Source organism: Vombatus ursinus, unplaced genomic scaffold (genome assembly GCF_900497805.2).
Source record: "Vombatus ursinus unplaced genomic scaffold, bare-nosed wombat genome assembly UNPS02010461.1, whole genome shotgun sequence".
Lineage (NCBI taxonomy): Eukaryota > Metazoa > Chordata > Mammalia > Diprotodontia > Vombatidae > Vombatus > Vombatus ursinus.
Genome location: NW_020950239.1, coordinates 9,650,340 through 9,794,518, shown reverse-complemented (window position 1 = coordinate 9,794,518; position 144,179 = coordinate 9,650,340). Strand labels below are relative to the sequence as shown.

At 40.4% G+C, this 144,179-nt stretch overlaps 2 protein-coding genes across 11 annotated transcripts in view; both read right to left on the bottom strand.

Annotated features, from left to right (window-relative positions):
• Nucleotides 1–30,168: 30,168 nt before the first annotated feature.
• Nucleotides 30,169–107,042, bottom strand: SCD5 (stearoyl-CoA desaturase 5). The gene is made up of 5 exons (XM_027854562.1): nucleotides 106,802–107,042; nucleotides 68,547–68,677; nucleotides 58,932–59,137; nucleotides 39,194–39,426; nucleotides 30,169–31,874 (listed from the first exon to the last, which is right to left on the bottom strand). Exons 1-5 carry the CDS (start codon nucleotides 107,040–107,042, stop codon nucleotides 31,684–31,686), a joined length of 1,002 nt encoding a protein of 333 aa, XP_027710363.1. The 3' UTR covers nucleotides 30,169–31,683.
• A 22,612-nt stretch (nucleotides 107,043–129,654) lies between these two features.
• The window catches only part of SEC31A (SEC31 homolog A, COPII coat complex component), a 72,855-nt gene continuing 58,330 nt past the window's right edge, over nucleotides 129,655–144,179 (bottom strand). For 3 of the 10 annotated variants that reach the window (XM_027854616.1, XM_027854622.1, XM_027854617.1), the window contains 7 exons: nucleotides 143,962–144,179; nucleotides 139,092–139,130; nucleotides 137,378–137,436; nucleotides 135,756–136,052; nucleotides 134,009–134,128; nucleotides 132,316–132,387; nucleotides 129,655–130,746 (listed from right to left, as the gene is read on the bottom strand). The exon at nucleotides 143,962–144,179 is cut by the window's right edge and continues 121 nt beyond it. In XM_027854616.1, the coding sequence (XP_027710417.1) occupies nucleotides 130,567–130,746; nucleotides 132,316–132,387; nucleotides 134,009–134,128; nucleotides 135,756–136,052; nucleotides 137,378–137,436; nucleotides 139,092–139,130; nucleotides 143,962–144,179 (985 nt within the window). In that variant the 3' untranslated portion in view covers nucleotides 129,655–130,566. The remainder of the gene's footprint in view (nucleotides 130,747–132,315; nucleotides 132,388–134,008; nucleotides 134,129–135,755; nucleotides 136,053–137,377; nucleotides 137,437–139,091; nucleotides 139,131–143,961) is intronic. The other 7 variants (XM_027854618.1, XM_027854623.1, XM_027854621.1 and 4 more) reach the window with 4 other exon arrangements.

The following is a 144,179-nucleotide window of genomic DNA, read 5'->3' as shown; positions in this document are numbered from 1 at the left end:
GTGCAAAATGGCTGGTGGTTTGAGCCTAGTTATTTAACTGATAGTACAGAGGGAGACAGAGAATATGAGTGGGGCCAGATTCCTCTTGAATACAGAAGTATGCTGGGCTGCAAAGGAGCAAAGAGGGTTTTTTCCCCTCCTTGGACTTCCACATTTTGTCTGGTGGGGATTAAAAGGAAAGGTACTTCCCTAAGGAAGGAAAGAGCTGAAAAATAAACAAACAAATAAAAAACCTAGGCATCCAAAAAGTTAGAAGGAAGTTCTACCCTCTCTTCATCTTAAGACATTGCCATTTCAGCCTGGCTGGCTTGATAGCACCTCACACATGGGAATTTGAGGGGAAGTCCATCTGGGTGAAGAGGTTCTGTCTTTGTCTCTCTCTTTTTCATCTCTCTATCTCTTTGTCTCTGTCTATCTCAGTCCAAGGTAACTCTCATCTCCAAGGTAACTGAAGCTGTACTCTCATTGAAGATACCCTTACTTTGTGACAACTTTTTTTTTTTTTGCTTTATAGTGAGACTTGCCCAGGGTCACACAGCTAGTAAGTGTTAAGTGTCTGAAGCTGGATTTGAACTCAGGTCCTCCTGACTCCAAGGCCAGAGCTGTATTCACTGTGCCACCTAGCTGCCCCGACAACTTTTTAAAATTTATTTTTCTTAGATATTTTTGAGTGCAGCTTTCCTTATCGGTTTTTTTTTTATTTTTGAATTTTAAAACTTTTGCACATAATTTGAAAACACTTGTTTCTTTTTTGCTAAAATTTTACATCCTACGCTTTAAAAATCCTGTTTCAGTATTTGCAATTTGCTTGCTCTTGGTTTGGGTTTGCATTTCTTCTAGGCTTCCATGAGTATTTCCCTCTATAACAATCAATCTGCTACATTCCTGTGACAAATGTAAATGCAGACTACCTATCTGAATTGCTGCTAAGTGATGCATTAAGTCTGTGTTTGTGGAGAGCTTATGAATGTGAAATCACTATTGACTAATTTGATGTTGCCTGGTCATTCACTATTTCCTGCTTTATGAATGAAGGTTCATAAGAAGCTATTGATGTCACAACTAGAAGCCTCCTATGTGAACAAGGCTGAGATAAGGTTCTTTTAAAAAGAAGAAAGAAAGAATCTTATCTGTGGGGAAGGCAGAGTCCAGGTTCTTTGTGACAGAAATAAAGGTCTTACCTGAGAAAGGTGAGGCCTTGACTCCCTTGAGTTGTAAAGAAAGCTTCACTTTTGAATGCAATGAGGACTCTATCCCCTGAGTGATACAAAGAACATTACATGTGGGGAAGGTGGGAGTCAAATCACTGGAGTCTTGCAGAGAAGCCTCACCTGTGGGCAGGACAGAGGAACCTCATTGCAGACATCACACTGACTGTCCTGAATCCGATCAGCCTGTACCTTCACCTCCTTGTGAGCATCATTGAAGGCATATCAAAGCTTCACTCCTTTAGAGACCACTGCAGAGGGACTGTCCACCTTCTACCACAGGAGCTGCATAGAACTCACTTTAAACTAAGTTTTACAGGAGGGGAAACTGAGTTTCTGAGAGAGATCAAGTGACCTGACCATGTTCATACAGCTAGTAAGGGTCAGAGGTGTCATTTAAATAGAGGTCTCCTATTTCTGGGCCCGGCTTTCCTTCTGCTTTACCAACTGGGTAGGGCTGGATATAGTGAAACAAATTAAGCAATACAGAAGAATGCATCTATAGATGTATAGTCACACCACCAACCATCCAGATAAGGGATGATGGATTCATGTCTTAATTATCCAAATATTGAGTGTTTGCACATCTTTATCCCAGTGTTGTTACTCTTTCAAGTCAACAAGATTTATTAAGTGCCTACTATGTGCCAGGAACTGTGCTAAGTGATGGACATACAAAAAAGTCAATGAACATTTGTTAAATGCCTACTATGTGCCAGGAACTGTGCTAAGTGATGGACATACAAAGAATTCAACAAACATTTATTAAATACCTGCTATATACTACACTGTACTAAATGCTGGGGGTATAAGGGAAGGCCAGAGACAGTCCCTCCCCTCAAGGAGTATACACCTATTGAGAATAAGTAGGAAGCCATTGACAAATAAAAGACAGTGCAGTAAGGGCTTGTTACTCATAAGCTAGAAAGGCAACATAGCATAATGAATAGGGAACAGACCCTAAAACCAAGAAGACCTGGGTGCAAATCCTACCTGGGGCATATACTGACTATGTGAGCCTGGGCACATGACTTCTCCTCTCAGTGCTCCAGGTAACTAAGTCTGTAAATTCCTAATAGTTGGCAATGTCTATGCTGGTAGAGGAGTATGGCATCACAAGTCCTAATCTTTCTTCCTTCTCCTTGAGAGCAGGGAATGGCTTTTGCTTTTCTTTGTATCTATAGATGGCACTGCACTGGATAAAGTGTTGGGCTTAGAGTCAGGAAGACTCATCTTTTTGAGTTCAAATCTAGCCTCAGGCACTTACTAGCTGTGTGACCCTGGGCAAGTCACTTAACCCTGTATGCCTCAGTTTCCTCATCTGCAAAATGAGCTGGAGAAGGAAATGGCAAACCATTCCTGTATCTTTGCAAGAAAACCCCAAATGGGGTCATGAAAAGTCCAACATGGCTGAACCACAACATAGGCAGAGCACCTCACACAGTGCCTGGCACATAGTCTGCATTTTGCTAAATGTTAATCAACTGACTGACTCCCTCTGTCCCGAACGAATTGCATTTGTCTTAAAACTCTACATAATATAATGCCATCATGCCTTTGGACTTAGAGATCTTCTGGTTCAGACTCTTTATTTTATGAGTGAGGAAATTAAATCCCAAGAAATAATATGATATGCCTAAGGTCAGGTGACATAAATGACAAAAGTGGGATTTAAGCCCAGATCTCTCGAGTCAAATCTAGCATTCTTTCCTCTGTACAAAATTGCTTCTTTCAAATGGAGTTTATAATAGCAAGTATACAGCAGCTATCCCAGAGGGTAGTTTCAGAAATCCATGAATTGACAGCCATAACATCTCAGGCTATTGGTTCTTTCCCCAAGAGCACTTCAATTACCCTAAGGCTTTAATGGGTACGGATTTTCCTAGTCTCATTGGGTCAACCCATGAAATTTATTAGCATTTCATTTTACTTTCCACATTTAAAGTTGTTTCTGGGTATTCATCCGTGTATATTAAACTATTCTCCTTTCCCCCCTTAATTTATTATTTATTTTTAGCATTAAAATTTTTTTTTACTTCCAAATTCTTTTCTTCCCTCCAGCCCCTCTCCCACCCATTGAAAAGGCAAACAATATGATACTCATGATACATGTGAAGTCATGCAAAACTTATTTCCACATTAGCCATGTTGGGGTAAAAAAGCAAGACAAATAAAGTTAAATATATGTATATATATATATATATATATACTTTGATATGCATTCAGAGTTCATCAGTTCTCTCTGGGGGTGGGTAGAATTTTTCATCATGAGTTCTTTAGAATTGTCTTGAATCACTGTATTGATCAGAGTAGCTAAGTCTTTCACAGTTGATCATCATTATAACATTGCTGTATACAATGTTCTCCTGGTTCTACTTTAAATATACACTCCTATGATGACTTTACCAGATGTAATTCCAGCAGAGTATGACTCCTTTGTTGCTGTTTTTTTTTATAGTGGGTCACTGCAAAGCTAACACCACCTCAGGAATTTTTTTTCACCTTAGATGACATAGCCAATTTCCTCTCCTGGTATTGAGATGAAAGGGTGAACCAAACATGTCTGTTTGAATCGGATCATTTGAGTGTGTATTTTATTTTCACTACTACTGGAATATGATGTTTTAAGATCCCACGTTGCTTTCTAGAAATGTACAGTAAACTGCAAAAACCCAACTGATAAGTGAATGCCATTTTTTTTTCACAATTGGAGGAAGCATGGTAGAATGGAAAGAGCACCCCAATCATGGGTGCCATTCCTGATTCTGTCCTTGGCTCTCTATTATTCTCTCTCTCCCCATCTCTTCCCCTCCTCCTCCTTTTATCTTTCTCTCTCCCTTCTCCTCTCCCCTTGTCTGTCTGTTTCTGTATCTTTGCTTCTCATCTCATCAACTCCCATGGGTTCAACCATCCCTTGGTATCTCTTTCCCCCATCCCTTCTCTGTCTCTGTCTTTGTATCTCTGGTTCTCATTTCATCTCATCAACTCCCATGGGTTCAATTATCCTTTGATAGAGCTGTGAATTGGTACAACCATTTCGGAAACAACTTAGAATTATTTGAATAAAGTGACCAAGCTATCCTTTGATCCAGAGATTCTACCACTAGGTTTATACCCCCAAGGACCAGAAATGCCAATTGATGCAAAAATTTGCTTGGTCCTTTGAGGTATTCTTTATGTGGATAACTCCTGAATCTATATATCTAGACCTAATGTCTCTCTTAAAATCCATTATTGCATTGCCAAATGCCTGCCAGACATTTCCACTTGGATGTCCCATGGACAATTCAAGCTTAATGTGTTCAAAATGGAACTCATTATTTTCTTTTCCACACTGCCCCATTTGAGATAATTTAAACACACATGTAGGATTACACATTTGGCAAAGAAAATTCATAGCTCTTGGTTGTAGGGGCTTGGAAGTCCTTTCTCTATTTAGTCCTCATGCAGCTCCCTTTGGGGGCAGCATCTCTGCTGAGTGGGTTGCTCATTTGGATTTCTGGAGTCTGCTCCTCTCCATTTTCTGACTCTCTTCTCTGCTGCCAGGACTCATATTCCTTGAAGCTGTTTCCTCTTTGGGAATGACTGTCTATGTGTGCCCATGTTTATCTGGAGTTTATGTCTTTGCTCCCTGATGGATGTAATCTCCTCTTCGTCCAGTAGCTGAGCTTCAAAGCTGCAGGCCAATGGTGAGGAAAGGAGAGAAATTTCCCTCTCTAGCCCTGTAGGGGTGGGGGTCTTCTGTACAGGAACCTCCCTAATTGAAATCCTCCCCACTATCTAATGGCTGGACAAGTTGTGGTATATGAATGTAATGGAATATTATTGTTTTATAAGAAATTATAAGGGGGCAGCTAGATGGTACAGTGGATAGAGAACTGGCCTTAGAGTCAGGAGGACCTGAGTTCAAATCAGACACATAACACTCACTAGCTGTGTGACTTTGGGCAAGTCACTTAACCCCAATTGCCTTACCAAAAAAAATTATGAGCAGGTGGATTTCAGAAAAAACCTGGAAAGACTTGCATGAACTGTTGCTGAGTAAAGGGAGAAAAACTAGAAGAACATTGTATGTAGTAACAGCAACACTATGTGATGACCAACTTTGATAGACTTAGCCCTTCTCAGCAATACAATGATCTAAGACAATTCCAAAAGACTCACGATGGAAAATGCTATCCATATCCAGAGAAAGAACTATGGAGTCTGAATGAAGATCGAAGCATACTATTTTCTCTTTTTTTTCTTCTTTTTCGTGGTTTTTCTCTTTAGTTCTGATTCTTCCTTCAAGACATGACTAATGTGGAAGTATGTCTAATAAGATTGTATATGTATAGCTTATATCAGATTGCATCCCATCTTGGAGAGGAGGGGAGGGAAGGTGAAAAAAAATTGGAACTCAAAATCTTATGAAAGTGAATGTTGAAAACTATCTTTACATGTCATTGGAAAAAATAAAACACTATTAAGTGGAGGGGGGGAAGAAATCTTTCCCACTACCAAACTGATGACATTTTCCCAGAGTACACTCTGGGAAATCCTCCAGAGAGCTGGCTAATTTGTTTCTTCAGTCAATGACATTTGCTATCTTAACTCAATCAGAGAGGTGTGTTCACTCCTTATAAAAGTATGGAGTTGGTTAGTTTTACACTGAATTAACATGTTATATTCTGAGCCTTCTGTGACTGTAACAACTGAGGTGGGAAGCTTTGGTTTCCTCACTTATAAAATGGAATTAATAACATTTGTAGTCATGCTATTATAAATTGTTATGAAAGGGTTGAGGTTATGAACTATTGAGTGCTAATTAATAGGAGTTACATTGGCTAAATAAGCTTAAAAATTGAAATTACAAGAAAAAACAAGCAAAAAGGGCAACTGACTTCTTACTCCCTGGTCCCTCTATTTGCCGCATTTACAGTGTGAAATATGTGACTATATAGTTGTCTTTTTTTTTTTTAACCTAAGATATGAATGATACAAAGATTCATATCAGCCAAAGGCCTATTTCATGAGACTATAGCAAGGATAAATTGCAATCCGTGCTATGGGACACATAGGACACTGAAAGAAGATTTCAAATTAAGAGCTGGAAGACCTCTCAGCAGTCACTAACAGCCTTATTTTACAGATGAGGAAATGGAGGCACAGAGAGGTTGTGATTTGCCCATGGTCACACTTGAAATAAATGGCAGTCAGGATTTGAACTCAAGTCCTCAGACTCCAAATTCAGCACTCTTTCTATGACACAGCACTGCATCTATACATTTTGTACTTTCATTTCCAAATGGATCCCTTCTCTCCTGCCGTACCCAAAGAGTCATCCCTTGTAACAAAAGGAGAACAACAAAAAAGGAATTCAGTAAAACTAAACTGTAACTCAATCTGACAGTATATGCAGTGTTCCACAGCCATAGTCCCCCACCTCTTCAAACAAAGGAAGGAGGTGCATTTTCTCATCTCTTCTTCAATCAAGTTTAGTCATTGTAACTATCCAGTGTTCAGTTTTTTGTTGCTGTTGCTTTTTTTCCCCATTTATATTATTGAAGTCATTATATATGAGAGGTATAGAATGCTAGCATTGGGATCAGACTTGAATTCAAATCTTGCTTCTGACATATACTGACTGTGTGACCCTTGGCCAAGGTGCCCAAAGCAACCTTCTAAGGCTATAAACTGTAAAGCAAAAAGGCAGAATTGCTTTGATAGTTGTTTGCTCATTGAGAATTTCCTGTGCCAATGAAATCAATTCAATAAATATTCATTAAATGCCTACTATGTGCCAAGCCCTGTGCTAAGCACTGGGTATACAAAAAGAGGCAAAAGATAGCCCTTACCCTCAAGGAGCTTACAATCTAATGGGGGAGACAACATGCAAACAAATATATACAAGGCAAGCTACAAATAGGATTAATGGGAAATAATTAACAGAGGGAAGGAACTGGAATTAAGAGGGATTGGGTACAGGTCCCTAGAAGTATCTCTGAAAACAGCTGCACAAAACCCCTGAAGCTTGGGACAGTACATTCTCCACACTGGAAACAGACTCCTACCTTAACAAAGAGTCTATAACTCAAGTAATTGGTTGAGATCATGAGCAAGCAGCGCAAAAAGAGTCAGACTATATTATCTTACTTTGATGACAAAGAAGATCAAAACATACAACCAGAAGAAGACAACAAAGCCAAAGCTCCTACATCCAAAGCCTCTAAGAAAAATATGAATTGGTTCCAAGCAATGGAAGAGCTCAAAAAGGATTTTGAGAAGCAAGTAAGAGAAGTAGAGGAAAAACTGAGAGTGATGCTAAAGGAGACCCAAAAAAATACTGAAGAAAATAACACCTTAAAAGATAGCCTAACCCAAATGGCAAAAGAGATCCAAAAAGCCAATGAGGAGAAGAATGCCCTAAAAAGCAAAATTGGCCAAATGGAAAAGGAAGTCCAAAAGATTACTGAAGAAAATACTTCCTTAAAAATTAGAATGGAGAAATTGGAAGCTAGTGACTTTATGAGAAATCAAGACACTGTAAAACAAATCCAAAAGAATGAAAAATTAGAAAACAATGTGAAATATCTCATTGGAAAAACAACTGACCTGGAAAATAGATCCAAGAGAGAGAACTTAAAATTATTGGACTATCTGAAAGCCATGATCAAAAAAAGAGCCTAGACATCATCTTTCAAGAAATTATCAAGGAAAACTGCCCTGATATTTTAGAACCAGAGGGTAAAATAGAAATTGAAAGAATCCACCGATCACCTCCTGAAAGAGATCCCCAAAGGAAAACTCCTAGGAATGTTGTAGCCAAATTCCAGAATTCCCAGGTCAAGGAGAAGATATTGCAAGCAGCCAGAAGGAAACAATTCAAGTATTGTGGAAACACAATCAGGATAACACAAGATTTAGCAGCTTCTACATTAAGGGTCCAGAGGGCATGGAGTATGATATTCTGGAGGGCAAAAAGGAGTTAGGACTACAACCTAGAATTACCTACCCAGCAATATTGAGTATAATCCTTCAGGGTGAAAAAATGATCATTCAATGAAATAGGGGACTTTCAAGCATTCCTGTGGAAAAGACCAGAGCTAAATATAAAATTTGACTTTCAAATGCAAGACTCAAGTGAAACATGGAAGAGGTAAACAGGAAAGAGAAATCATAAGAGATTTATTAAGGTTGAACTGTTTACATTCCTGCAAGGAAAGATGCTATTTGTAACTCATGAGTCCTTTGTCAGTATTAGGGTAGTGGGAAGGAAAAAATTATATGTACGTATAGATAGATACATAGAGGGCACAGGGTGAGTTGAAGATGAAGGGGTGATATCTGGAAAATAAAATTAAAGGGTGAGAGAGGATTATATAGGGAGAAGGAGAAAGGGAGAAGTAGAAAGGGGTAAAATATCTCACATGAAACAGACAAGAAAAGGCTTTTACAGTGGAGGGGAAACGGGGGAAGGTGAGAGGGAATGAGTGAATCTCATTCTCATAGGATTTGGCTTAAGGAGGGAATAACATACACAACGGGGTATGGAAATCTATCTTACCCTACAGGAAAATAAGTGGGGAAGGCAACAAGAGAGCAGGGGGTTGATAGAGGGGAGGGCAGATTGGGGGAGGGGATAATCAGAAGCAAACACTTCTGAGGAGGGACAGGGTCAAAAGAGAGAGTAGAATAAATGGGGGTAGGATAGGATAAAGGGAAATATACTTAGTTTTTCACAACAGCACTACTATGGAAGTATTTTGCCAGACTATACATCTATAACCTGTACCAAGATGCTTGCCTTTTCTTTTCTTTTTTTTTTTTAAGCAGTTGGGGTTAAGTGACTTGCCCAGGGTCACACAGCTAGTAAGTGTCAAGTGTTTGGTCTGAGGCCAGATTTGAACTCAGGTCCTCCTGACTTCAGGGCAGGTACTCTATCCACTGCACCACCTAGCTGCCCCTGATGCTTGCCTTTTCAATGAGAGTGGGTGGGGAGGGAGAAAGGGAGAAAATTTGTAACCCCAAGCTTTAAAAACACATGTTAAAGATAAAAAAATAAAAACTTTATTTAAAAAAAGAATAAACATAATCTCCTTAAAGATGTAAAAAAAAAAAAAAGAGGGATTGGGGAAGGCTTTCTATAGGAGATGGGATTTTAGTTGGGATTTAAAGGAAGCCAGGGAGGTCACAAGTCAGTTAATATTACATTACATTCACATATGAAATTTGTTTGGTCATTCTCCCAGGTGTGGGTGTCTACTTTTCCCCTGGTTCTTTGCAAAAAGTAGCAGTTCACTTCCAGTCTTCATTAGATTAAAGAAAATAATACTTGAAAAACACTTTGAAAACCTTAAGGCGCTACATAAATGCTGTTTGTTATTATTATTATTACTATTATTGATGTTTCAGTCTCAATTCACTTTAAGACATTTAGGGTACATTTCCATTGCTCACAGCATTCTTCTGAAAAAATTGTCACATTTGAGCTCCCAAGGAAAGCTACTCAAAAATATACAAATGGATGACCTCATCATTGAATTCCCTTCCATAACGCAGGTCACAAGCCATCCAGACCTCTGTGACTCTGGTCCATGTTCTCTCAAAGTTTACCACAGTGAGTCCACTCAATGTCATGGAAGCCTTCTTTGCCTCCTCCCCACATCTAGAGAAGAATCTGTCATCCCCTGCTCTCACCACTCGACCTTCTCTTTCTGTTGAACAAGTCTCAGAAAACATCCTTTACTCCTGTTCTTCAGAATCCTTCATTGGTTCCACCATGTGCTTTTTGCATTGCTCTGTATGTGATTCTCAGCTTTAACTCTTCAGAAGCAGTGGGGTTCCATGTTTTCCCCAAGGTGGGCAAAGAGTAAAAATGATGAACTCTGAAAAGTTCCTTTTTGTAAATTCAAATGTTGTTTTGGTCGCTTTGTTTCTTTATTTTTATCAGGGCTTGTGTATTTAGAGTGTGTGCATGTGTATGTACGTGTGTGTGTATGTGTGTGTGTGTGTGTGTGTGTGTATGTGTCCCATTACAGGGCCAGAGCTGGCTGATTAATAGTTAATGCCCTTAATAATAAATGAATAATTTGTTGATAATTTATTAACAATAGTAATTAATGCCCTTCTAAGTTTGCTTTCATTCATATTAGGCAACCTTGTTTATCTGTGTGATCAACAATTCTCCTTCTCTAAACTTTTTGGGGTTTGTACATTGTTTTTGGCCTATCTTGAATTTAGAGAGATGTCCAGCACTTAGCATAGTGCCTGGCACTTAATAAGGGTTAATTGAAGTCTGTATTCTGTAAATCAACAGGGGAGGAGAGCAGGAGAAATATCATTTCTCTTGCAACAGAATCAATTTGTATATCTACAACAAATTGGACTAGAAAATTAATTAATTTTCTGGTGTTTGTTAGTGGGTCAAGATTGTAGAATCATACATGGAAACAATATGTTTATGGAATTGTCAGAAAGGATGATATAGAATGTCAGTGGAGACTGTTCTATTTTCGTCTTCCTATCCCTGGTGACTAGGACAGTTGCCTGATAAGTATTAAATTGATGTGATGAATTGATTTATTCTGCAAGAACTATCTTTCATTGGAGATTCCAACTTTAGCTAGGTAGCACAGTAAATGGAATGCCAGACCTGAAGTCAGGAAGACACAAATTCAAATCTGCCTCTGATGCTTACCAGCTACGTGACTCTGGGCAAGTCACTTAATCGCTGTTTGCCTCAGTTTCCTCATCTGTACAATGGGATGATAAACGCACCTACCTCCCAGGGTTATTTTGAGAACCAAGTTAGCCATAAAGTGCTTTAGCACAGTGGTTGGCGCCTAGTAGGTGCTATATACATGTTAGTTATTATAAGAGCTAAAGCTGGAAGAAACCTCAGATCTGATCCATCTACCCCATTTTATAGATTTGGAAATTGAGGCCCAGAGAAGTTAAGCATCTTGCACAAGTCACATATGTGAGCAAGCCTCAGAGGCAGGATTTGAACCTAGGTTCTCTGGGAAAAGTGACTATACATTCCCTGGGACTACCTCTGGTGCAATGCAGGATTTTAAAGGAGAAGTGATTGTTTTGCTTAAGGCTTTCCACTAAGACTTTTGGGACATTCCGTATTATATTTTCCAAAGCAACAATTTCGATGTGATGGGTTTTTTTTATTAAAAAAAAAAGTATATTCTCTACTTTTTCTAGGCAAAGAAGAAGTGAAATCCCAGCAATGGTGGGAGGAAGCATGTAAAAGGGGAAAAAAGAAGCTAAAAAACTCTTAAATTTTCTACTTAAATAAAACACTCCTCATGTAATTCATTGAGCTTGATATAATTTTAGCTATCTGGAGCACCAATTGTCATTTAGGTCTTTGCAGCTTCTTTGTTTGATGCTATCTTTTTGCAGTCTGTTTCCAAGGGGACTGTTGTCAAGGAGACTGTCACATGACTTGTTACTCGTTCATTCTGTGAGTTACTGACTTAGGCAGCTTCAGTTTTTGCCCGCTTTATTTCTGAGGTTGATTGTAGCTCTGTCTTGACTTATGAATAAGCACTAGATGATTGGATGCCTTGGTGAGGATTTTTACATCCCTTGATGGAGCATTTAAAAAATAACTGCTACCTTTTAAATGTCACCTATTAGAATCTTTGACTAAAATATTTATAAACAATTTTCCTTTCTAAAAAATCTTCTAGGCTTGACAATTTCAAAAAGTTAATGCCAATAAAAGGTTGAGACACTAAAATGCCCTGAATCCCAATTCAGTGCAAATGAAAATATTATTTATTGTAGTTTCTATTTTCCAAACAGACATTAGCAATCATTGCATGGGAAGCCCCTCAGCCTATCAGCATGATTCATTAAATGATTATTCACATACAGGCTTCCAATTTTATCTTTGAACAAACTGTTGTCTGCCAATATTGAATCTTCCTGTTTTGAAATAGCTAGTTTCTCAGTGGTTATGTTTATGAGAATCTATAATCTACAAAATTTAACTATATTCTGTATTATTGTGCCCTCAAATCATACTTCAAATCACTTATGGAACTTAGAGAAGTAAATCTTTCTAGCTTTCCTCCCAACAGTGCTATGAGCTAAATAGCATATATTTTATTATATAAATTTATTCATTTATTTAAAATATATACATAGTATGTATTTTATTATATACACAGTATATATTTTATTATGTAGTATGATATTTTATTATATACATAGTATATATTTTGTTGTGCAGTGTGCTATTATATTTTATACATAGTATATATTTAATGGTATAATATGATATTTTATTATACGGTATATATTTTGTTATATAGTATATTTTATTACATATGTAGTATATTTTTTATTATATAGTATGATATTATATTATATACAAAGCATACTTTTATTATTATTTTATAAATGGGGGAACTGAAGCTTATACAGTTGTAGTGTCCAGGACAACCAAAAAACTACAATACTAAGCTTGGAATCCTAGAAAGCCAGATTTCCATGAAATCACGAAAAATCTAGTTGTAATAGCTATTCTATCCACCGTACCTGTAATTCTCCCTCCTTACCCTTCCTCCTTGCTTTATGGCTTCCTTCAAGTCCCAATTGCTGGGACTTTTCCCCTAGTCCTTCTTAATCTTCATACCTTCCCACTGAGATTACAATTTATCTCGTATTCAACTCATTTGTATGTTGTCTCCCCCATTAGACTGTGAGCTCTTTGAGGGCAGGGACTGGTTTTAGTTTTTGTTTGTTTGGTTGGTTTTTTGGGTTTTGGGTTGATTTTTTTTTTTGGTCTTTTTTTGTATCACCAGCCAGCACTAAGCACAATGACTGGCATACAGTTGGTGCTTAATAAATGCTTGTTGACTTGACTTCTCTGCTCCAGCCTCTATCTGTTACTAATACCCTGGTCTCCCAGTTCCACAACTTCTGCCTCCAGTCTGCTTCTTCCATCCAACAGAATAATTATGAGGTCCAAAGCTAGGAGGGATAGTTAGGATATTGGGTGATGAAGGCAGGATTCCAAAAGCTCTTGACAGGTTAAAACAATAGGCCAAATGTAATACCTAATCCAATCCAATAAGCATTTGTTATACAATTACTATATATGTAACGCACTGGGGTGGTTGTTGTTTGTCCTTCCTTCTTATTGGGGAATCAAAGGCTAAATGAAAAAAAAAAATCACTTTCCTCAAAGAGCTTACTAGGGAAATTCTATTAGGGGGATACAATATGTAAATAGAGAAGTTCCTGCTTAGTAACTTGAGGAGAGAAGCATTCTAGCAACTAGGGAATCAGAGAAGCTTCCTGTAAGAGGTGGCACATTTCACAGAAATGAATACAATATTCCTAACCTGGATCCGAAAAAATCAAATTCTCATGCACAAGACACAAAAGGCATGGCTAGGCAATAGTTCCTATGAATAGGGTCTGGGTACAGGCAAGGGGTAGGGGTGGGGACTGGATTTGTTAGGTTAATTCAACAGTATGGCAATGGTTTGGCAGCCAAAAAAGCTAATGTAATCTTGGGCTGCATTGAGAGAGCTAATAGTTGGAGGTGATAGTTCTAGTGTGCTTTCTAGTAAGACTATGCACTTTAATAAGATAGAGCATATCCAGAGGAGGGAAGCCAAAAAGATATGGCAAGTGGAGACCATTCCATATAGGGACTGGTTGAAGAAACTAAGGGTGTTTATTTCTAGTGAAGAGAAGATTTAAGGAGTAATGTTTGGAACAATATCTTAAGACCCTACTCATGCAGGTTAAGGTTGTTTTTACTTAAAACCCAAGGAACTGTCCTAGAAGTTTAATTTTCTCAGAGGACCAAGGCTCAGGCTGCTGATGTGGCTTCCTGGTTACTTAAGTACAAAAACCCATGAGGAACTCTAGCTGGGTCATAACGCTAAAGTAGCTTAATGTTGTTCAGTCGTTTTCAGTTGTGTTTGACCCTTTGTAACCCCATTTGGGGTTTTCTTGGCAAAGATACTGGAATGGTTTGTCATTTACTTCTCTAGCTCATTTTATGGATGAGGAGACTGAGGTGAACAGGGTTAAGTGACTTACCCAGAGTGATACATGTACGAAGTATCTGAAGCCAGATTTTTTTCTTTTTTTTTGTTTATTTATTTTTAGTTTTCAACATTTACTTTCACAAGATTTTGAGTTCCAAATTTTCACCCCATCTCACTCCTCCCCCCACCCCAAGATGGCATGCATTCTGAATACCCTTCCCCTAGTCTGCCTTCCGTTCTATCTCTCCCCCTCTTCTCTTATCGCCTTCCCCTTCTATTTTCCTGTATGGCAGGATAGATTTCTGTACCCCATTTCCTGTATTTCTTATTTCCCAGTTGCATGTGAAAACATCTTTTTTAAATATGTGTTTTTAAAACTTTGGGTTCCAAATTTTCTCCCTTCCTCGCTCCCCACCCACCCTCATTGAAAAGGCAAGCAATTTAATATAGGTTATACATGTGCAGTTATGTAAAACACTTCCATAGTAGATATGCTGTGAAAAACTAACTCTATTTCCCTTAATGCTATCCCACCCCCCCATTTATTTTATTCTTTCTTTTGACCCTGTCCCTCCTCAGAAGTATTTGCTTCTGGTTACCCCCTTTCCCAGTCTGCCCTCCTCTCTATCATCCCCCTACTCTCTTGTCCCCTTCCCCCGCCTATTTTCCTGTAGAGTAAGATAGATTTCCATACCCAATTGAGTGTGTATGTTATTCCCTCCTTAAGTCTAATCCTATGAGAATAAAATTCACTCATTCTCTCTCATCTTCTCCTGTTTTCCTTCCACTGTAAGAGCCTTTTCTTTTCTGTTTTTTTTTGTGAGATAATTTACCCCATTCTACCTCTCCCTTTGTCCTTCTCCTAGTACAATCCTCTCTCACCCCTTAATTTTATTCTCCAGATACAACCCCTTCATCTTCAACTCACCCTGTGCCCTCTATCTATCTATCTATCTATCTATCAATCTATCTATCTATCTATCTATCTATCTATCTATATGTACATACATATAATTCTTTCCCTCCAACTACCCTAATACTGACAAAGGTCTCATGAGTTACAAATATCATCTTTCCATGCAGGAATGTAAACAGTTCAACCTTAATAAGTCTCTTATGATTTCTCTTTCCTTTAGTTTACCTCTGCATGTTCCACTTGAGTCTTGTATTTGAAAGTCAAATTTTCTATTCAGCTCTGGTCTTCTCATCAAGAATGTTTGAAAGTTCTCTGTTTCACTGAATGACGATTTTTTCCCCTGAAGGATTATACTCAGTATTGCTGGGTAGGTGATTCTTGGTTGTAATCCTATGTCCTTTGCCCTCCAGAATATTATATTCCATGCCCTGCAGTCCCTTAATGTAGAAGCTGCTAAATCTTGTGTTATCCTGATTGTGTTTCCACAATATTTGAATTGTTTCTTTCTAGCTGCTTGCAATATCTTCTCCTTGACCTGGGAATTCTGGAATTTGGCTACAATATTCCTAGGAGTTTTCCTTTGGGGATCTCTTTCAGGAGGAGATCAGTGGATTCTTTCAATTTCTATTTTACCCTCTGGTTCTAAAATATCAGGGCAGTTTTCTTTGATAATTTCTTGAAAGATGATGTCTAGGCTCTTTTTTTTTAATCATGGCTTTCAGATAGTCCAATAATTTTTAAGTTCTCTTTCCTGGATCTATTTTCCAGGTCAGTTGTTTTTCCAATGAGATATTTCACATTGTTTTCTAATTTTTCATTCTTTTGAATTTGTTTTACAGTGTCTTGATTTCTCATAAAGTCACTAGCTTCCAATTGCTCTATTCTAATTTTTAAGGAAGTATTTTCTTCAGTAATCTTTTGGACTTCCTTTTCCATTTGGCCAATTTTACTTTTTAGGACATTCTTCTCCTCATTGGCTTTTTGGACCTCTTTTGCCATTTGGGTTAGGCTATTTTTTAAGGTGTTATTTTCTTAAGTATTTTTTTGGGTCTCCTTTAGCAAGCTGTTGACTTGTTTTTCATGATTTTCTTGCATCACTCTCATTTCTCTTCCCAGTTTTTCCTCTACTTCTCTTACTTGCTTCTCAAAATCCCTTTTGAACTCTTCCAAGGAGTGGGACTGATTCATATTTTTCTTAGAGGCTTTGGATGTAGGAGCTTTGACTTTGTTGTCTTCTTCTGGTTGTATGTTTTGATCTTCTTTGTCACCAAAGTAAGATAATATAGTCTGACTCTTTTTGCGAGGTTTGCTTATGATCCCAGCCAATTACTTGAGTTTTAAACTCTTCATTAAGGTAAGAGTCTGCTTCCCATGTGGAAAATGTACTGTCCCAAGCTTCAGGGGTTTGTACAGCTGTTTTCAGAGCTGCTTCTAGAGACCTGTAAATTTTCAGTTCTTCCAAGGTGGTATGATAAGGGGTGAGGTGTTTCCTCTCCACCACCACAACAAGCTCCACCATGCTAGCACTCCTCTTTGCCCCAGGACCATCCCTCAGAGCTGTGACCCAGATCTAACCATGGGCAAAGCAAGAGATTCCTGCCTCGGCACTGGCAAAGACATCCCTGCAATCCCCCTCTGATCAGCCACTTGATTCCCCCTCAGTCTGTGGGCTGGAAGCTCAGGAAAAAGCTGCAACCCAAGCTCAGGACTTGCAGCTGAAACTAGCTCCTTCTCTTACTGCAGTCACAGACTTTCCCCACTGACCTTCTAAGTTGTCTTTGGAGTTCATGGGTTGAGAAGTCTGAAAACCCACAACAGTTGCCCAAGATTCATTCTTCTGAGGCCTGCTCCAGGGTCTCTTTGGCCTGTGCGCCCACACCAAACTGTGCTCCTCTCCCTGCCCGGCAAAATATACCTTTCCGATCAACCATCCAGGCTGTCTTTGGTTGGAAATTTGTTTCACTCTGTCTTTTTGTGGGTTCTGCTGCTTTAGAATTTGTTTAGAGCCATTTTTATAGGTATTTGGAGGAGTTTGGGGGAGAGCTCAAGCAAGTCACTGCTTTCCCTCTGCCATCTTGGCTCTGCCCCCTAAAGCCAGATTTTTAATCAAGAAGATGAGTCTTTCTGACTCCAGGTATGGCACTCTATCCACTGTACCACCTAGCTGCCCAAACTGGCTTCATGCCATGTGCAATGTAGGAGCTGTACTCAGCTAAATCAACATGGTAAAGGTCATTGAATATCCTTTCCTTGCTATAACTAAGTAAATCTTTTTAAACTCACTGTTCTAAGAGGGTTTATTTTGTTGCCACATCAAACCTAAAGAAACCAGGGAATCAGCCTGGGTCTGTGCTAGGAGAAAATGATCAATCCATATGCATTTATTAAGAGCCTACTGTTTTCCAGGTAGTTTTCTAGTACTAGGAACTGGGGATACATATGCCAATAATGACCAGTTCTTACTTACAAAGATGATAGCTGGGGGGCTGTCATGTGGAAAAGTGATTAAAATTGTTCTGTTTGGCATCTGAAGGCAGAACTGGGAACAATTTCAGGAAATTACGGAGAGGAAGATTTGAATTTGATGAGGAAAAATTTTGTAATAATTAGAACTATCCCAAAGGGGAATAGACTGCTTCTGGAAGTAATGGGTTCCTTGTCACTAAAGGTCTGCATGACCTTTTGTTGAAGAAGGGATAGGAAAGATTCATGTACAGCTATGGATTAGATGATACAGCCTCAGGGATTCCTTCCAACTCTGAGATTCTATAACACTGTGATCTTGGCACCTCCAACTAGATGTTTTGCTAGCACCTTAAATTTAATACAGCCAAGATGAACCACAGCATCATTTCCCTCAAACCAGCTGCTTCTCCTTATTTCTTTGTGTCAAATGGCACCACCACTTTGCCAAGTCATCCAGATTTGAAATTTTGGTGTCTTTTTTGCCTCTTAGAATCACATACAAACTCACACCCAGAATTTGAGAGCTGGAAGGAAACTCAGAAATTGTCTAGTCCAACCCATACATAAAAGGAATTTCCTTTATAACATACCCAACAAGTACTTAAAGATCTCCAAGGAGAGGGAGCCTGCCACCTTCCAAAACAGCTCCTTATTCCACCTTTGGGAAGCTCTAATGGTTAGGAAGTTTTTCTTGGCTTCAAGCCTAAATTTGAATCTGCAATTTCCACCCATTGTTCTACCCTCTGGGGAAAAGACAAACCCTTCAAGTACTTGAAAATAGCTTTCATGACCCTCTCATGCCTTCTCCTCTCCCCATTCAGTCATCTATAGTGCCTTCAAGCAATCTTCATTTAACATGGAATTCCTGTAACAAGGCCTTTCATTGTCCTGGTTGCCCTCCTCTAGACATGTTCCATCTTATCAATGTCTGGCAAGGGTAGGGTATAGTGGGATTATCACCTCCTCATTCTGGAAAGCTATGTTCCTCCTAATGCAGCTCAAGATTGTATTCTTTTTGGGTCCCCACACCCCACTGCTGACTCATATAGAGCATGCAATCCACCAAAATTCCCAGATTTCAGACTAGCTATTGTCTAACCATGATTCCCCCATCTTATGCTTCTGAAGTTGATTTTCTTTTGGTATCCAAGTGCAAGACTGTTTACATTTATCTCTATTGAATTTCATTTTATTATATTCAGCCCAATGCTCCCAATGGTCAAGATTCTTTCAGATCCTTACCGTGTCATTTACTAGAGTAGTTATCCTTAATGGCTTGGTGCTATCTACAAATCTGATGAGCATCTATACCTTTTACCAAGTCATTGATAAAAATACACTGCACAGATCCCTGAGGCATTCCACTGGAGACTTCCTGCCATGATGACATTGAACTTTTAATGTTTCTGGATATCCAGTCACTTCTGAATCCATCTGACTATATTAGCATCTAATCCATCTCTCACCATCTTCTCCAAGAGAATACTGTTGCATATTTTATCAAAAGCTTTGCTGAAATCTAGGTAAACTACACATTCCTCTCACCTACTAGTTCAGTAATCCTGTTACGAAAGGAGATAAGGTTAGTCTGCTATAACCTGTGCTTGATGACACCAGCATGGCTCTTTGTAATCACTACTCCCCTATGTTCAGCAACCATTTCTTCAGTGATTTAATTTTTGAATTTTTCCATAAATTGAAGTCGAGCTCACTGGCCTATTGTCTACAGCTTCTGTTCACTTTCTTTTCTTTTCTTTTTTCTTTTTTTTTTGAAAATCAGGACATTTGGCCTCTCCAATCTTGTGATAACTCTTCTGTTTTCATTTATCTTCAAGATATCATTGACAGTGGCTCAACCGTCACACCTACTAGTTCACTTAGGACATGAGGATATAGTTCATCTAGGTGAGCTTGAATTCATCAGGCTAGAATTCATCTTCTTATTATTTGTCCTGGGTTTCAGCTTCCTGCTAGTCATTTTTGTGCTGTAGTGATTATTCTCTTTTTTTTCTTTATTCTGAACACACACACATACACACACACACGCCCAAGAAACTAAAACAAGTATTTCCACACAAATAGCAAAACACATATGGGGGCAGCTAGGTGTCGCAGTGGATAGAGTACTGGTACTGAAGTCAGGAGGACCTGAGTTCAAATCCAGCCTCAGACCAAACACTTGACACTTACTAACTGTGTGACCCTGGACAAGTCACTTAACCCCAATTGCCTAAAACACACACACACACACACACACACACACACACACACACACATATAAAAGATCATTATCCACAAATCTCCATTTCATACCACTTGCTTAAAAAAGTATTATACTAAATTTTATGTATTTCAAAACTGTCCTACTTGTCTGGTCTTCCTTCTAAACACTCTTCTCTGCCTTTAATAAATATTTCAATGCCCTCCTTCTTTTTTTGGGGGGGGGATTATTATTGCTAAACCATCCTGGCAAAAGAAAAGAAAAGCAAAACCTTACAACAAATAAGTATAGTCAAGCAAAATGAATCCATGGTAGGTTAGTCAATTACAATTTATTAAATACGTACTATGGGCTAAGTACTGACTATGTTAAATGCTGGGGATGTGAAAAGTGGCACAAAAAAACAACAACCCAGTCCCTGCTCTAAAAGAGCTCACAATATATTGAACCACATAGTAACCATGTCAAAAAATGTGTGTCTTTCTGCATCTTGTGTCCATCACCTCTTTGTCAGGACATGGGTAACATGCTTCATCCTAGGTCTTCTGTGGGGAAATGGTTGGTCACTGTATTGATCAGAATTATCAAGGCTTTCAAAGTTGTTTTTCTTTAGTATTGCATCCTTGTATAAACTTTTCTGCTGGATCTGCTCACTTTGTTCTTCCTCAGTTTCTATTCCCTAGGATTCTCTGAAATTATCTCTTTCATAATTTCTTACAACACAATAATATTCCATTATATTCATATACCACAATTTGTTCTGCCTTGATGGACTAAGAGGCAAATTTCATTTAAATTCTAGTTCTCTGCTTTTATTTCTCTATCCCTTTCAATCCCCACTTCAGGAACAGGAAGTTTATTTTGTTTGTGACTATTCCCTCTCTGATATTTTTCTCCCTTTTAACCTCCTTCCCTCCCACCCCTACTTGTTTTCTAGTTGAATTTGATGCACTTTTACACCACCCTGTGCACGTGCATACAACCTTCCTTTGTCCATTTCAGATAAAAATTGAGATTCATCTGATTTTCACTCCCCCACCCTCCTCTTCCATGTTTGTAGACTATTCTCATACATATCAATTATGATAAATAGTAAGTTCCACTCAATTCTTCCTCCTTTCTACACCACAGTACTCCTTCTACCTTCCCTTCTCTTCTCTTAAAACTCTCAGCATAGAACCAATCTATCCCGGACCTTTGTTTTGTCTTATTTAATTCCCTCAGTGACTTTTGAAGACCTTAAAGTTATAAAGGGATGCTTGTTTCCTCTTCCCCTAGTAGAATGCTAACATTACATCATCATGAAGTTTCTTCCAATTACTCAAACAAATTTAACTTGATAGGTTTCTATGCACTTGTGTTTATATTTTGAAGTTCCTAATTAGCTTTTGCTTATTTGTTAGAATGCTTGAAAGTCCTCTTTTCCATTAAAAGTCTCCCCCTATTGCAAAGAATTATACTTAGCTTTGCAGGGTAAATTATTCTTGCTTGTAAGCTTACATCTTTTGCCTTTTGGAATATTATATTCCAAGGTCTTTTCTTTTTTATAGTTGAAGCTGCCAGGTCTTGTGTGATCCTGACTATGGTTCCTTAGTACTTGAACTGTTTCTTTCCAGCTGTTTGTAGAATTTTTGTTTTTGGATGAGAACTCTTGATTTTGGCTATGGCATTCCTGGGATTTTTGTTTTGGAGTTCCTTTTTAGGATGTGATTTTTTTTTCTTTTTCTTTGACCTTTGGTTCTAGTAGATATAGGCAATTTTCATTTATGACTTCTTGAAATAGAGAGTCCAAACTTTTTTTAAAAATCTTGGTTTTCAGGGAGTACGGTGATACTTAAATTATTTCTCCTTGAGCTGTTTCCCAATTTAATTGTTTTAAATATCAAATGCCTTACATTTTCTTCTACTTTTTTTCAAGCTTTTTTGTTTTATTTGATATTTCATGCTGTCCCATGGAATTATAGATTTCTATTCTAGTCATCAGGGATTCCATTTCTTGAGTAAAGTATACCACCTTCTCTTCTAAGCTACTTATTCTCCTTCCAACTTTTTCCTCAAGCAATTTTATTTCCATTTTTTGTTGTTTTTTTTCTTTCATCTGTGGAAAATTATTATTTTTTCTCTTAAATCTCTACTTGCAGTTGTTATGGAATATAGGAGTATATGGAGTACAGGAGTTACATGTTCCTTCTTTTGAGGGCTGTTTTGATTTGTAATAATTTTTGATAATGGTTATTTTTTTTTATCTACTCATCTTGGCAGCTTTAGTGCTTGAATTTGGTCTGTACACCAGGGTCAACTCTACTCCCCCATTTCAGCATTTGAATGCGATGGTCAATCCTGTTTGGTCTCACCCTGGGTCCCTTGGATTCCTGTGTTGACCTCTATCTCTTAGAGTTAAATCTGCACTGAATTGTTGAAGTTCAGAGGGCTAGATGTTCAAGGCTCACTTTGGTGTCTCAGAACAGAATGTTAGGGACCTCTCAGAACAGAATGTTAGGGACCTTGGAGCCCCTAGGCTTAGAATATCTCAATCTGAGAGCTGTGGCACCACACTGGTTGCTGCCAGCTGCCACTCTGCAGGGCTTCCACGCATCCCTGGTGTTATCTTGTCATCCTTAGACTTTATGACCACCCTGGGGCTTCCTCAGGGCAAGCCTCCAGGCTTGCTGCCTCCGGACACAGAGCTCTGCAGGTTACAAATGTCTCTTCCTCATCTCTGGTCATGCTGAGACAGAGCTGGTAGCAAGTATTATTTTTTCCAACTCTATAAGATGATCTTTTGGAAGTTTGATTGAGTGGTATTAAGTAAATGAATTTAAATAGTATTGTCATTTTTCTTATTTTGGGTTGACTTACCCATGAGCAATTAGTATTTCTCTAATTGTTTAGATTTGACTTTTTGATTCCTGTAGAGTCTTTTAGGTTTGGATTTACATAGTGCCTGAGTATATCTTACAGATAATAGTCCCAAATATTTCATACCTTTTCTAGTTATTTTGAATAGAATTTCTCTTTCAGCTTCTCCTGATTTTTTTGGTAATATTCCAGAATATTGATGATTTATGTGGATTTATTTTGTATCCTACAATTTGTTAGTTGCTATTGACTCTTTAGAGTTTTTTAAGCAAATCATCATATCAGCTGCAAAAAGTAATAATTATGTTTCTTCTTTGCCTACGCTTATTTCCTAGAATTCTCTTTCTTGTTTTATTACTATAGATAGCAGTTCTAGGACTATGTTAAATAGTCGCAGTGATAACAGCTACCCTTGCTTTATCCTTGATCATATTGAAAAGTCTTCTCACTTTTGTCCATTACATATGTTTGCTCTTGGTTTTAGATAGATATTGTTTACTATATCGAGGAAAAGTCCAATACTCCTAATGAACACTAGTTCAAACATTTTAAATAAAATATTAGCAAATAGGTTACAATAGCATATTAGAAAGATTATACCCTATGACCAAGTTGGATTTATAACAAGAGTTCAGCGTTTGTCAACATAAGGATGACTATTAATAGAAATATCTATGTTACTAATAGAAATAATAAAAATCACATGATTATATCAATAGATGCTGGGGCTGTATCTCTTCCTGTCAGCCTCCCACTCTTATCTGTAGTCAGCTTCCCCTGGCCTGCACCATTAGGATCCGACTGTGCCTGATGCCACCTCCCAATCCCATGCCAACACTGCCAAAGCCCACATCTGGGCTTGCTGTCTACTCTGCCAGGATCAACTGCTACTCCTTGTGCCAGAGCAGAGTGTTACAATTTTGCTGCCAGTGTTGGGGCCTGATTGTCCCCTTCTGTGCCACACCTGCTTTCCCTTCCCCATGCAGAAGGTTACTGGGGACCTATGCTGATTGCCATCCTTTGTTCCTAGGATTTTAATAGAATATACTATTGCTAGAGCCAGAGACTCTGACTTTCTATGGTGGGAGAAAGACATAAAATATCACAAAAAGCAACAAATTCAGAGACTCTGATTGACTTGTTTGTGGGCTTTATTTCACATGGTAGCCATTTTTCTGGGGTTGTGGGGTTTCTGCTCCTAGGGGCTGAGTTTTTAATTCTTCAGGGGCCCCACAATAGAAGCGCTGCAGAGAGAGAATTACAATTCACAATTTGGGGATGAGTAGAAATATTTTTAACTGATGCAGCACTTTTGCCTGCTCTTGGTAAATTAGATGGAGGATACAATTTGCACCTCTGGACAACAGAGGTAACACCTGAATTACCTGGCCTTGCTTCTATCTTCTATATATTTCTTTATAGAATCTAAGTTGATTGGTGCATTCCCTGTGCAACCACATTGCTCTCTTCAGGGCCATTTTTCCTCTTCATACAGTGTAGAAGCTTGGGGTCTACACATATCTCCAGAATATCAATATCATGTACCTAGCTAGAATGATATAGATGGAATGACTTCATAGGGTCACAGAGAAAATGAAGAGAAGAGGCAGGAAGAGTCCAACAGAGAATGAGTAAAAGAGGTGATTAAAGCTAGTAGGTGATTATTACCTCCCTTCTTGGTTGCTACAGAGAAGAGCAGGAGGAGTTGAGTTTCCTTCATATGCTCTAACGAAATTTGACAAGGAGGGAGAAGTAAAGTTTCCCCCCCGCCAACCCCAGCCAGAAATAGGTATGGAGATGGCTTAAAAACCATTGGATAGGTTTGTACTTGGTGCAAAAAAGGCCAGTTATGCCTCTGATTATCCAAATTACAAAAACAAAGAGATTCAGTTGCTTCATTATGGGAAGAAGAGGACAGCCAGTCTATGGGAAGAGCCAAGATGGTAATGGAAGACTTGGGACCCTGCTACTGCATAAATTTGCATGTTTCTGGTCTGTGGTATTCTTCTTCTTTTTTTTAAAGGTCTATTGGTGTATTTTGTTTTTACATTTCCTAAATTTTCCCATGTATCTCTTCACCTCCCCACTCCTGGCAAACTATTCCATAGAACGAAGATTTTTTTAAAAGAAAAAGAGGAAAAAGAGGGAGGGAAACCACCAAAACCAATCAATACATCAAAAAAATTTGACAATATCTGAAATGTTCCTCACCCACAGGGTCGCCCCCCCCCCCATCTCTTTGATGGACTAGGAGGAGGCATCTTCTCTTATTTCTTCTTTGGAGTCATGCTTGATCTTTGTAATTCTGCAACATCCATTTCAACTGTTTTATGATTGTGTTCTTTCTTTTTTCTTTGTCATAGTCATTGTGTATCCCATTATCTTGGCTTTGCTTACCTCACTCTCTCTCAGTTTGTGCTGTGTTTCCATAGTTCTCTGTATTCAATATGTTTGTTGTTTCTTGGAGCACAGCAATATTCCTTCACATTCATGGACCACAGTTAGTTTAGCTGTACCCCAGTAAATGGACATCTACTTTGTTTCCAGTTCTTTGCCCCCACAAAAAGGGCTGCCATAAATGTTTGGGCGTATAAAGCTATACCTCTGCCTCTTGGTTTCTCTAGGTTTCTTCTAGGTTCAGCTCAGATTCTACCTTCTGTAGGAAGGATCTAGTGAGTCAATCAACTGACACTTGTTAAGCATCTACTAAATGTGCCAAGCACTCTGCTAGGCACCAGGAATACAAAAGAAAAAAAGGCAAAAGATAAGTCTCTGCCCTCAAGGAGCTCACAGTCTAATGGGAAGACAACGCTCAATCAACAATGTACAAATGATTTATATGGGAAAAGTTGGGGGTAGTAACAGTGGAAAGGCACTGAGATGGTGGGAATTCAGCTGGTAATTGAAGGAAGTTGGGGCGGGGTGATGAGTAGGGAAAGAATTCTAGGCATGGGGGACAGGCAGTGAAAATGATCAGAGTTGGGAGAGCAAACGTCTTGTAAGCAGGGAGGCCAGTGTCACTGGACCAAAAGTATGTGTCTGTCCCTCTAAGCTTACCCTCTAACTGCTTGGTATGTATTTTGTACGTGTGCTTTGTGTAAGGACAGATATCTCCCTGTTTAGAATGGAAGCTTCTCAGTCTTGGTACCCTACCCCCATGGCACAAAGAAGATGCTTCACATTGGAGCCAGAGATCTAGGGTTCAACTTTTATATCTCAAGTTTACTGCCTTGGTAAGACACGTAGCCTCCTTCTGAGTTTCCTCATCTAAAAAAATGATGGGGTGGTCCGTGGCTTTAGATCTGTGATCCTATGAAACCATCATACTTTAACTCCATTAATTCCTCCAATTCCAGTGAAACTACAAATGGCTTAGGAGTTGTTGTTGAGTCATTTTTCAGTTGTATCTGACTCTTCATGACCCCATTTGGGGTTTTCTTGGGAAAGATACTGGAGTGATTTGCCATTTCCTCTCCAACTCATTTTACTGATGAGGAAACTGAGGCAAACAGGGTTGAGTGACTTGCCCAGGGTCACACAGCGAGCAGGTTTCTGAGACTGAATTTGAACTCAGGAAGATGTGTCTTCCTGACTCCAGGCTGGGTGCTCTGTGCACTATGGTGCCATTTAGCAGCCCAAACTTAGGAGTTCAAGTGATGATAATTTACAGAATTTTGGAGTTGGAAGGGACCTCAAAGTCATCTAGCCCACCCAGTTTCATTAAATGAAAGGTGTTTATTCCAAGTTAAATTTTGGAAGGTCTATTCCACATCTCGATATTCCTCCCATGACTATTTATATTATTTCTTTAAGTCTTTTAGGTGAACGTTCTCAATCAGTTTTCATCTGATGGCAAAGGACTTTCAAACATAGGCTAAGTCAGAAGTCTATAAGGTAGTTTTGGAAGAATATAGATCATAGGATTTCAAAATATAAAGGAACTCAGAGGTCACCTGGAAACTGATTCGTGGAATTTTACATTTGGAAGGGACCTCAGTGACCCTTCGGTTTTATCTATTCCCACAAAGAATGTCCATTATCACTTCCCAGGCAAGTGGTCCAGTCTTTGCTTGAAACCCCCCCTCCAAGGATAAGGACCCCCTTGCCACCTCCTTAGACAGCCCATTCCTCTGCTGGACAACTGTGATTGTTAGAAAATTTTACTTGACCCCCAAGTATAAATTGACTTCTTTGCATCTTCTACCCATTGCGTTTTGATCCCAAACAGAACAAAATCTAATTCTCCACCCCCCACCCCTGCCCATGACAGCCCTTCAAATACTTTGAAATAGCTAACATGACCTCTCTGAGTCTTTTCTTCAGCAGGTGAGACATGCCCAGATTCTTTAACTGATTCTGTTACATCATGGCCTCATGGACTCAAGCCTTTGATCATTCTGGCTGCTCTCCTCTGGACATTTTCCATCTCATCAATGCCATTCAGAAACTGTTGTATCCAGAATTGAACACAGTACTCCAGATATAGTCAGATCAGGCTCTTATTCTGGAAGCTTCGGCCGCCCCATGCAGGCCAAGCTAATCTCTGTTTTTTGTTTTGTTTTGTTTTGTTTTTTGGCTGCCACATCATATTACTGATCCATGATGTTTCACCTAAAACGTCCAAATCTTGTTCAGATCAACTGCTGTCCCACTCGACTTCCAACATCTTGTACTTGACAAGCTGATTTTTGTGAATCCAAGTATGACTTTATATTTATCCCTATTGGGGTTCATCTTATTAGATTCAACCCAATGAATCAACTAGTCTGTCAAGATCTTTTTGTATCCTGACTCTGTCGGCCAGGGTGTTAGCGATTCCTCCAGCTTCATGTTATCTGCAAATGTGCTGAACATGCCGTCATCTATCCAGTCATCCGAGTCGTGGATAAAAACCTTCAGTATCACAGGATCAGGCACAGATCCTGTGGGTACACTAGTAGAGACCTCTAACCAAGGGGGCATTGAGCCACCAAAAATGACTCTTTGGGTCTAACCATTTAATCAGTTCTATACCCCCGTATTGTATCCCCCTATTGTCACCATTTATTTTGATTAATCTTCTTCTGACCCTGTCATGTCTTTTACACTCACATGACATAATCAAAGTTCATTAGAATAGAATAGGTCCTCATTGGAATATTCATTCTCTCTCATTACTGTTAACCAATCAGAGTTGATTGCCACCCTCAGGAACACCCACTCTTCCAAGGGCATATACACTGTGATCCTACCTCCATGAGGGGACTTTGGCATTCAAGAGTGCCACTGACCTCTTTTATTAATAAAATGCTACCATTATTAATAAAATGATTATGTCTCTTGAACTTTTTTCAACACCACAATACTCATGAGGTCCATTTTGTCTCCCTGTGTTGGATGTCTGCTTTCTCTTGCTGGTTGCCTAAACATTCAACATATGCATTTAGAAATATGAGACCACGAGTTTTATTTCTGGCTTTACTCTTAGATTTTGTTTAGTGTTAACTCCTGGGCATCTTGACTGAGATTCTTCCTCCTTCATTGTGGTCATTCTCTATGGTATCTAGCTTGCAGGGTATGCTTTAAGAAAGGATTGCTTTCAATTTTTGTGGGGGGCTGAAGATTCTTCACTCTCTGCTCTCCTTGGTATCTATAAAATATTAATGTGAAGTTATGTGAATAGCTTTGAGCTATTATAGCTTAAAATTATATTAAAGCTTTTGGGATGTGCTGTATTTGAGTGTAAAAGGGGACTGGCCAATGAGAGACCAGCCCTTTGTGATCACATGCAGCCTGCTTGGTTGATGAAATCTTCCATGTGGACTTCAAACTGTGGGCAGGTTTTTTATGACCATTTCCTATCTGCCTACCACATAGGCTGGTCTCTTAATTGGCTGTGGAGTTGGAACTAAGTGTGTAAACAAAAGACTCCCATGGGAGCACATTTTCCTTCTTGATGGTAAACAAGGGAGATAAGCTTCTGAGAGACCCTGAATGAAGAAGGAGCCTCAGGCCCTCTCCCTCCAAGAGCCACATAAAGCCTCCAGCTCATGGCCCTGTTCCTGGGGAGAGAGGACAGAGTCCTAGCATCACTGGTTTATTCTCCCTACCAGAGTAGATGTGGCACCATGAGCACTTCGCCCTGCTATTACTTCTGTCCAAGTTGTTTTTATTATTTCCTGACTTAAATGAAGAAATATTGGAGACAGAATGAACTAGGCTGGGACCTTGTGTGCTTTGAGAGGTCATAGAAACTAGCCACCCGAGCCCCAGTGACGGGAGTCCATGCCAGTTTGTGGTCAGATGAGTAGGGCGAAGAGTGAAGCCTGGAGCAATTTCGTAGTGGATGGAAACCAATCAGTAGAGAGGAGTTCGTCATCTTCATTCAGAAGGGAAGTGAATGTACTGTTGAAATTGCTTTAAGTTTGAGGCTACTCTACTCAGAGACCAAAGTAATAGAGGGGAGAGTGTGCTCCCAGGGGCGTAAAGGGGAAATGGTTATATTTCTATTTTTGTTATATCTTAGTAGATAACCTTTTGGAAAGACTAATTGATGTTAACTGGTTAAATGAGACAGGAGTGCTAATTATTGGGTCAATCGAAGATATAATGGAGATATTAAATGTAACTGTTGATTGATATGGTGAGAACACTCCAGAAGGGGTCTCAAGCCAATGGTATTAGAAATATGTTCCACTATGCCTTAGGGGTCTCCCTAGAACCCAGAGAAGTTTTATTCTTCATGTGGGTATTCAACTTCCCAGTGAGAGTGAGAATTGGGATAAGGACCCCCGGAGGATATAAGGGTTATATTACTATATGAAGGTTTTTGTTTTATTTTTTATATTTGTGTTGTCATTAAGTAATCTAGACCTAGAATTAAATGGTCCAGATCTGACATTTTCTTAGTACAGTTTTCCCTCTTGTCAATCTTTTCAGTCCAAAGACTGTTTGATTAGATTTGCAAGACTCCCAAAAAAGTATTCTTACCAACCTTTATTAGGGACACTCCATCCCTGGCCAGGAGGCTTGGCATCTCATTCTCAAACATCACTTTCTTAGCCAGCTATTTGCTTCCCAAATTAATTTTTCACTTTTGCATTCCTTGACTTCAGAAAGCAACAGTGAGGACATTACAGCTCATACATTCAATTTCTTGCCCAAGCCTTCATAATCATTGGCAATAATTTGAATCTAACCTGCTATTTTATGGATGAGAAACAGAGCCCTCCCTCAAAGGACGAGTGGCTAGCTCAAGATCACGCAGTTAGTGAGAGAGACATGGTTTGAATCTAAGTCCCTCTGTTATCCAGAATACGTCATCTTCCCATTGTTCTAAATTAAATATGAAGCCAGGATGTGCTGAATTATTTGTTCACTCCTTTAGGGTTCTCGAGATACCCAATCTTCACAAGAATTTTCAATATCTGGACAAATGCACAAGCTAATTCATAATCATTTATTGTAAATCACTCTGAAATGTACACACCTTTAATGGACAAATTAACACTGTTAAATACCCTCTGTATCAGGTACATTATGAGGACAATTTCATATTGGAATCATTTCTTTAAAAAATTTTCAATTTAAAATCCTACATCTTTCCTAAAATTAGTTGTCTTCAAAGTGCTCCAAATGCCAACAATGTAACGCTTTTCTCTTGTGCTGACTAACACGGAACGCCACGGGCACTATGCTCCATTAATTCAACATGCTCCCTACCAGGCAACTTGACACACATTAAAAAAAATTTAGAAGCTCATTGTGTAATCATCATTTTCTATTTTGATGCTAACTTAATGAATGCTGCATGCACTTAAATGTTAGTAGACACTGAATTCTAGATAAACGCCAGTTAATTATGATCTGACTGCCTGATGTGGAAAATTAATGGACTTATTTGAGAGAGTAGCTGAAATACCCATGCACCAGTGACAGTGATTGATGACACTAGAAACCAGCTCTGTCAACTTGTAAATGAGAGCTTTGTTTGGCACCAGGCATATTTGCACTAGACTCCTTTACAAATGACACTGGCTATGAAGATAGACAAAAGGCAGGCTGGAGTAGTGGAGAGAATGCTAGCCTCGAAGCTAGGAAGACCTGGGTTAAAGTCCTACCTTTGTCCCATCCTGGCTGCGTGACTCTGGGTGAGTCACTTATTCTCTGAGTGCTCTGGGTAACTCTCTAAGACTGCAAATTGCAGAGAAGGAGTCAAGCTACATCAGTAGAGGGAGTTTCCTCATCTGGGAAGTTCCCATACAAATAAAATCATAGGTCCAGACCATAACCCTACGAGGAGAGATGAATCACAGGTCCAGACCGTAACACTATGAGAAGAGATGAAGTATTTAAGCAAGCCACAATTTACAGGACCAGCTGGGTGTATAACTTTAAACACAAAGTTTGCAGAGCAGAAAACAAAATTAGCAAAAAAACTGAAGTATCAGTAAGCTTAGTAACAAGGTAAAAAATAAGAGAGGCATTTCCCTTTTTCTCTTCTATATTATTTTAAGTCAACTTTTCTCTTTCCTAGAAGAAAACAAAACAATCCCAGCCCTTGAATACACTTTCTTAAGAAGCATACTTAAATTTCCCTCTTTTGTTTGTTTTCTCACTCCGTCTACTGGATTCTTCATGTAGTATATCTCAAAAGCCATGTTTGATTAGTTACTAAAAAAAATTTCAAGCCATAACTTAGAAAGACTATTTAATTCCTTCATCCAGTCAGGGTCAAGACCACGTATAAGTTTGTGACTGTACATTTGACATGTAACTATAAAGACTATTCCATATCCTACATCTTGGAACACTAACATTAAATAACATCTATGCTGACTTTTCCTCTTACATTTCAATTAGGAGTTTGATTTGAGACATTAGACAAGCTGATTCTTAAAACAAATCACCCCAAAACAAAACCACAACAGATTCCCCCCACCCCCAACAAAATGAACATCAAGACTGCATTGCTCAAAGCAAAAAAACCAATAAGTAAACAGCATAAATTTTGGATAAAAGGTCAAATAGTCAAGCACTGCCATCCCCAGTCCTCTCTTTACGGGATTGGATCATCTGCTTGGGAACCCGTTTAAGATCAGTGGCCAGCCCTAACCAGGACATGAAGTCAATGAACCATGTGGTCGGGTTGAATTTTAAGCCAAATTCACTGGCAGAATAATCGAATGGGAAGGTGTGGTGGTAATTATGGAAGCCTTCACCTAGAAAACAAAGAAAACAGTTAAGAAAATCAGTCAGCTTCTTTCGAGGTAGAATGCTGATGCAAAATAATAATAGTAATTACAAAAGACATTTGGATACCACTTCAGTCTGCAAAGCCCTTTAACATTCATTTGAGCCTCACGAGAGGCTCTGAGGTAGGTGTCTTGGTTCAGGTCAATGATAACAGTGTCAGAGAGAAAAACAATTTTGAAAGACTTTTTAGAACTCTGATTAATGCAATGACAAGCCATGAGTCCAGAGGACTGAAGATGAATCTCACCACCCAACTCTCACCAGAAAAGTCAGGGACAGAGAATTCAAAATGGGACCTATATTTTTCGACATAGGCAAATAAAGGAATTTACTTTACTGAGCTATGCATACTTATTGTGAGGGTTTTGTTTTGTTTTATTGTTCAAATATGGGAAAGATGGGAGGAAGAGATAATAAATTAATGCTTATAAAATAAAATTTAAAATAAAGTTTTAAAACCATATTTAGTAAGGATGCAATAAAATTGTCCTCTATACTTAATTGGCACAGGAGACTTATGTTTGAACTGTTGACATAGCTTCCCAGTCAGGCATATAAGGTCAGGGCACCAGGAGTAGGAGGAGTTCCTTACATTTGATTTTCCTGTTGCTTTGAACATCAACACATTTAACTAGTGTCCATATGGAAAAGAGGGGAAGTACCTCCAATTGAGCCATTACTGTATCTTTGCTGGTTATCTTTACTATAATATTAAGTAAACTTTTTTTGTTAAAAGTTTTTTAAGTAGCAGTGAAGAATGGTGTAAGACTTAAATAATCATGAATGCATCTTTCACCAATTTTTAACTACATATAGAGGAACCATATACTCTTGTTAGAGATCCAGGAGGGTACTGGAGCAGCTCAAATAAGCTCTCAAGAGCCAGTTGTTAAATTTTTAATGTGAGCTTTGGCACCTTGGAACCCCTTGGAAATTGGCAAATGCTACAAATCTGAGCTTAATTTGTTGTTTTGTTGATTTCAGGAAACAATGGGAAAATGTTAATAACACAGATTAAATTTAAAAGTGTGTCTGGCAAACATTTCCCACCCACCCCCACTTCTTAACTCATTTTTCACCATTGCTGGCACATCCCTGTATAGATTCTATACCGCTTTTTGGATCCAGTAATTAGATCCATCTCCTACCTCGTTGCCAAGTTTTTCATCTCTCTACGCTACCTTAGGGCAGAAAGGGCTTCATTCTTTGTTTTTGTATCCCCATGCCTAGCACAGTGCCTGACACATAGTAGGTATTTAATCAATGTTGATTGATTATGAAGGGGATGGCTTCAGAGACGTGAGAAGAACCAGAAGAACTATTTGTACAATAACAACAATGTTGTCAAAACAATCAATTTTGCAAAGTCTTGGGAACACTGATCTACCCAACCAACTACAGTTACAGAGAACTCATGATAAGACAGGCTACTCATCTCCTGATAGAGATGTGATGCACTCAGAATACAGATGGCAACATATTTTTTTGACATGGCCAGTGTGGAAATTTGTTTTGTTTGACTTACATGTTTGTAAGAGAGGATTTTGTTTTTCTTGCTTTCTCAGTGAGAGGGAGAGGTGGGAGAAGGAGAGAAGGTAGATCTTCATTTGAAAAAAAATTAAAAATTTAATTAAAAAAAGAGGAAAACACAAGTGTCCATCTACTTGGAAAAATGCTGATTTATTGATTTCTATCAAGAGTCTCTGTCTGACTTAGGGGCAGATAGTCCATGTAACTCCCAGCTTGATTTCTGCATGTGAAACCTGTCACCTCTATTTAGACCAAGGCTACTCTTCCAGGAAACTGCCAAGGATTCTTGGGGCCCAGGATCCCCCAAGATCTCAACTCTAAAAGAGCTGCTCTCCTATTCAAATGGGTAGGAGTAGGAAAGACAGAAAAATAAAAGTAAGCCCAAAGAATAAGACCATTGTCCTTTCTTTGCTTTACCTCATTCCTGGATAAAAGAAATGTATGTATAAAGCAGAATAATCCTTTCCAGGCTTTGAACCTACTCAACACCTCCAATTAGAAGGTGATTTAAGCTGTTGTTCACTATATGTCACCAAATCGATAATAAGAAATAATAATAATAATAATTTTTCTTAATATAAGAAAAAAGCAGATCTATAAGATAAGTAGGGAACAAATACAAATATGGGAGACCAAGAGATAATTCCTCAAAGAAAAGTGATAAAAGCATATAAATAAACAGTTCTCAAAAGAATTGGACACCATTAACAGACATATACTAGATTGTTCTATATCCCCAATAATAAGAGAAACACAAATCAAAATAATTCTGAGGTTTCATCTCACACCAAGCAAACTGACAAAGGAGACAAAAGATGGAGGGAGTCAACGCTGGAGGGATTGTGGAAAGACAGGTAAATACATTGTTGATGGAGCTGTGAATTGGTCTGATCATTCTATTTTTTTTTTGGTTGGGCAATGGGGGTTAAGTGACTTGCCCAGGGTCACACAGCTAGTCTGATCATTCTAGAAAGCAATTGGAATTACGATAAGGTAACTACAATGTCCATACCTTTTCACTTAAAAAAGGTATGGTTTGCAAAGTTCGCTCTCTCTCTCTCTCTTTCTCTCTCTCTCTCTCTCTCTCTCTCTCTCTCTCTGTCCCTCCCCTCTGCCCCTCCTCCTCTCTCTCTCTTTCTCTCTCTCTCTCTTCATATAAATATATGTGTATGTATCCCCTCCTTTGCTCCTTTGATCCTCATAACAACCCAGTGAGATCGATGCTATCATCATCTCCAATAGATTAGAAAACTGAGGTGTAGAAAAGTTAAGTGACTTTCAGAGGTCTTCCTGACTCTAAGTCCAACACTGTATCCACCATGCCATACTGTCAAAAACAGAAGGAAAGGTCCCATATATTACAAAATATTTAGAGTAGTACTTTTTATCATAACAAAACACAGGAAGCAAAATAGATGCTCATTGATTAGGGAAAGGCTAAACTGGGGACACAGGAGTATATTGGAATATTACTGTGCCATTAGAAATGATGCATACGGAGAGTTCAGAGAAGTATGGGAAGACATATGAACTGATGAAAAGTGAAGTAACGAAAATAATATACCTAATGAGTACAACAATGTAAACAGAAAGAACCACAGAAAGTCTCAAAGTGTTATTCTATTTTCTTATTTTATATTTACTGTCTTATATTTTTCTTTTATATTTTTAATAAGAGATTTTATATTTATTTTTTAAAATTATCTTCTTATTTTTATCCTGAAGAAAATAAGAGAAAATGCAGCTCCCTCCCTCTTTAGGTGAACTAATACTCATTCACTGATTCAGACTCCCAGGTTGAATGAGTTAACTCCCCCTAGGTTAAATTGCCATGAGAAAACAATCTAATTATACCTTATTATTATTATTATTATTATTATTATTATTATTATTTTGTTGTTATTCCTCAAAGAAAAATCTTTTTCACTGAGTTATATTTACATCAAACACTCCACTTTTATAGAGAATCAACAGAAGAAATGTCCATTAAAATAAAATATCTTCACTGTCTGCTGAACAGTGGTTGAAGAGATGTCCACCTTACTCCCAACATCCCTCATCTAAGAATCCATTCAGGACTGAGGGTTGGTCGTAGGCAGAGGAGAAGATGGGTGGAGTAGAGGGAAGGAAAAAGACTTCATCTCCTGATGAATTTGCATACTTACTTTATTAAACAATGAGAACTACCTTCCTTCTTTGCCTTAGCTGCCTGGAAATGGAGCTAAATTTGAGACTTAATAGCAACATCTAATTCATTCCAGATGCCCAGTAAAGTTTGCTTTCTCTATCTCTGTCAACTGGATTTAGTCCCATTTTTATTTTTATTTTGAATTGTCTCACTTTGTGTTGTGTTTAATTTTGTAAGCTGCCTCTGATTCCTTTTGCAAACACTCATGGCACAAATCCTAAATAAGGATACTTTATATGCTAACAGCCCAGTGAATGAGACAGACAATCCACACTATAGATTTGGTTACCATATGTCCTGAATTCTGTTGGAAATAGCAATTTCAAGAAAGCAAAGTGTCCTTTAAGGATCTTTTGCCAAAGGAATATTATTTATTAGACTGTATGTCCCAGTTTGCCCAGAGGTAGCTGATGGCATGGTTGATAGAACTCTGGGCCTGGAGTCAGAAAGACCTGAGTTCAAATCTGGACTTACAGATACTTAGTAGCTGTCTGACCCTGGGCAAGTCACTTAATTTCTATCTGCCTCAGTTTCTTCAACTGTAAAATAGGGATAATAATAGTACCTACCTCCCAGAGTTGTGAGGAAGATCAAATGAGCTGAAATTTGTAAAGCACGTGGCATTAATGAATGCTTTTTTCCTTCCTTTCTTTTGAGTTGTGAAATGCCATTATAGTGATCAGAAGAGGCTACAGCGATCAGGAAAGACTTCCCCGAGGGAAACAGGACTTCAATGGAGCCTTGAGGCATACGCAGAATTCAGAAAAGGGGAGAGATTGTTCTAGGCTAAGGAATTGAGTTTCCAAATCTCCCACCTTGGTATACATGTGATGATAGTCTATACAGAGAAATGACATGTTTAGGGAGAGGCAGATGCAAGGCAGAAGGAAAGGCCCAGTGGTTTTTAAGGTTCTGCAGCAAGGCAGATGATAAGGTTCAGTTAGCAAGCAACCCAGATTGGCTGGAGCCTCAAGGGGATTTAAAGCTAGTGTACAAACACATCTTTTTCAATGTTGGGTTCAACTGGTAAAGTCTTATTTGGTTTTGATACTGAACCATTTGACAGTGTCAAGGACTCAATGACGAGAGTCCTCGGCTGCCTCCGCTGCTTTGGCTAGACTGGTTTGCCGACCCCATTGGCAGCAGTTGCTCAACAGCTGAGGTTGATGGTAAAGGTGATTGTGTGGCCACGTCTTCAGTGGGGTTGGTCTACCAAATGGTGACAGTGGACACTGGGATGGATGTAGAGCTGGTGGTATGGGGGATGGGATGCTGCTACTTATCTTGGGGATGTGTTTTTGGGTCACCTACACCTAGGGCTGAGGGGAGGTGGGGGTTATGGCAATGCTTTGCTCTGCTTTGCTTTGCTTTGACTTGCCTACTTGCTCGTGGTGGTTGGTGTTGATGACGGTGATAATGGTGGGGCTATATCTCTTCAGAAGCCAAGCGGAACAAATCTACACATCATAATCCTTCAAATAACTGAAAACAGCTCTCATATTTCCCATAAGTCTTCTGTTTTCAAAGCTGAAACATCTGCTGGGAACCTTTCCCTCCATTTCCCAATATGCCAGTTTATGAAATTATCAGATAAATGGCAGCAATTCTACCAAATTCTATCAAAAGCATATGGATTGACAGTGTTAGGATGAGTTTCAGTTAAAAAAAAAGATATAATAACAATAACAAAGAGGGTAAAACTGCACGGTGAGTAGCATTGGTTCTATATCATACCTATGTTCAATTCCACTATTACTGTAGGTGTTTGATCAAGGGAGGTTTCTCAGTCAAATTGATGAACTTACAAGAAGTGAAGCCTTTGTTTGATACTTCTGAAAGTATCTTTCTATGGAGGATGTGAACACACCCAAATGCATATCCCTCAAGGGACTTGGGATATCTCCCGATTAAGTCTTTGAGACTTGGGATGTCTCTGAAATGATATGGTTGGCTTATACTCCTATGGAATGGACATAGAAGGGGAATATTCCTCATGCCCTTGTTGTAGCCCTGGGAGGGCAACAGATTCATGAACAGACCTGGGTCCTTGCCTCCATAGGAGCCATTAACGGCTGCCTTGAAGGCATAAGAAACCTCAGAGCAGAGGTCTTGGCCTCAGCCTCGAAGCTGTGAAGAGGGAACCTCATTGTTCAAGTGGTGAAAGTTTTTGAATCCCAGCCTCTTGGATAGAGGAGGGTAGATTTTCTTCATAGCATGATCCCAGAATCCAGCCTTTGAAACAGAGCTGGGAGATTTCCAAGGCAGCACTGGCCTTGGGGGATGGCTTCTCAAGCCACTTCAGATCTTAAGTTCTATAGTCTAAGCTTCTGTTAGAGGAGGAGTCCCTGAGAGTCCCTGAGTGGTGCCAGCCTTTTGTAGGGAAGAGGGTTGAGCACCTGGCTCTTGTAGCTAGAAGAGTAGCAGTGGACCACAGGTCAGCCAGAGACCTGTAATTGCATTCCACTATTACCTTAAGTTGTTAACTGAGGGAAATCCCAGGGAATGGGAAGGCTGTTTCCCAATGGGAAAGCGGTTTCCATCTGGGGACAGTCTAAGCTCTGAGTAGCACCATTAGCCTAGATATCTATATTCACCTTTATGGGGTTAAAAGTGAGATCCAGGGGCAGCTAGGTGGCGCAGTGAATAGGGCACCGGTCCTGAAGTCAGGAGGACCTGAGTTCAAATCCAGTCTCAGACCAAACATTTGACACTTACTAGCTGTGTGACCCTGGGCAAGTCACTTAACCCCAATTGCCTTTAAAAAAAAAAAGCAAAAAAACAAAAAAAAGTGAGATCTATCAGAATGTTGGGGATTTCCTGTCAAGTTACTCCAAGCTTGTTTCTCCCAGAGGGGAGCCTATGAAAGGCAGAACTCACCAGAAACGAGGGAGAATTGCGGTTTTTTATTTATGGGTTATATGTCCTTTATGTGTTTCATGCATTATTTATAGGTTCCTATGAGTCCTTTTTATTTTCTCCATTTTCTATGGGGTGAAATATAGGCTGTCTTGTACCTGAAAGCTGTATTAGTACCTTAAATATTTGTGTGGAATCTGGGGGACCTATTTTACCCACATTTGTGGAGATACAAGCTCTATTCTGAGATTTTCCAAGAATGGAAGCTCTGGGTGGGGGCATAATGAGCCAAAGAGAGATTATGATTTTTGGGGGTAAGATTACACCTGGTGCATATGAGCCAAGAGTCTGTGGGACCTGGGCTGCAAGTTGCATTATGATCCCTAATCCTTTGGGGTGTTAATTTGTGTGCCTATGAGCTCATGGTTTTTATAAGAAAACTCTGCTGTACTGTTTCTATTTCTATAAAGCTTATGATCTCCTTTCTTCCTACCTTTCTCACTCAAAGATGTGGTCTTTGTTTTTATAGCTGTGGTTGCCGTGGCACTCTATAAAGCAATTAATTAAAGCCCACAATTAGCCAAAGCTGTTTGTGTGGAGAGGGTAACACCCACTTCTTCAGCCATTACTGATGGCTCTTCAGGATTCCCATATGACTCCCCACCACCCAATCCAAGTCAGAACTCCCTTGCTCTCATACTCCCCACTCACCAATTGCACCCAAAGTGACAAATGGGTTCTCCCGGGGGCTGATGTGCTTGTCATAGGGCCGGTTACCATACATATGGGCAGCACTGTTGACCAACCAGGTAACATTGAGGGAGATGGTGTAACGGAGGATGAAGGCCAGGAAATAGGAGTTCCATAGACTCTCTCCCCAGGCATACCAGGGCACCAATGTGGGTACAGCAAAGCACATGAGCAACACAGTGGTCTTATAGTACCTGAAAGACAAGATGGCAGAAAAGCTGTAAGCAGGACCTCACTGTCACTGGAAAAGAAGAGAAAGAGCTAATTACTGGAAGGGGCCATCCTTGTCCAAGAGACAGTCAACAGGCCAGCTCTTCCAACACGTCCTGTGGAGACAATAATCCATTGTGCCTCCATTCTCTAGACAACTTTCAAGAATCAGTTAATCAATATTTTTCCACCACTTCTTTGGAAAATGTAGTGTCAATATACATGTCATATATCACCATTAAAAAATTCATTCTAAAAAGGAATGTTCCCTGCCCTTAAATTGTTTACATATAAAACTAATCATTCAAACAGCTTACATAATAAATAACATTTGTACGAATATTTTACAAATGCTTTTACATCATCATTATCATCATAGCTAACATTTACATAGTGATTTAAGGTTTACAAAGCCCTTTGCATACACTATCTCATTTGATCTTCGCAATGAGATAGGTACTATTACTATCCTTGTTTTACAAGGAAGGAAACTGAGGCTTAGAGAGGCAAACAACTTGCCCAGGATCATATGGTTAGTAAATAGGAGCAGGATTCAAACTCAGGTCTTCCTGAATCTAATTTTATCTTCACAACAATTTTGGGAGGGGATGTAGGTTAATTAGGTTGAGTTAAGAGATTAAGCGACTTCTACAGAGGCACAGAACAGGATTCAAACCCAGGTCTTCTGTCCTCAAGTTCCATGCTCTTTTCACTGTACTGGACATCAACATGTGAAACCATCCAATATGTGTACTTTGATGGAAAGAACATTGAACTTGGAACTGAGTTTGAATACTGTGTGACCTTGGTTAAGTCATTTGCCTTGCTGAATCTCAGTTTCCTCATCTTTAGAATGAAGTGGTTGGTCTAGATGACCTCTATGTTCCTTCCAGCTCCAGATCTAATATCCAACGTGACAAAGCTTGGCCACACAAAACCAAGTTCATTTTTGAGACAAAAAGAAACCAAGAGAAGATAAAGAGGCAAAATCAGTTATCTCGATCTTATTAAATAATGAGTGGATTATTCATAGCTCCTCATTTTTCAGTCTCTCTCATGCCATACCAATGGATGCTCTTCTGAAGAAATTGGGTGAAAGAGAAGCAGGGAAAATGAAGAGGAGAGGGGGACAAAAAAAGAGAGAGACAGAGAGAGAGAAAGGGAAGGAGGGGGGAAAGAGAGATTAAGGCAGAGACAGAAACAGAGAATGAGAAACAGAGATAAAGAGGCAGAGGGATACAGAGAAAAGGGGGGGGAGGGAGAGAGGGAGATAGACATTAAGACACAGAGAAAGACACAGGGATAAAGAGACAGAGACAGGAGGGAAAGAGGAAGAGAGAGACAGAAAAGAGACACAGAGGTAGAGAGAAGGAGAGAGTGATGGAGATAGTAAGACAGAGGAAGAGACAAGGATAGACAGACAGGAGAGAGAGAGAGAGAGAGAGAGATTGTGACACATTCTGCCAGGGTCACAATCCTGAGGCTGTCCTTGAAAATCTTTCCCTGAGCTCCAGACATGCATCTATATGATCATCTTAGACCTTCTAAGCCTTCCCTTGTTTCTAGTATGAGTCCCTGCCAGTCCTTCCCCTGGGGTTGTGGGTTCTTTCCTTCCCATCCCCCACCCCCTTAAAAAAGACTCAAGCAGCTGGCTTCAGTTAATTACAATCTCAGGTTCTCATGGGTTATACCACTGCAATTCAGCTAAGCTAAAGTCACTTTAAAAAACCCCAATCATTTAGATCACCACTCATGGGGTTTCCTTGCTTAATAACATTCAGATCTAGAAAGTCCCAGCTAACAACGCTCAGAATAATTCCCCTCTGCCTTCCTCTCCCCCTGCTACTTCCCCAGCACTTGTCGGGTCTTTCCTCACTTAACGAGCTGCTTTTTTGGGGGAGTGGAAGAAAGGAAATGTTTCTGTCTTTAGACTTGAGTGCTTCCTTGAACTAGACACATTCACTTAGTTAGAACTGAGCTGGACATGAATTGATCAAACCTTTCCTCAGTGGTCCTGAAGCCAGCATGGAGGGAGACGCTGCAGCTTTGTATTGGCCAAAATAGAGGACCAAATGCAGAAGTTTTGCTGCTGACAGATAGACTTGATAAAAGTAGGAAAGGTGGAGAAAAACGACTTTGTCTATTTCATTTACCTTTTTGTTCTGGCCTAAATTCATATATACATATACATATATATACATATATATATATATACACACATGTACCAGTACGTGTGTGTATGTGTATGACAGAGAAACAGGGTGATAAAGAGAAAGAGACAGAAGGAAATAGAGAAAATAAAGAAATAGAGAGGTGGAGAAAGAGACAGAAACAGACAATAAGAAACAGAGACAGAGAAATAGAATGACAGAAACAAAGACAGAGAAATATAGACAGAGAGAGACTGAAAAAGAAGAAAGAGAGGGGGATGGGGAAGAGAGGAAGGGAGATAGGGAGAGACAGAGAAACAGAGAAAGAGACTACACACACAAATACATATATGTGTCATATATGTATGCGTAGATGTGCGTGTACGTATATACATACATACATACATACAGTCAGAGAAGTTATTTTTGCCCAAGATAAATGACTGTGATTTTCTTTAAAATAAAAATATTTAATCCTAGCCTAGAGAGTTCTAGGGCAGATAGCTGGCACAGTGGACAGAGCACCAGGCCTGGAGTACGGAAGATCTCGGTTCAAATCCAGCCTCAGGCACTTTCTAGCTGTGTGACCCTGGACAAGTCACTTCACCCTGTTTGCCTCAGTTTCCTCATCTGTAAAATGAGCTGGAGAAGGAAATGGCAAACCACTCCAGTATCTTTGCCACGACGACGCCAAATATGGCGACAAAGAGTCAGACATGACTGAAATGACTCAACAACAAACAGAGCTCTGCCTGGTTTTTGTTAGCTGGGTAGAGTGGCTCACAGCCTCTGGCCATCACTAAGGAGCTATATCATCAGGAAGAAGCTTTCTAGGCCTTTCACTCTATCAGAATGGAGCTGAGGTGCTCGGTAGGTAGTTCTGAAGAGATGAAGCTTAGAAGCTGATAGCATAGAGCCGCCAGAAAGACTCAGAGAGTGACATATTAACCCAAAGGGGAGGAAGGAAGGAAAGAAAGGGCAAAGGGGGCGGGGTGCAGCGTCCACCCCCTGTCCAGGGGCAGAAGAGCAGAAGTGCTCCATGATGTGATGCAACGCGATGCCCGGGTGTGGATCCAGCAGAGACCAGCGTGACGACATCACTAGAGGACATCAGTCTGTCTGTAGTGTCTCGACATGTGCCCAGGTCACACATGTTCCCTATAGGTGTGTCCCCATGCATTCTTCCTATGCCTGTCCACTCCTCCTCCTGATGGTGAATTAATTTATGGGAGACATGTTACTTTTATTACTGTTTCAGGAATGCATGTGATTTAAACTAATTGCACCTGGCTAACTCAGGGGTGGGGAACCTGCAGCCTCGAGGCCACACGTGGCCCTCTAGGTCCTCGGGTGAGGCCCTTTGACTGAATTCAAACTTCCCCTTAATAAAAGGATTTATTCTGTAAAACTGTAAAAAAAAAAAAAGACTTAATAAAAGGATTTGTTCTGCTAATTGGTTAAAGGGGGGGGGGGGTCATGAGCCATGATTCTGAGTAAATGTATACTCATAGAATACTTTGAACCTGTGATAAATTTTCTGGGTGTTCCCCAGAACACCTCAAGTCCAATATGCAGTTATTTTGCTTATTTCCTGGCTTTTTGTAAACTTGGCTTCAGACTAGAAAAAAAGTTACTCTGACCTTATCCCTTCTTCACTGATTAATCTGAGGTGGGACATAGGAGAGTGAGGCAAGAGATAGTGGTTTGGAGAACCCCTTTCTCCTATAGAGTAGGTTCTGGAAACTCCATTAACATATTAACCAAGACAACATTGTATACAATTGTATACAATATTGTTTTAAGAATGACTTTGGGGGCAGCTAGGTGGCACAGTAGATATAGCTCCAGCCTTGGAGTCAGGTGGACCTGAGTTCAAATTTGGTCTCAGACACTTGACCCTTACTAGCTGTGTGACCTTGGTCAAAGTCACTTAGCCCCATTGCCTAGCAAAAAACAAAAAGAATCAGTAAAACAAAAGTAAAAGAATGAAAAAATAGAAGAAAAAAGAATGATTTTGAGCAAATAATTTTAACTGTTATAAATACCCAAAATAACTATAAAGCATATATGAAGAAAGAAGCTATTTGTATCCAGAGAAAGAACTGATAAATAGAAGTATGTATAGAATAATTTTATATGCGTGTGTATATATATACACACATGCATACATATATACATACATATATACATGTGTGTATGTGTGTATACATTATATATTATATATATAAATACCTATTTGTATCTAATGGTAACTATCTCTAGGGTAGGCAGGGGGAAGGAGGAAAAATATTTACATGATAATTTTGTTGTATATTTGAAAGGAATATCAAGTTGTACATAGTAGATTTGCAGTTTCATGTGCAATCATATTTTTATTATGCTATGTCATGGAAATGCTTGTTTTATTCCATAAATTAAAAATAAAATAATTTTTAAAAGAATCAAAGCCTGGGTAGGTCTAAGAACATAGGGTTAGACAGATTCCTAACCAGGGTAAAATATTTTATGGAGCCATGGGAAGGGCTTTGAGTGACAGGTTAAAGAGTTTATATTTGATGTGGTAGGACATGGTCAGCTCCTGGAAGTTTTTGAGTAATGGAACAATATATCCAAACCCGTGCATTAGGAGCAAAGACAAAAAAAAAAAATTATAATCAGCCTAACAAGCTATAACCTTTGCCAAGAAATAGCTTTGAATTTTTCTCCCTGTCCAAGTTATTTACTTCAAAGACTAAATTTCCCTATGTAATAATAACAAGCCTGTCACATAGATAAAATGAGTCTTGATGGTGATATAATGTGATTTGTCAAAACATCCTCAGTGACTCAAGCAAAGCCCATTATCCTTACTGACATCTGTCTCTCTCATAAACCATCTCTTATTTGCCTTTCATTTGAAAGTGGAGAAAAACTATTACCCGGATGTCCTGAATAGTCTAGAGATTTAGTGAAAGACGCTGAGATTTTTCTTTTGTCAAGATAAACAGCAGATGACGGCTTTGTTTCAAATTCCATTCAAATTGGGATTTTGTAGCACTAAAAGACACATTTGGCTTACCAGCTAGTGAGCGAGCCAAGATTTGGGCAAATGGGCTGAGAAAAGCATGCCGTGTGTATGACTGTTGTAACCATCGGCTCAAAGAGAGTTCAATAGAAAGGATTTCAAAGCTCTTATTAAAACAGTAACCAATCGCATCTCTAAAACACTGATAATGAAGCATGCCTCTTGGCAGGAAGGTGATGGACTAGACATTTTCAGATGTGGCTAATGTGTCCATTTGTTTTGCTTGACTAAATGTATGTGTTACAATGGAGGGCTTCTATTTGGGGAGTGGGGTAAGTTAGTAAGAGAAGAATTTTAATAAGAAAAGAGAATCAATAAAACATTAAAAAACATGAAAATAAAACACAAAGAAATTTAGAGAGGGACATGGGGCAATTTTGTTGCTAGTTTTAAAATTCTTATATATACTTAAAAACTGTAATCAAAGTTCACCATTTTATTGATAATCCTCTTTTCTTCTTTGCATATGGAAGTATGTATGTATTGACAATGATTAAATTCATAAGAAAAAAACAAAAGAAAAAAAGACAAAACAAAATAAATAAATAAAATGTTAAAGAAGAAAGAATTTTCAAATTCTCTGTGATATTGAGAGGACTTGGTTCCTGAAGCTATCTTTCCAAAGACAAAGAGAAATTGAAATGGAAATAACATCATAATAATAGCTAATGTTTTCTATGTTCAACAACTCTGTGAGGAGCTCCAAACTCAGAGTTAGGAAGATCTGAGTTCAAATTTGACCTCAGACGCTTACTAGCTGTGTGACCCTGGGCAAGTCACCTAATCCCCGTTTGTCTTCGTTTTTTTTCATCTGTAAAATGGGAATAATAAAAGCACCTACCTCCCAGTGTTATTGTCATTATCAAGTGAGATAATATTTGTAAAGAACTTACCATGGTGCTATACAAATGTTAGCTATTAGTGTAAATATTATTGTCTCCATTTTACAGATGAGAAAACTGAGGCTCAAAGTACCTCAGGGTCATTCAACCAATAACTGCCTGAATCAAAACTCTAGCCTAGTTCTAACTCCAAAGCGCTTTCTCTATAACCTTGACTGTGGCTTAATCCTAACATTCTGCTTGGACCTCAGAGAAGCTAACATTTATATCATGCTCTTTGGGGTTGCCAGGGAGATACGGATGCAGGAGATTTATGCCTGCTGATCAGCATAGAAATACCCCAGCATTGCCCTCCTCATTCCTTTAGTTCTGTCCCCAGGCTGAGGGAAAGGAAGGGCAGAGGCTGCTGCCTGATCTATCTGCCCCTAAAAATATGGACCTGGGAACAAAAGCACCAGATGGGAGAAGCTGGTGTGGGACCCAGGGCAGGCAGGCAGTGTAGACTCACAAGTCCATTGAAGCCCTCACTGCTGTATAGGCAGTTGTACTGGGGGGATGGATAGGTGGCCAAGAGAGAAGGAGCAAAGCAGAGGTGTTCCCCAGGAAGCAAATTTGATAAGCAGTTGTCTGGGAGACCAGAGGAGTAGAAGGTTCCCCAAAGAAAGAAAAGCAAGGAAATCAACAGCTAGTGAGCTAGAGAGACAGAGTGGGAGCCCCGAGGACAGCAATTCCTCCTCTCTCTGCTTCTTCAATAAGGGAGAGGCGTGCTTGTGTCCCAATCTCTTTTTCTTAAGGATTTGTTTGTTTTCTCTTTAATTTTTGTTTGAAAGCCAGCTCTCTGGGATAGATATGGTTAATCATTGTGTTACCATGGTTTTGTATCTCCTTTTCTCATTGATTCTTTCCCAAGACCGGCTTGAAAGGAAAACCAAAACCAGAAATGAAGGAAGGAAGGAAGGAAGGAAGGAAGGAAGGAAGGAAGGAAGGAAGGAAGGAAGGAAGGATGGATGGAAGGAAGGAAGGAAGGAAGGAAGGAAGGATGGATGGAAGGAAGGAAGGAAGGAAGGGAAGGAAGAAGGAAAGGAGGAAGGAGGGAAGAAGGGAAATATGAAGGAAAGAAGAAGGGAAGTGAAGGAGGGAGGAAGAGGAAGGGGGAAGGAAGAAGAGAGGGAAGGATGCTGAGAAGGAAGTAAGGAAGGAGGAAATAAACATTTATATAGCACCTACACATTTGTTAAATGTCCAAGTTCGGAGAAGCCCAGGTCTCTCCTGAATCCAAGTACAACACATTTTCCATCACAGAGGTGGGGGGCAGGGTGCAGTTTGAGAAGGAGGGAGAGAGGTTATTGGTATAATTGAAACAATATATACAAAGATCCAGGTTTCTACGTATGCGTCTTTTGACTTGAAATCCAAATTTCTTCCCACTTCCCCATACTGACTCCGAGAGTTACAGATGTGCTTGGGCAGGGCAGAGATAAGACAGATAAAGCCTCAACTGGATAAATATCTGTCTGTTACTCAGCTGCAGAGCAAGCGTTCAGTCATTTGTCGGTCAGCCAACTCCCCCGTCTCCTCTGGTCTTTCTCTCGGTATTTCTTTTCTAATTAGAACCTTTGGTTGCTAGCGGACAAAGAAAGGAATAACAGCCAAAACTCAAATCCCTCCAAATTTCTGTATGATGCGAGATTTTATTAATTTTTCAACGTCTGAAACTTTGAAGTCTGTGGATTCTGAATTTGTGAACTCCAATTTTGTCTTAATATTCCTTCTCATCTTTCCTCACCATTATCACTGATAATTATGGATCAATTATGCGTTATTGGTGTACATAACACAGTAGATATAAGATGAGACAAATCTCCATTCTCCAGGTAGAGAGATACAGGACAAAAGTGGGGGGGAAGGCATCTGTTGGAAATATACAATAAAGTGGGGCACTCCCTCAACTTGCATGTGAGTCACCCAGATAAGGCTAATCCATGTTCAGTATACTCAGTGGGTCCAAATCCACTCAAAACCATAACTCATAAGCCCCTACCTATGTATTTACCTATATTAATCAGTTAGAGGACACAATTTACTCAAAGCAAAGGCATTTAATAAAATAGTGTAGTAAGCAGCAAGAAAATATTTCCTATCTCCACTTCCCCCAAAACCTGAGGCATATTTTCCTATAAATACATACACCATCAAGGGGAAGAGTAAACATGAGTAGAGAGCCACGGTGGAGGGGAGTATGTGTGACTAAGGCACAGCTGTAACAGAATACCCAACTAAGAAATACATGTGACCATGTAGGTCATACCATGTAAGGGTAACTCACTCCTTCAGGGCTCCAGTGCCACTGATATCTTCTGGAAACGTTATTTCACTGCTCCTGACAGGGCTGCTGCCTGTAGGATTTGGATCTTCTGCAGGGCAGGCAGCTTCTGCTGAGTGTGTAGACACTGCTGGGTAGACACTGCATTACTCCAGGCTGGGCATGTGTGTCTGCTGCTTGACAGCACTCCGCTGGTCCCACGATCACTGGTCAGACACAGCTCCATTTAGGCGTAAGATTGTGGAACTCTGGTCTGCTTCCAGATTCCGGCTTCAGCTGGGCCTTAGATTTGGGAACCACCTCTTCCTCACAGGACAAAAAACAGGACCTCCCATTGTTTTGTAAGCTTAAAGCCCAGAGGCTTGGTTTTTTGGGGGGTTTTTTTGGGGGGGAGGTGTTTTTGCTAGACCTTGGGGGGAGGGGAGGGAAGGAGAAAAGCAAAAATCTTAAAACATTCAATCTTCAGACTAAGATTTTTCCTAGTGGTTTTTCTCCATTAAAGTGGGGTTATATCAGTCCATTTCTCCTAGTCTTTACAGGGATGGGCGCTTCCTTTCCAAAAGGAGATTCCTTCCCCCAAGCCTCAAAGTACTTTGGAACACAGAGCAGCTAAATTTGTGTTTTCTGTTTCCTAAAGCACATCTCTATTAGAGACTTAGAGTTAAAAATTTTTGTGCCTCCCTGCATAATTTCTGATTGCTAAATTTCTCTCAATCTAGATTTTTTTCTTTTTTCTTTGTTTTTTGGTGGGGAGGCAATTGGGATTAAGTGACTTGCTCAAGGTCACACAGCTAGTCAGTATCTGAGGCTGGATTTGAACCTAGGTCCTCCTGACTCCAGGGCTGGTGCTCTATCCACTGCATCACCTAGCTGCCCCTAGATTTTTTTTTTTCAAAAGGGAGAAAATTTCAAGTAAACTGCCAAAGGTTCTCTGGGTTCAAATCCAGAACTTTGGTCTCCCATGGAGATGAATGGGAAGATAAAAAAATATATACAGGAGTAAAAGCAAAGACCGGGGGGCAAGGTCATTGTTGCTTTCCTGCCTGGTGGCATTCTTGACTTTTTGTGGATATATATATATATCCAGCAAAACTTTTCCAGACTTCGAGCTCACCTACAAGGTGAATTCTGGGCAGTGGTTGGACCCAAAAGGTAGTCATTCATTGCTTCATGTCCATTTGGAAGATCTCCAGAGTAATGTCTGTATTTGGCTCTTTGCCATTTGACATCTTTATCAATGACCTGGAAAAAGGCAGACATAGCATACCTACCCAATTGTTAGATGATGTAAAACTGAGAGGGAGACTAAAATACTGGATTCCAAAAGATCTACACAAGAAGAATAATGGATTGAATCAATAAGTTTTTTTTTTTTTGATGGGGTAAATGTAAGAAGGTTTGCATAGGGATTTAATAAATAAACTTTATAAGTAAAAACTGGGAGAGATGTGACTGGCAAAGATACAACTTAGGAGTCTTAATGGATTGTGAGCTCAGTAGCAGCCAGTGATGTGATATGGAAGCCAAGAAAGTTTATGCAGTCTTAGGCAGAATTAAGAAATGAAGCATAGGAGGCAGCTAGGTGGCGCTGCAGTGGATGGAGCACGTGCCCTGGAGTCAGGAGTACCTGAGTTCAAATGTGACCTCAGATACTTACTAGCTGTATAAGCCTGGACAAGTCACTTGACCCAAATTACCTCCAAAAGGGGGGGAAAAATGAAAGGAAGCACATACAAGAAAAGGATGTCGATAATCCTACTGTCCTCTACCTTAGTCAGAGCATATATGGAGTATTATCCTCAATTCTGGATGTCATGTGGAAGAGAAACGTTGATAATTTTTCTTGGCCGTAGAAGGCAAAGCTCTCAGTGGGAGGAAGCTACAAAGAGGCAAATTCCGATTTGTTTCAAGGAGAAACTTCCTGACATTGAAGTTATCCAAAAGCAGAATGAGTTGCTTCAGGAGGTAATGAGTTCCCTCTTACTTGAGAGCTCCAAGCAGAGACAGGAAGATTCCTCATCAGCATTCTTGTTTTCAGGTATGGGTCAAACTAGTTAGCCTCCAAAGTCCTTGCTGTCTCAAGATTCCGAGATACAGAATGTTAAAAGAAGCCACAAAAATATTCATTGACAGAATGAATCACTTTGGTAAATTATCAGGATAAAAAATAAACCTATAAAAATTACCAGCTTCTCAATGGATGGTAGGGAAGAGGGAGGGAGAGAATTTTGAACTGAAAATAAAAAAGTTTTAAAAGGATAAAAAATTACCAGAATTCCTGTACATTACTAACAAAGAGAGAGTTAAGAAGAATCACAGAATTTAAGAGTTGGAAGAGACACGATAGGAACCCCCCACTATAATATACTTGACAAGTGATTGTCTCAGTGTGCGTTTAAAGACCCCCAAGGAGTGGGAGCCTACCACCTCCTTAGGCAGTCTGTTCCATTTTTAGATAGCTCTAATTGTTAGGGAGTTTTTCCTGATATCAAGATTAAATTGGTTCCTTTGAAACTTCTATGAATTGCTTCTGATTCTCATGAAGAGTTGGGCACGACTGAAATGACTCAACAACAATTGCCTACTTTAGCCAAACAGAACTAGTCTAATCTGGAGACAGTGACAGCCCTTTCAATATGTGAAGACAGCTAACATGTCTCCCCCCAATCTTCTCCAGGTTAAACATGCCCAGTTCCTTCAATCCATCCTAAGGTGTTACAAATTCAAGGACCTTTACCATCTGGGTTACCCTCTTCTGGATGAAAATTCCAAAAAGAGAAATTTCATTTAAGATAACAACAAAATGCATTATAAATCTGGAAACAAACTTACCAAAATATAGAGGGTTTATATAAACATAACTACAAAGCAATTTCAGGAAAAAAGAGCACCTAAATAATTAGACAGATTTTCAATAAGTCATGCCTAATAAAGTAATAACACTCAAATTATTCTACAGATTTAATTATATACCAATTAAATTAATAAAGGAATACTTTATAGAATCAGGCAAAACATTTAAAAATTCACTTGGACAATAAAAAGTCAAAAGTTTCAGAGGAAAAAAAGGAGTTTTATACTACCAGCTTGCAAATTATATTACAAAGCAGAAAATACCAAAATTCTCTGGTACTAGATAGAAAATAGAAAAGTAGATCAGTGAAATAGGCAGATCTAGAAGAGCTAAGATCTAGACCCCAAAGTACACGACAATTTAATATTGGATAAGCTCATATACACAAACTACTGGGAGAGAGATGTTTTTGTTGTTCAGCCTGCTCTGTTGGGAAAACTGGTGGGAAAAAAAGGGTTAGATCAACACACACAACAATAAATTCCAAATAAATCTGTAATATAGATACCAAAAGGTATACTACTAAAAAAATTAGAGAAGAATGGAAGATTATATCTTTCACAGGTATAGATGGGGAGAAATTTTGTAAGCAGACACTAGTTAGAAGATACTACAAATAAGATAAATTACATCAATTACAAAATATTTATAGCTTTTGCACAAATAAAATCATTTCAGTTAGAATCAAAATAAAAGATATGGACTAGAGAAAGTCTTTGTATTAGATAGCTCTAATTAAAGTCTGACATCCAAAATCTACGGGGAATTGACACAAGTCTATAAAATTAAGAGTCATTCCCTGATAGAAGTGGTTAAAATGCAGTTGTCAAAAGAAGTAAAAAACGAAATATATCGTTACCACCTAAATATGTACAAAATCACTAATACTGTAAGAAATACAAATTAAACAATTCTGAGGTCCTCATATACATCAAGCTAACAGAGACAGTAAAAAATGGAAAAGCCTGATTTTGAGGTACTGTTGGAAGACAGACCTGTTAATTCAGTGCTGGTAGAGATAAGAATTGGTTCAACTCTTCTGGAATATATTTGGAATTACTCAAGAAAAAACTGCTAAATCATTCTTAACCTTTGACCAAGAGATTCTACTTTTGGGACTATCTCCTAAAGAGACTGAAAGAAAGTACTCAGGTGTAGAAAAAACTTCATAGCAGCATAATTTGGGGTAGTAAAAAGTTAAAAACAAAATACATGCCCCCAATTTGAGGACTGGCTGATTAAATTCTGGTGTATGAATGTAATGCAATGCTATTGCACAGTAAATACTGACAAATATGAAGACTTCAGAGAAACATAGGAAGACGTATATGAAGTGACGCAAAGCAAAGAAAGGCCCAAGAGAACTCTATATACAATCACCACAATGCGAGCAAAGGCAATACTTGGAGCCAATAAAGCCTGGCTTAAATACAGGGATCTATTTCTATTAACAAGTAATAAAATCAGTTCAGAAAATGAAATTTGTAAAGGGCTCTGTGGAGAAGCATCTCCCACATCAAAATAAAATGTTTAATTTTTTTAAAGCAACTGCAAATGATTTTATCATGGAAAGAGATAAGAAATGAAGCTCAGACACTTCCTACTCTCTTTGCAAAGGTGAGTAACTATGGGTATGAAATATTTCATATACAGTGCCATCAGGCAGAGTACAGTTGCACAGGTCTGACCATGTCTGTTTACTCAGCAAACTAGTGATTCCCTATCACCTCCAGGATCAAATACAAAATCCTCTGTTGGTGTTCAAAGTCGTTTATAACTAACCCCACACCTGTGCCACCCCACCCCACCCTACAGTCTTCTTACATGGACTCTTCCATCCAGTGACACTGGCCTCCTGGCTGTTCCACGAACAAGAGCTTCCATCTCAGTTTTGGACATTTCTGGCTGTCCCCCATGCCAGGAACACTCTCCCTCCTCATCTCCACCTCCCAGCTTCCTTGGCTTCCATCAGCTTAAATCCCACCTACTACAGGAAGCCTTTTCCAGTGTCTTTCAATTCTAGTGCCTTCCTTCTGTTCATTATTTCCTATTTATCTTACATATAGTTTGTGTGTACATATTTGTTTGCTTCTTGTCTTTCCCACTAGATTGTAAGCTCCTTGAGGGCAAAGATTGTCTTTTGCTTTTCTTGGTATCCCAAGCACAGTGCCTAGCACATAATAGGTGCTTAATAAATGTTTAATGACTAACTTTTGCTAAATTGTTTTTTTTTTTCTCTTTCCTTCTAAATCTTTGTTATAAGGAATGGTCGTAAGGAGGTGTGATAGGAGCAATATCCCAAGGTTCACCTCCTTCAGACTAAACTAATTTTTCCTTAAAGATACTGAAATCATCCTCAAGATTTAATTGGTTTGGGGTCTAAAGGCATGTACCACTGATGAACCTTCCTGGTTGTTTCTGTACCAAAAAGTCAGGATGTGAAGAGTTAACAGAGGCGCTCTCAAGCTTCGGATGGATTTATTATCATGGTCAACACACAGAATTGGGAAAGATGTTCAATACAAAAATGAGACAATGTTGTATCTCTGCTGAATATCCTTTCCCTGCTATGCTACATAAACCTCTTTTTGTCAGCTATTGCATGTCTTACGAGTGTCTTGCTTCGTTCCGGTCTTGAACTTGAACCACCAATCCAGCCTAAGTCAGGTCTGGGCTACTACATGTGTGGCATAGTAGTGGCCATAGTGAAATAAAGGAAGCAGAATGCAGTAGAAGGTGAGTCCTACGTATTATTCCATGTGTCCTGTAATCCTTGTGTTGGCCACTCACTAGGATGCTCCTGTCATTGTCCCAGGAGCATTAGAGAATCAATTATCTGTAGACATGCAGCAACCAGAGACAGATGTGTCTTTTAAAAAAAATTTGCCCTGAAGATATTAAATGCTATAAACTCACTAGCTGAATTTGTATAATTTTTGTATTGGGAATGATATTGATCTCCAGGCCACTAGCTGTGGTAGGCCTATTTGGGCCTTACCTAAAGGTTGGGATTTAGGGACTGTCTAAACACTAAGCTGAAGGAACTCTCTGGAATTTTTTTTTATGGTGTGTGGGTAGCTGACGGAAACTGTGCCATATGGACTTTGTTGTGACTGGTGCCTAGCACTAGGGGAACCACTTGAAAGAGTAATTCTTGAACCTTCCCTAGAAGCCCAGAGACCTACATGGAACTGAGAATATGGACAAATGTGACAAACAGCAGGAAGGTTGCATTGGTTTCTCAAATTAAGAAGCAGAATAGACAATAACTCTCTCTCTCTCTCTCTCTCTCTCTCTCTCTCTCTGTCTCTGTCTCTCTCTCTCTCTCTCTCTGACTTTCCATGAGGGATGAATGAGAGTCCATGCGGAATGGAACTCAGTAAGGTCTCAGAGCCCTCTTCCACTCTGAAAAAAAATGGCCACTGCTTGAATTATGCAGCTAGAACACTTAGACCAGGCTAGAGCCATGTCTGGATGCCTCTGCTGTTCTGATGGGAGATTGGCCACTTGGAGGGCCCTGAGGCATGGATGCACTGGTCACCTCAACTCACTGTAGGGACCTGTTGGTTCTGATCCCTATTAGTGTTCCAACAGGGCAGCGCAAGCTTTGGCTGCCTTCAGGCCCCATGACAGAATATTGGGCTGTCCCTAAGCCCAATAAGTGCACTCTTGCTCACGAGGCCTGCAGTTTTCTGATTGCCACCTTGGAAAGTACTGGACCAGATAGATGAGTTTACTATAGTTCCTTATTGGTTTTTACTGGTCATTGTTTCATTTAGGAGCTTTTAAAATCTTTGCTCTGGTGTTTGTCAAAGGGTATTGGATTTGATTAGGACTCTTCATGTCACCATCTTAACCAGAAGTTTTCTGACTACTTTCTCTACGGTGACAATGAAATAGATATCACGATCTTATATTGAGACTCAAGAAATAATAATAATAATAATGACAGCTAATAGTTATATAGTACTCTAAGGCCTGCAAAGTGTTTATCTCAATTTATCTTCACAACAATCATGGGAAGTGATATTATTTTAGACTGAAAGATGACTGAAAAGTTGCCTGGGTACATAGTAGGTACTTAATAAATGCTTGTTGACTGACTGAGGATGGGAAGGTGATTTCATGTCAGTCCTCACAACCAAACAAGTCTAACCAAGATACTGGTGACAGACCCTCCCTCATCATTAGCTGACTTGTGATTTATTGTTCAGCCTTTGTGGTGTGTATTTCTCTTTAGAGCGCCAATCTGCTAGACCTCTCAAAGATGGAAATTAATTTTCCCTTCCCTTCATGCTCTAACAGGCTTTGCTCTCCGGATCTCAATCACCATTAGCTCTATCCCTCCGGACATGATTTAACAATGCCGTTGGACAATGTTTACAATGAAAGAACACTAACATCTTCTCCATTTAAAAAGAAAATAAAGCTAGAAAATACTTAGTTTTTATTTCACAACAAAGGCCCCTGATTTTTTTTCTTTAAGAAAACAAACAATTCATTTTAACTCTACATTAAATGTTTATTTAATCTTTAAGAGAACATAATGCTATAGGAGGAGTCTTCTTGGAAATAGCAGTTGAAGGAAAAGCTTAGTGCTTCGACCGCCATGTTTTCCTTGCTCCTGAGGTTAGGGTGATGGGAAAAAGTTCAAATACCACCTGTCTGAGCTGTGGACATGTCCCCAGATGACTAACAACACCTTGCAAAGAACAGTGTGACTTGGCAGCTAAAACACAAAAGAGAATTGAGGTCTTTGGCTACATCTTCCTACTCAATCCACTCCAGTGAGTCCCCATTACTTCCCGGATTAAAATATAAAATACTGTTTGTCTTTTATAAGCTTGTCTTTATAACTTTTCTAGCCCTTCAGAAAATGGTCCCTTTGTTTCCGGTCTTCTTACACCTTCCTCATCTCCAACTGCTTGTCCATCCAGTGACACAAGACCCTCCATCTCCAGACTCCATACGTTTCCATGGGCTGACTCCCCATCGTGCCTGGAACTCTCTTCCTCCTCATCTGTGTCTCCAGGCTTCCTTGCCTTCCTTCACTCTCAGCTAGTCAGCAGACAAGCACTTATTAAGTCCCTAGTATATGCCAGGCACTCTGCTAGGGCTGAGGATACAAAGAAAGGCAAAAGACAATCTCTGCACTCAAGGAGCTTACAATCAACCCCTTTACAGAAAGTTTGGCTTAATGAAAAGAGTACTTGCCTCAGGTATGGGACCCCGGGGTTCTAGTCCTGGCTGTTTACTTAATTAGGAGAACAACCAAAAGAGTGCTGACTCTGGAGTCCAAGAACCTGGGTTCAAATCCTGCCTTTTTGGCTTACTATCTGTGTGCCTCTGTGCAATGTCACCTCCCTGAGCCTCAGTTTCTCCATCTAAAATGAGTGGTTTGGACAAAATGGCCCCAGCTCCTTTTCATCTCAAGTCCTATGATCCTTTATAGTCACTCCTCTGGGCATCAGTTTCCTCAGCAGTAAAATGAGATAATTGGATGATCTCTGGAATCCTTTCCAGTTCTAAAATCTGTACCCATGAAGACAACTATTGGATGATCCTTAGACACCTCAGCCACCTTGGCTCTCGGGGAGTTAGTGAAAAAAAATTCCCTGAGCTCTATTTATTTATTTATTTTTTGCTTTATGGTGAGGCCATGGGGGTTAAGTGACTTGCCCAGGGTCATACAGCTAATAAGTGTTAAGTGTCTGAGGCTGGATTGAACTCAGGTCCTCCTGGCTCCAAGACCAGAGCTCTATAAACTGCGCCTCCTAGCTGCCCCCCTGAGCTCTATTTACAGGAGTCTCTGAAGTAGCCTCCGTGAACCGTTAGCTACACTTAGACATAACCTCTGGATATGTGGGTCTTCAGCATACACATATTAAATCAGACTACCATATTTCCTGGAGAGAAAGTATATTTAAAATAAGCCTTCTTTTTTTATACTCAAATAAGCCCAAAGGATGATGCTACCTGGCTCAATTCATATGACTGAAATGGAAGGAGCTTCGAAATCAGCATGATCTGAAAAGCCACAATTAATCTAGAGTCCGACTGTCCAAAAGCCTCGCTGACTATAAAAATAATGTTTGTTCAGCGCTGTTCCTTCACCTTGGGGTTATGTAACTATTACTCGTTGCATGCTGATTGCATTTCAACAAACATTAAACTAGGGCTTCTCTGTGCAAGGCACTATGCTATGTGTGAGGAACAAAAAGAAATGAAAAAACGACAATATTGAACTTAAAGAATGGGGGGAGAGCTGAGCTGAACTGCACACAAATCACTTCGACGCAAAGGAGACCCAGGGCAAAAGGAGAAGAAGCAGGTCCTGAAGAGAGAGAAAGATGGTTATGGGAGGAGAATGGATGCTAATGGGAAACAACTGAGGTTGGTGGTCCCTTCCCTCACATTGCCCCCAGCTCCACAGGCAACCATGTGACTCATATATTCGATGACCCAAGGCCCTCAAGCCACTCAGGACTCAAAATTCTAAAGAATCTGAGACAAAGAGCAGATGAGCTCTAACAGGAGACTGTCCCATGGGGTGAGGCAAGGCAGTGGGGTAGTCTGGACCTTGGAAATCAGGGTGTTTTCTGAGATAACTAATCTGGAATGACGAACAGAGACTCAGTAAACTTAACTACGAGCCACAATAAGTTGAGCACCTGGGGAAGGGAGCAGGTCTCAGGGGAGTTAAGCCTCAGTATACAAACATCTTGGAAACTGGGGCATTACTAGTGAAACTGGTTTTCATTGACTTGAAGCAGAGATACTGGCAAAATTCTCTAATAAAATTTGAGGGAAGACCAAATAAAGGAAGGGATATTTTGTATGGCTAAGGAGTATCAGGGAAGGTATCATGAAAGAGGTGGCCTCTGAGCTGGACCTTGAAAGAAGAAAAGACTTATAACGCAGAGATGAGGAAGGAGTCCATCACCCTTGTCAGCCCCCAAGCATGGCGGCTGATTCGTTCAAATATTCAGATTCAGAAGAGTAGCAGGCAAGACTGGAGAAGTTAGTGGCTCATTTTGATTGGAACAGCATTTGTGAATGTAAGTCGCATAAAATAAGACTGGAAATGTGGGTTAGGGACAGATTGTGGAGAACCAGGCTAGGAAACATTGCGTTTATCTTATTGGGCAATAGGGAACCAATGACATTTTCTGAATAGAAGCATACTACATTGGGACAGACACATTTTCTATAAAGGTTGGAACACAGACAGAGGAGACATTGGAGGCAGGGAGACCAGCAAAAAGGCTTTTACAATAATTTGGGGTGAGAAGTGACAAGAACATGAATGTGGGTGATAGCAGCCTGAGTGAGAAGGAGAGAAAGGAAATAGTATCAAGAGGAATTGGCTGAAATAAGGGAATTTGCTTTGCTTGAATTGCTTTCTCAACAGAGGAAGGGGAGAGGGAAAGGATGTTCACTTGAAAATAAAATAAAATTGAATTAAAAATAAAACAATCAGAAAAAGAATCAATGGCACTTAATAACCTATTATATGGAGGGGAGGGGGAAGGGAGAACGAAAGAGTCAAAGGTGACCAAAGGTGTGCTGGTAAATGCTTAACAACCAGTTCTTTGAAAACCAATACCCATTTTTAAGATTAATCTGAACCATTAACATTTTTTCCATCACTTTCTCAAATGTAAACCAGAGGAATCCACTTTATTTACAAACGATTCTTAGCTCCTCCGTGAGTACAAAAACCAGGGGCTGCAGGATTTGGCCACAGGGCCGTAGTTTGACCCTTGATCTGGCAAATCAACAAAACAATAAATTAAGCCTTCATGTGTATCTTTGACCTTTTCCGAAGTATTACTGTTGACACTGAAAATGTAATACTCTGTTCTAGTTGGTCCCAGCCAACCTTGGCTCAGGTAACCCCAAATGGACTGGAAGGATGGAGAGAGATAAAGAGATGAGTCATGATGAGGATGGCAAGCAGGTTCTGGGGGAATGAGACAAATGGGTAGCAGATGGAAGGAGAGAAGAATGTAAATTCTACCTAGCACAAATGAGTTGTGCAAATTCAACTGGGGGAAAACGAGATTAATCCTAAAGGAAATTAATTATAATTTAAAATAGAAACAGCAAATTTTCTAATTGGAAGAAATTTCTTAATGTGAAATAAAAAATTACACAGAATTTTAAAATGCGCTTTATTTTGCAAAAAGGGACTCCTCCAGGTAGTTACTGCCCAGGGCTCTGCTGTCTTAGCCATCAAGACATCAGTTCACTTACTTTCTTTGAAGTCGGACAACTGGGTCAGCCAGGAGGTCGGTGAGATCTAGCTTCCTCCCTTTCTCGATGACATCTCGGTGTTTCCGAACAAATAACCATCCAATATGGGAAAAGAAAAAGCCCCGCTGTGCATTGTGGGGGTCAGCATCCGTTTCTGAGTATTTGTGATGCACTCGATGGTCCCGCGACCACTCAAAGATGTCATTCTGCAAAGAGAGAAAGGGCACATTGAGGAAAGAGAAAGAATCCCCAGGTCTCCTTCTCCCACGTTCTTTGCTTCATCCCCTATCTCATTCTCCTTATTTCCTCTCATTCCCTACCACACACCCCAGCCTTAGCGTATTTTTGTGGGTGTTCATGGAAACCCAGAGCCACAACTAGCACTCTTTCCACCTGAGGCAAGGGCCAGGGACATACTCACCGGAGGGAGGGGCAGGGTGTGTGACAGGAGCCAGCTCTAAGCAGCTGGAAAGAGTCAAATGTTACATTTTCAATGTGAGTATTCACATCTCGAAAATCAGCAAACATAAATCAAGAAGTTGTTGGTTTTCTAGACTTGAGAAAATGTTGATAGTGTAGATTAAATTTGAAAGCGTGTTGTGCGAACTGTTTTTGTTTTGTTTTGTTTCTAAGAGAAGATTGTTAAACATTTACCAGCATACCTTTAGGTGCAGGTGAGGGGCAACATGCAGAAAGCCTAGGAAACCCTGGGGTTTCTGCCCTTCTGAAAATGTGTGTCCTAATGGGAAGGGTGGTGTCCCTTGCAAGGGGGTAGAGAAAGAAGACAGCCACGCTGTCATGGGCAGGTTCAGCAAGGAAGAAAGCCCTTCTTCCTCTGAGAGAAGCTGCTGTCTGTGCCTTCTACGTGGTCCACCCTGGTATAAAGCCAGTTGCTTCAACTTAGTTCCACCTAGAACTTTTAGGAAAGGTAAGTTGGGTTAAGAACCAGTGGATTTTATAAAAGAATAATGTAGACATAATTAACAAGGAAAATAATAATAGCAATAATCTCTTACATCATAATTAATACCTAGTATTCTTTTTAGCTGGGAGCTGCCTGTCTTGCCCAGGCTAGAAGCAGGACAGCGGCTCAGGGGCCCTATCCCAATGGCTTTAACCTGCTCCATTTTTGTGCCGTGGGCTCGTTCACACCTCTGCTCCTGAGAGCTCACCAAACTCGCTCCGACTAAACAAACAGCTTTCACTGCAGCTCAGAACTCCCAAACTCAAGGCATCCACCTCCCCAGCAGTGGTGAATGAAGGCATGAGCCACCACACCTTGGCTAGAACTTTCTCGGTAATTTTCTCATAGAAACTTGTCATTATCCAATATCTATTGGTTTGATTCTACTATTGCAAAAGAAGTAAACTGCTCATTTACAAGGCATCTTTCATACCTCTGATCAAAATTGATCGATAAACATTTACTAAACACCTACTGTATTCCAGGCACTATACTTGGGGCTAAAGATACCCCAAAAAGGGGAGGGGGATCTTGGATTCTAAATGGATAAACAGCATGCATATGTAAACTATGTACAAAGGAAATATATTAATGCAAGTTTGGTTCGTTGTTCTTTGTACTCGAAAAGGACCAAAATGACATCACTATGTTGGAATCAACGCACAGTGTGTCCAGCTGTGGCTGATCAGACCAATATAATCTCAGAATGCTCTACCACAGGTTGGGCATAAATAGTCCATATAAATCTTTGGAGTGGAGATGGCTTAAATTTGCACATCTCACATTTCTTTTGAGCTACTGAAATTCTGCTTCGCTCATAGAGCACAGAACCTTCTTTAAGGCGGGCACTCTATGCTGAGTGGTCTTTTGCCAGTGTCTTCCATATCTCACAGTTGATAAAAAAGTTCTTCAGAAAGACCTTGAGTGTCCTTATATTGCTTCTTCTGACCTCTGTGTGAGCACTTGCCTTGTGTGAGTTCTCCATAAAATAGTCTTTTAGGCAAACATACTTTTGGCATTTGAACAACATGGCCAGCCCATTGGAGGTGCGCTCTCTGCAGTAGAATTTGAATGCTTGCCAGTTCAGCTCCAGAAAGGACTTCAGTGTCTGGTACCTTATCTTGCCAGGTGATCTTCAGAATCTTCCTAAGACAATTCAAATGGAATCAATTCAGTTTCCTGTCACGGCACTGGTAGACCGTCCAAGTTTCATAGGCATACAACAATGAGGTCAGTAGAACGGCTCTATAGACCTTCAGTTTGGTAGAAAGCTTAAAACCTCTTTTCTCCCACACTTTCTTTTGGCCAAACACTGAGCTAGTTCTGGCAATGCATGAGTCAATCTTGTCATACATCCCTGGAAAGTATACTTCCAACATAAGTAAACTTATTCACAGCATTCAAGATTTCTCCATTGGCTGTAACCTGTTTCAACATATGGATGGTGAGGTGCTAGCTGATGGAGAATCTCTATTTTCTTGGTGTTAATCATCAGGCCAAAATTAGCACAAGTGGCAAAGAATCAATCCAAATTCTGTTGCATTTCAGCCTCAAGGGCTGCACTGAGTGCACAATCAGCTGCAAACAAAAAGTTGTGCACCAACTATCCTCCCACTTTACTCTTGGCTTGTAGCCTTTTCAAGTTAAATAATTTACCATTAATCTGGTAGCTGACCTTGATGCTGTCTTCCTTGTTGAAGGCATCTAACAACATCTCTGAAAACATCATGTTAAAAAGTATGAGATCAAGCACACAGCCCTGCTTTATTTCATTGTTGACTGGGAAAGTTCAAGAGCATCGTCCATTATCCAGAACCCGTGCAAACATGCTGTCATAGATGTTGGTTATTCTTTTCAGTTGTGTCTGACTCTACATGACTCCATTTGGGGTTTTCCTGGCAAAGGTATTGGAGTGGCTTGCCATTTCCTTCTCCAGTTCATTTTACAGATGAAGAAACTGAGGCAAACAGGGTTAAGTGACTTGTCCAAGGTCACACAGCTAGAAAGTGTCTGAGGCCAGATTTGAACTCGTGAAGATGAGTCTTCCTGATTCTAGGTCCAGGTCCTCTGTCCACTGTGCCACCTAGCTGCCCATGCCATCATGGAACTGCTATACAATACTGATGAACTTCTCTGGGCAACCAAATTTTGCTATAATCTTCCAGAAAGCCTCATGACTGACCTTGGTCAGGTCAATGAAAATTGTATACAGACTTCTGTTCTGCTTCTAGCATTTCTCCTGGAGTTGTCAGGCAGCAAACACCATATTGACCATTCCCCAGCCCTTTCTGAAGCTACACTGGCTCTCAGGTAGATGACCATCTTCCAAGTGAAAGATCAGCCAGTTAAGGAGGACACTGGCAAGAATCTTGCCAGCAATGACTAAGACAAAGACCCCTCAGTGATTGTTACAGGACAGCCTACTTTGGCAGAGGTAGCATTAGCAGCTAGAGTGAGGGAGACCTTGGACTTCTAATAAAGAAGAACTGAGCTTTAAAGGAAATTAGGAATTCTAAGAAGTAGAAATGAGGAGGGAATATGTTCCAGACGTGGAATGGAGGGAGAACGTTCCTTTGCCTGTCAAAGGCAGGGAGATGAAGTGTGTCATGTGAGGAACAAGAAGGTTGGCATTGCCAGATCATTTGTAGAGTGCATGAAGGGGGTAAAGTATAAAAGGTAGAAAGGGGCAAGGTTGGTAAGACAAGCTTCTTTTCCACCTTTGTACATTTTGCTGTTTGTACTTCAATTAGGAAAAGAGGGATGAAAATGTTTCTGGTCCTCTGAGGTGCTCCATGTAGAAGGTCTATAGAAGGGCAGCTGAGATGGTACAAGGCTCATCATTTAACAGACAGGGAAACTGAGACTGAGAAAGATTAAGTGATTCGCCTGGGGTCATAAATGTCTAAGGTCAGATTTGCACTTGAGTCTTTCTGACTGCAAGCTATCTAGAAAAAAAGCAACAGAAAATAGAAATGATCTTCCAATAAGCTACAGAAGTCTGTGATGAGTTTCACAGCCAGGATTACGTCTTTCTCTCATCCTCCATCCACTTGCTTCCCATTCAGTCTGAAGTGACTTGCCAAAGAAACATGTTAGGTTCCTGGGTCCCCCATCTTGTTAGCTGTCCTCTTGAAAATCAGTGGAGAAGGAGCTTCTGACTGTCATTCTCTTAAAAACTGCCACAGCCATGGTTTCTAGTCCATTCCTGCCACACATTGTTTTTTCTCCTCTTGCTTTCCTATCCTCCCACTAATCTATTCATGTGTCAGTGGTACCTGCCTCACTGTATCCCTTCGGGTGGCGTCCAAATCTTGGATGAAAATCTCCCTCAGACCATGACTATCTTTTGCCTCTTTTTGTATCCCCAGTGCTTAGTAGAGTGCCTGGCACATAGTGGGCACTTAATAAAGGCTTATGGATTCTCAGAACACTTCCAAACAGTCTAGTCCCAGGATTTCCTATTATCTTTGGAAGGTAAGTCTAGCTAGCCCAAGACCTCTTTGATCCTCAGCAAAGTCTCTCAGTTTCTGTGGGAGTTTTGATAAGGTAGAATTTCAAGAGTACAAACTATCATACTTAGTATAATAGTATGGTACAAATAGTATGAACATTGTACTATAATAGGAATATATCATTAATATAACAAGATGAATGTTATACACAGAATATGAATATAATACTATTCATTAAAATATGACTAAATAGTATGAGCATTATACATATAATAGGAATATTATATTATTCATTATAGTATGAATAAAAAGTATAAATATAATATATGCCATTTATAAATGGTAAGGTAGGAGAGGTAGAATCTTAAATATTAGCCAGAAAAAAATTAGTAGTCCCAAAGCCTAAAAGAAACCAGGGAATTTAGGGCAGAGCAAATTTTTTCATTAAAATGGAAAATATGGCTCATAACCTGGGGAATGTCTTTCTGGCTCTGACTGGTAATTATCACACCAATATTGTGTCCAGAGGCTAAGAAAGAGCTGGGGACAAGGTTGCAGGCTTATTACATTAAAAAAAAAAACTATCTATAAAGCTGGTTTATGGTCACCACAAAGGCATATTCAGTTTTACTTGAGGGTCAGGGCTCAGTCTGCAGTCAATTTAGGAGGTTCCTTTTCTGTTTTATCATAGACAGAGCTAGGATGGGGTGAACAGGGCTTTGCCTCAAGTCATAGACATGGAAAGAGCCACCTGTCCATTGCTATATGTCAAAATTCCATTCAATTGACCAGGCTCAGGATGTGACCTCCAGATGTTGTCACACTGGCATTCTCTAAGGACCTATCTCCTCACTCTAGTGCACCCCTTGAGGGATGGAGCCTAAACTCACTGAGGGATAATTCTCCCCCTCCATTCATGGTACAAACGTACTGATGGTCAAATTATTCTTTTCTCTAGTACCACCAGAGCCAACTTTAACTCACTCACAAATGTTTTTGCTAAGGATGAAAGAATTCCTGGTTTTGACCTTGATCAGGAAGGTCTAGTGGGGTAATAATACTATTTTACCTCTGGATCTAAGATATTGGGGCAGTTTTCCTCTATAATTTCTTGAAATATGATGCTTAGGCTCTTTTTTTGATCATGGCTTTCAAGTAATCCAATAAATCTTAAATTATCTCTCCACCTGTTTTCCAGTTGTTTTTCCAATGAGATATTTCACATTTTCTTCTATTTTCATTCTTTTGACTTTTTATTGTTTATTGAAGTCTCATGGAGTCATTAAACTTTCACTTGCCTAATTCCAATTTTTAAGGAATTATTTTTTTTCCATGAGCTCTTTACCTCTTTTTCAATTTGGCCAATTCTGTTTTTTAAGTTATTATTTTCTTCAGTATTTTTTTGTTCTTCTTTTACCAAGCTGTGAATTCTCTTTTCATAATTTTCTTACATCACTATCATTTCTTTTCCCAGTTTTTCCTCTATCACTCTTTCTTAAACTCTTCCAGGAATTCTTGTTAGGTTTTGGTCCTAAAAATCAGCATTTTTCTTTGAGGTTTTTGTGGTACCTCTTTTCATGTTGTTGTCTTCGTCTAAGTTTATGTCTTGGTTTTCCTTGCCACAGTAGTAGTTTTTTGTAGTCAGGTTCTTTTTTTTTTATTGTTGTTTGCTCATTTTTCCAGCCTGTTCCTTGACTTTTAACTTTATATTAAAGTTGGTCTCTGCTTACCTTGAGGCACTGTGCCAAGCTTCAGCCTTTTTCATTCTGCTGTTCTCACAGCTAGTTCTGGGTGTCTGCAAGTTTGTTGAGAGAGTTCAGCTGGATCCCCACTTATACTTTGCCATCTTGTCTTTACCTTTCAACATGTGGCTTTATCCTTCCTTATTGGTTTTCCAATAACTTGCTCGGGAATGGATGACTGCCTCAGAAAAGACATGGCAGTGTCCAGAAATTTTTCTGTCCCTTAAATTGTCCTTTAAGGGCACCGGAATTTCCAAAAGGAAAAGCCTGCCACATGGCCTTGGGACAAAGCTGTTGAGAATCTTCTTTGTACTCTTGATACCTTTCTTTCTAGCCAATGGAATGACAGAAACTTGCCCCAGCATGTCATCTTGAAGGCACAGGTTTTAATGATAAGGTTTCACATATAAATCTTATGAGTCAATGGTATCCTGTCTAGGAAAGGAGCTTCTACCTAATAGCTCACAAAGGAGACCACGTTGCAGGCTCAATTTATTTCTAACTGCCTGCTTCACTTGGAACATGTTTTATTTTGGTCCCAGAGGCCTGTTCTAATCTACTCCAGTTCAGACACCAATATTTTACCATTCACAAGAACATTCTGTGCTTTATTCAATTGTTTATTTTGGTTCAGCCCTGATTTCCCTCCAGATAACACCTGGCACTGACAATCTGTAAGAATGGCCCAGAAAGTCCCCAAACAAGAGCCTGGCAGCATTTTAAGCCTTTTGGAAAACTCTACCCTCAAGAGAACATAATGCCTTGTTGCCTAATATCAGTAAAGCGTGTTGATGATACGGTTTATGTGGTTTGTGGTTACCATGAGGGCATATTCAGTTCTATTTGAGATCTTCTAGTCATCTTTTAATGGAAGATCATCAAGCACAAGTGTTTTGGGAAGTATTGGTTAAGAAAATTTAAGATGCCCAAGTCGGAGATTTTTCATTGGTAGGCAAGTCAATATTCTGAAAATGTCCTGGTTCTGACAAGGGTCAGATTGACAAAATATCAGATTCTCAGGCTATTAGGACAGTGGACAGAATTTCTAAGTATGTTCTAATGGCGCCCTCCTCAACTAGGGAAATATCAATTAAAGTCCAGGTCATTACACAAACAAATAGAAAATTGCTGGATTGCTCTCCGGGGTAGCTCAAGTCTGATATTGATATTATATATTACAGTATAAGCCCTGATCAACTAGTGCCCCCACTGAAGTATATGTTTGAAGAAGCTATCTGATCTTGGTGTTGGAATTGGAGTCAGGAAAACCTGAATTCAAATCCTGCTTTAACCACTCATTTTGTGATCCTGGGCAAGTCAATTAACCTCTTTCGGTCTCAGTTTCTTTATCTGTAAAATGGGGATAATAAAAGCACAATCTCATCAGGTTATTATGAGGATTCAATGAGATAATTTATATAAGATGCTTTGCAAATCTTAAATTATATAAATAATATGTAGATATATTAATGTTGTTAATTATTAATTAAAACAATTAACATAATATAATAATAATTGTATGTTATAAAGTTAACATAGAAATATTACATGAATATCAAAGTATAATAATGTAAATATTATCATGCTATATTGATGATGATGATGCATTTATCAGGAAACTTATTGTAATAGAGTTTCTTTGAGCTTACCTTTAAAATCATAAAAGATAAGGCAATGATAAAAAGAAAAAGTTCCAGAATGGATAAGTGCCAGACTTTTCTAAGGAATGAGGAGAGATTAGATGGAGGAAGAAACTTTTAAGATGATTATTCACATAAAATTGGAGAGGGATTTCAGAAATTTTCAGCAGAACAAAACTGGTCAGCAACCCTCTGCTGCCCCCACTTTCCCTATTCCATTGCCTTTCCCAATCCCCTTAGTATTAGTAATTCCCTCTATTGGTTATTCCTAATTTATCCCATCTATAGCTTGTTTGTATAGTTTGGTTGCACATTGTCTCCTCCATTAGACTATAAGCTCCTTGAGGACAGGGACCTTTGCCTTTCTTTGTGTCCTGGCACTTAGCACAGTGCCTGGCACATAGTAGTTGCTTAATAAATGTTTATTGACTGACTCACTAGCTACTTGGACTGGAAGCTTTGGAATGATTTTTTTTTCCTTTTCCCTCTCCTCCATCCCCTTACATGCAATAAGCCATCAAGTCCTAGAGATTTTTCCTTCAAAATCTTTTTCAGATTTGCTTCTTCCCCTATGTTCTTGTTGTGTGACAGGTGCTAGAGACACATAGACAAAAGCAAAATAATTCCTACCCTCAGGTAACTTAAACTCTACTAGGCATACGACATATGCACAAATAAGTATAGTAGGAAGAAAACTGAAACACTGACAACTGGAGAACGCTTCATGAAAATAATAATAATAACAACAGCTAACATTTATATATCACCTACTACGTGCTAGGAACTGTGCTAAGAACTTTACACATATCATCTCATTTGATTTTCACAACAACCCTTGGAAGTAAGTGCTGTTAGTATCCCCATTTTACATATGGGGAAACTGAGGTAGACAGAGACAGAGACTGTGTGAGGCAGTCACACAGCTAGTAAATGTCTGAGGCCAAATTTGAACTCAGGTCTTCTCCTGACTACAGACCTCTGTGCCACCCAGCTGCCTTTGGATAGCCTGAAAGAAAATAAAAGATTGTGGATAGAGCGCCTAAGTTCATATCTGGCCTCAGACCAAACACTTGACACTTACTAGCTGTGTGACCCTGGGCAAGTCACTTAACCCTAACTGCCTAAAAATTTTTTTAAAAAGTAAAAAATAAAAGATTCTGAGAGATGGAGTGTATTCCAGCTATAGGGAAGGGCTTTGATCAATACACAGAGGCAAGAGATGGAGTATTGAGGGCAAGGAATAGCTAGTCTGGAATACGGTGTCTCTGGAGGGAATAAGGCTAGAAAGGTAAGTGGGAGTCAAATTGTGGAGGACCTTAAATGTCAGGCTAAAGATTATTTTTGTCCTGCAGGCAATTGGGAGCCATTGAAGGTGCCTTGGGAAGTTTATTTTATCAACTGAGGCAAGAATGACTTGGAGAAGGGTGATACTGGAAGCAAAGAGACAAGTTAGATACGATGGTAGAGTGGTTGTATGAGGTAAAGCAGATGTCTAGGACATAGTGGCTTATCATATATAAAGGAATGGAGGTAAGGGAGAAGTTGGAGCAACTAGTCAGTCAATAAACATTTATTAAGCACCTACTATGAGCCAGGCACTATGCTAAGCACTGGAGATACAAAAAAAGACAGAAGACAATCAGTCCTTGCCTTTAAGGAACTCACAGTCTAATGGGAGAGACAACATGCAAGCAATTATGCATGTACAAATAAGTCCCGGTAAGGCTATGTTGTGAAGGCAGAATCCACAAAACTTGGCAACTCATTGTATGGGAGTGGGGGGGAGGGGGCAGGGAGTGCAACAGTTCAACCCCCACCTGGAAAGCCATGGAGTTGGCGGCAGCCAAGAAAATCCTTAAAGGCAGCTTGGCTTTGTAGGATCTGTGGCTCCACAAACGATGCGCACCGGCCGTCACCCCCAGAGCTGTCAGGAGGAAACAGAGGTATGCTGCAAAACACAACAAAGAGGAAATACTTGTAAATCATGAAGAATTTCTAAAAATTTCCTTTTTCCAACTCCACTGAGAAAAGATTCATGAAACTGTCCAGGAGAAAAGAGGTGACTCTCTTTTGATGAAGGGTCAATAACTGGAGAAACTGTAGCCTTCTGTTGATTTGTGGCTCTCTAAAACCTGCACTGGGGGGACAGAAAGAACTTTCCATGGGAAACTCTGACCTTCATACTCCAAACATTTTCTCATGCTTTTCTTTCTCCCCAGTTGAGGCCGTAACAGTCATGTTCAACTTAGCATGAGTTGAAGACTTAGTCATAAAAATCAATTCCTTTTGAGTCCTCTCCTGCCCTTTAACACTCATAAATATGTGTTTTACAGACAGCATAGGTCAGAGTAGCAAAGCAAATAAGGTTGCTTAGCTTGCAAAAAAAAATAAAATTGGCTTTAAATAGTCAGGCTCTATCTATTAGAAAATCAGAACAGCAATAGAAACGACAACAGTCCTGATATTCACAGTTTATAGATGCTCCGTGTTTTGACCCACATTATCACTGAGTATTTTAAAGCAAGGATAAGTGAGACCTTGACTGGGCAAGACAAAGGTTTGGCCTGTCTTTGTTAGAGAAAAGTAGAGTAGGGATTCCTCCGGGTTGGGGATGGGAATGGAGACCATAGGTGCAAAATGATTACTCCTGTAACATGAACAGGGATTATCTGACCTGTAATCAAGCACCTTCACAGGTGCTTGTAATGGTGAACCGACTTTTCAACAATTGACTCAAATCCCTGAATCCAGCCACAAGTTTCTCTGATGGGTGGTTTTCATTTTTGCTTTGTCTATGAGGCGATAGAGAAGAGCCTGGGCATAAAACTTCATTGTGACCAGAGGACTAGCTGGTGGATCCAGTCAACACAAGAAGATCAATCTTTATGCCCTTTCCTCCCACCCTCCACAATACCATTTTGGGTATTTTAAGTTATCTTCATCTCCATGTTTCTCATTTCTGAAAGCTTCCAACATTCTATCCACAAAACACATTTTTGGGGGTTGGGGATAGAAAATGAGCATGGAATTAGGTAGTCTTTCTTTCTGGCCCCCACCCTCATATGATCAGCTCCACTATTTCCCAGCTCTTCCTTCTTGCCTCTCTTTGAGTATGATCTTTTCTCTTTGGCTTCACTCACTGGGGGAAGGTTTTTCCTTTCAAACTTGACTTTGAAGAACACTGGAAAAAGGAGGTACCTGAGGCAGATGCTTCAGATAGGCTAAACCAACTTACAAACTTCATAAAGTGCTGATTCATATCATATCTAAGATACTCCAGATCTGCTTTTGGGAACTATTATGAATCAATAATTTTCTCTCTTTTTTTTTAAGCTAGGAAGGTACCAGCAATTAGAATAAGAATCTTCTCTCTCTCTCTTTTTCTCTCTCTCCCTTTCTCGCTCCTACACCCAGCATTTGAATTATGAAATATATACATCAAAAATGCAACGAGATCTGCAAACATCCGGAATGTCATTTATCCCAGAATACCTTCGCTATATGCCACGGTAGGATCCTTATTTTGTTGAATTCCAAATATTGCAGAGTCTACTTGGGTCTACGCTTACTGGCCTAACTCCTTCTATTTCTGCTTCATCCTTGAGTTCATCTAATGTTGTAGCAACAGACCAGGGTACCCCAGAGGGAGTCCAATGGTGTTGTAATGACCTGGATTGTGGGAAGCTCCAAACTCTTGAGAGACGCCTGAACCTGATGTGAGGCTCTACTATTTTTCCAGCACATTTATAGACTTCAATTTTCCCATCTGTAATGTAATACAGATCACAGCATTTGTCCTTATTATCTTATTGTATTGGAGATCAAAAATGAAACAAGTAATTTGAATGAAATTGTAGTGAAAATGAAGAGTACCAGAGCCTGGGTTTATGATTTCCTTGAGGTAGTATGCAGAGTGTTGGAGTACTCATCTGTCAGTACCTTCCCACAGACAGTTGTGATCATTGATTCCAACAACAGCCGCAACAACCAGGCACAACTACAGGGACATTTGTACTAACACTAGTGTGGCTTAGAGGGGTTGCTCAGGCTGTCTACACAAGCTACAAGGTGAGATCATAGCCCAGAAGCAATATGTTCTCAGCTTCCAAGTCATCCAATGACACTTTAAATTTGTTGGCAATGATTCTCATGGGATCTGTGCCAGTGTCCAAACTCAGCAGTTTTCCCATTATGATCACAATTTTACAAGTCTCCTGTTCAAATTGCTGGTCAATGATGGTGAACAATGAATCTAGGAATGGACACAATGAAGTCATTTTCTCCTGCTTCTATTTTATATCAAAGTAATTCTGAGACTCATGCATCATCAATATGAATGAGTTTTCCCCTCAGAACTTGGGGCAAGGAATATATTGATAAGGAATGATAATTCCTTACAAATACATTCATACTGCCATTGAAAATACATTGAGGCATCTTCTGATTAAGATGGTAAGATGAAAGATCATAGAGGAGCCCAATTCTCCCACATATACTTCAGCAATGATCTAAAAAGAGCACTGGATTGAATAATTATTTAGGCATCTGCAAATTCTACCATCAAGCCCAGTACTACGCAAGAAGACAGCTGGAAACCAAGGACTAAGAGAGGTGCCTTTAGGGAAGTCTGCACAAGAACAGAAAAACAAGCCAGGAGTCCATAGTAGCTCTCTGACTAGGGATAGCTGGGGGGAAGGGTGGAAGATCACAGCAACATCCTGCAATTTCCCTAAGAGACCAAGTGACCCCAGCACTCTAAATGGGCATGCTGAAGCTTTCCCATGCTCTGAGGAGACGCATGGGGTCAAGAATCCAGGAAATTGAGATCAACACCAAATAGGACCTGATCAACCTATTCAAGAGTACAGAGCCTGGGCTTGCCAAAAAGTGCCAAATTAGCTGAGGCCAGATATGACAAGAGAAGGCAGTGATCACTATAAAGAAATACGAAGGGCCAATTTGTTGCCACCACAAGAAAAACTGCTATAAATATTTTTATATATATATATATCCTTTTCCTTTGATCTCTTTGAGATGCAAATCTAGTAGTGGTATTGCTGGGGTAAAAGGGTATGCAAAGTTCTGTAGCCTTTTGGGCATAGTTTCAAATTGTTCTCAAGAACGATTGAACCAGTTCACTACTCCACCAGCAGTTCATTAGTCCTTTTTCTCCTCCAGCATTTGTCATTTTTGATAAGTGTGAGGTGGTACCTCATTGTTTTAATTTGCCTTTCTCTAAGCAATAGTGATTTAGAGCATTTCTTCATATGACTATAGATCACCTTGATTTCTTCTTCTGAAAACTGCTTGTTTATAACCATTGATACATTCTAGTCCCTCTCTTTGTCTTATTTAATTCCCTCTGTGATCCCTGAAGACTATTATTCTTGAGGATCATATCTCTACTTATAATATAATTATAATATATAAATACATAATATATAATGTATTATAATACATAATAATTATAATATAAACATTTCATCATCACTTATTCCCTTTCAATGCTCAAATGTATTTGCACTTTTAGGTTTCACTAGACTTCTGTTTTTACACTTTAGCATTTCTATTCAGCTCTGATCTTTTCATTAGAAATACTTAAAAATCCTCTATTCCATCAGAGATCTACTTTTTTCCCTGGAGGAGGAGAGTCAATATTGTAGGATTTGTTATTATTGGTTGTAAGCATTTATCTTTTGCCTTTTGGAATCGCCATGATTTTCTCTCTTTCGTAGTAGTTGCTCTCACGTATTGTATAATCCAAATACTTCCTTGGTACTCTTTTTCTCTGACTGTTGGTAATATTTTTTTCTTTGACCTGGAAGCTCTTGATTTTGGCCACAACATTGATGGGAATTTGTATTTTGGGGTTTCTTCATAGATTATATTTTTGTTTAGCCCTCTGGTTCTAATAACTATGGGAACTTTTCTTCATGATTTTTTGAAATATGATACGCATCACTTTTTTGGTCATGGTTTTCAGAGAGTCCAGTGATTCTTAAATTATTTCTTCTTGACTTGTTTTCCAGGTCAGTAATTTTTGTTGATAGATATCTTACATTTTCTCCTATTTTTTTCAATCTTTTGATTTTGTTTTTAATATTTCTCATTAACTCATGAAGTCATTGATTTCTGTTTGGCCTTTTTTAATTTTTAGGGAGTCTACCACTTGGATAAGATTAGAAGATGGTTAGAATCTTTTATTCTAAGCTATTTATTCTCTTCCAATTCCAGAGTTCTTATTTTAATTATAATTTATTTTTAATCTCGTGCTCCATTTCTTCCAGGTACTCTTGTAGTGTTTGTGGCCAACCCATTTTTTTTTTCTCTGAGGCTTTGTTTAATTTTTTTTTTTGCAAAGTTACTCTGTTCTTCTGGGATGATTTATGGGGCATCTCTTGGCCCTAAGAATTTCTTTATAGTGATTACTGCCTTCTATTGTCATATCTGGCCTCAGCTCCTAATTTGGTACCTTTTAGCTCTACACTCTTGAATGAGTTGGTCAGGTCCTATTTGATCTTGATCTCAATTTCCAGAACTCTTGATGTCTACTCAGAGCATGGGAAGGCTTCATCAGGCTCAGTTAGAGTGCTGGGGTCACTTGGTGTCTTAGGGACATTCCAAGTCAGGACATTGCTGTGATCTTCCACCCTTCCCCCCAGCTATCCCTAGTCAGAGAGCTTCTATGGACTCCTGGCTTGTTTTTCTGTTCTTGTGCAGACTTCCCTAAAGGCACCTCTCTTAGTCCTTGGTTTCCAGCTGTCTTCTTGTGTAGTACTGGGCTTGATGGCAGAATTTGCTGATGTTTCTTAATAAATATTCAATCCAGTGCTCTTTTTAGATCATTGCTGGAGTAAGTGTGGGAGAATTGGGCTCCTCTATGATCTTTCATCCTACGATCTTAACCAGAAGTTGCCTTAATGTATTTTCAATGGCAGTATGAATATGCTTGTAAGGAATTATCATTCCTTATCAATATATTCCTTGCCCCAAGTTCTGAGGGGAAAACGCGTTCATATTGATGATGCATGAGTCCCAGAATTACTTTGATATAAAATAGAAGCAGGAGAAAATGACTTCATTGTGTCCATTCCTAGATTCATTGCTCATCATCATTGACCAGCAATTTGAACAGGAGACTTGTAAAATTGTGATCATAATGGGAAAACTGCTGAGTTTGGACACTGGCACAGATCCTTTAAGAATCATTGCCAACAAAATTAAAGTGTCCTTGAATGACTTGGAAGCTAAGAACGTATAGCTTCTGGACCATGATGGGTCTGTTCCTAAAAGCTGCACTACTAACCCGAGTAGAGCAGCTAAAGGAACTGACTGGGTCTTCCATTTTTCCAGGCCTCTTTAATGCTTATCTGTTACAGACTGTTCATGTGAAACAGCCTCTTCTTACATGTAGAAAAAAAAGGTCTAAGTTGAATAATATCCCAACGTAACCTCAACTCACTTTTAATTTTATATATTGAATAAGAATTAGCTTCATCAGTTAATTATAATGGCATAAGAAATTTAAGTTTATGGCAACATGGTATTATTTAGTATAACAAGACAAGGAAACCTCAATATCTTTCTTTACTTGGCTCATTATCTGGTTTAATTAACAATAACTAATCTAGCATTTATATAGTGCATACTATTTGCCAGGCATTATGCTAAGCACCTTACAATGATTAGCTCATTTGATCCTCACAACAACCTTGGATGCTTTTATTATACATATTTTACAAAGGAGGCAACTAAGGCAGACAGAAGTTAGGTGACTTGGCCAGGGTCACATGGCTAGTAAGTGTCTGTGTACAGATTTGAACTCAGGTCTTCCTGACTCCAGGTCCAATTCTCTAACCACTGTGTCTAGTTTAAGACAAAGATCGGAAAATGGACTCTTTGTATATATTAGTGCCATAAGAATTTGTCATTTTTAAAGTTTGTATTTTAAAGTAAAATTTAATTGTTAATTTTTTAATAAAAATGTTTTAGTTTCCTAAGTTTGTTTAGCGAAAATAATGTTTTTATCATTAAATATTCAGTAAATGTTTATCTTTTAAAAAAAATAAAAAATAAGATTCCCTTATATATAAATTCCCTTATATAAATAAGCACACCCTGATAAATTCCATTCTATAAATAAGCACACCATGGTGAAATGTGCTATGCAAGCCTTGAAGTGGGCATTTCTCTCCCATCTCTCCCTGACTGAAAACGTTTACCCATACTTATGTGTGAACGTTCGTGTAGATCCCACTGTATGTCATTACACAGAATCATGAAGGTAACTTGTACTGGTCTCATATTTCAGGCTCATTTCTCCAAACAGAACCAAGATTGAGGTACCCCTACTCTCATAAATGTTAGAGGTGCCAGAGACAAGGGGAGGAGCCGTATTTTGTGCAACCACACTGAAAATCACTAGGAAAATAAAAAGTAAACCTTTTCAATACTTGAAGATAACTAATTGGTTTAGTCCAACACTTTCTTCTTGAATTCAAGGGAAAAAAGGCATCAGAGAAGGTAAGTGATTTGCCTAAAGTCACAGAGAGAGTTGATAAAAGCTGGGATTCAAAACCAGGTCCTTTGCCTTTCAAACCAGTTCTCATTCCCCTGGGCTAGATGCCTAGCCTGTCCTACCCTCCTAATGTAAGCACTGCCTATTTCAGTCCCCAGAAGGGACAAACACAACTATACTGCCAGATTTACCTTTTGTTTTCCTGGTGGTTTTCAATGTGACCACACAAAATATGGCTCCTCCCCACATCTTTGGCAACCTAATAGTTAGAAAAGTAGAAGTATCTCGTTCCTGATTCTGTTTGGAGAAATATGCCTGAAATATAACACTGGTACAAAAAGACCAGCTCAAAGACTCAGAGGGAGCTTTGCTGACTAGCCAAATACTGATCCAGGGCATGCCGCAGTGGAATCAAGGACAGGAAGGAAGGGCATTCTCTTCCACTTTTTAAGTCCCCTCCTAAGTCTGATGGAGCGTTAGTGAAAGGTTTGTTAAGCAGAGTGTTCAGGTAAAATGCTCCATCTCCCAACTTTGGACATTGTCATTGGCTGCCCTCCATGCCTGGATCTCTGTCCCTCCTCATCTGTGTGTCTTGGCTTTTCTGGCTTCCTTCAAGTCTCAGCTAAAGTCCGTCCTCCTGCAAAAAGCCTTTCCTAGTCCTCCATAATCTTAATGCCTTCTCCCTGAGCTTGTCCCCAGTTTATTTTGTATGTTTCTTGTGTGTACATCTTCTCTCCCCCATTAGACTGTAAGTTCCTTAAGGGCAGAGACTGTCTTTTGCCTTTCTGTGTATCCCCAGTGTTCAACACAGTGTCTGACACATAGTAGGTGCTTGATAAATGCATGTTAACTTGCCTGGGTGTCTATGTCATGGTCCTCCCTTTATAAAGCAGAGTACACTTGGCTAAAACTTTTGGAGGTTGTTTCTGTGTAGTCTTGGGCTGACAATTCACTTAGATCCTCTACCTCGTTATGATTTTCCTGGAAAGAAAAGACCAGAATAGCAAATATTCCACCTCATCTCTCTCTTTTTTTTTTTTTTTTTTTTTGGTTAAATGACTTGCCCAGGCTCCCAGACCAGGACATCTTCATTTCCCACCTGCTGCACACTTTGGAGTAGACTTCACCTTCCCCCTACACAAGGGACCTTCTTCCCCAGCCTTCCTCCGTCAGCTTCCTTCTGTGTGTTATATTCATTCGTTAGATTGCCTTTTTTTTTATTTATGTCTCCGGTGCTTTGAACAGTGCCTGGCATATATTAGGTACTTAATAAATGGTCGTTAACTTGACTCCTACGTGCAGCTAGGTGACACTGTGGATAAAATGCCAGGAAAAACAGTCAGGAAGACTCAAATTTAGCCTCAGATAATTACTAGCTATATGATGCTGGGCAAGTCACTTAACCCTGTTTGCTTCAGTTTCCTCACCTATAAAATGATTTAGAGAAGGAAATGGCAAACCACTCCAGTATCTTTGCCAAGAAAACCTCAAATGGGGTCAGAAAGAGTTGGATATGACTAAAATCACTCAACAAATGTTTACTGATTAACTGGAAGGAGACTAAAGTTCCACCTTCCCACACATACTTTAAAAATAAAAAGAAAGCATTTTTAAATTACCTAAATCTGATGCCTTTGGACTAATCTGAAAGAGAAACCTTATCAGTCTCTCTTTAACTTTCAACATCAAAACAATGCTCTCCTTCTTCCTCTCCAGACTAGCCCAGGAAAGACTCCTCCCTGAAACGGAGTGGTCATGAGCAAGGGCCAGATGCCCTTGGTTGATCTACCTTAACTGAATTAGGATAATTATCAGACGAAGAGAGGGAAGAAGTCCCTTTGATTACTTCAGGCAAACGGAGGTATCTCTTAAATTCACCTTCAATCAAGTGGAAAGGACAATCCTAAATGGGAGGGGCCAAAGAAGGACTGCATGGTCCTAGGAAAATGATTCTCCAAGAGATTATTGAAGTTAAGTGACTCTGTTCTCTTTGATGAAAAAAAAATTAACTTTTTCTTTATCTTGTGGAATTTTGTCTATTGTCTGGGAAAACTATAACTGTAACTTCAAAATGGCTTGGGTTAGGGTACAGATTTTCAGAATTGTGGGGTGGCTCAATCCAGCCTTTCCCTCTCCCTCTCCCTCTCCCTCTCTCTCTCTCTCTCTCTCTCTCTCTCTCCTCTCTCTCTCTCCTTGTCTTCGTCTTGTTCGGTCTCTCATACAGCATAAACGCTATCAGAATAATCAAAATTAATAAAAAATTGTTTCTGGAAGTCTTATCCCTAAAATTCAGAGTGTAGCGTTTTCTCCCTTTCCATTAAACCCTCAAGATTTCTATTAGCTTCTCCGACATTTGCCAGCGATGTCTCTTCCCTCTTTGTCATCCCCTTACCTCCAACCTCCTTGCTTTGCCATAGGTTTGTGTTGGTTTTTAACTTGCTGACACACTATCTTTTTTTTGACATTCCTGGCAACTCCAATGACTCCCCAACCTTCTCCCTCTCAGGGAGTAAGCACAGAGGAGCAGAACAAATTGATACGAAGACCATGTCTGAAAACACAAGTCTCATTCCACACATTTCTGTATCAAAACAGAGATCTCTTTTTGCTGTCAGTTTACTTTTGGCTTAGATCATGGGAAGAGAGCTGGAAGGGATCCTGGAGGCCATCTCATATAACCCCCTCATTTTACAGAAGAGGAAACTGAGGCTCATAGAGGTTATATAAGAACTAAGCAGCAAAGCTAGGCATCAAACCCAAGTCTGTCAACTTTCCCCTTGACCAAGATCAGTTGACCTAAATACGATAGTTTCTAATTAAGCATAATTATTGATAAGAAAGAATCCGTCTAAGAAAAAATGACCACCAGGATTATTTTGCTGATTCAATATGTACTCTCTTATAAGAGTATTTGGGCAGCTAGGTGGTGAAGTGGTTAGAGTCCCTGGTCTGGAGTCAGGAAGACTCATCTTCCTGAGTTCAATTCCAGCCTCAGGCACTTACTAGCTGTGTGACCCTGGGAAAGTCACTTAACCCTGTTTGCCTCAATTTCCTTACCTGTAAAATGAGCTGGAGAAGAAAATGGCAGACCGCTCCAGTATCTTGGCCAAGAAAACCCTAAATGGGGTCATGAAGAGTGGGACACAACTGAAATGACTTAGGGGTCCTTCTTCTACAGGTCCATTCCTTTAGATTCAGGGAGTTGATTCTGGTGTCTTAGAGTCTGACAGTGCAGGTCCTCGCAGGCTGGAAAGGTTTCTAGTGCAAATTTGGCAATAGTTGTGTGCCTGCTACCCGGATCTGGCTAAGGTCAGCAAGACACCTCACCAGAAGGCAGATAAACGATCATCCCACCAAAGCTCTAGAAAGCATCTGCTAAGCTATAGGAGAAGCGTTTTGATCTGCATGGGAACATCTTTGTGGAACTCTGAGAGTAGGCACACAGCACACCCATCCCATTAGGACGTGAGCCTCTTGATGACGGGCCGTGTGGTTTTGTCTTTCCCTGTATCCCAGCACTTAGCACAGTGCCTGGCACTGATAAGCACATAATAATCAATACGCACTTATTAAGCACCTACTGTTTGCCAGGTGCTGCACTAAACACTGGGGAAACAATTATGAAATAAGAAAGACAGTATCTGCCTTCGAGGAACTTACAATCCACACAAAAGGAAGCTAAAAAGTGGGGATGGAGAGGTGCCTGATGTGGGGACATGGTGGAGAAGTCAAAGAAGAGGAGGTGAGTGTTGACTGACCAAATGACAACCCTCCGCTCCTGATTTTTGGACACAGATTATATGGGGATTTATCTTGCTTGGGAACATATATTTGTCACAAGGCTTTAGTCTTTTTTATTTTTCAATGGCAGATGAAGGGAGATAGGGATAGAATAGGAAAAAAAGAATAGAAATAGATTTAAAAATGAATGTTAGAAATTGTTTTTAACATGTAACTAGGGGAAAATAAAATGATAAATAATTTTTAAAAAGAATAGAAATAGAGATAAAAGAAGGCCATTGAGGCATTTTTTTTTCAAAAATGCAGAGAAAAGAGCAGAAGGAAGGCCTGAAAGAAGCATAGACAAGATGGGTAACTATGAAAGCTTCAGGTTGAATATATATGTATATATGTGTACGCATATACACACACATACATATATAGACACATATACATAAACAAAATATATATATATACATACACACATATTTTCTATATTATACATACACACATATTTAGAGCAAGCTTTATATAATTAAGACCTGCAGCTTCATGTACAATTGTCTTTTTCTTTTCTATCAGGTATATGGAAATGCCTATTTTTTTTGGTGTTTGTTAAATTCAGAATAACAATAATTTATGTTTTTAAAACTGCAACGTATGAAAGGAAATATAGCCTCAATGGTTTAGCTAGAAAGTCACTGGTAAAATTAACTTTTCCCCTATAACTCTTCAGGAAATAAAGTTTGTGAGAAAAAAAAAAGCATACCTGCCAAATGAGGCTAGTGTTCATTTATTTAATGAGAGAGAATGTTGGTCTCGAAATCAAAAGATCTAGGAGGTAGAAAAGAGATCTAGTTCAGCCTTGTCACTCCAAATAAGGAAACGGAGGCATAGAAATGATGGAATCCTAATAAAGCTGCCGCCACACTCAATACAGCCACTGCCCCTAGCTAGCCACTGCCCCCAGATTCAATTCACATATTTGAACAGGTGTGTTCTTGTACTCAACCACAATCACACCATCCATTTAGCCCAAGAGAAGGCCACAATACCTAACTATCCATCTTGACCAGACAGGATGACAGTAACTGGCCAATCAAAAAGCAGCACAACCAGGATATTTGACCACCAAACCATAGAAGAGACCCCTCCCCTATTACTTAATTCCTTAACAAACCCCTCCTGCCTTTTTAATGTTACTCATATTCCTATAATCCATGTAAATTTTGTTGTGTAGTCAGCATCATATACTCCATAAAACTGTCTCTCTTGCCTAACTGAAACTGCTGTCTAAGGAACTTAGCCACTCATCAGAGCCTGAAACCTCAAAACCACAACAAATCTCTTTAACTGGATTGGAGTTGGCCTGAGTCTTTGAAATTCTTTGAGACATTCCACTGCATCACAACCTGACCTCATCAGAAGCAACTGGGTCTGGAATCAGGAACATCTGAGTTCAATTCCAGTCTCAAACACTTACTAGCTCTGTGATTCTGGGCAAGCCACTTAACCTGGTTCCGCTTCAGTTTCCTCATCTGTAAAATGGAGATAATAATAACATCTAGCTCCCAGGATTGTTGTGAGAATCAAATGAGATAATATTTGTAAAGTGCACAGTACATGGCACATAGTAAGTGTCTAATAAATGTTTACTTCCTTCCCCCGTTTTATTTGCCCGAGATCACACAATTAGTTCATGACAAAGCCTAGACCAGAACCCTGATGCTCTGTCATCACATCATGATAGTATAGAGGAGACCTTATAAGCCATCTGGAGCATTCCCCTCATTTTCAAGATGAGGAGCTTGAAGCCCATGGAATTTAAGTGCCTCATCCAATGTGGCAGCCTAGACTTGGATTTAGGTCTAGTGATTCAGAGCTCAGTGGTCTTTCCGCTGACACATAATTTAGTCTCCATTTTATTATTGTCTTTGTTGTCTCCTCAGAGACTCTAACTTCCCTTTCCCTCCCTTAGAAATGGGGAAGCACAGGCTTAGTAGTCAGTCTGGTTACATCAGTAGATCATTCTAGGGCAGGGCTGACTCCTTAACAGCTGAGAAGAACAATGCGGGGGATTTCCGTCCTGACCAACAGCAACCCATCTCTAGCATCTATATCTCTTCGGCAACACCAAAGGGTACTACATTAGTAAAATTGTGTCAAAGATAACCAGTATGAGAAAATTATTCATTTCTTCAAAATAATTCTAAGCTCTCGCCGATAGCCACACAATCTCATGACAACAAAAAAAAAAGTCACTTAGGGATCCACTTCAATATAATGGGAGCTACTCTGGAATTGTGTTAGAGTCCCATTTTCTGTATCTAAAAATTTAATTTCATGAAACATTTTCTGTCTTAGCTCAGCCCAGCAAAGAATTGGGTCATAAACTACTTGTAGACAAGGAAAGCCCCTCAAATACCATTAGTCCTTCAGTAAGGTATGTCAACTGAGAAGGGAAGGATGAAAGATCACTTCAAAATACTAGACAGAAAATTAATTTTACAGAAGAAACCATCCATCAGAGTGATTTAGGACACTTGGAGGAATTGGGCTAATTTAATCAAGGCCAGAAGGAAAGGGGTTAACTCAAGTATTGAGGTCATTTACCTTTAACCCAGGGATTCTAAATCTTTTTTTTAATTAAACTTCATTTTATTTTCATGAAATATTGCCTTTTCTCTCTCCGACTGAGAAAGCAAGAAAAACAAAATTGCTGTTTTTGTAAATTTTGCATAATTTTGTACAATCAAGCGAAACAAATGTCTGTACTTGTCATTTTTGTTTTGTGCTATGGACCTCTTTGTCAGTCTAATGAAGTCATTATTTTTTTTTCCTTAATAGTATTTTTTTCAATTACATGTAAAGATAGTTTTCAACATTCATTTTTGTAAAAATTTAAATTCTGGATTTTTCTTCCTCCCTCCTTCCCCTCCCCCTCTCTAAGACAGCAAGCAATCTGATACATATTATACATGTACAATCATGTTAAACAAATTTCTACATTAGTCATGTTGTGATAGAACAATCAGAAGAAAAAGGAGAAAATTATTCATAATTGAAGGAAATAATACATTTCAGTTAGAGGCTAGTGAAAATAAAAATTTCATTATTTTCCCATTTAAATTCACTTAAACCCCTGAAATCTATCTGTAGTCCCCAGGTTAAAAACTCCTGCTCTAACTTGAAAAGGGAAGGAAAGGGAGAGAAAGGAAACAAGCATTTATCAAGTGTCTTCTATGTAACAGGCACTGTGCTAAATGCTTTACAAATATCATCTTGTTTGAACCTCACAACAGACCTGTGAGGTGGGTGCTATTAATATTCCGTATTTTGCAGTTAAGGAAAATGGGCAGGCAGAGTTATGAAAGGGGGTATGAAGACCAATGACACCCAGAGTCTCTACGACTTCCCCATCACCATTCCCCATTACCCTTTCGATCCAACAAATCTCCACTTAGAGATTTACATAATAGTTATCATATGTCACTCTCTCATATATTTTTAAATCCCTTTTTCTCAAGTCCCATTCACCAAGCCACTGAACTACAGCTAGATCCCATTCATTCATTTTTAATCAATAAACACTGATTAGATCTAAATAGCTGGCAGTCTAAGTCCAGCCAGGCTGTATAAGATGTAGACTATTCAAGAGGAACCAAGTGGTTCCCATTGTTCTGGAATTGGAGTACAATGACTGCAATCCTAGTTTGGAGGTTGATGAAAGGTGCTTTTATATTGAGATGAAAGGCTGTAAGAGCCTCTTTCCTAGAGAAAGGCCATACACTGTCATGTCCACTTTATTCTTTTGTCTTTCATCAGACTCTCATCAGAGAATCTAAGACAAATGTATCTTAATCCACTAAGACTATAATTTAAACCTGAATTTGTGTTCTTTGGATCCATGAAAACTAAGTTCCCATTATGATTTTATTTCTTCCCCAAAATTCCTCTGTTTTCTTTTAATTTTTCTAAGTTAGTCTTCAGTTAATTTTAATCCTTTTTTCAATGGTCCTTGATTTAACATTATTTTTATTGTATTGTGGTCAGTAAAAGATGTGTCTAACATACTGTTTTTCTGCATTTGTTTGTGAGGGTTTTATGCCTTAATACAAGGTCATTTTTTTGTAAAAGCATCATGCACAGCTGAGAAAAATACATACTCCTTTCTATTCCCATTCAGAAATCACCAGTGAACTGTCATATCTAGCTTTCTAAAATCTTGTTCAGGTCCTTAACATCTTTCCTGCTTAATTTTTGGTTAGATTTGTCTAACTCTGAAAGGTCACACTGAGGTACCTACAATTGTGGTTTTACTCTCTGTTTCTTGCTATAACTTTTTTAGTTCTTCCTTTAAACATTTATATGCTATCTCATCTGGTGTGTATGTATGGATGGATGGATGGATGGATGGATGGGTGGATGGATGTGTGTGTGTGTGTATGTATGTGTGTATGTATTAAAATCAATTCATTGTCTGTGGTACCTTTCAGCAAAATGTACTTTCCCTGTTCATTTCTTTTTATTAAATATATTTGCTGTTGCCCTGTCTGGGATCATGATTCCTACTCCCTGCTTTATTGAGTTCAGCTGAAGCGTGATAAATTTTACTCTCACCCCTTATTTTAGCTCTGTATTAATCTTGATGTTTTAATATGTTCTTTGTAAACAGTATATTGATGGGTTCTTCTTTCTAGTCAATTCTGCTATTCTCTTCTGTTTCATGGGTGAGTCCATCTCGTTCACATTTATACTTATGATTGCTAATTGTGTACCGTGTCTATTTCTCCCTCTCTTTACTCTCTGCCCTCTCAATCTTTCCTTTTAAACCCTCTTCATGATGCTTCCTCTGAGTTTACATTCTGTTTGGATTACGACTAATCTGAATCTATCATCCATCTTAATCCCCTCCTTTCCCCTCTCCTTGTGTGCTCCTGTTTCCCTATTGTATTGAATATATTTCTACGCCACAGCTCTGACCTACATTTCTTCTTATGCTGATAGAAATGAGAAGCCTCAGAGGGCAGGTTCTAGAATTCAGCAGAACAGTTGTGAGTATTTCACAAAGCAGAGCTAATACATGCATACCCTACCCTACCTATGGCATCACTGAGGAAGTGCCCAACCCAGGCCATTTGTATTGATACATTTCCTGATTTACTCCTTCTCACGAAGGCAGTATGATACAGTGGGATGGGCTCTATGTTTAGTTTTCAATCCCTAGATTGCTAACTGTGTAATCTGGAAGCAAGTCACTTAATCTCTGTTTTCTCAAAATTGATCAATCAATCAATCAATAAACATTTATTAAGCCCCTACAATGTGCCAGGCATTGTGCTAAACATCTGAGGTTTCTTCAGGCTCTAAATCTATGGTGCCATGACAGAAAACTTAGTAAGAGCTTACTAAAATGCTTTTTTCATTCATTCATTCATTCATTCATTCATTCATTCATTCATTTATTCATCTAGAGAAAGTAAAATCTGAAGGAGCTACAGAGGAAGAGCAATCACCATCACATTGTATCCCCCTCTCACCCTGCCCCAACCCACTAATTGCTGCGGTGCCTTTGTGAGGCCTCTTTTATTGTAAAGCAGTGTAGCATAAATCAGTTCACTCATTATAGATTGGATGGTTCTTCCAGTGACCACTTTTAGAGACTGTTTACACCTTAAAGTAGTAGTTTCAAAGGAAACAGAGAACTTTGGGTTTAAACCTTTGGGAAAGGGACAGAGGGAAAGCATTCATAAAGCACCTACTATGTGCCAGGTGTTATGCTGAGCCCCTTTTACAAATATTATTTGACAGGGAAAGGAGAGGAGAAGAAAAAGTGGAGAGAAAAAATAAGTGCTCCTCTAATTGCCTGAACTCTTGGCTAGAGAAGTCTCTCCCCTTGGCCACTGCTATCCCATCTGCATCCATTGGACGAAGATGCTGGCCTCGATGGTGGAACAAGCGTGATTGACACCACTCTACAATTCTGCCATCTACTCTTCTGTGTGCCCCTCCTGACTTACTTCACAGACCTGTTCTAACACCTCCCATGATCAGCATACCCTCACTGTGCTATTCTAGTTACATAATCCTGTCTCTCCCCTCTAGCTAGGAAGTCTCTTTGAGACCCTAGACGGCATCTCCCAGGATGCTTAGCTAGCCCCCAGATCCCATCCCCCCCAGAGCCAGCAACTGGACTGGTTTTTTTTCAAAGGCACACTACACCAGCAAAGAATTACATTATAGAATTAGACAAAATAACAGAATTCATCTGGAGGTCGAGAATCTCAGGGAAGTCATGAAAAAAGTCACCAAGGAAAGGGACCCAGTAGTATCACATCACAAATTACACTACAAAGCAATCATAATAAAAAAAAAATTTGGAGCCATGAAGGACTGGGGAAAAAGTAAGGGGAAAAAAGAACAAAGTAAAAAGTACATAGCAGAGAACAAAAAAAAAAACTTACAAGAAGCAAAGAAAAGATGGACAGCTCTCAACATAATGTGTAGTACAGGCTTTCTTGATAGGGAAATTTATTGCTACATATTTTGAACACTTATCTTCTGCTGTACACATGGCATGCTTTTTTCCTTTTCTTACTTTGAATTTGTTTCAATATTTAAGTTTATGATGTTTCTTTTTCTTTTCTCTATTGTGTATTGAGTTTTGGTGTTTGAGTCCAAAATTTAAAAAAATTTAAAAAAAAATCACAAGTTGGACATAAATCCCTAGAAGAAATAAAGCAAGAGTTTAAAAAAAAAATTTTTTTGGTACTGGTTGAAAACTAGAAAAGGCAATCCATGAAACTATATACACAAGACCCAGAAGCAAACGAACAGCATCAGAGAGTTCACTATGTCCAAGGATACCAACTATTGAGATAAGGACTCACTAGTCAACAAAAATTGCTGGGAAAACTGGCAAGTTGTTCATCACAAATTATATTTATACCAATATCTCACACTACAATGTTAGGTTTAGACCAGTATCTCATACCACAATAAGATCCAAATGGATTCATGACCTAAAAGGTCACATCACAAACAAATTAGAAGAGAATAGAAAGACATACTATTCACAACCAAGAATAGGAGAAGAGCTCATGACCAAAGCATAGAGGAGGTCAGGGAATATTGAAATGGACAACATTGATTAAATACAATTGAAGATGTTTTGTTTGAAGAAAATCAATGTGTTTGAAATTAGATCACTGTTGTTCAGTTGTGTCTGACTCTTCATGACCCCATGTAGGGTTTTCTTGATAAAGATACTAGAGTGGTTTGCTATTTCCTTCTCCAGCTTATTTTACAGATGAGGAAACTGAGACAAAAAGAGTTAAGTGACTTGCCCAGGGTCACACAACTAATAAGTGTTTGAGGCTTGATTTGAACTCAGGTCTTCCTGACTCCAGACCCAAGACTCTATGCTCTACCTAGCTGCCCTTTGAAATTAGAAGGTAAACTATTAACTGAGGGAAAAAAATCTTTGCAGAAAATTTCTCTGACAAAACTCTGATATCCAAGACATACAGGGAAATAATACAAAGAGATAAGAGCAAGAGCCATTATCCGATAGATAAACTGTCAAAAGATATGAGTTGGTATTCTCAAAGGAAGAGTTTTAACTTGAGGTAGGAGAGAGCTATTGACCAGATTTGGGGGTGTGATAGGCAGCAGTAGGGATAGTGATGCAAAAATAAAAAAAGCAAATTAAAAGAACAATATCAGTGAAAATTATAAAAGCAGGGCAATCTGGTACTACTATTTAAATATATTTTGTTATATATGTATATATTTATGTATATTATATATGTATGTATAGGTGTTTATATGTATACACATATATACTAATATAATATATTATATATACGCAGATATAGGTATGTGTAATATCTACATATATTTAGTGTGTATGCATATATAAACATATGTACCAATATTACATATAATATATATGTATATTTGGTATGTGTATGTATGTATATACCAACATCTTCATATTTATGTGAATTAGATAGTGTAAATAGTTGTCATATGTTGTTTTTTATCCTTCATTTTCAACAAGGACCAATGACATCATGAATGATATCTTAACTTGCACATGAATTGGATTTAGGTAGACAGAGTTGCCCAGTGATTTCATTGGCCTCTCTCTTCCAGAACCATTGAAGTCCACTGGCAAGACAAAAGTCAAGTGTACTGGCAATAGTTTGGGACAAAGTAAACGAGCTTGAGATGCAGTGGATGACCTTGGTGTCTTCCATGTCTGACCAAGCTCTGAGCACTCCACAGAACCTTCTTCAGTAGCCTTCATGGCCACTGGAACAAATTGTTCTCATCCGACCATTCTGCTTCGGGAAGTTTCACATGTTTGGGGTAGACATTTCCCTAACTCACTCATGGGTAACGTTCAGTTACACTCAGCTTGGTTTAACCCTGGGGTGTGTCCACTGTGCATGCTACAGCTTCTTGGAGCCACAGGTGATAGTCGGGTGGTAGGTGAACACCGAAGGTGGATGAACAGCCCTGAATAGAGCTCCGCAAGCCTTCACACCAGAGGTGCTAGTCTTCCTGAATGCCCCAAACGCCCCAATTGTTATACAATGATATTACATATTATCGTGTTATATTTTATATATAAATATACCAAATACATGTTTAGTACATTCCCCAAGTAATCAACTCCTAGTGCTTACCTTGGGGAGCTCCATCCATCCTCAAGGCTGTGTTTGATTCTTTTTTTAAGTTAACCTGCCACTATAAATTATGTGTATTTTTAATACAGCATTATAGATTCACAGTCTCATTTAAAAACTTTTCTGGCTTTCTTTATATATGAAAATGTTCACATTTAGTGATGGTTTCCTAGTTCATAATTCTAAAAATCATTAAAACAATAAGAGAAGAGTTAGTCTCAGTAGCCTGGGAGGTATTTTGTAGAGATTTTCCTAAGTTTCCTGAGAGAAGGGTGGCAGTTAAGAGGGGAAGTCAGCAGAATAATCATACTCTTTAGAAGATAAGGGAGTCTGTGCCCAAACCAGAAGGGGAAACCACATCAGGGAATAGGCTAGTATTCAGCTAACAAGAAAAGCTGTATGAAAAGGGTGAACAGAGAAGACCAAATATTAGCTTTCGTCCTCAAAGAAAAAAGAATTGTGTATGCTTGTGTTTGTGTATGAATGTTAACATACATACAAGCAACTCTATTCTGTGTCTCACAGAGAACAAAGTTTGGTCAAAGGGTGAATGAAAGGACTTGAAATCAGACCAGAGAGGAAGGAGGCTGACTCTGAAGGTTACTAGTTGTATGACCCTGAGCAAGTCACTTTTTAAGGTTCAGTTTCATCTGTGAAATAAATGAATGAGTAAAAAAGCATTGATTAACCACTTACAATCTGCCAAGCATTAGGGATACAAATAGTTTTTAAAAAGCAAGACAGTCCTTGCCCCCTATGGAGCTCACATTCTAAATGGGAGAGACAACATATAAAAGAAGGTTCAGCTCTAGGATAGGAAGTCCCAAGTGTCAGCTAAGAGGTTGATGGCAATCCCAGGGGTCTGTAAGTCGGGTCAGCAGGTTAGAAGGCAGTACCAGGGTTCTGGGGGTATAGACGCAGGGTAGATGGTAAGGTCCGAAGGACCTTAGGATGCAGTGGCAGGGCATATGGTAAGATTCTCCAGCTCACTGGAAAAATTAGCTAGAGGGAAGGAAAGGAAAGGGTGGGGGGAAGCAGACTTTCCTTTCACCTGGCCAATGTGGGACCTATAGCTAAAAGGGACACCCTCATTTTACAAATAAGGAAACTGAGGCACAAGGAGGTTAAGAGGCTTGCCTAAGATCATAGAGCTAGAAGAGACCTCAGAAGTCATCTCCTCCATTTTGTAGAAAAGGGCCCAGACCCAAGCAAATGAAGTAATTTGCCAAAGATAATGAAATCACAGGATTTTCTTAGTCTCACATGTTCATATGATCTAAGACATGACTAATTAAAAAAGAGGAGAACCAGGCTAGTGCCTGAAACCCACAGAATGTTAAAAGACCTCTCTGTTAAAGGACAGCCTCCAGCCCATTGAGTTTGATCCTCTTTGGAGGATTTATGGGAGCACACAAGCAAAAACACACAGGGTGGGTTTCTATCTGCACCAGTGAACATTCTATCCACACTGATGATACCTTGGATTCTCTGAAGTTTTGCAGTATACTTTTCTATTCAAGTTTTGCAGTTGTAACAACAACCTAAATTTATGGGAGCCTCCATTAGGTTCATTCCAAGCCAAAGGTTTTCAATATTTCTCCTTCTATCATTCACCCATAGAAGGATCCCACAATTCCACATGCTGTTCAGACAAAGATTCATGGAGCTCCCCAAAATTAAGCACTTAGAGTTGGTTGCCTGGGGTTTCTGGCTATATATACCAAACATGTATTTGGTATATTTATACATGAAATATGACAGAATAATACGTAACATTATTATAAAAGTGTTGCTCTTCAGACAGCGGACATTCAGTAAAAAAAAAGTTTGTTGCATTGGATTGTACTGTATGGTTTTGTGTTGTGTCCCATATCACCCCTAAAAAGTACGTCTTTGAGAATATGCACCTACTCAGAGCTCTGTAATGCCAACATCTTTCAATGCAACATAATAAATAGTAAGAATAGGGAGGACTAGAAGTTCCTGGGAGGTGAAGGAGGCCAACTTAACGCTACTAACATAGCCCAAAAACTCCCTCCTCAGCTTTTGTCATCAAGACAGCTATCCATAAAACTCCCTAGTTTAAGAAACACGTTTAGGCTAAGGTTTGCTTCTTTGCAGAGGTGGGATTCTATGGGTGTGGTACATTGAATACACTAGTAAACTTGGTTGGTGTGATAGGACCACTGTTTCCCTTAATGGTCCTCAAGACCTGATTGGCCCCTGCTTCACTGTGCAGCTTCCTAGTCCTTTAAGGGCACAATAAGTCCCAGTCATGTGGACTTTAGGCCCCTTGGAATTGGTGGATTGCTGACACCCACCAAAGTCACCTTAGCTTGCCCTGCTGACTACATATATGGAGAACAGTGGAGCTGCATCTAGAGAAGCTAATTACCACTATATCCTTGTTACATATCCCTGCTGTGTTAGAGCAAAATAGACCTTTGGTTAAATGTTCAAATGACTTTTGAGTAACTCTATCATACCTGAACCAAGAGAGTGCTGGCATGTTGGTTAATTTTGCTAAAATACTATTTTGGGCTCAGATTCTTAAAATCTGCCCTATTTGTATTGACCTCACAAATAGTGCAGACTCACTAGGAATCTCGCCCACCCCAACCAGTGTTTTAATAAACTCACTACTTGGACTGAAAGAAGGCTTGAGTGGTTGAATTCTTTCTAGGCAGACCCGCGCCTTTTACCCTTGCATTTCAGGGTTCCCAAGACCCCTAGACCACAATAGTTCTTTCAACTAATTCTCTTATGGCATGGAATCAAAGCCCTTCACCTGTCTTCTGGGCTGTGTCTTCTTCTGGACACTTACACTTCTTATTGATCTTAATCCACAGTGCTCAGAACTGAACCCTGTATCACAGTTGAGATCTGATAAGAGCAGACTACGGTGGTTCTGTCATCAATTTCTCATTCGTTGAAGCTATATCTCTCATAAATGCAGCCCAGGAACATGTGTTTTGTCTTCCACATCACACTGCTGACTCATTGAGCTTGCAATCCACAGGTATTTTTCAGAACAATGACATGTGCCTCTTGACTTTTTATAAGTAAGTGGAAGACTTTACATTTATCCTTACTGAACTGCTGAATTTCATTTTACTAGATTCAGCCTAATGCTGTATTGCCTATAGAGATCCTTTTGGCTCCTGTCATGCACTGTTAGTTATCCTTCTAAGCTTTGTATCATCTGCACATTGGATGAACGTACCATCTCCCTTTAGTCCTATTATCACTTGAAGGAATTTAATTAGTTACTGGTAAGTCATCTCAACATATATTGGTCTGGGAATGGCTAAAGTTTGGTGGAATATGAACATAATGGAATGTTAACAGTGCTCTAAGTAATGAATGATAAATACAGAAAAACATGGAAAAGCTTACACTATGATGGACAGTGAAGTAAACACAGACAAGAAAACAATACACACAAAAGACTACAAAAATGTAAATGGAATGAACTATGAAAAAATTGATGACCATTGAAGAATTACAAAGAAAGATGGCCCCAAAGAAGAGACATAAGGAAATATCCTGTTGGGAGAATTTTCCCATGGGAGTTCAGGCTTCTCTTGGCAGAAGCTGAGGGTCACAACCTGTTGCGTGGCAAAAACAAGGAAGTCTCACAAGACCTCTCCTTTGCTGACACGCAGCTCCCAGGGTTGGCTCTGCTCTCCTCTCATTGGGAGAAAAATCCTACTCATACCCCTGACACGAGGGCTGCAGGTGTCCGGCAGACTTGGTGATTGGCTATCACGTGGAGATCATACGTTGATCAGGTGTTACTAGGATATAAAAGAAAGCTACTACCACTTGATAAACAGAGCTTCTGCCCTCTTGCTGTCTCCCGCCTCATCAATGCGCCTCCGGGTTAAGAGTATTGAGCTGGTCTCGTGCTCACCACTGCAGCGGCATCAATATCCCACCCCCCAACCACTCATTTGCAAAGGTGGGAGGTCCATGAAAGGCTTTTTAAATGTATTTGTTGCTGTTTGCTAAATTTTTTTGTCCTTCCTCCTAAAAATATTCTTTCTTCTATGGGATGGCTCTCTGGGAGGAGTGAGGAGAGAAATACTGCGAAGAATTTAAGAGATATAAAAACCAAAGACACTAATATATTGTATTTTTTTAGAAGTAATGTATTATATTATATACTGGTATTAAAAGGGCAATTTTAGGTAATAGAGAAAAATAAAATACTATTTTTTCTCTTTCTTTTTTTGCTTTTTGCTTCAAGGGATGGTGAGTTGGTTAGGGAAATGGTAAGGACATTCAGAAATGAAGGTAGTATAAAAACAAAAAAGTCAAATAAAAAAATCAAAACTTAGGTTTGATGGTAATTGATTTTCACAACAAGACCAAACCATTTTTGGCTTTTCAAAATCACCTGAGTCATGAGCATTTCAGGGTAGAGTGTCAAGGCTATCTGGTATAGCATTGGAAACAGAGTCAAAAGACTCAGGTTTGAATTCTATGTCCTACACACTTACTAGGTAATTTGATCATCAGGACCTTATCTTAGGTCTCAGAGCCTTAGTTTCCTCATCTGTAAACGATACTTGTCCTCCCTGCCTGTTGTAAGGAAAGAGTTTGCAAATGTGAGCTGTGACTCCTCTTGGCTTACGGAGATCTTAGGGGTGCTGGGAAGAGCTCCGGGATTGAGTCCTGGTTCAGCCACCTCCTCTTAGATTATAGGCAAATCACTAGCCAGTCAGAGCCTCAGCTCCTCCACCTATGAAATAGAAGCATTGTTATTTGTCCTATGCATTTCTTAAGACTGTCAGAAAAGAGTTAAAACACAAAATGAGTGAAATATTATTAAGATCCCCTGCTAGCTAACCCCCTAAGCCTCACAAAAAATATAAATTCAACTCTTTGCTAAATGCCTGAGATTCTAATAACAAGATGTAGTGCCCACTGTGGGCTAATTCTGCTAACTCACACCTGAAAGTTGGGTCCCCTAGATTCAAGGTACTCTACAGGTGTGAACTTTAAAAAAAAATGACAGCTCATGAGCCCTGACTGCTCACCTTTAATAAGCAGCCCATTGACACTGTTAGCTTAAAGCAAAAGCATTAATTAAAATGGTGTAGCATGAGCAGCAATAACAAAACGCTTCCCCATAAACCCAGGGTGTATTCTCCCACAAATACACATAGGAAAAGTAAGCACACACATGGAGGCCACAGGTAGAACACACAAGCAGATCTATACTTAGGGAACCAATGTGGCTCGGGCAGTTCACACCTTCAGTCCAACCAAGGTTTTTCTCTTAGAGTGACCTCACATTGCTCTCTCTGGATGAGCCATCTCTGCTAGGCAGGTCAACTGGCTTGGCCCGTCGAGTCGGCTCCTCACCTCCTACACTGCTCTGTGCTGGAGCTGCTGTCTCCGTGGGCTATGTGCTGAAACCTTCTCCTTCCTTCTTGCTGCACTCTCCAAGAAATGCAGGGCAAAGATGAACAACAATTCCTCAACAGCAAAATCCTTTCCTTGGTGCTTTCTCTTTTCAAGACATCTTTTCCCCTAAACTTCTTCCAAACTTCAAAGATTCCATCATTCTTCTAGTGCCCCAGGTTCTTAATCATCATTACCCAGGACCCCATCACTCTCCTTCACCCCATACATCCAATCAGTTGCCAAATCTTGCCATTTCTACCTTTATAACATTTTCCCCATAAACTTCTTCTTTCCCTTCATGCAGCTATTGCCCAAGTCTGAGACCTCAGCATCTCTTCCCTAGATTATGGCAACAGCCTCCTAATTGATCTCCTTGCTTCAGATCTCTTCCCAGCTTCAATTCACCTTTTATATTGCTGTTCAAGTGCAGATCTGACTATGTGACTTCCCTATTCAACTACTCCAGGGCTTCCCATTCCTCCAGAATAAAATAAAAACCAAACTGGCCTTCTCTCTGTCCCTCATCCCTCGAATGCTAGTGCCCTCCCTCCCAAACTAGCTTATTTTTAACTGTTTTATGTAGGTGCATATATCTACTTATCTGTTTATCTATCTACCTATTTATTTGTTTAATCTACCTATCTATTTATCTATGTATGTTCCTATCTCCATATCTACCATATCTATCTATCTATCTGTTCATCTATCTATCATCTATCTACCCGCCTATCTACCTACCTACCTATCGATCTACTTACCTATCTATGTGTTTATATTAACTTTATATTTTTGCTGTATATATCTATGTAATTACTGTCTCTTCCATCAGAATGCAAACTCCTTGTGAGAAGGGATTGTTCCATTCTTTGTACTGGTATTTCCAGAACCTAGCACCTGGCACCCAGTTAGTTGTTTAATAGATCCTGGATTGATTGATTGACTGATTGATTGATTGATTGACAGACCTCCTCTCTCAACTGAGTAGAGGAAGACGTGGCTGATCCTTTCAGGAGCCAGATGTTTCCAGTGTGGTGGTAATTATCTTCATCCAGTGGCCAAGGTCGTATAATTAAGGAATTCCTTCATGCCTTCTAAAGGAGTAAAGAAGCGTCCACTGGCCTGTCAAAGTCTGAAAGGGGCACACCCATCGTGTCTCAAACTGTCAAGGTTTCATGCTCTTTATGAGCCACTTGAATGAGATATTCCAAGTGGTACACTTTTATAATCTGTGAATAGACCACTCAAGGTGGCTGTTTGAGGTCTGAAAAAGGCTGTCTAAAACAGGCTTTGCCCCATATCCTACATAGAAAACAAAGACCTTCTTCCTTAATTATGCAGATATTATACAGACAACCTTAAAAAACAGATATTCCAGAGAGGCCTCTGGACTACCACCACACCAAAAGGACCAATTACTAAGGTTTTTTTCCTGGCCACTGCTTTGGAGGGGAGAAGCAGCGGAAGTAGAAAGATCCTGGTCCTAAAAGAAGTGGGGACGGGGAGTATATGCCAGAGGAGAGTGGTGGGAGACCTGGAAGGGAGAACAAAAGCACAGAAAGGAAAAACTGCAGGAGCTGGAATCTTACTTCCCAATGATTCATCGGGTGGGCCCTGTTCCCTCCTCAGTCAGCATCAGCTTAACCAGACAAGCTGAGGCTCCGAGGAATCCTTGCCGTTACATCAAGTCACCTGCTTATTTCCCCAAGGTCTATTCATGAAAATAAAATTAATTTTTCTAGCCTATGAATTAAACATTAGTGCTTCCTGCAGAGAATTTTTAGTTCTGTAGAAATATCCCTTTGATGGCAAAAGAAAAAAGACCCTGGCATGTTCTAAAATAAGCTTCCACAGCTAGAAGGGTTATGGAGGAAGCAAAATCTGTGATTTTTTTTTTAAAGGAAAGGAGGGAGAGAAGAGTTAAGGAAGGAAGGAAGGGAGGAAGGAAAGAAGGAGAGAAAGAAGGAAGGAAAGAAAGGAGGGAGGGAGGAAGGATAAAAAGAAGGAAGGCAGGCAGGAAGGAAGGAAGGAAAGAAAGAAGGAAAGAAGAAAGGAAGGAAGGGAGGGAGGAAAGCAGGGAGGGAGGGAGAATGGAAAGAGAGAAGGAAAAAGGAGGGAGGGAGGGAGGATGGAAAGAAGGAAGGGAGGGAGGGAGGGAAGGAGGAACAAAGGAGAGAAAGAAAGAAGGAAAGAAAGGAGAGGGGGAAGGCGGGAGGGACATAAGATGGCTGCTGCTGATTTTCTTGTGCTCTGAAAGATGCTGGGGATTCTACAAAGCAGAAATAAAAAAGGAGAACATTCTAGGCATAAGGGACAAAGGTATAGAGGCTGAAGATTGAATGCTGCATGCAGACAACAGCAAATAATACTCCTGTCTGGAGTGTAGGGGCTATGAGAGAGATTAATGTGTCTTGGAAAGATAGGTTAGAGCCGGTCTGTGAAGGGCTTTAAACGACAGATGGAGGGATTTGTATTTTATCCTAGAGGCAACAGAAAGGCACTGAAACGTCTTAAGTGAGGGAGTCGCGTAGTCAGATCTGCACTTCAGGGATATCCATTGGCAGTTGTGTGGAGGATGGATTGGAGAAGTCTAGCATGAGCCATATCCCATGATTCCCTCTCCCCCATGCAAGTTTAGATAGCTCTTCCTCAAAAGGTATTGAAATTGTTCCCTCAGGAGACTAGGGCTCAAGCCACTGGCATAACTTCCTAGTCACCTGGGTACAAAACATCCAGGAAAGGAGGGCTGGAGCTCCCCTCTTGCTTGTGGACAAGTGGGAAGGATGGGCTCAACTGAATCCTGAAGAGTTTAGTATGGAACCTTGATTGAAATCCTGAGAGACTGAGAAGATAGTGGTAACCTCAATAGAAATATATTTTGGGTATATTGAGTTTGAGATATCCACAGGACAACCAGGTAAAAATGTATAGCAGGAGTTTGGTGATACAGTTATGGAGCTCAAGAGAGAGGTAAGGGCTGGATATATAGATATGAGAGTCATCTACATAGGGATGATAATTGGACCCATGAGAACTGACGAGACCACTGAGAGAAAGTATAGAATGGATGGATGGATGGATGGATAAATTAACTAATGGAAAAATCATTTATTTAGTACTTACTATATACTGTACTAAGCGCTGGTGTTACAAACAAAAGCCAACAAGATAGCCACTACCCTCTATTATTCCTATTCTTCTATTAGAATGGAAACTTTCTTATATTACCCCTGCCCCTTAACACTAGTTCTGTGAACAGTAATCAAACCATCACTACCATTATCGGTAAATAAATTCACTCTGACTTTGATGTCCAAAACATTCCTCCTTGGCCACCAGTCCCCTATTTGTGCTGTTTTCCTCTATTAGGATGTAAGCTTTCTTCCATGTAAGCTTTGATGACATCACCAAATAACATTATTACATATGAAGCAAAAGTTGCCCTTCTATGCATGTGCCCTGGTGACATGTGCTCACCAGATGTTACATATTTGTGTTCAGTCTTTTCACTGATGGTGTGCACATTTTGGGGTGATTGTGCCACAGGTTTGTGGGGGGAAATATACAAGTGCTATTTTTCTTACTATGCTATGTCATCAAATGTCTTTGCATTATGTGCTCTGGCTGACTAGTACAAGTAAACACTTTGGTGGGGGCTTATGAGTTATGAGTGGAAGGAGACCCACAGCATACATAGCACCTGGGATAGCTTGTCTGAGGGGGTCCATGTACAAGTGGAATGAAATACTCTGATACACCAGAATGGGAAAAAAAAAGGGAAGAGGGATAGGAAAAGTGACCAGCCATCTTTGAAATGAAAGACAGCATGGACTTCGACCAATCGCATTTTTATCTGCTTTGCTCAATGAGAAAACCAAGAAGATAATTGTTTCTACTATGCAATTGGATGTATAGAAGATGAAAGGGGAAGGAAGGCAAAGGGAAAATGGAGGCAAGATTCTATTTTGTAGAGGCATATATACCTTATATAATACTCTATAAAGGTCTTTCAAATATATTACCTCATTTGATCTTCCTGTGAAGTAGGCAGGACAGGTGATAACATCCTCATTTTCTAGATGAGGAAACTGAGGCTTAGAGAAGAGATTCCTTGACTTCATTTTTCCCTCTAACATTCTAAGATTATGATGTGTCCAAGATCACATAGCTAGCACACGTTAGGACTAGAACCCAGGTCTCCTGTCTCTTGGGCTAGTCCTCTTTTCATTTATACCTCACTGCCTCCTGATTTAGCACTGTCTGATTTTCAATGGCATCATTAAGCATTTGGTGCTTTCAGCAACCAATCTTAAACTAGATGGCTGACTACGTTCTGTGAAATCCAAGTCTGGGTCCTCATCTTCAGCTCTGAGAAATCTCAAAGTGGAGAATAGAGACTACTTCTAGCTGAGAAGATGTCCCTCTGAGAGAAGAGGGACCTCACAATAGTAAGGACTCACAGGGCTTTCCCTGAGGGGAACGTGACATGCACACCTGAAATTCTGGATCAAACCACCGAGCACTGGTTGTCTGTAATGTATGGCCTGATAAGTGATCTCACAGGCCTCATATCCGCACATAACATACAAATAAAGACTGCTAGAGTAGAATGACAGGCAAGGCTTATTTTTCCTACATATCCATCTGTCCAACAGATTGCAAGTTTCTCGAGGGCAAGACCTGAATTTTTTGTCACCTTTGACTCCCCAGTACCAAGTACAGTACTTTGCACATGTGTTTTTCAGACTGGATTTGTAATTTTATAGGTGTAGGAATCTCCCTGGAAGGAAAATCTACTAATGGCAGCTAGGTGGAAAATGGATAGTGTGCCTGGCCCGGAGCCAGGAAGACCTGAATTCAAATCCAACCTCAGTCACCAAATAGAATTGTGACCCTGTACAAGTCACTTAATCTCTGTTTGCCTCAGTTTATTCATCTGTAAAATAGGAATAACCACATATAGTTGTTGGAAGGATCAAATGAGATATATTTGTAAAGCACGTAGTAGATGCTTAATAAATGCTTGTTTCCTTCCTTCCTTCCTTCTTTTCTTTGTAGTTCAGCAAAACTGGTGTCCAATTTATGGTCTTAGAGAGTTTCCTGGAGCACTGAGGAGTTAAGTGACTTGTCCAGGATCACATAGCTATGGTGTCAGTCGTGGGATTTGAACCCAGCTCTTCTTCACTCTAGGGCTAACTCTCTATTCACAATATCATGCTGCCTCTCACCTTGTATACAATAGGTTTTTACTAAGAGCTTGTTGAATTAAATTGAGTGCACAAAAAGGAAGCAATACCTTCCTCCACAGCAGCCCTCATCCAGCATGGACTGAAAGCCCTTCACCATCTTGGTTTCCTTCATCTAGATGCTCTCCAGCTTATTTACCAAAGTCCTTTCTAAAATGGGGTGCCTAGAATTCACCATGGTGCTCCAGGTATGAAACAGACTGCATCAGAAGCCCCCCTTCCCCTACTCTCACCTCAATCAAGCATCTAATGGAAATTTGAGAGAAAGTGAAAAAGAGTTGGGAAAGCATTGGAATGAATCAAAGTTATGAAACTAACTTCAATTCCCACCTATTGTATTTACTGTGGGACTTTGTGCAAGCCATTTCACTTATATGTCTGTGCCTCAGTTTCTTCAACTGTAAATTGAGGAAGTTGATCATATCTAAGGGTCCTTTCTAGCTCCAAGTTTATGATCTATGAAGTTTGCCATGGACGTTCTTTGCTGATGACCAATGCTTCCTATATATCTTGGAAACTTTCTTATTAATTAAAGAGAACTCCCTAGAAGTGAAGAGATAAGAAGCAAAGCAAAATGTCAGAAGCTAGAAGAGGTTTAGGTGGGGAGAGAATACAAAGAGAAAATTAGAAGAAGATTAATTAAATGCAGATGCCAAATGTCAAAACCAATGGTTCACCCAGCCTGTGACATATCTTTGCCCGACCTAAATGGCATGTACCTTTTATTTAAACGAGTCTTAAAGGAACTATAAAAACCAACATACTTTCCATCACTCTACCTGCAGTTTTCCCAAACAAAACCAATATTTCTCATAATCTATGTGATTTTTTAGTCCTATCAAGGGTTTGTGGTTTCACACAATCAGAGAGTATCTTATCACAGACCGGAGGCAATGTTTAGATTGCTTTTAAATGTGCCTTTTCAATGGTCAAGAAAGGCTTTCAAGAGCTTCAGCATAAAAAGAAGACAGTCACCCACAGTGCTCCACTATAGAGGGTGAGGTTACCAGGCCAGATTACTCAGTGAAAAAGGCTAGAAGAATCTGCCTTACAAATTGGAACGTCAGCCTACACTTGATACAGTCTTAGTGTATCAAGCACCATCTGATGTATGTGGCTTTTGCAGCAGCTCTGGGCACAGAACGGGAAGATTTGAAGAGGACAGATCATTTCAGTCTTAAAGTGCCTCATCTTGTGGGGGGAGGGACTGAAATTGAGAATGGATGAAGGGAAGAGAATGTGGCTCTCCAGATTTTGATGATGCTCAAAAAGTGCTCAGGATCAATTGAGTCTTTAAAGAGGAACAAGAGGAAAGCAGTGGATAAGAATTTTGAATCCTGGCTCTCATACCCATTAGCTACGCCACCATGGCTTCTTTAAACCTCAGTTTCCTTATCTGTAAAATAGAAAAAAGAAATTTTGCGCTACTTGCCTCATGGGTTGCAATGAAGAAAATAACTTTGTAAAAAGTTCTATGTTGTTAAGTTGTTTCAGTCATGGCCAACTCTTCATGACTCCATTTGGGGTTTTCTTGGTAAAGATACTGGAGTGGTTTGCAGTTTCCTTCTCCAGCTCATTTGACAGATGAGGAAACCGAAGAAAACAGAGTTAAGTGACTTGTCCAGGGTCACATAGCTAGTAAGTGTCTGAGGCCAAATTTGAACTCAAGAACATCAGGAAGATGAGTTCTAAGGTTGATTTTGATTCTTGCCAGAAGGAGATCATTGGGTGAGAGGCTGGCTCCACTGCTTTCTCAGAGAAAGGGTACTAGACTAGTGCCAAGCCTAGTGCTCTATCCACTGCAGCACCACATAGCTGCCCCCCCCAAAAAAGTTCCATAGGACTTAAGAGTTGCTGGTATTACCACTTCCTTCCAAAGAAGCTCTAGTGAGGACCATTGCCAAAGGCTTGTGTCCCTCATGCCTTCTGACCTCCATGTCTTGGATTCTCTCAAGCACTACCTTCTACATAATGCCTTTCCTGGTCCCATCTCTCCCAGCTCTTGGTGCCTTTCCCCTTTCAGATTATTCTGTATCATTTATTTTGTGTATATGGATTCATCTGTATACTTATTGTTTCCCCTGAGAAAATGTAAACTCCTTATTTCCTTTTTGTCTATGTCCCCCAGTTCCAAGCACAGTACTGCCACGTAATAGGCACTTGTCAAATGATTGTTTGAGCCTTTCTGAGACTCAGGTGAAAACCTTCAATTACCCAAAGCAGTCATCGTCAAGTAAGAAGAGCAATGAAACCACATTTTTTTCAATCAATATCCATTATTAAGTATACTGTGTGAAATGCACCGTGACGAGGAATGTACAAAAATAATTAAGTCAGGCACTTGTCTTCCATTAAAGGAGGTGACCTGTACAAAGATAATGATAACTAACAGTGTGCTGATAAATATTTAACAGCTGACCCTATGGGGGGAAATACACACACTACACATTTTAAAGTTTAATCTAAATTATTAACATTTTCTCCATCATTTTCTTAAGTCTAGACAATCAACAAAACATCAAGCCCAGATTTGTAACATTTGCTGATTTCTGGGGTGTAAATGTTCATTCATCCTGAAAATTTAGTAATTGGCTCCTGTGAGTTTATTTGAGCTGCCTTTAACATATCCCTGAATAACTCAAAACAAGGTAAGTGTATGAGAGGTACAAGCAAAGGGCTATGAAGCTTCTAAGGAAGAAGATGGTGATATTTGAACTAAGCCATGAATGATGTAAAACCTCAAAGCCTATTTGTATGGGACTTTCCTCATTGATAGAGATTGATTATTCAACACTACACAGTGGCATAAAGGATGGAGCTGGTGAGAACCTAGGAGTCCTCTGGCTTCCAATTTCAATAAAGAAGACAGGTGGTTTTAGACTCTTCAAGTTTCTGAAGGGAGAGAAAGATTCTGGAAAGAAGCCAACAAGTAAAGGAGCTGGTACCTCCATGATGTCCCTATCCCTGATTTGCTACACTGGAGACTTCAGGGAATTTCTGTTTGAGTGAGATCTTCCTTGAGTCTTTCTTGGTTCAGCTGAGATACCTGGTTCCCAATGGGAGAGTTCATTTACTCTGCCTTGTATGCTATATATTTTCATCTGCACACCTTCTCTGATTTCTGTTTTGTTATCAGCTTGGATAGATGGTTTTATTTGCTGTTTCCTAATGTAGAACTGGCATTTGGTGGGAAAGTAGTCAAACCTTGGATATACAGCTTCTTGAGGCACTCCTTCATTAAGGGATAGTAATCAAGTGCCCAGCTTGAACCTAAAAGTTATTTCCCTTTGACTATAAATATTTAAGGGGAAAGAGTGACATAGTTCTAGTCTAGTACCCTTTCTCTGAGAATAGCAGTGTGGCCAGCCTCTGGCCCAATGATCTCCTCCTGGCAAGAATCAAAGTCAGTCTTAGAGATGAATGGATGGAGAAGCCACATCTAGACAGACTCATGTGAATACACATAACCTACCTGGGAAAAACATACCATACCCCATTACAAATGGCTAGGATTTCAACAGATATACATACTGGGTCATAGGGGTTGGAGGTAAGAGCTTTCAGACATGTGGAATGGGGCAAAAGCAGAAAAACAGGAAATCATGGAAGATGTTCATGGAATAGTAAGTGATCTAGTTTGCTCTCTTGACAGAGGATAATGAAAGACAACTTTATAGAGTTAGGTGGAAAACAGAATTTGAAGAGTCTTAAAATGGCAGGCATACACTTTGAATTTTAGTCACTAGGCAGTGGAAAGCCATTAATGGACTTTGAACATTACCAGATCCATCAGATTAATCTGGAAGGATGGACCTCGCCTAGAGGCAAAAGAATCAACTGTCCTATGGACATGTCTAATGGATTTCCCCTAAAGAAAGATCTAGAATGAGGAATAGTCACTAGGTGTTTGACATAGAAATAGTTTCATTTTGCTAGGTTCCCAGGAAAAGAAATTATGGAGCCAGCATCAGGGGTTGGGGAAGTGGAGAAAAAGAAGAGAGAAAAGGTTTCATGAAGCCATTACATTCTTGGAGACATCCCTTACTGTGTCTAGTAGCTTGATTTTTTTTTAAGGAAGAAGGAAAGGAAAGGGAAAGGAAAGGAAGGGAAAGGAAAGTATAGTGTGATGTGCACGCTTTGTTTGTATCCCCTGTGCCCAGGAATAGAGTGTTCTATTTACACAAAAATAGCTACTCACACTAATGATACTTCTCAATCTTAAAAATAACTACTTAACAGCAAAGCAAAAGAAATAATCATTTCACGAGGTACTCACACATCAAAGTGAATGTATCAATAATAAAGGGTCAGAATTCATTCATAAACCTGGATCACGCTCTTCCACCAATATCTGGGAAGAGAATGAGCGTGCACTTCCAGGGACTTGGTACTGAAGCACGTGAGGGCTCAGAAGAACTCCCAGCTCTGGACCACATCTGCACTACGCACAAGCACTTGTCTGCTAACTGCTTGTCTGGAGTGGATTGCTGCTCTGCAGCTGCCCAGATCTCTCCTACATTCCAGAAGAGTATTTAGAAGCTCCATCAACTTACAATTATCCTAAAACGATATTTAGAAAGTGGTACCACTTAATTTGAATAGCATTTCCCTTTAAACCAGAGAATAGGAAGGAGGGGGAGGGAAGAGGAGGGGAGGGGAGGGAACGGGAGGGAAGAGAGAGGAGGGGGAAGGAGAAGGGAGGAGGGCAGAGTGGAGGGGAGGGGAGGGAGAGAGGAGGAGGACGGACTGAAGAAGGCCACAATCAGCTTACCCATTATGAGAAGCAGGTTAGACAGAGTAACAAAGAAACTCAGATGATCCTTTAAGGATGGAATTTCTCTGACATTCTTCCTACCTTTCCCCCAACGGAGGTGATGCTTCTCCTGAGAGCATCTGAACTGATGCTTCAGCAGTAACCTAGGTAGTGTTGGTAGTAAGGAAATATTGTTGGATTTGGAGTCAGTGCACTTGGATTCGAATCCTAGCTCTCCTATTCGCTACTTGTGTGATCTCAGTATTCCCATCTGTAAAATGGAAAGGATTAGACCTCTACTAAGGTCCATTCCAGCTACAAATCTATGATCTTGTGTTCCCATGACCTCCTAAGCCGGTCTATTCCATGCCTGGTTTGCGGTTTTTAATTCTAGGTGCCATTTTAGTAAGGACATTGATAAGAAGAAGAGTGTCCAGAGGAGGGTAACATGATAGTGGAGGGCCTCTAGTTCATGCCATTCAAGGCCTATTTGAAGGAACTGAGGATGTCTAACCTAGAGAAGAAAAGGTGCGGAAGAGATGTGTTCCAGTACTTGAAAGGCTGTCTTTTGGAAGAAGGATCAGGCTTGGTGAGTTTGGCCTCAGAGAGCAGAGCTAGGAGAAATGAGTGGAGAGCCCAAAGAGACAGCTCTAGGCTTAGTGAAAAGAAAAGGCTTCCTAACAATTAAAGCTATGCAAAAAAAAAAAAAGTAGAAAAGGCTGCCTTGAGCTGGTAGTGCTTTCCCGGGTCTCTGGAAGACTTCAAGCCAAAACTGGAAGACCACTTGTAAGGTGCATGGTGGCTGGACTTCATTCGTGGACGTGGTTAGATTGGATGTCTTCAGAGTCTTTCCAATTTTGAAATTCTAAGATTTGGTGATTCTGCAAGTATGGAGGACCTAGCCTCAGCAAACTTTCTGGACAGCTCGATCCAGGAAATGATGGCCCACACAGGGCACCCTTTGACCCACATGCCATCCAATTGCCACACCCCATGTGCCACTCAGGAGTTCTGTGAAGCAATGTGGAACCAGGCCAATCAAACCTGAAATGGAAAAGAATCCTCCCCACAGAGTAAGGTACAATTAATTCCCTGGGGCATTTCCCCAACAGAATAGAAGGGTCTTCCAGAATAAGTCTTTCAGAACAAATATCCCTCCCCACCTCAACACAAGCCAGCTCTACAAGACTCACCCTACTTAGGACCCCAAGTCTGTGCCAGGAAAAACAGCTTTTCAGTGGCACATGCTATATGGATTTGAATAGCATGGTCTATAAGATAAGAAGGCCTGTATAAATATAAAATAAGATTATTAAGTGTTCACTTCTATCTGCTTTTTTCTCTAGCGCTGTTGCCAAAAGAATAAAGCCTTAGAGACAGATATGCTCTGATGTACAACTCACAAGTAACCTGTCTAAAATGACCAAATTCTGCAGCTTAGCTTACAAGAAGCCTGCTAAGGAGAGCCTTGGTTTCTTTTTAGCCTGGAAGAGTTTCAGTGTCCTGAGAACATTCTGCATTTTCTACAGCTTGCCATTTAGAAGTGAGAAGAGAGGGAGACAGGCAGACAGACAGACACGCACACACACACACACACATACACACATACATGTACGCACGAAGAGCCACGGGGAGAGAAAAAGATGAAAACAAGCAGAGCAAAAGAGATGGAGAGACAGACAGAGGTCACCACAGACACATTTACAGCAACCTTAAAGAAGAGACTGTCAAGGAAAGAACACAGAAGCCTTGCATGAACCCCAAGGCAAGGTGTCCTGACTGCCACTGATCACTAAAAACAACAAATACTCCTCTACCCTTCCCATTCACCCCCAAATCAAATACAAACCCTTCTCCACAGATTGCCAGCATTCTTAAAGAGCATATTTTTAAATTGTGTTTTCCTTGTTTTCCAGTGAGGGGGGAGGGGAAGAGAGAAAGAGAGAGGGAGAGACAGAGAGAAATAGAGAAAGATACAGAGAAACAGAGAGAATGGATTTCTGTTCAATGAAAAAATAAAATTTAACTTTAAAAAAGAGAATAAGAAAAAATATTACTTTTAGAAACAGGCAGGAATGTCATTTCCCTCCTCTCTCCCCACCCTCATTCCACATAAGACTATAGAATTTGCCAATCAACCACTACTAAGCTATAATTCAAGACATTTAAGAGACTATTTAGGAAAAAAAAATCCTCTCCTTTCCTTCTCTTTTTTTGGTGGGGGGGAGGGAAGGATTGGAGGGTTGTTCATAGAAAAGGTTGATCCCTCACTCCTTAATAGGATCACAGAAAGGGAAGAACAAAAAACAAGCTTGGGTTACCTAGTTTAATTCCCCAGCTGAAGAAGGGATCAGTAGCTATTGCTTTTGTCTTGGCTATTATAGGAAAAGCTTATCAACAGCAGAAGCCAAAATAAGCTTTCTAAGGTTGATGTGGGATTCCAAGGTGGAGGTCGGAGGTTGAAATCAGGCAGGAACAAAAATCCCAAGGGAGTTCTGGAGCCTTAGCATTTCGTACCTCTAGCATCCAGCTCCATTGTTGGGAGGTGGGTAGGGAAGACAGCCACAGGTGCCTAATGGGGGGCTGGCCTCAGTCTGGGTCCAAGAGTGGGGAGCATGTGCCTAATAAGTGTATTGTATTCTGGGGCTTTGAATGAGCTTTATGTGGGACAGGGTTTTCACCAGAGGAAAAAACAACTTCAGGGGCTAGAATAGCAAGCAAATAGCAAATGGGAGGGCAGGAATTGAGGATGGGGGTGTAGGAATGGAGAGAATGAGAAATAGTAGAGGGAGACAGGCAAGGCCAGGAGGAAAAAGGATGATGCCAGTATATATATGAAAGCCAAGGCTCAGTTCTGTTCTAAGTGAGGTCCTCCTCTCTCGGTCCCCTCCAAACACACCCATACTACAGTCCTCCTCCTCATTAAGTACACAGTGTGGATATCTTTGCTGCCAGGAGGAGGCTGAAATTCTTATCCACCAAACACAAGAGAATGAGAGCGGAATCCAGGGTCCAGAGGCACCCACCCCCGAGAAAGGAGAAACACAAACAATACTCCCCCAGAAAAGCCCTAGAAATCCTGGATTGAACCACAAGAGCACCTCAATTCCTTCATCAATGATTTCAAAACATGCAACATCCTGGGACCCCAGAGACAGTCTGCCAGGAAACTAGGAAACAGGTTTAGTCAGACAGAAGGAGAATTTAGAATTACCTGGAATGAAATAACTGCCTTGTCCCAAGAGACAAGATGCAATTCAAGGCAGTTAAGAGTGCCTCCAGAGAACTGTGGAGGCAAATTTCTCTTGATTGAACTGGATTGGGGGGGGGGGGGAGGCACAAATGGAGGGTCAGCAATCCCCAGTCTTTGAGCTTCAAAAAGGAAAATAATGAAATATTTTTCACATTAGGAAGGTATCTTTGGGTTATCTAGTTTAATTCCCCAGCTGAAGAAGGGCTCAGTAGCTATTGCCCTTAGGTTAGTGAAAAGGAAAGGGATCAGTCTCTTAATTGGCAAACATTTATTACTTACTATTAATGCTTACTATGAGCCAGGTACTATGGAAAGCACTGGGTTACAAAGACCACCCACCCACACACACACACACACACACACACACACACACACACACACATAGTCCCTGCCCTCAAGGAACTTACATGCTATTAAGACGGAGGTCGTGTATACATATCAGTATATGTAACATAGAGACGCCAAAGAACTGGAACTTACCCCAGAGCAGAGTGAGCAGCTGGGCCTTAGGAATGAGGGTGAGAGAATACAGGGCCCCAAAGTGGAGCAGGGTCATCAGGATGACATTCCTCCAGACTATGCCCTGTCGGGCTGGCACCTTCCTGCTATCCCCATCTTGGATTCCCTCCTGGGCTGTCCATTCTAGCGGGCTTCCTGAGCTCTCCTTGAGAAAGGCAGCCTTCTCTGGAGCCAGCCCGCAGCCAGCCCCCAGCCCCAGCATGGTTGGAGGGGGAGATAAGCCAGCAGCAGCTCTGATGACTCCCTCTGGCCTCTAGGTTGGGCTTTCAGGTTTCCGTTTTCTGGTTCAAACAGCAATGGTCATCTCCTCTCTTTTCGGGATGCCAAGACTTGCCTTTTCTTTTGTATTATCTATAGATGGGGAGGGAGGGAGGCTGCCTACGAATACAAATCTTAGAGCTCAGCATCTGTTGCTAGTCTCCCATCCTCGCTGCTGCTGCTGGGTCAAAGCTGAAATCCGCACAGTAACAGAGAAACAGGGGGAGAGGGGAAGGGAGGGGGAGGCAGGTGGGGAGCAGAGGGGGAGGGAGTTGTGGGAAGGGAGAAAAGAGAGAGTAGGGAGGACAGGGAGGGATGGAGGAGAGGGAGGCAGGGAGCGCACACTAAAAAGACCTACATAGCTGTAGCCAATCAGGATGACATGTGGTGCTCTTAAAGAGAACGTGATTTGGTCTCATCACTGAGCACATCTCCCTGAAACCGAGAGGCCCAAGCTTAGCCTGAGTCCCTATGAAACTCCTATCGCACCTTCAGTTGCCTTCTACACCTAAGGCCGTTAGGGACAACGGAATGGCTTCAGGTCAAGAGCATGGAGGGCAGGAAACAGGAAAGCCGGTCATTGAGTGGTTGGTGGGTTGGTTGGACATCTTATCACATGCTTTAAATGGGATATGCCCATCAGAGGATTATAGATCTACCTGCACCTAGAAGGGGCCCTGATAGCTGCCTAATTCAATCCCCTGCCTTTACAGACAAGCCAACTTAGGCCCAGAAAGAAGAGGTGCCTTGAGCCAGAATTGGCAAGCAGTACCTCTGACTCCAAACCCAGCACTTTTGACGCTGCATTACTCCACGGTCCCTGCGGCAATAGCCTTTGAAGGCAGTTACAGATGTTGTGTGAGCTTCATAAGCTACAGCTGGAAAGAGCCAGGTCAGACTTATTGTTGTCATTTCAGTCCTACCCTACTCTTCTTTGGGTTTTCTTGGTAATGATACTGGAGTGGTTTGCCATTTCCCTTTCCAGCTCATTTTACAGATAAAGAAACTGAGGCAAGGTTAAGTGACTCACCCAGGGTCACACTGCTAGTAAGTGTCTGAGGCCAGATTTGAACTCAAGAAGATGAGTCTACCTGACTCCAGGTCCCGCACTCTGTCCACTGCTCCACCTAGCTGCCCTCAGGGTCAGAGGACCTAGGTTCAAACTCCACCACTGACTCTTATTACCTCCCCTGGATCTCATTTTCTTGTCACTGAGTTTAATAACTGCACTGTACAGTCTGTATCTGTAAGATGAAGGGACACTTCTCAACATTCTCTAGGTCTGTGTTTCTATGGTCCTCTGAATCCCCTCATTTTAAAGATAAGGGAACTAAAGCCCCAAGAGAAGTTAGATATCTAAGGATCACGGATGTGCTGGCAAATGTTTTACAAGAGGCTCTCTGGGTGGGGTGGGGCAGAGAGACTCTGTGCAGGTCACACCTTTGAGTTTATCATTTATTGCTAATAATTAAAAAATTTTAATTTAATTGTTTAATTAATTAATAATTAATAATTTCTCCATCACCTTCTTAAATCAATAAATCAAGACCTGATTTATAGCACTTGACAATTTCCCAAGTGTAAATGCTCATGCTGAAATTTTAACAATCAGCTCTACAGGGTCTATACAAGCTGGCTCCAAGACACCTCTGCCAAGATCCTTGGGTAATTGACAGCAGATATCTGAACCCGAGCTCTCTAAGCTCCAATCTGGTGCTTGTTCCATTATGCCAGGGTATCATTATAGATCTTTTCCCTAAAAGAAAGTGTGGTTGATAAGAATGTATCCCAGTGGGGTCAAAGACAAAATGAAAAGTCTCATGCACACCAGTATATTCATAGCAGGACTTGTTTGTGGTAGCAAAGAACTAGAAGCAAAGAATGTGCCCATCTCTGGGAAATGGCTAAATGACTTCTAACACAAACATGTAACAGAATATTGCTGCATCCTAAGAAACAGTGAACATGAAGGATTCAGAAAAGTATGGGAAGATTTAGATGACTCAAATGCAGAGTGAGAAAACAATACGCACAGTGACTACAACGTAAATAAAAAGACCAAGAAAGGGAAATGGACCCCTGTGTAATTATAACAACCAAGCTGGTCTCCAGAGAAAAGATAGGAAAATTCACCTCTTTGAAAAGTGGGGGAGGGTGGGTTTACCGGATAGAACATTATATACACCGTCAGCCTAAGTTGATATGTTATATGGTTTTGCTAGACTGCTTTTTTTCCCTCTTTTTAAATTCTTTGTTACAAAAGATTGGTAGGTGCATAAAAGGGATATTTTTAAGAATGAAGGTTATGTAAAAACAAACAAAAATACTTACAGAAATTTTAAAAATAAAATAAAAAGCATCATCATGCTGTGGAATGATGGGAGAAGAATATAGTACTCACTATGTGCCAGGCACTGTGCTGGGCGCTTTTATAATTATTTCATTTTTGTTTATGTTTAAGTAATATTTTATTTTTTCCCAATTACATGTAAAGATAATTTTAACATTCATTTTTTAAAAATCTTGAGTTACAAATTTTTCTCTCCCTCCCTCACCTTCTCCCTGCCTGAGACACTAAGAAATTTGATATAGGTTATACATGTACAATGATGCAAAATTTCCATATTAATCATGTTGTGAAAGACACAGACCCAAAGAAAAACACACACACACGAATATAGAAAGTGAAAAATAGTAGGGTTCGATCTGAATTCAGACTCCATCATTTCTTTTTCTGAAGGTGGATAGCATTTTTCATCATGAGTCTTTTGAAATTGTCTTGGATCATTGCATTGCTGAGAATAGCTAAGTCATTCACAGTTGATCATCATACAATGTTGCTATTACTGTGTATGCTGTTCTCCTGGTTCTGCTTACTTTGCATCAATTCATGTAAGTCTTTCAAGGCTTTTCTGGAAGCATCCTGCTCATCATTTCTTGTAGCACAACAGTATTCCATCACAATCATATACCACAATTTGTTCAGTCATTCCCCAATTGATGGACATCCCCTCCATTTCCAATTTTTTACCACCACAAAAAAAAGCTATAAATATTTTTGTACAAGTCAGTCCTTTTCCTTTTTCTTTGATCTCTTTGGGATGTAGATCTAGCAGTGGTATGGCTGGATCAAAGGGTAACAATTATTATTTCATTTGATCCTCACAGCAACCCTGAGAAGTAGGTGCTATTACCATTTCCATTTTCAGAGAAGAAAACTGTGGTAGATGGAAGTTTGCTCAGGGTGACACAGTTAGTGTAAGTGTCTACGTTCAGATCGTAGCCCAGGTCTTCTTAACTTTAGGGTCAGAGCTCTATTAACTTCGCCATTTTGCTTTCAAAGCAAGATGGAATGGAAAGAGCACAAAACTTGGAGTCAAGAGACCTGGATGAATTCCTGATGCTGATACTGACAAATCAACCTCTGAGACTCAGTTTCTTCATCTATAAAATAGGGTGAATTCTTGCACTACCTACTTCATGAAGTTGTTGTAAGGAAAATACTTTGGAAATTTTAAAGGAATATAAATGCTAATTATTATTATTCAAACTTTGGAATCATTTTTATATGACCTCAGAAAGAAAGAGGCGTATGATAAGGTGGGGGGGTTCTAATTTTTTTTATTTTATACTTAAATACAAAATGAGAAAAGAAAAAAAAAATTTCCATATACACAGCAGACCGTAAGAGAAGATTCAATACAAAACAATACATTTCCATTTCAAGAAAACCTATCTAATAATTACTACACGTTGTTTTCAAAGCTGCCTAGCTTTTCTTTGTTTCCTTATTGGTTTTCTTTTGTTCTCTGCTGTGCACTTTTTACTTTATTTTTTCTTCTCCCTCACCTCCACCCCCCTCCCTGCTCTAAAGAAGGCTACAATTAAGAATGGATATATATACATAAACATAGATATCTATAAACATACATACTATCTATATATATATACACATACATATACACTCATACACATATATGTAAGACTATACTATTCTTATCTCCTCCTATCATCTGTTTCTTTGAAGGTGGATAACATCTTCCTTCATAAGTCCAAGTCTTTCCATGTTTTTCTAAACCTACCCACTCCTACACCAATTTCCTACACTAATTTCCTACACCACAGCAGTATTCCTTTATGGATTCAAACAGCATCTTCCTTAATAAGATCTTTGAGATGAATTTGGGTATTTATAGTAGTCAGAATGACTTGGTTGCTCAAAGTTATTCTTTTTTTAAATTAATTTATTTTGATTTATCAACAATCACTTCCATAAGCTTTTGAATTTAAAATTTTTCTCTCCCTCCCTCCCCACCTCCCTCCCCAAGATGGCGCACAGTCTGATATAGGCTATACATTTACATTCCTATTAAACATATTTTCATATTAGTGATGTTGTAAGGAAGAATTAGAACCCATAGGACAAACCACCAGAAAGAGGAAACAAAACTCAACAGAAGAGGAAAAAAAATAGCAAATAGTATGCTTCGATCTGCATTCAAATTCCATAGTTCTTTCTTTGGATGTGGATAGCATTTTCCATCATGAGGCCTTTAGAGATGTCTTAGATCATTGTATTGCTGGGAAGGGTTAAGTTTATCAATATTAGTCATCATGCAACATGGCTGTTACTGTGTATAATGTTCTCCTGGTTCTGCTCACTTCACTCAGCATCAGACCATACAAGTCTTTCCAGGTTTTTCTGAAGTCAGCCTGTTCATCATTTCTTATAGCACAATAGTATTCCACTACATTCATATACCACAGCTTGTTCAGCCATTCCCCAACTGATGGACATCCTCTCAATTTCCAATTCTTTGCCACCACAAAAAGAGCTGCTATAAATTTTTTTGTACATGTGGGTCCTTTTCCCATTTGTATGATCTCTTTGGGATATAGCCCTAGAAGTGCTATTGTTGGGTCAAAGGATGTGCACATTTTTATAGCTCTTTGAGCATAGTTCCAAATTGCTCTCCAAAATGGTTGGATCATTTCACAACTCCACCAACAATGCATTAGAGTTCCAATTTTCCCACATCTTCTCCAACATTTATCATTTTCTTGTTTTGTCATGTTGGCCAATCTGATAGGTGTGATGTGGTACCTCAGAGTTGTTTTGATTTGCATTTCTCTAATCAATAGTGATTTAGAGCATCTTTTCATATGACTATAGATGGCTTTAATTTCTTCATCTGAGAATCGTCTGTTCGTGTCCTTTGACCATTTATCAGTTGGGGAATGACTTGTGTTCTTATAAATTTGACTTAATTCTCTATATATTTTAGAAATGAGGCCCTTATCAGAGACACTGGTTGTAAAAATTCTTTCCCAATTTTCTACCTTCCTTCTAAGCTTGGTTGCATTGGCTTTGTTTGTGTGAAAACTTTTCAATTTAATGTAAAGTTACCCATTTTGCATTTCATAATGTTCTCTATCTCCTGTTTGATCATGAATTCTGTTCTCCACAAATCTGACAGATAAACTGTTCCTTGCTCTCCCAGTTTGCTTACAGTATCAGCCTTTATATCTAAATCATGAACCCAGTTTGACTTTATTTTGATATATGGTATGAGATTTTGATCTATGCCTAGTTTCTGCCATCCTCTTTTCCAGTCAAAGTTATTCTTAAAACAATACCGCTGCTACTGTATAGAATGTTGTTTTGGTTCTGCTTATTTCACTCTTCATTATTTTGTGGAGGTCCCTCCATGCTTTTCTAAAATCATTGAGCTCAGTATTTCTTACAGCAGAATAATATTCCATCATGAACATATTCCACAATTTGTTTAGCCATTCCAATTGATGTGCATCTCTGTAATTTCCATTTCTTTGCCGCTACAAAGAGAGCCACTATAAATATTTTAGAACATGTAGGTTCTTTTCCATTTTCCCTAATCCTCTTGAGAAACAGACCTAACAGTGGTACTGCTGAGTCAAAGGGTATGGGCAGTTTAATAACTCTCTGGGCATAATTCCAAATCTTTCTCCAAAATGGTTGGATCAGCTCACAGATCCACCAACAATGAGTTAAGGTTCCAATTTTTCCTGTAAGCTCTGTTTTAAAGGCTTTCATAATGTATCCCCAATGTACTTTTCCAACCTTGTTATACATTACTACCCTTCCCACACTCCACAGTTTAGCCAAACTGGTCTTCCTGCTGTTCTTCTACATGACCTCCCACAGTCTGTCCTTTCACTGATATAAAAGGTTAAGGACCCCTGCTTCCTGATGATGGATGGAACTTCAACGAGGGAGAGCAAGAACCTTTGAAGGGAGATTGCCATTAGCCCAATTGTTGTTGTTGTTTAGTCATGTTGGTTGTGTGTGACTCTCCCTGACAGACCCTTCATGACCCCATTTGGGGTTTTCTTGGCAAAGATACAGGAGTGGTTTGACATTTCCTTCTCCAGCTCATTTTACACATGAGGAAACTGAGCCAAGCAGAGTTAAGTGACTTGCCCAAGGTCACACAGCTAGTAAGCGTCTGAGGCCAGGTTTGAACACATGAACATGAGTCTTCCTGATTCCAAGCCCAGGGCTCTGGCAGGCTCTTAATAAATTCCTATTGACTGACTGTGGGAAAACCTCTCAGTTCTCTGTCAAAACCCCAGCTTATGTTGCAGTAGTCTAGAAGCAGACATGTGCTCAACATCACTAGAGAATACATTTGGCAGTCTTAGATTAAGGAAGAAGACCTATCCTCTTTGAGGGTGAGAAAAATAATTAAGTGACATCTGGGGAGTGCTTCAGACAGTGAAGAGACCAATTTTCTAGCAGGCTTTGATTGTCTCTAAAGGAGACAGAGGCTGAACAAAATCATAAGGTCTGCCCAATCAGAGCCAATCATTTAAGGCAACTTCCTTTTCAGAGGAGAAGAAATTCATTCTGACAGTAGCTTGTGCCCTGTTAAGGGGGAGGGTACGGAGAATTGCGCCCACAGAAGATTGTACTCAATACAAACCGTATGCCCCCCAGAGTGACAGTATCCCTTAGATTAGGATGATTGCAAAGACGTGGTGATAAATCTTAGAAAGGCAACCTCCATTATTGGAGGAAAATTGGTTTCAAGATAGTGTCAAGCCAGTCGAAAATTAAAAACCCCTCTGCTTTCAGGCAGAAGAAGGTTAGTTTCTTCCCACGTTTAAGTAAAGAACAATTTGTGAATGGGGATTTAAAACAGTCCAGGAGGGGAAATATGACCCTTTATTTATTCTCCAGAGTAGGAACCAAGTTACAGCACATTATATTTTAGGGAGGAAGTTTTCTGGGTATTCTGGGAAGAAACACATCCTGCAGGTAAGAATTCAGAGGTAATTAGAATAGGCCTTTCTCCTTCTGTTTTCATTAATTTAGTTACAGAATCACATAATGTTAAAGCTGGAAGGGATCTCAGACACCATCCCGTCCAATCCTTTCATTTTACAGATGACAAAATCGAAGCCCTTTGAACAGAGCCATAACTAGGAATTTTTACATCCATGGCAAGGGCTGCAAACCAAGTCTGGGCTGCCAAGTATCATGAAAGACATCCTCTGCTATGTGAGGGACTCAGACATCTCCTATTGGAGGAGACCACAAAGGATACCATGAAGATGCTGATAAAGACACTATCCCTTCCTCAGGGAAATGGATTTAGATTAATTATTATTTTAAAGAATATTTTAAATGAAATTTATTGACATTTTTTGTTCTTGCAGTGCTTAGATTTCCCCCTCTCTCCCTCTTCTGTCCCCTTCCCAGAGAGCCATCCCTCATAACAAAGAATTTTTAAAAAATCCTAAGACTGATCAACACTGAAAAAATCTGATATATATGCAATATCGCATGCCTGTTAGATCTCCTACCCCCAGTCTTTGCAAAGGAGTGGAGGGATGTGTCTTCCCCAGATACTTATTAGTTGTGTGACTTGGGCAAGTCACCGAACCTCTGTTTGTCTCAGTTTCCTCATCTGTAAAATGGGGGCAATAACAGCACATACCTCCCAGGGTTGTTGTGAGGAGCAAATGAGATAATATTTAATTTTAATTTCATTTTATAATGAATAGTGCCTGGCACACAGCAAGTGCGAAATGAATGCTAGCAATTGTCATTGTTTTTATTCTTCTATCTCTTCTTTGGGGTCAAGCTTGCTCTTTATACTTTCCACGTTGTTTCAATTGTTCTGTTCTTGCATTCTTTCCACATACGTTGTTACAGTCGTGTTTCCTGACTTTGCTGACTTCCCTCTGTGTCAGTTCATGTAAATTTTGGAAAATGTTACTTTTTATTCCCCTCAAATCATCTTTTCTTGCAGCCCATTTCATTTATAAACCACACTTTATTCCCTAGTCAATGGGCATCCACTTTGTTTCCAGTTTTTTGCTACCACAAAAAGCGTGGATAGAAATATTTTTGTGTATATGGGGGCTTTTCTGTTTGTCAATGACCCCTTTGGGGTATATGCCCAACAGTGGAATCTCTGGGTCATTTTAGTCACGTTATTTGTCTAATTCCAAATTGCTCTCAAGAATGGTTGAACCAACACACCACTCCATATGCAATATACTTGTGGGCAATGTAGCTGCTGGGTCTATACTCCAAAGGTATCAAAGAAAGAGGAAAAGGGCTCATGTGTACAAAAAATGTTTATAGCAACTTTTGAGGTAACAAAGATCTGTAAACTGAGAGGGTGCCCATCAACTGGGGAATGGTTGAACAAGTTATTAAGACATGATAAAGAGGAAGGTTTCAGAGAAACCTGGGAAGACTTGAATACGCTCATGCAAAGTGAAGTGTGCCAAACCAGAACAATTAATATAATAACAACATTGTAAAGATAATCGACTTTGAAAGATTTAGAAACTCTGATCAGAACAATGACCAACCATAATTCCAGAGATGTCCTGATAAAACTTGCTATCCTCCTCCAGATAGAGAGGTAATGGATTCAGATGAAGCTAACTTATTTGCTTGTTTATTTGGATGTGGCTACTTTTCTGCTGGTCTATAGATATTTGTAGCAAATTTTATTTTTCTTGCTTTTTCACGGGAGGGGAAGGGGAAAGGCAGATTAGGAGAATGGTGGTAATTTTGGCAGAACTAGAGAAGTTTCAAACAATGGTGGATTTAGGAGCAACGGTAACGGGTCTTATTTTGGATATGTAGAATTTGAAATGCCTGTGGAACATCCAGATAGAAATATGTAGCAGCCAATTGAAGAACTATAGACTGAAATCATTGATAAATACTGATGCAGTTTTTTAATCTTCACAAAAAAGACTACGGCTAAATATCCAAAAAATTACTCTCTGGAAACCACTTTGGATTTTATCAGAAATGCAAAGATGGTTTGACATTAAGAAAACAATTAGTACAATTATATATATTTGAAACAATTAAATCCACATGATTATATCACTACTTCCTCAAAAAGGGCTTTGATGAAGTCCACTACTCAATTATGATATAAAAAAAGACAAACCTAACTAAAAAGAATAGATACAGAAAAGCTATTTTAGTATGATAAAAAGTATATATCTTAATTTAAAAAAATAGGGAGTATTTGCAATAATGAAATACACCAGCACAGTGGTTCTTAATCTTTTTTGTGAGGTGATAGACTCCTTTGACAATTTGGTGGAATCTTTCTCAGAATAATGTTTTTAAATGTATATGGAGTAAGACATCCAACATGTCTCATGGGGGTATTGTTGTGTATCTCAAACTGTGGCAAAATAGACATCTTTCCTCCCACCATTCTCTAAGGGAGACTTTAACTCCTGCCAGGAAGGAAAGCAGGAAGTTAAGGCCCCTCTGCCCTCCTCAGAGAGAGGAGCTCCCAGGCCAGAATTATATCTATCTGCTCTTTTAAATATTGTTAGTCTAGGGGATGTAATTTTCAGATTCAAAGCTAAATTTCTGATCGCTGTTCATTAATGAGGAAAAGAGGACCCTGAGCTTTATATTCAAGGCTTGACTTGCTTCCCACCAAATACCTGTTCCACAAAGAACACGTATGTAGCAGGTAGTAAAGAAACCCTAATCATTATTATTTTACATAGTTGATAGCAAAAAGAATTCAGAAAATATACATAGGAGAATATGTACCAGACAACACAAAGTGAAGGAGCTCTCCCATTGGGAATGAGATAACTCAGCTTAACCAAGAAAGAGAGAGTCCCAGATCTGACCCAAGGAGAAATCTTCCAAAGTCTCCAATGTAGCAAGCTGGTGATGGGGCCACCCTGAGGAGCTCTTCTCATTTCATCTTCCTTCCAGAGTCTTATTTTCCCTTCAGCAACCTGAAGTAAGGTTAGCATCATCCATCTTCTATCTGGAAACTGGAAGCCAGAAACACCCAAAGCAACTGGAGACCTGAAGAGACTCAAAGACTGAAGGGAGACTGGCGCTCTCCTTTGCAGTTCTTGCCAAACCTGCCCCACCCCTCATGCAGGCATGGGGCATTGATCTACCTTATGAGGAGAGAGCCCCATATCAATGGGCTTTGGGATTCAGGTCAGACATAAAATAAAATAGATAGGATTTCAAAGGAAACCAATTATATTGAAATACAATTATCAAAATTTTTTTTTTAGGCAGTTGGGGTTAAGTGACTTGCCCAGGGTCACACAGCTAGTGAGTGTCAAGTGTTTGGTCTGAGGCTGGATTTGAACACAGGTCCTCCTGACTTTAGGGCTGGTGCTCTATCCACTGCACCACCTAGCTGCCCCTATCAAAATATTTTTAAAAACAAGTTAATGCCTAGATAATAAACTCCTGCACTAGAAGCTTTCTAATAAATACAAGTGTAAAGCAAGGATGCTATGTTTCCCCACAATCATTTGACATAGGTCTAGAAATGGGACCAATAGCAGTATGACAAGAGAAAGAAATTAAGGGTAAAGAAAGTGACTGAGCCATCCATAATTTTTGACTCAAAGATTTCATTCCAAGACATGTGCTCCCAAAAGGTCAATGATAAAAAGAATGGTCACATATATACCAAAATGTTTATACCAGCACTTTTTGTAGTGGCAAAAAATGGGTGAGAAAAGTAAATGACCGGGGGGGAGGGGACAGTAGGTGGTGCAGTGGATAGAGCACTGGCCCTGGAGTCAGGAGTCAAATATGACCTCAGACTAGACACTTGACATTTACTACCTGTGTGACCCTGGGCAAGTCACTTAACTCCAATTGCCTTAAAAAAAAGAAAAGAAAAGTAAATAACCATAGGTCAGGGAACAACTAAACAAGTTGTAACACATCTATATAGTAGAATATTACTGTGCTAAAAGAAATTATGAATATGATCTATACAGAGCAAGCGGGGAAGACTTTATGAACAGATAAAAAGCGAAGTTGGCAGAGCCAAGAAAACAATATAGACAATGACTACAACAATGTCAATGGGAATGATGAACAATGAAAACTGCTTTGAAATGATAATGATCAAGGTTGACCTCAAAGAAGTATGAGAAGGTACTTCCCTCCACTTCTTTGCAAAGATGGGTAACTAGGGGTGTGGAACACTGCGTACACAGTGGTTTGTTTTGCCAAACTAGTTTTCCCCTCTTTTTTATTCTTTGTTGTAAGGGATGGCTCTCCAAGACAGGGGATGGGATGAGGATAGCTACCTTAGGAAATATAGGTAGTATAAAACCATAAGATATTAATACTATGTATTTTAAAACCAATTGTAGTGCATTACTGTAATGGGATACCACAGCACAACAAAAAATTATGGATATGAAGAATCTGGAGAACCATGGAAAAACTTATATGCACTAATGCAGAGTAAACAGAGACAGAAAAACTAGATATGTATGCGTGTATACATGACATGTAGATGTATGGATAACTATATGTATATTTATACTTACAAATATGTGTATATATACATATATGTGTATATGTATATATGTGTGTATATGTATAATATATATGGAATATGTATAAATATATATGGAGAGGAAGTGAATGCCGTGTAATTATAATGACAAAGATTGGCCCTGGAGAAGAATTGAGAAAATGTACCTTTTTCCATTCTTTGGTTGCATAACTGGAAGACTATGGATGTGGAATTATTTATACTGTCAGACACAATCGACAGATGTTTCCTGGTTGATTTGCTGAACTATTCATTTTCCTCTTCTTTTAAAATCTTTGTCACACAGTTCCGAAGGACCCATCATGAAAAATGCTGTACACCTCCAGAGAGAGAACTGATGAACTCTGAATGCAGACTGAATCATATTTTTTTACCCTCTTTATGTTTGTTGTTGTATTTTTATTGTGTTTTCCTTTATAAAATGGCTAATATGGAAATATGTTTTACATGACTTCACAAGTATAACCAATATAAAATTGCTTGCCTTCTCAAGAAGAGGCAGGGAGAAAATTTGGAACTTAAAATTTAAATTTTTTCTTCAAAATTTACATGTAATTGGGAAATATTTAATGAATTAAAAATAATTTTAAAAAAGTAAAATCTTTGTCACAAGGTCAGATTCGATGGGTATAGGATGTGGACTGAAAATATTTGGAAGTTATTGTGATTACAAGCAAAAAAAAAGCATTAATCAAAGAATAAAAATAAGTAAGTGGAACAAGTTCAGGGAGACCCTGTGACATTTAGGGCACTTTATAGGGACTCTCAGTCCCTATATGCTGTGTCTCTTAATCCTAAGAGATGAGAATGCTTGGCATTCTCTCAACCTGTGAGAGTACATGGCTTTTCCACCAGGTGGCGCTCTACCCAAGCCACTGGTCAAGTGGTCTTAACCAAGTCTGTCTGGTACATGTGTCTAACAGCCTCCTCTGAAGTTGCTCCATGTAGTCATGAAATTCATTCTAAGCATTTAAAAACTCATGCTGGTTGGATTAGACATTTAAACTAGGAGATGATGTGAAATACAGCTCAAAAGAATATTCAGAATAAGAATCTATGTCTCTACTCCCATACTGCCCCTGAAATCTATCAAAGAAGCGGCCACAGGACACTGTATTCAGCTTAAGCGTGGCTACAACATTTATTGGATATAGCAAAAATGAAAGGGAAAGAAATTTAAGGGGAGCGGTGGATAGAGCACCAGCCCTGGAGTCAGGAAGACCTGAGTTCAAATCTGGCCTCAGACCCTTGACACTTACTAGTTACGTGACCCCGGGCAAGTCATTTAACCCTGGCACACACACACACAGACACGCACACACACGAGAAGAAAAATTTAAAATTTCGACATGGAGCCCTCTTTCACCAACCAAGATCTCTTGAAATCTCCACATCTGCAACTTGTGGAAATGAGTCAATTAAAAATATTTATTCAATACTGCACAATGATCAACTATGAATGACAGCTATTCTCCACAATACAATGATCCAAGATAATTCCAAAGGACTTATGATGAAAAATGACATCCATCTCTAGAGAAAGAACTAATGGAGTCTGAATGCAGCTCGAAGCATACTTTTTAAAACTTTCTTTATTTTTCTTTTCTTTTTTTTTTTGCAGGGGGGTAGTGTTTTTTTTTTCACAACATGGCCAATATGGAAATACGTTTTGCATGAACGAACATGTATAATCTATATTAAATTGCTTGCTTTCAAGGAGGCGGGGAGGGAGGAAGAGACAAAGAGAATTTGGAACTCAACGATTTTTTAAATGATGTTAAAAACTATTACATATATATATGAAAATATTATGTGCCAGGCACAGGGGATTCAAGTACAAAGAATGAAGCAATTCTTTTTCTCAAAGAGTTCACATTGTAATGGGGAAGACAAGTGCATATAAAAATGTATGCGGCATAAATACAAAATGAATAAATATGTTGTTGTCGTTCAGTTGTTTCCAGTTGTGCCCAACTCTTCTTGACCCCATTTGGGTTTTCTTGGCAAAGATACTGGAATGGTTTGCATTTCCTTCTCCAGCTCATTTTCCAGATTAGGAAACTGAGGCAAATAGGGTTAAGTGATTTGTCTAGGGTCACACAGCTAGTAAGTGTCTGAGGTCAGATTTGAGCTCACAAAGATGAGTCTTCCTGACTCCACGTCTGGTACTCTATCCACTGCACCACCTAGCTACATCAGTCTGTACAAGTAGTTAAATTCCAGGAGGAACAGGGACATTCACAATCCGGGAGGATCGAGAAAGGCGTCATGTAAAAGATTGTGCTCGTGCTTCAGTTTAAACAAAGAAACGGACTTTATGAAGCTGAAGTAAAGAGTGAGCACATCCCAGGCATGGGAGGCAGTCAGTGCCAAAGCATGGGGATAGAATATTGGATGTGAGGAACAGAGAGATGACTGGCGTGGGTAGATCACAAAGTACAGAAGGAAGAGTGATGTCTAACAAGGCTGGAAAAGATGTTTGCTTTAGGTTGTATTGACCTTTAAAAGCTAAACAGAAGAATTGGTGTGTTTGTTTTTTTCCCCTAGAAGCAATAGGGAGTCACTGGAAATAAGAGAAAGATATGGTCAGATCTGTCCTCAAGAAAACTTTCTTTGGCAACAATCTGAAGAACGGGCTGGAGACTTGAGGCAAGGAGACCACTGGAAGGTTGGTGCAATAATCTAGATAAGAAGTGATGAGGATCAAAAGAAAGGGTTGAGTGTCTGGAATCGCCCTTACAAGTCCGAGATTATCCTCAAGGGGAGCTGTCTTCTCCTCCATCTCATCAGCCAATGAGATTTTTAATAGCTATCAGATCTTACCACTGCAGACTTGTCTCCACTTCCTCTCCATCATCTGGGTCTATAGTGGCTGGATTTGGGGAGCACTGGTCTCATGTCATGGCAGCAATGACAAGCAAAGGCCACTGCCTCCATGGCCATTGGGAAGTCCCTCTGTGGGAATTAGAGGATTGTAGGGAGATACATTTGACCCTGGAAGGAACTTTAGAGATCACCCAATCCAACCTCTTAGATTGTCACTGAAGAAAATGAGGCCCAACCCATGTAGACCAACCCCCAGATCATTTTATAGATGAGGAAACTGAGGCCCAGAGATTTGCCCAAGGCCATCTAGGAAATAAATGGGAGACCTGGGATTCAAATTCCAATGATTCCAAATTCCATCCTTTCCACAGTGGTGGGAAATGAGACCTTTGGGGCCCGTAAACATTCACAAAGAAATAGTCACTTCCTAGTGGCCAACAATTTTGTTTCCCCTTGTGAGGACTCATAGGGTTCCTTCAACTCCCCACAGAGATAAAATGGCAGCAGGCATCTATAACACAAGATACAAAATTAAGATCAGATGATGCTCTCCAATTAAACCAGCTGTAGCATCTCAATTGTGGGACAGAAATGATTCTTAAATATCATTAATGCCATTGGGAGACTCTTCGAGATCATACCTTGTAATGAAGGCAAATCTCTTGGCTCTCCGGAAGAAGGATCTGGCACCTAAACATTTGTATCTTTATTAGTTCTTCTATTCTATGACCTCTTCTTGATTTACGCCAAAATGTCAGCTGGAAACTTGGCTCTTCAAGCTTAAGATCTCCAATGAGCTTCATGAACGTCTCCAGGACCCAATACAAAGTCCTCTCTTCGGCATTTAATGGCCTTCGCCAACTTTTTTTTTAAAAGTAAAATATAAATTTTTACTTAGAGTCAAAACAAGTATTTCAGTATCACAAACGCAATACTGAACGTCAAGAAATATGCTGCTAATCTGGAGTGAGCTTTTATTTGCATAATCACAACATGGGGACAAATCCACTTCTTTAGGTGTATCATACATTGCCTACATGCTCTCTACAGTGTAGCCAAACTATTTCTCACTCCTCAAACTCTAACTTCCACCTCCAAGCCTTTGCTCAGGCTATCCTCTGCACCTGGAATATACAACCTTCTCATATCCATCTCCTAGAATTAAACCTTAGTTTCCTTCAAAATGAAGCTCAAACATTATATCCTAGATGAGGTTGTTCATGATTCCCCCCAGTAGTTATTCCTGCCTTATATCTGAAATTACCTTATATTTGTTTTGTATGTATGTACATTTACATAGATGTATACATGTGGATATACACGTGTATAAATGTATATGTGTGTATATATGTATATATATGTGTGTGTATATATATATATAATGTTGTCTCCCCAGTAATCTCCCAGAAGGTAGGGGACTCCAAAAGTGTTTGCTCATTGGTTGCTGTAAGAAAGAAGTCAAGCTAATAAACACTAGGATGCCATTCTTTAGAATTAAGTAAATGGAAGTGCAAGTCGATAAACAACAATTAGGCCCTCATGCTAGAGGCTGAGGAGGATACGAGGTTTAGTTAGCTGAGACAAAGGCTCATGGAGGAGAGATTCTAAGCTAGGACCAGCAACATGATTCCACAAGGGGTTTCTTAGACTTTTCAGAAATGAGGGCCCCTTCTAATTAAAAAAAAAAAATGTAGTCACCCACATGAGAGCCAACTGCAATTTTAGCATCCGTTGAGGAAATACAAAATAGCCCAGAGCTACTAAGAACTCAGCTAATGCTTTTAGATGGATGTATATTTATTAATCATAAGTTACCTATATATACTTGGGAAATAGTAATACTCATAGGTATGGGACATGTACTCAGTCTCCAGTGGAGAGAGTGCTGGACTCAGGGTCAGGAAGACCTGAGTTTTCAAACACTTCTTTAACCATGGTCATCCTAGACATGTCATTTAACATCTCAGCCTCAGTTTCCTCATCTGTAAAATGGAGATAATAACAGTATCTATCTCCAAAGTTGTTATGAGCTCAAATGAGATAGTCCATGTAAAGTGCTTTGCAAACTTTAAAACACCATAAAAATCCATCTGTTATTGTTATTTATTTATTATTATTATTATTATTATTGCTACAAAAAGTGCTGCTTTGGTGGAACTGTGATCTCCTCGGGGATCCCCCTTCAGTGATGCAGGCTCTAACCTGTCCTTTTTTCACCATGTCCCGTGTCAATTTTGTCCTTGCTTTTCTACTAATCTCCCTCAGAGGGTCTGTGAGATTGTGGGCAAGGTACCAGGAAGGGACATGAGCACCCCAAAGATTATGAATCAGGCATGTAAGTATGGCTTTCCCGGTCTTCAATGTCATGGGTATACAAATCAATCATGGCTTGGGCATACAGTAGGACGCATATTCCACCCAAGAGCTCAGGTATCTGGATCATTTCTCTCATATCTGATTGCTGCTGCTGGGAAGATTCAGAAAGTCTAGGTAGGAGGGAAATGTTAATGGTAATCAATCATTGGGGGATCTGGAAAGGAACCCACCCTCCCCTTGCCTCATCGACCACAAGAGCATTATGGTTGGGAAAGATGCTAAGCTTGCATATGTGGATCATTGAAGTTTGCTAAAATTGATAATTTGCTAACTTTGCATTACTTGCCTATATGGAGCTGACCAAGCCAGTTGCTGGGTACACAGGAACTTTGAGGTACATTAGCGGGTCAATCAGTGGTCAAACATGGAGTCACTTCTGTCGGCTGGGGCCTAACAATAGTCTGGTCCTTACAGTAATTGATAAAACAGCATGGTAATACAAGTCAGGAAGACTCATCTTTCTGAGTTCAAATCTGGCCTCAGAAACTGTGTGACCCTAGGTAAGTCACTTACTCAGTTTCCTCATCTGTAAAATAAACTGGAGAAGGAAATGGCAAATCACTCCAGTATCTTTGCCAAGAAAACCTCAAATGGGGCACAGAAAGTCAGGCATGACTGAAACGACTGAACAACAATAAAAAAAAAGAACATGGAAAGTTGGGGAGATGCAGATATGGACTTTAGACTTCAGTTGAAAGAAATATCACTGCTTCAAGGAGTCAGCCTGCAACTAGTGAGGAAGAAAAATCAGTTATTAATTCAACTTCTCGGTAATAGAAAGCTGTAAGAGGAGATGAGCTCTTTTGTTAGACCGAGCCATTTGGGCGTACTTAAAACCAAGTCTTAAATGCTTACAATTTTCTGGGAGTAGACAGTCAATTTCCTGAACACTGTAAGAAGATGCCAAGGTTATCTTTGGAATTTGATTAGCATTAATCAACAAACCTGAAAGCATGATGCTAGGTGCTAGGGATGCTGGGAAAACAGAAACAACAACAGTTCCTACCCACGAAGAGCTTACAGTCTATTGGGGACAAGAAAATAAATACAAACTAGATACAAGGCAATTTCTGGGGATAGGACACTGACAGCTGGCCTGAGGATGTATTTGCTGTGGCAGGGGCATGTGAGTTGAGCTAGAAGTAAGCTGGCAGAGGCGAGGAGGGAGTAGATTCCAGACATGAAATAGAGAAGCATGGGGGATGAGATGGAACGCCGTGTAAGGGGGCAGCAAATAGGCTGGTTTGGCTGGACTACTGAGTGCACTAGGAACAGTTGTAATAACCCCTAGAAAGGCAGTCTGGAGCCAGATCATGATTACATGCCAAGGTCATTCCCAGAGCAATGCTAGGCTTGGGTGTAGAATCTCCAGTTAAAACGATTCCAGATGGGATCCCCACAATGGTAAAGAGCTTTGCGAACTCTAAAGTGCAATATAAATAGCCATTACAGTACGATTAACAGACATCTGACTTACAACTCTGCAAAGTTTTTGGTCATTTGTCAAACAGTCATATTGGGCACACCTGTTGGCTAGGAAGAGTCCTTCACGGGTTTGTAAATTCAAAGCCGGAAGGGGCCTTAGAGACCACTTAGTATGACCCCTTCATTTTACAGATGAGGAAAATGAGGCCTAGAAGGTTAAATGACCTGCCCAAGGTCACAGTGCTAAGAAATGGCAGGATGAGGATTTGAACCCAAGCCTGCTGGCTACCAATCTCAAATTTTTCTTATCACACCAAGCTGCCTCAAGTTTCTTCTACCAAAACACACCAAAGTCTTCAGTACCTAGGGCCATTTATTCTCTTTGGAATTGAAAGATCTGGGATGAGTCCAAAGTCTGACACTCCTTAGCTCCGTAACCTTGAGCTAGTGAGGTATGAAACTGAGAAAACATTACCCCTGCTTATCTCACGGGGTTGCTGGGAGGATGGCGCGCTTGCTAAAATGGCATTTCACTAGTAAACGCTGTTCCTTGGACCCTCCACTAAAATTCCACTGTCCTGGTGAGGTTCTGACCAGCTACAAAGACTTGGAATATGGGCCCATTGACAAGACTCTACGTGAGGCCCAGTCTGGCTCATTTTGAAGGTGAATTTTTCAGCCACAGCCACTCTACAAGTGGTAGGGATGGAGTGAAGGGCCTTACACTGATGAGATCACCCAAACTTGACAATAAAGACAAACAGAACCATAAACCTAAAACACGAGGAACCGATCATTTGATCAGCCTTGATATTGCCTCATGATCACACAAATATCATAGAATCTCAGAAATCTCCTCCAACCGCCATTTTCCATGAATTGAAGCCAGTTAGGGAAGGGTAAAACGAGGTCTAAAACTCTTCTGACGGCCACTCCAGTGCTATTCAAAGTGGGAAAGCAAACACATGAGAACACTCTGAAGATAGGCGTGTAAGGAGTGGTAAAGGCTGGCAGAATTCAGGGCGAGTCTGGGGTGATCACCGAAAGATAGAGATGGGCAGCAAAGTTGGAATTATATTGAGAAGGTGGAGAGCATTCATTCATTCATTCATTCATTCAACGATTTATTTCAGGCCTAACTAGGAAGGCTGAGCTAATCTGTCATCTACCCTCATTCTAGGTCTTAGGGAAGAGACCAAGGATCCTGATGGCAGATTTTGTGAATCAAGCATGAATGGGGATAAGCAATCCACCATCAGAGGGGAGATGGCTATGGCCATAGTCTTTACCCGTTTAGAGCTAACAACGGTCTAATTTATATAACGCTGTATTGTTTCCAAAGCATTTTCCTCACAACTTTGTGTGGTTACTCAACAAATGATGGGGAGTCACAGGAGCAAGTAGAATTACCTCGTATGCCTACTTTGGAACTCAATTTGCAATGTATTTGCACTAACTTTGAAAGATAAAAGAGCTTTTAAAAATTTAATACCACTCCTGGGAGAGGCAGAAACAAAAAGTGATGAATGGACTTCTTTTGGCAGGAGTAGTTATATGTGGACTCTTCACATATGGCCACACACACACCGTCTCCACTAGATTTGGATTTTTTTTGTTAATTTTTAGGCAATTGGGGCTAAGTGACTTGCCCAGGATCACACAGCTAGTAAGTGTCAAATGTTTGGTCTGAGGCCAGATTTGAACTCAGGTCCTCCTGACTTTAGGTCTGGTGCTCTAGCCACTGCACCACCTAGCTGCCCCCAAGATTTGGATTCCTTAAGGGGAAGTGGGCCATGTGCGTCCCCAAAGGTCACACAACACCTCAACGTTTGTTGCCCCAAACCTTGCAAAATCATTCAAGTTTGTATGCGAAAGGGCTTGGGAGTGGGGGAAGAAGAGAGGGTCTCTGGTTAGCGTGACCTATTATCTTCTATATACAACTTTTAAAACATTGTATCGTGAGTTCCTTTATTTATTTTTTGGCCTTCCTTCATATTCCCACACAGCACAGTGCCTGACACACAGCAGGCATGTCACAAATGCTTACCTTGGCAGATAATACTATCATTTCTTCAGAACACGAGGCCCTGGAGGACAGGGGCTGAGGTTTTTGTCTTTGGCTTGCCAACACAGTGGCTAGAACTTAGCAACGTTTGTAACATTTTATTCCACTGGGATTCAGGGCATCAGGAAGCATGGCACATGGAGGCTGCCATCCAGCACGTTGCCAGGACACAAGGGACATGCTATAAGATGGGAGCTTTATCTCCCAAGGTCTGTGCCAAGGTGAGGAAGCAGCTGCTATCTACTGCCTCCCCCAGCTATTGGTGATCTCGCTGTTAGCGTTGGTACCCTGATCTATTGGCCAAGGTTAGTCACCACAACAGAGCCCAGACACTGACTTGCAGTGGTGGGGACTCAAGACTCACAGCCCTCAGTGATTTCTCAATCTAATTGGAAAGATGAGTCAGTCCACTTTATGCACAACATCTTCCAGCTCCTCTAAGAGTGGTAATGAATCAGTTGGAAATCCCCAATCCCAACAGTTTGATATCTTTAGACAAAGCGCACTGAATAAGCAGACACAAGCTACCATCAGAGTTTAAAGGATGTTTATCATTAACATTTTAATCATTTACAAAGCAGAGTTAAATTTTGATCCTTTGTTTTAGAAAACAATATAAGTTTACCCCTTGAGTATTTTTTTCCTGCTAAGGAAAAATACAGTCTCTTCCCATAAATACTGTGCTTCAATTACCTCCATAACTTAGAACAGATGTTTCAGCAATCAGCTCACCTTTCCTCCATTCATTTGAGGGGACATGAGCAATAAAGATAAAAAGAGATTGAACAACCCGCCACCTCCCTTCTCCCCCCCAAAAAAGAAAGGCATTTCTGAAAGCAGAATAATTTTCCACACTTGGTAAAAATTCATCTATCAACCAACGTACACTATTGGGTATACACAGGCAGGTCTCGAATACTATTAGATATTTTAACAAAGAAGTTTTGATTTTTTAACAACATGAATTTTTCCAAATGAAACGTTGGTTTATGTTTCTGGTAGGATTTTCTAACAGAAGGTTTGATAGCAGACTGTGTGTTTTTGTGCCCTAATATACAGGATGCCCCAAAAGTCTGAGTTTAGTTTTAAACTATTAAATTAAACTATTTAAGCTTAAAACAACACTAAGACCTTTGGAACACCCCGTATATTAATCTAAACCAGAACGTTGTTACCTTCAGGATTTTAGATCCAGAAGCAGAGGAGACCTTTGCGGTTATCTAACCATCCTCATTTTACAAAGGAGGAAAATGAGTCTCAGAGTTTCAGCTACTCGCCATGTATCATGCAAGTCATAAAGCGGTAATAATAGCTAGCACCGATTTAGTGCTTTAAAGCGTACAGAGTGTTTCCCAAATATGATCTTGTTTGGTCCTCACAACAACCCTGTGAGGTAGGTCGGTGCTATCATTATCCCCATTTTCCAGATGAGGAAACTACAGAGGTTAAGTGACTTCTCCCAGGGTCATACAGCTATTCAATGTCTGAGGTCAAATTTGAACTCGGGGCTCCCTGACTCAAGGTCCTGTGCTCTGACCACTGTACCACCTAGCTGCTGGGATTTGTTTTACAGTGCCACAATACTCACTTAACTTTGTTTTCTTGGGTTGTGGTATAAACCTACGGGCCCACCAAGCTCTAGAGAGCGGTGATACATTCATCCGGGCATGGACATAGGCAAACAGAAGGCTGAAATGTCAAATACTCAAATAATGATGCTGGGTGGGGGGTGGGGGTGCAGCAACTTGCCCTTCTTGGCTTAGCCCGGGGTGGGAAGGGGAAGTTTCTCTGGAAGGACCAAAGTACTAGCTTTGGAAATGAGTCAGTCACTCGGAGTGAGGAGTGGCAAAGACTACGGAGGCCATTTGTGCCTCCTAAAGTTCCTTCTGAAGGGAAAACAGGCTAGCAAACTTTTGGTTCTGATTTACCGGGCTAACCGAGCTCAAGTCAGGGATAATTAAAACAAAAATTAAATACAACAGACATGAAACAAAACCTCAAGTGAAAAGCTGAACAAAATTTATTAGTAACACTTATTTTGGGACCAAGAATTCTCAGAGTCCAGAGATACGTTGCAATAGCTCGACACGAGATGGATTTTTAACTCTAGAAACCTTCGTTTTCCTGAAGGCATATTTTAACATCTATCAGTCATTTCAGGCCCGGCCCAGCCCAGTCAAGCTTAGAGTGACTGAGCACTCCAGTGCTGACCATCAAGGGATGGTTTTGTTTTCTCTAAAACAACAAATTCTTTACCAAGGCATGGAGAGGCTGTAACCTATACCAGTAAATAGAGCATTCACACAGATGAAACCATAGATTTATGAAGTATGAACATAACTGTATTATAATGAATTCCTATGTACTGAAACCCGTATATTATCTTCTGGATTTTGGTTATTCGCTCTGATCCAAAATAATGTTTTTTCCTCTCCAAAAGTGAGATTAAACTAAATTTTGGGGTACAATTTAAAAAAAAAACAACTAAACACTAGATATACATAAGATTATACTTTTTGAATCTGGTTGATATCAAGGAAGTGGGGCAATGTGGAGTAAAATTGCTTTAACCTCTGCTTAATGTGTAACTGAAAGCTCTTTTTAAAACAGCACATCAAAGTATTAAAAACCATTTTATTAGTACAATATTTACTTTAGTAGACCATACTATGCGTAACCCAGGAAATCTACTCTCTGCGGAGAAGAGGAATCATTATGAGCAATGAGAAATTAAACTAAAGAAAAGCATGGGGTGTCCCGGAGCCGCTCTACAGTGAGTTTATTGGCAGAAACAGCATAAAGGATCTCGACCGAATGGCCACAGAAGCATGCTAGTGAAGACCGACGCCTGGTCCGCAGCTGGCACCTTCCTGAGACAGCGGCACCGCGGGCTGCGGCCAAGCTGTCCCTCAGACACCCAGTTTGTTGGCCTGGGTGAGAACCACTTTGAGCACCGGCATGAAGGCCGAGGTCTCGCTGAAGTTACTGTTGCTCACGACGTGCGTGTGGATGCTCAGTCCCTCCGTGTAGTTCCGAGTTTCAATGCTCCTTGCCATGTTGTGCAGACCGTTGAGGATCGTTGGGGAAAGCTGAAAGAGCACACAGAGCCAGGTCAGAAAAGAAAGCCTCCCACAGCCTACATCCAGAAACCAAAATGAGGCTGGACATCATCTAAAATACAGCAACAAACTGTATTCCTCAAAATAGTCTGTAAGCCTGGGATTTCTTAAGTCCTTAAAATGGACCCAAGCAAATTATCACCCGACTCACTCTACTGAAGTCATCAAGTAGTTTCAATTTTCTATTAATAAAGGAAGCAATGTCAAGTTTTGCTAGTAAGTGCAAAATGCTAAGTTTTTCCCAACAGAAACTAATTCTTCCATGACTTTGAATCCATACTTGCCTTTAAAAAAATGTTTATGGATGAAAGTAAAGATGTTTCTCCTCCCAGACACCTCAAGTGGCTTCCCACCTAATTCGTGTATCAAAACCTCATCTCCTTAAGACAGACACAGGTCCTAGAGCTCACGTGCCCACGTGGCCCACTACCCACAAATTCTCATTTTGGTATATAAAAATCAAAACAGAAAAAAAAATATCCAAACCAGCAAAACTGCCCCAAGTCCTTCAAAATAAATACCAAGAAGTACAAATTCTCACCCTCTCTCTCATTAATAAAACAGAGTACTGGGGACGGCGTAAGCAAGAACAAGGATACGGAAGCTGAATCCACTGCTGCACATTCTGATCTGCTCACATTGCCATTCCGCTACACTAAGCACTCTTTTTTGAACCTCAACTGGCCTGGAAATGGAGTGTCAATTCTCATAAAAGCAACAAGAAAGATGATTAATTTGGTCTCTGGAAAACATCACTTTCTCTCCACTGTTTCCTCTTTCAAGCCACAATTAAAACAGAGAGAGTTCTGGAAAGCATCCTAGACAAGTGTAATAGATGGTTTACATTCACTATTCAAAAAAAAGGAAAGAGAATTTCTCTTCTCTCTTGCACACACACCCACCCCCCAAACTAACTTCTATGCTATAAAAAAATCCATCTTTCAATTAGTGATATGGCAATTATATCTCTGAGTCCATTAGAGGAAGGGTCTAATGATACTAAATGTATTACTTATCAACTTGTAAGATGTGGAGGGGACTTTATAGGATCTGAAGTATCCAATCACTATCTGAAGTAGAATCCTCTTTGTAACATCTCTGAAAACAGGCTCTGGTACCTCCATTCCAAGTGGGGCCTTACCCTCCCTGGGACCTCTGAAGATGCTTCTATGTTTCTAAGATTATTCAACTTCCACTTGGAAGTTCTAATACCAAGGAACAAATCGCCTCCTGGGGAGACCTGTTATATTCTGGGCAGTTTTAAAAGGTGGGTTCCCCTTAACTCGGTATGAAATCTGTCTCCTTCTAATTTCTGCTAACAGATGCCAATTTTTCTCTTTGGACCAAACAGAACAAATCTGGCCCTTCTCCTACATGCTTCCTACCGGGTCTTGCTCTCCTCAGTTTCTTCTGGTTAGGATGGCCTGTTCTAATTAAACCCATATGGGCTCCCTTTCCTTAGCGAGTAGAAAGTCAGGGGAGCGGCTATGCCAGTAAGAGAAGTTTACCATCATTCTTCTTGGCACACCCCAAACTTACTGTCTGCTCTCTCAGTTTGTCATACAGAAATTCCAGACGTTTGTTGGCATCATCTAACTTTCTCTTCGTTTGCTGTGGAAGAGGAGAACAGAGTTAAATAATGACAGTGAGAGATTTCATCCAAAGAATTTAGTGCACTTCCCAAATATTTTTTATTTTATAGATAAAATCTTAGAACTCTAGAGCTGGTTATAGCCATTCCCAATAGATAAATGGTCAAAGAACATGAAAAGGCAGTCCTTGAAAGAAGAAAACCAAGCTAACCAAAGTCATACGAGAAAAGTTCCAATTCACAAAATTTTTTTTGAGCTAACTGTGGTTAAGTGACTTTCCCAGGGTCACGCAGCTAGTAAGTGTCTGAGGTCAGATTTGTACTCAGGTCCTCCTGACTCCAAGGACAATGCTCTATCCACTGCACCACCTAGCTGCCCCCAATTCAGGAATACTCAGACTCAGAGGTACAAAAATATTTAAACGACGCCTTTTGTTGATAGCAAGAACTGAAAACAAAGGCCATCAGCTGGGCGATGGCTGAACAAAGCACGGCATGAGTAATGCAACACATGAACAAATGCAGACCAGAAAAGGTTGTGTTGTGTCCTGTGTATGTAAGGGGGGAGGGGGGAGGGGAAGAGGAGAATCAGTGCACGGTGACCCTGGGGTCATTTGTATAAAACCCCAAACAGAAGGAAACAATGGACTGACCCACATAACTTGACCAACCGTCTGCCAGTGACATCAACCAGAAAAGAAAGCAAGTCCCACAAGGGGGATGAGTGAGAAGCAGAGGAGAAGAGGGGCTCCGGGGGCTGGTCCAGGGACAGGTCCAGGAACAAAAGGAAGAGGCTGCCCAGCAGGGCCTTCTGGAAGGCCCACAAGTGCATACAAAGACCACAGACTCGCTCTCCAGGGAATGGGGCAGCTCAGGAGTCCCAGCCACATTCAGAGACCGTAAGACAAGAGTGACGGCTGCGTCCTAAAGCCCAAAGAGGGGCACACGCTGCACTGAGGAGACATCGGATGAGAGCCATGCCAAGAAACCCTGGCGCAGAGCTGAGAGGAGGGAACTCCCAGACCTCCCGCCCCTCCGCTGTCCCATGGCAACAGAGAGGGAACACAGGGACATGGATGTCGCTAGAGAGCCACACTGCCAGCCACCAGCCCTCTGTCGTCATCTACGATGATTATACCAGGGTCTGATCAGGATGGAATCGGGGTAGAGGCTCTGCCGGGGCAACCTGGTGCGAGGGGTTTTCAAGAGGTTTAATGCGGAGGATGTGCAATCAAGGATTCGAATGAAATGCCTTCCAATTTCCCCAGAAGAATGTGTGTCATAAAACGTACACCTGGTATTTAATCTGTAAGATTCTCTAGGTCAGAAGGCTCAAATGCAGCCACAGGCCTGCAGCATCCCAAGTACAGCCTGAACCAGATGAAGAGGTACGTGGGAAACGTTTAACAAAGCAGACACAAACACAACAGTGACAAGACGACATTTTGTCAGCACAGAGCCTGCAGGGATCCTCATGGAGGGCTCACCGGCCCCCATCTCTGTTCTGGTTGGAGTGTCCTCCCCAAGCAAAATGAGCTTCTTTTAGCTCTGAAGATGGTGAAGGTCCACTGGCAAGAGCTCTCACAGGAACACAGGCATTCTGAATGCTTCTAACATATAAAACATAAGAAGAACACCTACCGGGTCTGTGGCAGAGGCGAGGCATCGCTGAATGAGCTCCTCAAACGTGGTCTTCAGGATGAGATGCTCATCTGGAATGGGCTTCTTGGTAATCTTCTCTGTTGGCAAGGACTGCACATGCTGAAGGACACACAGTTATTTTAAAAGGAACGCAGACCTCCTCTCTATGTGGGCAGACGTGCAAGGACAGGTGGGTGCGCATGCATGCACGCACATGCACACACACACAAACACACACACAGAGGCCTCAGGACTCTTGTCACTGAGACCCAAACAACACAACCTGATCACTCTTCATGATCTATCCATTGTCCGCCATGGTAGACGTAGTATTTAAAATACTACTAGTTGGTAGGCAGAGGTAACAAACCCAGAAATGGTTCGATTAAAAAAAAAATGCTAAGAATCAGTGCTTTGGTTGAGGACAATTTAAGTGACACGGCATTGTGATTTGTACTGCCAATTCAGGAACAGGCCGCGGCTTTAGATAGCTTCCACATGAGTGTACCATGTTCCTGGTACCCAAGACTGCTCTGGGCTTCCAGTGTGGTTCTGAGGGCTTCTTCCTATCGGACCTAACCCTGATAATACAGGCCTATTCAAGAACTTGGAAAAGTTTAAAGAATTAACCTAAGTCTCTGGCCCACGCCCAAAATCGTTGTTTCCTGGGCTATGCCTAAAGCAAACATGGCCCTCAGGGTGAGAAGGGGTGGGATGTCACCTCGAAGGAGGGCAGGAAGCTTCCCAAAGAACGAGAGGCCAAAGAGCTCATGTTAGGCATCCATCTAGCAGTTTCCTATTTTGGTTAATTATTCTTGTCAAATAGGGAAAGGACTGGAAATGCTGTTAGCACCAAACTTGGAGGGGAAAACCCTTGGTTATAGTTTCTCCCACATCTCAAGTCAATCTGAATCACCAAGGGTGGACTTTATGCCTGAAACTTCTTGCTTTTCTCTGGCCTGACAATTACGTCAGGTCACAACTGACCTGAACCCTGCGGGGTGTACTGGGCAGACATAGGACTGACCGAATGCACCCTGGGTTGTGTGGTACATGTTACAAGGCAGCAGGTGTTTAGCTTAGCGTTTGCAGGATGTAATTTTCCAAATCTGAAGATCTTTGAAAAACAGCAAAACATTGGCTCGTCCCCACTAAAAGAATCTTTTAATTCCTCACCCATTGCTGTAAGAAGGATCTAAAACTCTGCCACCTCATAAAAGGTGGGCCAAGGGTGAGAATTACTGTCCCGAGGCGTCCATAGGGTCCCCAACAAGACGTGATCCCGCGATCACACGCTACGTGCACAAAGAACGACGCTGAACGAAAGTGTGGTTCCCTTACTTCTGTGGAGCCTCTAACTGGTCCACACAGACACAAACGTTCACCCCAAATGATCGTATTTTGTACTGCAACAAATACAACTTTCTGTTTTCTGTATTTCATAATCCCCCTTTCTTTTTGGCAATAGTTTCTGTACAGGAACCTGGGACAGAAGAATGACCTGAAATTGCAGCCAACTTTGAATAAACAGAAAATAGCACGTGCAGACTTGGAGAAGACCAAACATCACTGTTGGACTCTGCAGCCACAAAGATGCTTTTTTACCTATGTGATTAACGTTCAAAGGTCAATGCCATGGTTTTGGCGGTACACCTTTGAAAACATCATAGGCACTTAATCCGAGTATGCTACATTTAACTCAAAACAAAGGGAGCCATCAAACTGGGTGGCAGACTCCTCTGATTACCTGGATGGTATTTCCAATTGGAGCTCCCGGGGCACCCTCCGTACTGGGCTTTGAGAAAGCTGGTGGGATGGCAGGCTGCAGGGGCTGCTGCATGCCGTGGAAGGGGTTCTGCAGGATGGGCTGGCTCCCCGAGAGATGCGGTTGTTGGAATGGAGCCTGTCCTGAGAGCGGTGCCGGAACAGAGGGCTGCTGGGGCTGCTGCTGCTGCTGCATCTGCTGCATCTGCAACTGAGGGTCACCCAGAGGGTTCATGATTGGCGAAGTGATGGGTACAGGCGGTGTGAAGTTTTCGGGGATCTTTTAAAAATCAAAACACAAACACAATAGTAGGATTAAAAAGAATGTCACCATGCCCTCAAAATGAGAGGGTTGGGCCAGGTACACACACACCTCTAACCCAGACCAACAGCTGCACGTTTAGAATCCGCCTTCCAAGAATTACCTGGTGAGGCTGAAGCATTATCACCAGGTGGATGGTACTCAGTTGAGGGTCAGTATGTGCACATTCCTCCAGCCCCGTTCCACTTTATTCTTCCACTCCAAGCCCAGAGGGCAAGTCCCTCCCCGAACACACGCTGTGTTCCCAATGCCGAGCCCCTCCTCCTCTCCGTTTCTTAGGCAGGCCGAACTCAAATCCCACCCCCTCCAGGGGAGCTTCCTGGATTTCCATGATTGGTAATGACCTCCCCCTACAATGCACAGTGTTGTCCCTCTCAAACTAACTGCCGGTGCCTCCTGTTACACTGTCCCTACCAGACTGTCAACTCTGCCAGGAGGAACCAAGTCCTGGATCCACTCTCCCTCTAGCGTCGTGTTAACACCCAGTACTCTGGGCACCTGCACACATGAAGCACCCACGTGTTGAATGTTTATTAGGGAACCACTGAATTCAGACTCACTAACCCCACATATCCCAGGTCTCGGGAGGCCAACAGGATGAGGAGAGGCCACGTCACCTTTGATCCTGCTTTATTATTACTACAGGAAGAGCTCCAAGCAGTGGGTGGGAGTAGCAAAGGGGCAGCCTCCGGGTTGGTGGAGGCCCATCTGCCTCAAAATTGGAGCTCAAGGAGAAAGAGGGCTCCACCTCACTGGGGTTCTTCCAGCAGAGTCCAGCTGACCAACCCTTTGCTGCCCATGTGGTAGAGGGGATTCCCGGGGGTTACGGGCTGGTCTAGACGGCATCTGAAGTCCCTTTCAGTTCCAAGACTCTCCGGTCTGTTTCTCATCTGATTCTGCGTCATCACTTAGCTAAAAGGTGGTCCTAATCTCACGATCTTACTGCTTAGACACTCCGTGGTTTCATACATCATCGTTCAACTTCTGCTCAGCACTAAATACCCCTAAAAACTCCATCTCTGACATTTCAGACCCTTGTTTTTAGACATCTTAAAACATGTTTTTGGTCTAAGAAATGATCCTTAATTCATGGCGCTAACATCAGTACAAGGTTTGCTTATTCCACCTGACAATTTTCATTTCATCCCTGGTTTTAGAGATGGCACTGACATGAACTTTCAATAGACTAGATGGCCAATTTTGTTTATATGGGATAATTATACCAGGGGTGGAGGGGGCATAGGGGAGGGCCTGGGGAGGATGTCACTGCTTTCATCTACTACCTTCTTTTTCTTGGGAACTCTGTTCAATGCTGGTGGGTCATTCCAACCATTCTGAGGTCCTGTAACAGAAAATGAAGGTAATTTCCTTTAGGAAAACAAACTGTACTGAACATTAAATGCCAGAGAGCTGGACTTGAGAGTCAGGAAGACTTGGGCTTCAATCCTGCCTCAGACATTTACTAGCTGCATGACCCTAAGCAAGACAATTAACTTCTCTGGGCCTCAGTTTCTTCAGCTGTAAAGGAGGGAATCAGACTTCCTGGCCAGCAACAGAGAGAAGACAGGGCTTCTCAACTTTTAATTTGTTTCTGTTTTCTCTGAATAGGGCTCTGACGCTGGAAATGACAGAGCAAAAATGACCAATGGAGACGATACTCAAGATAAAAGAAGACAGAACACGGAAAATGGGAGTGACAAGAGAAGAGCAAATATTATCCTGATTTTCCAAAAAAGAGAATAGAGTCTGCACACCACAATCCAATGAATTTGAAAACTGGGAAAATTCTAGAATGGCTCTTTCAACTAGGAGATGAACCTAATTTACCTAAATTTTAGCAATGCTTTTGGTAAAGTATGTCATATGACTTTTGTATCCTAAAAATAAAAAACTTTTATTTAAAAACATAAAAACCATTCTTAGCTCTCTAGGTTGTATGCCAGCAGGCAGTGGGCCAATTCCAGCTCTGTGTGAGTATTAGGAGAGAAGGATTAGACCTGCTCTGTTTGGTTCCAGAGGGAGGAAACAGGGGAGAAGGCGCTGAGAAGCCAACACTTGCTGGTGACGAGAGCAGGCCCACAGTGGGATGGCGTCGTACAGCAGGTGTGGGCCCCTCTCATCAGAAAGGATCACCACCTTCCCTTCAGACTCTCAGAGTCTGTATTTCTAAGGCCTCTGAGGTCTGTTTCCAGCTCTAAATGTGTGATTCTGTGCAAAACCCTGCTCCAACCTACAGGAAAACTCCCAAACATGGGGCCTGTCAACTGAACTGCACAGTCTTCTCTGACACTCAAAGGCAGCTCTCGTGACAATCTGGTCTTCAAAATTAATTCGATTTAGATAGATAGAACAGAACTGTGTCTAAAGTTGTTGATGCAAAGTGAAGTGAGAAGCAGCAGGAGGATTATTGTGCACAACAAATAAAGACAGAAAAGTTAGCACTGATTTGGGGTTTCACCAGAATTTTCCATCAAGTGCTTTACACACACTATCTTGCTCATTACCCTGTCTCTGAGCTAAGCAGGGCAATGATCATTATTCCCTTTCAGAGATGAAGAAACTGATGACAGCCAACGTTAAGTGAGAAGCCCAAGGCCCTGCAACTGTGAGAGGCAGGCCTCAGATCCAGGCCATCCAGTTCCATGTCCAGCACTCTGTCCACCACACCCCACTACCTCTTTAGAAGGAAATTACTGTCTCAAAAATCCCCTTCCGGAAACATTACCCTGAAAATAATTTTAGAACCTCTGCTAAATATAATTTAGATATTACAAAAAAAAAATCTGCAAGAAGGAGGTAGTTAGAAAGTCTACGGTTATTACATAAACTCAATCAGTTTTAGAATTTGATTCATTCAGGAAGTCCAATGCAAAACAAGATTGCTCTGATTTAGGATTTGATCAGCTTGGAAATTCACATGCATTATGGGAATGTCTGTTCATTAATTTCATTTGATGATCTAAAGATTACAAAAGATGTATTCTACATCCAATTCACCTTCCAGCAAAGACGCCTGGTCTTGAGCAGACTGATTTTCTGCAAACAAAATGTAAGTCACTCAAATAATAATATAAACTTTGAAAATCGCCCCCAAATCTCTACCTCTTATCTAGCTCTGCACCCACCTCCTCCAAACATCTAGCTTGTTTATATACTTAAGGTTGATTTTTCATTATGCAATATGAAACATCTTATAACTAACTGAGAAAATAATTTGTTTCTGGGTGAAGTGAATAAATTTAAGCCATGTCTGTCCTTGTCAACCCAAAAATGTAATTTTCTTCTACTCAGCTCAATTCTCCTAGGAAAGAATGAAATCTCATTTTATTTTGAACCTCATTCTTCTCAGCATAATACTGTTTCAAAATTATGGCTTATTTCCCATCAGACCGAGGAAGCCCAGTGCTATCTGGTAAGAGGAGGCATTCTTTCACCAATCATGTTATATCTGTTGTAGCTGCATTATTATTTTTTTAAAAGGAACTTTTGCAATAGTTAAAGCAATTCTAAAAGGTATCCTTTGGGGGCAGTTACATGGTCCTAATAAATTTTCAGTATGACACTTGCCACAGATAAAAATATTGAAATGTCAGACAGCCCAGGGCACTGCCAATTGACCCTGATGGGGAAGCTCTGGGGCTTCGGCAGTGATCCCACACAGACACGGGTATGACACAGAGTGGATAATACACGTACACTTGAGGGCCTGTCTTGGCCCCTGGCAAGCTCCAAAGTGCACCTAGGAATCCTGATTAGTGCAGGGGCCTGAGGAGTTGCTTTTTCAAGGTTAGTCTGGTATAGGTGTCCTAGAGGTTTCCTCAAAGAATTAAAAGAGACCGGAACACCTAGTCGTAGCACGGAGGCCTGAAACTAGTCAACATAAAGGTCACCTGGATTTTGAAGGTGAGTATGGGTGACAACCACCCAAAGCAAGAAACATTAAGATTCCAGGCTTGCCCCAACTCACACCTGAACTGTATGTTCTCAAGCCAAGGTAGCCAGCATGTGTCCACTCAAACACTCCCTGGTGCTTCTCAAGCCTACGCCCTACCTGGCATTGGGCCAAAGAACCACAGATCCAACATCCCAGCACCCAGCAGGATGGAGGTGGGGCTGGGAAGTGACCCACACCTGTGGTTACATCAGCAAGGGCAACTCCAGGGCAGACACTACCCCGACTGATTCAGATCATCAACCCCGTGTGCCTGGGCTCTGAGAGACCAGGGATTTACCCAGAGTCACACAACTACTATGCAATCACAAGGTGGACCTGAACCCAGGTTTCCTGACTGCAAGGATCATTCTCTCTCTACTCTCCCATGCTGTTTCTAATTAAGTCTATTACATAACATAAAATCCCTTTTTATGGAGTCTTAAAAAACCAACCTCACTCACCTGTGTACGCCTGCATACTTGTGTGTTTATCTCTCACAGACACACACACACACACACACACACACACACACACACACACACACACATATGCACACCGATACATTCTCCTAGGGGACAACAGATAATATCTCTTGACTGGGTAATAAATGTGAGTGGCACAGACCTCAACAAAGGAGGCACTGACGAGTGGTGTCACTGAAAACGGCAATGGGGAGCAAAGTGTAACTCATCTTCTTACCCATGCCCTGACCAGCATGTTGGGGGATAGGGATAGTGTCATCTGGGGGAGGGAACGAGGTCTCCGTGGGGTCAAAGAGCCAGAAAAAGCCCAAGAAGAAGAGATCTGAAATTCAGGGAAGTTTGCTGACTATGCAATGGGGAGTTCCAGAAGGCAATCTGGACCATTCCATATCCCTCAATACGCATTGTGACTTTTCACCTCTGCTTCTGCCGTTTTCTAGACGAAGGCTGCACTCATTCCATCTCCGTCTACTGACACACCACCCACCCTTCCAGGGTCAGCTCAAGGATGGCTTGCTGCGTGGCGCCTTTCCCTAGGCCTAGGCACAGTGTTTTAAACACTGCAGGAACTTAATATGGATTTGTTGAACTGAAGTGTGGGTCTATGGGCATTTAGCTTGCAGCAGCTGTACCCTGTCCAACTATAGGAACGTTTGTTGTTGTGTGGTCACGTCCAACTCTCTGTGACCCCTTGGGGTTTTCTTGGCAAGGATACTGGAGTGCAGTACTACACTGCTCATGGCGGTGCTTGTGGCCAAAGGATTTCGGGTGGTCCACAAAAATGCAAATCCCTCAGCAAAACTGACTCTGCAAAGTTCCCTTAGGGCAGGTCTGCACAATTCAGGTGGCTTGTAAAAAATGTAGAGAACGTAAAACAGGCCTGCATAACACCTGGCCTGTAGCTCTGGCAGGCCACAACTGGCCCACAGGCTATATGCTGTACAGACCATATGTTGTGCAGGTCTGCTGGCGTGGTCTGCCATTTCTTTCTCCAGCTCCTCTTACAGATGAGGAAACTAAGGCAAACAGGGTAGCCAGATGGCACAGTGAATAGAGTGCTGGGCCTGGAGTCAGGAAGATCTGAGGTCAAATTCGGCCTCAGACACTTACTGGCTGTGTGACCTGGGTAAGTCACTAAACCTTAGTTTCCTCATCTATAAAATGAGCTAGAGAAGGAAAATACAAACTGTTCCAGTATCTGCCAAGAAAACTCCAAATGGGGTCATGAAGTGTCAGATACGACTGAAAAACAACTGAACCACAACAACTCATACCCTGCCTTGAACTACTTATGTGTCTCCTCTTTTCTGCTAGAACGTATGCTTCTTGAGAGGAGGGACCGCTCTCTGCACAGCTCTGGATACAGCGTTGTGCCCTGAACAGTGGTTCAAAAAACATTTGTTGATTGCCACCTATCCAAATAACACTGGCTTTTCCAAACCCTGAAAATGGGATCTTCTGGTTCAGTCCTGCTAGAGAGTGAAAAATGCTAGTTTAGACACTGGCAAATGGCATTCTCGAGCCAGGAGCTGACAAAGACAATATTCCAGCTCTGTACAAAACCATAATCCTCACAACTGCCACAGCAGACCGGAGTCAAAGTCATGCTTCTATGGCCTATACAAAGTGCTTCAGAGCACTGTTAGCAAAACAAAGAAAGGTTAGACAGAAGTGTTCCCATGCAACGAGTAACACCGCAGCCAAGGCCTCCATGCACGCCGAGGCCCACAAAGTCGCCTTCTTTGGGTTATTTCCTTTTGGTGGTTCAGCCAAGTCAGAACAGTGTGCTGTTACCCTGAATCAGGCAGGCAGGCTGGCTCCCCTTCACACACCCCAAATGCACACATCTCAATACTTTGAAAATTAATCTGAAATGTACTTAGAATACTGTGGGGCTACTAAACAATTTTTGGAGTTCTATCAAAGTGTAAAATGCCTGTGGGCTAAATTTAGGACTAGATTAATCAGAACTCTATTTGGTAGCTATGATCCAACCCATGATACCTTTCACTCAAAAGACTTAGTTTTTACTTCACAATGAAAAATGAAGCCAAAATAATTAAATATCCTTGGTAATTTTTTCAATGCATTCCTCTCTCCTCTCCCCACAAAAACGCCTGACTATTTAATAGCATACCTTTACATACAGATTCAATTTCTGTATGCTAATTTATGTAATACATGTATATACTTTTGGTACTTAACTAATGAATACTCTTTAGAGAAGTGGGATTTTAGAAACAATTTTCCATAAAGCCTTTCAAATTATTATCACAGAAACTGGAGTAATTTGGCTCCATGTTCATTTAATCAAATTACTGCGCTAAAACATATCTTTAAAATAAATTGGAAAACTGATACATGAGGGATGTTGCTAAACAAAGAAAAACAGAAAATGATTTAAGGGAATAGCATAAATCAGTCCTCCCTTCACCTGAGGGACAGAGCAGCAGTTACCCCACGTACTGCATGACGTCAAGTTCCAAATACACACGGCACTGTCTCCGAGCACTGAGTCACTGCTGACTGGCCCCTGCTTTTTTTTTTTTTTTTTTTAAGCACAACTTACATTTGGCGGGGCTTTGGGGAGGGCGGAGAGACCAGAGGCTCTTGAGACTCCCACTGTGCAATAGGCTTTCCTCCCTACACTGCCTCGGATGGACAAGTCTTGGCATCTCTGGGCCTCAGTCTGCCCATCTATAAAGGGAGGGAGTTAGATGGTCCCATTTATCCCTTTCCTGGCCTGTTCGTCCAATCCTATGGAGACAATGCGGGATGGTTGTGGGACAGAGTGGCCCTTAGGAAGCCCTGAGTTTTAAGCTCCACCTTGCACACTGGCTATGTGACCTGGGCTAACCTCTCAGGGCCCCCATCTGTGAGCTGCAGAGAAGGCGCCAATCAGCACCAGGAGAGGGGCTTTCCTCGCCTAGGACTTCCCTAAGTCCATGAACTCTCAGGTCCATTCCTTATCCCTGCTTTTATTAAAGGTGCCCACTCACCAGTCTGTGGGCTTCATGTTTGTAAGGGCATTAAACCCTGGGAATGGAAACATCTGCTCATCTATGGCACAACTTGCTTCAGTAAGAGTTTAACTTGAATGGCCTCCCCCAACTGAGGGGGCTGACGCAGCAAAGGATATGCCCCGATAGCTCTGACGCCCTCAACGGTCATTTGTTTAACAACCAGACCAGGGGTGGGGAACCTGCGGCCTGGAGGCCACACGTGGCCCTCTAGGTCCTCAAACATCTGACTGAATCCAAACTTCACAGAACCAAACTAGAGTATCTACAGGGAAGACTCTGTTTTTAGAAACATGGAAGAATAAACCCGGAAGCCCTATAGCTAAATCCTCACATTCAACCAAAGTTTTTTAAAAATTAGAAGCCACCCCCACCCCCAGCCAACAAGACAAAACCGAGGGAGGAAGAAGGCAGGCAAACCAAGCGCAGACCTGTTCTTTGGGATGCAGGCAGCTCGCTGGTAGCAGGCAGTGTACCTGTGGATCCAGGAGGCAGGACGTAAGCGGTAGAGGACGGTGGAGCGCCTGGCCCGCCATGCTGGAAGGACGCTCCAGAAGGGGGAGGAGGGAAAGCAGACATAGAGCTGGGAGAATTTGGTGAGGCCTGGGGCTGGGCTGCATAGATCGGAGGCTGCCCAGAATGGGAAGAA

Coding starts and splice junctions, on each gene's coding strand:
- SCD5 (XM_027854562.1), bottom strand. CDS start 107,042: ATGCTGGGGCTGGGGGCTGGCTGCGGGCTGGCTCCAGAGAAGGCTGCC. Junction 68,678..106,801: donor GCTGCTCACTCTGCTCTGGG/GTAAGTTCCAGT, acceptor TGTGTTTTGCAG/CATACCTCTGTTTCCTCCTG. Junction 59,138..68,546: donor CCAACTCCATGGCTTTCCAG/GTGGGGGTTGAA, acceptor CTCTCTTTGCAG/AATGACATCTTTGAGTGGTC.